The sequence below is a fragment of the Microtus pennsylvanicus genome, chromosome 7, assembly GCF_037038515.1.
Source record: "Microtus pennsylvanicus isolate mMicPen1 chromosome 7, mMicPen1.hap1, whole genome shotgun sequence".
Lineage (NCBI taxonomy): Eukaryota > Metazoa > Chordata > Mammalia > Rodentia > Cricetidae > Microtus > Microtus pennsylvanicus.
Window position 1 is genome coordinate 50,020,919 of NC_134585.1, and position 102,150 is coordinate 50,123,068.

At 41.9% G+C, this 102,150-nt stretch overlaps 1 protein-coding gene across 1 annotated transcript; it reads right to left on the reverse strand.

Annotated features, from left to right (window-relative positions):
* Positions 1-8,794: 8,794 nt before the first annotated feature.
* On the reverse strand, positions 8,795-58,239 carry Opn5 (opsin 5). Its single transcript, XM_075978915.1, has 7 exons — positions 58,110-58,239; positions 54,073-54,192; positions 45,535-45,705; positions 41,757-42,091; positions 31,644-31,885; positions 28,515-28,572; positions 8,795-8,872 (listed from the first exon to the last, which is right to left on the reverse strand). Exons 1-7 carry the CDS (start codon positions 58,237-58,239, stop codon positions 8,795-8,797), a joined length of 1,134 nt encoding a protein of 377 aa, XP_075835030.1.
* Positions 58,240-102,150: the final 43,911 nt, after the last annotated feature.

Below are 102,150 nucleotides of genomic sequence, written 5' to 3' on the forward strand. Positions count from 1 at the left end.
GTGAGAAAAAGCTTGATGTCTTTTCAAGGAAAATGCGACATTGTATATCCCCTGCAACTTGATCTTCAAATTACATGAAATCTAATTTTACTTCTGCTTTACGATTAAACAAAAGACGGTAGCAATTTTGCTTGCTATGGACAATTTTTTAATACTTATTTATTATATTATGTGTATAGCATTCTTTCCATGTGTGCCTGCAAGCCAGAAAGGGGCGCCAGGTCTCATTATAGATGGCTGTGAACCACCATGTGGTTGCTGGGAATTGAACTCAGGACCTCTGGAAGAGCAGTCAGTGTTCTTAACCACTGAGCCATCTCTCCAGCCCCTGCTATGGACAAATTTAATTTTTAATTTGATAAGTATTTTTTATTTAGGATTTTTCAAAGGCCTTCAAAATCATCTCCCAACAGTTGAATGTTTCTGGTCGTTGTTTCAGATCCCCCTATTTTTGGTCTATCGTCCACTCTCAGAATCACGTATATTTGCTCTGCCACCGAGGCCTATGTTGCAGCATCATTGACTCTCCTTTCTCCACTCTCAGACAATCTGCCCTGGTCTCTGGTCCACTCACATTATTTTAAATGTGTCTCACACTGTCTTAGTCCCTTTGTATTATGATAATACAGAATAATACAGACAGGTTGGTCAGTAAGTTGTTTCATTCGTTGATTTTATCTTGAGACAGGTTCTCATGTAGCTAGATTGGCCTCAAATTCACTGTGCAACCAAAAATTTTCTCTGATCCTCTTACCCTCATCCCTCTGTGCTAGAATACAGGCATGTATCATCATGCCTTCTTTGCGTGGTATTGGGAGTCAAGTCTAGGCTTCATGAGTACTAAGCAAGAACTCTCCCAACTGAGCTACATTCTTGGCCATGACTGGTCAATTTATGAAGAACAGGAATTTAGCTTGTCATAGATCTGGAAGCTAAGGACCCAGCCAATTCAGCTTTCTGGTAAGGGCTGCTCACAGCGCCATGATGGTGACACACAACTTAAATACCATCACTTGGGAGACAGAAGCAAATGGATTTCTGTGAGTTCAAGGCCAGCCTGGTTTACAAATTGAGTTCCAGGTCAGAGAAACCCTGTCTTGAAAAACAACAACAAAATAACAGTTGCTCTCTGTTTGCAAGGGAATACCTTCAAGCTGTGTCCTCCAGAGGAGAAAAGGACTATGTCTTCACATGATGACAGACGAAAAATAAGTCAGTATTTTCCCAGTTCTGGGAGAAGCCTTTTCTACAAAGGATCTAATCCTTTTTATAGGGAGAAGCACTCACAGCCCCATCAGCTTTCAATTTCTTGCCTGTTAATAGCATCACCCTGAACAAGCTTCAGTAGCACCTGACTCTCATAAAGAGCACATTTAAACCTTGGCACACTTGCCTTTTTCACCATTTCTTTTTTTAATCATTTACTTCCTCCCCTCCTCCCACTTCCCTCCCGCCCCCCCCACACCCTCCTCCCTACAACCAGACTTAGGAAGGTATGCATCCAAACAAAACAGGATCCCAAAAAGCCAGTACGTGCAGTAGAGACAAATCTCAGTGCCATTATCATTGGCTTCTCAGTCTGCCCCAATTGTCAGCCATATTCAGAGGGTCCAGTTTGAACCCATGCTCGTTCAGTCCCGGTCCAGCTTTGATGAGCACCCATTAGCCCAGGCACACTGTCTCAGTAGGTGGACCAACCCCTCATGGTCCTGACTTCCTTGCTCATATTCTCCCTCCTTCTGCTCTTCAACTGAACCTTGAGAGCTCAGGCCAGTGCTCCGATGTGGGTCTCTATCTCCATCTGTTGCCGGACAAATGTTCTATGGTAATAGTCAAGACAGTCATCAGTCTGACTACAGTACGAAGCCAGTTCGGCATCCTCTCCTCCACTGCCCAGGGTCCTAGCTGGGGTCATCCCCGCGGACTCCTGGGAACCCCTCCAGAGCCAAGCCTCTTGCCAACCCCAACCATTCTCCTGGTACTGATCCATGTGATGGCATTTCTAAGCAGGACATCTGACCTCCCTATATATAGTGGTTTCCTATTACCTATATGTTCACGTAGAATAGTGGAAAGCACAATGCCTAAGAGGATTCCCACAGAACAAAGCAAGAGGCTGTGGAGAGCAAGTGACAAAGATTCTTCCCATCAAAAAACCCGGAACTATCAGATGGAGCTCACTCACCAACAAACTGAGTCCACTAACCCGGAACTATCACATGGAGCTCGCCAACAAACTGAGTCCACTAATCCGAACTATCAGATGAAGCTCACCAGCAAACTGAGCCCACTCCCGGGACAGGGAAGCTGACATCTTCTACATAATCCATGTGGCAGTGTGGTGTTTCTATCTTGCACTTGTTTGGGAATGAGACTGTATTGAAGTCACCTGGTTCTTAACCCTCACACCTTCTCGGTAAGATAATGGAAGTCCAGGATGTCCTTTCCAAATCTAACCGGGGACTTATGTCATCCACATCTTCGAACATTTTGACCAGTTGAGACTTTAGTCTAACCTTTCCTTGTGGGAGTGGAGAGGTAAGAGATTGGGCATCTGTGTGATGCTGCAAGCTTAATATTAGTTGTCAGACAGATGTGACAGAAACTATTTGTCCTCCATCTCGGTCCCCTTATTGATTTAACTCTCTATATTAACTACTTAAAAAATGCCCTCTAAATAGAAAAAAAGATTTTTCTTAGTCATCAATGTAATTAGATATAATCATATGATCATGTGACTAAGTTCTGGCAAGAGAATTGTGGGGATGCTACATCGGACTTCCAAGGTGTGTCCTTAAGAAGAATGTATTCGATGTCCAATCCTTTTAACCCTCTAGCCTCTGTGGATGTGAAAGGAGTTTGGAAGTGACAGGAGTTGCTAGTCCAACCATTTTGAACATTAAAAGTACTTTTATTTTAGCCATTGAGAACGACTGAGCCGCAAGTGGAAGGATTCAGGGTTTCTGCTGAAAGAGAATACATTGTCCAGATAGCATTAGATCTCGTGGAGGAAAAATTAACTTCAAGCCTATTTGGGCTACTTTATTTTTATTATCCAACTTAAATGTTGACATGAACATTATAAAAACATTTGATGATCAAATCCATAAACCTGTGATGTTGGTTTCTAATTCAAAATTAAGAATAAGAACATAGACTGCAGAATGATTATGTCTTTAAAATATCATCTAAACTAGATTCATAAAGTTTGTGTCTATTCTTCCTTCTGACAATGTTGCAATAAATACAAATGTTAATCACTACTTGAGCTGTGCTCTAAGAAACTGAGAGTGGTGACAGCAGGCCAGTGTCTGAACAAAAGCAGGCCTGAAATAATAACTCCTGGATTTTATGTCATTGAACACGCTTTCAGGTTTTAGTACCAACTTCATTCTGACACAGCCAAGATGACATTATCTATCTCTGTCTTGACCATAATGCTCAAATTACAACTGCCAACAAAGCACCACAGTCAGTAATTAAGGTATTAATTTCAACATCAGCTTGAAGGTCCTACTGAGCTTCTGGAAAAGAATTATCATGACAACTGTGGACCTTGTGTACAGATAATAATAAGACAGTGACCGCCTCGTGTTAGAAAATGTGTGGAGAGGGATGGAAACGGTTGATGGGCTTTTCATTCTAGATTCTTTCATCTTTTAAAAGCTAAACCATGGGAATATATTACCTAGCTCCCAAAAAAATATCATGCTTAAATGACAAGGACATCATTCTGGATTTAACAGAGCTGTAACCACGTTTGGTTGGAAATGCCAAGAGAGTAGGAGGTAGGTATTTTGCCACTCCATGTTCATCCTGAGATCATGCACAGATGGGCAGAGCACCTGCTCTGAGTCAAGACAAAGAGTCAACCCAAGCAGATATATATATAAGGAAGACGTTGTTGGAGAAACAATATGGTGTGATAAGAGCACAGGCCCTCACCAAGGTCCCGACTGAATCTCACTTTTATCTTCTGTGGCTGAGGGATAATAAGGAAATCTATCTCATTCATAGAAGGCCATTCAGGAAAGAATTGGATGAGCATTGTAGATTCTAGTGTATAATAAGAACTCGATGAGAGGCTGCCAAGGCGGCTCAGCAGGTTGAGACATTTGCATGAAGGACTGACAGCCTGATTTGGGCACAAGATCACACAACAAGGCAGAGAAGAACCAAGTCCTGAGAATTGTCCTTTGACCTCCACGTGCGTGCTTTATATTTTTAAAATACAACTCAATAGTGACTCAATAGATAGCTCACTGCTCTTGCAGAAGACAAAGGTTTGGTTCTGAAAACCTTTATCTGCTCACAACTTCTTAGAACTCCAGTTCCATATGATTCAATACCCTCTTTCCTCTGCAGGCTCCTGTACTCAGGCAAACACATTTACACAACAATGAAAATAAATAAATATTCCCTGAAAAAGGAAGAGAAGAAATAATATACTAATAAATAATAATAATAAAATACATATTGGGGGCTGGGGAGGTGGCTCAGCAGTTAAGAGCCTGTATTGCTCTAGCAGAGGACCAGAATTCAGCTTTCAGCCCCTATCCTAGGAGGCCCACAAATGGCTGTGTTTCCAGCTATAGATCTGATTCCCCCTTCTGGCCTCCTTGGGCATAACTCTCATGCACAGACCCAAATGCATACATGTAATTTAGAAAAATAAAGAGAAATACATCTTCTAAAAATCAATTAATGAAAAAAGAAGATATGAATTTGAAAAAAAGCAAGAAAGGGTAATGGGGAGATTCAGAAGGAGGAAAGGGGAGGCGAAAGTGATATAATCTCAAAGGTAAAAGAAAGAATGTTTTTAAAATCAAATAAACAATGAAGAGTAATTCATTCCCCCCCCCTTTTAAATTGATTTTTATTGAGCGCTACATTTTTCTCTGCTCCCCTCCGGGCCTCTCCCCTCCAATCCTCCCCCAAGGTCCCCATGCTCCCAATTTACTCAGGAGATCTTGTCTTTTTTCATTCCCCTTTTACATATTAATAAGAACTTTAAACTCCGCAGAGCTGATGCCCTCACTGTTAACAAATCAGAAAACAAACCACAGGGTCCCATGTTCAACAAAACCTTTGTATTCTTCCTTGGGTTTTCAGGAAGACTCACTTTTTCTGTACCTTGTCATAGCTGGATTGAGCCACAGGACAGTGCTGGCCAATGAACAGTGGTGGGATTACACCATAAAACACGGCATGAGGTAGCATCACACCATTTGAGGTTCTGCTCTCACTGCGCCCTCTACAGCAGGGATGGTAGACTGGAGACAGGGGTTTCACCAAGTATACTGGAGATCACATGGGGCAAAGTCCCTCTGGGGACACATGGAGTTGTGACACAAGCAAGAAATAAGCTTTCATAGCACCAAACAGCAGAGGTTGGAGGGTGAGGGGGACATTTTTGTTTAGTGTTACTGCGTCATCGCAGGACCTTCACTTTGAGGAAAGAGTACGCCTTGTCAATAGTAATATTTTAAAAGGTTTAAAAATGCAGCTGTTGCTCGAACATCTGGATTGACTACTGTGTCTATACTGATCTCATTTCCTCTTTCTCCTGCTCTTCTTGCTGTTCCAGGCCCAAGCACAAACACTCCATAGTATACCCTCTTCTGGCTGCTGCTTTGTGAAATTCTCAACATGGTTTGAAATTGTTCCCGTTATATATTCTTTTCTTATATAATGTATCCTAATGATGGTTTCTCCTCCCTCTACTCCTCCCAGTTCCTCCCCACCTGTCCTCCCATCTGGGTCCACCCCCTTTCTGTCTCTTATTAGAAAAGAAACAGGCTTCTGTGGTATAATAATAAAACATAACAAACTAAAATATAAGATAAAACAAAACCTACATGAGAGTTGGACAAGACAAACCAACAGAAGGAAAAGAGACCAAGAGAAGGCACAAGAAAGCAGACTTGCTCATTCACAAACTTGAGATGCCCATGAAAACACTAAACTGGAGTTTACAATACATACACAGGAAAGGACCTGGTGAGGCCCGTGCAGGCCCTGTGCATGCTGCCTCAGTCTCTGTGAGCTCATATGGGTATTAATCCTATTGATTCCTAGGCCTTTGTTAGCTTGGTGTCCCCTATCTCCTCTGGCTCTTACACCCTGCTTCTGCTTCTCAGTATTCCCTGAACCCTGAGGAAAGGGATACCACGGAGACCTCTCATTCAGGATTGAGTGTTCCGCAGTCTCTCTCTTTACACAGTAATCTGCCTGTGGGTCTCTATATGTGTTCCCACCTGCTGGAGGAAGATGGCTGAGGGGGTATAAAGAATTTACATTCTTTATCCCGTTCCGCAGGGAATGGAAGACACCAAGAAAACAAGGCCCTCTAAATCAACATAGTCTGTGCACATAGGAACTCGCAGAGACTGAGGCAGAGTGCACAGCACCTGCACAGGTCTGCACCCAGGTGGAATCCTGGAGCTGAAAAAGAGGGGGGGCGGGCACACATACCATTCCTAACCCAAGGCTAGCTCAAATTGAGAACCACTTGCAAATGAAAATCTAGTTTTATCCAAGGGAGTCTCATGGGGAAACAAACCACTCTTAAGTGTAGGCTGCATACCCATAGTAGATGGCCAGTTGGAAACTAATTCATTGGCATTTTTGGAGGTCCCTTGTGTCACAAGGCTTTTCATATTTCTTTAACTTTATCTTATTATTTTTTTAATTTTATTTTTTATTTTCCTTCTCTCATTTTGCCCTTCAGGTCTGTGTGTGTGTGTGTGTGTGTGTGTGTGTGTGTGTGTGTGTGTGTGTGTGTGTGTGTTATGGCTTCCAATTTACTTATGGGATTTCTGAGTGTGTGAAAGGGTGGTTCTTGGATTCTTGTGCCTTCTTTTGGTCTCTTTTCCTTCTGCTTGTTTGTCTAGTATAATTTCAGTGTTTTTGCTTTTATCTTATTTTATTATTATCCCTTAGAAACCTGTTTGTTTTCTAATGAGAGAGAGAAAAGGAGTGGATCCAGCTGGGAGGAGAAGACTGAAGGAATTGGAAGTAGCAGAGAGAGAAAAAATCACAATCAGAACCTATTATGTGAGGAAAAAGTCTATTTTCAATCAAAGTTAAATATAACAAAATTTTTTCCTACTATTTTGTAGTGCTGGAAATTATGTTTAGGACTTTGCGTGTGCCGCATGACTATTCCGTCACTGTGCTATACTGCCCGCCCAGCCCCATTTTAAGTTTTAAACACAGTCTGCGTTGACGTTTTTGCTTCTTGCGGTAATGAATTTCATACACTAGTGAAACTCTTTCTTCTCTCTGGCCTACTCCTTGTTACCTCCTATTGCAGATTAGAGATGGTGTCCCTTACAAAGGACTGGTGACAGTTTAGTCCCCAAATAGCGCTGCTGAGAGGTGATTGGATCACCAGGGGGCTCACATCATCAATAGTTCATACGAGAATAAAATGAGCTATTACGAGGGTGGCCTGGTTAGAGGAAGGAGCTCACCGTATAGTGTACTGAGGTCATCTAGATGACCAATAGGAACCTAACTCCACAGCATCAATGGAGACCCCTTGAGGGGCTTTTGTTTATTTTTGTTTGTTTGTTTTTGTTATTTCTATTTTTGAATATTATCTTAGTTTCCATTTTTGCTTTTATTACTTTTTCTTCCTTTTTACCCTAAAGATCCTTTACATATATATTACGGCTTTCAGTTTAGTGTTCTTTATGGAACTGTGCAAACAAGTAGGTCTCTGCATCCATAACTGTTTTGTGTGCCTTTCTCTGCGCTCATTTCCTTCTGTTTGTTTGTTTATTTGTTTTATCATATTTTGATGTGTTAGATTTTGTTTTACATTACTATATATGAGGGAAAAGCTATTTTCAATAAAATGGAAAAAAGAATAAGCATAAAAGGAAAAGAAATACTCCCGACCACTGAACACTTTTTCCTAGGCTCTATGCTTTTAGAGAAGTTGACACAAATCACCAAGATGGGCAAATGGAGAATTACCAAATCGTGCAATTCGGCTGGTTCCCTCAACGTAAGGTATCTTTATTTTCATCCTGTCAGAGCTGCACAATATTGCTGCCTCTTTGGCTGTAAAATAAACAATGCCAACAAAACAACAATGGTTCCGAATATTGGTGCAATATATTTTCTTTATTTAAAAAAAATGTACTCGGACAGCAGCTATGGCTTCAAAAGAAAATAATCTTCAACGAACAAAGTTGAAAAGTGCTAATCCATCCTTTCCCAGTACAGTCAACAAACTGCTCTCCAGTTCGGCACACAGCTGGGACAAAACCAAGGAGTCAAAGGCTAAAGCATCTTCTGAATGTTCTCATAGAGAGTACTTACAAGTGCTATATACAGGTTGACTTGACAGAGGATTCTTTTAGAAGCTTCCCAGATAAATGGTCCAGATGCTAACCATCTACAAGAATAAGTGGTTGGTGGTTTCGAGGGCATGTTCACAGTAATAAATTCATCCATAAGCTCTATTAATATCACAATGAAGAGGCAGCTTAGGGGACGATGCACCTTCCCATGGCTGAGGACATGCTTTTCATCTTGGACCACTTTAATCATCTATAAAGACTAAAGAGTGGACACTTCACATGCTATGTACTTGTGATTAAACTTCAATATCAACGCTGCAGTCAACACTGACCATATATTTTCTCAAACTTAAGAACAAATGCAAAGAATACACTACAAGGTTTTTTTTTTCAGCATTTCAAAGAGTATATTGAAGCTGGCCACTTATTTCTGAAGCCCTGAAGGACAGGTGCGGGGTTTCTCGGCCTCAGAACTCAGGTGTCTATTTCTCGTCACAGTCCCCATCATTACTGTGACTCTCTCCATCCATAACATGGGCACTAGTAAATCTGGAACTGCTCTGTTTGAGAGAACAACAACATTTTTGAGGTGTGTACGTCTGCTAATGTCAGGCCGTCTTCAACAGCTCCCCAGTACTATTCACAGATGCAGAATGCTGGAGCTCAGTGGTTCTCAATCCTCCTAAAGCCGCAACCCTTTAACCCACTTCCTCGTGTTGTGGTGACCCCAGCCAGAAAATTATTTCACTACTGCTTCATGGCTGTAATTTTGTCACTGTTATGAATTGCGATGTAGACATCTAATGTGCAAAATATCTGATATGTGACCCCACAGGGTTACGATTCACAGGTTAAGAACCACTGTTGCGAATGGTCCACAACCCCAACCCATACTCCCTGAAGCCATTCTTGGACTTGTATGGATTTACCCATATTTGAGCAATGATCCCCGGAGCATAAATGTTTAATGCTTACCTTGGGGCACCTCAGGTAGATGCTAAAGATGAAGCCCAATGGGAATGGGAGAGCTTCAAGAATAGAATCTGAACCTAGCTGAACTTAAAACCAGAATGAACTATGGTGTTGTGCCTCTCTGAAAAATGAGTAAAGACATTCTGCTGCTTTTGAGGTAAATTCAAGGACCACAAGAATATAGCCTATGTTCAGAAAACCTCAGCTATAATGCAATTATTACCACATATCGTTACCAAACACTTAGATGGGAGATGGACCTGTTGTACCCAAGGATACACATGAGGATGCAAAGATACATATATACATGCATGTATTTAAATAGATGAAGGGTGATAGGTAGATGGATGAATATAGATAGACAGACAAATAGATTGTTTCCTTCAATTCTCACATATCTTATGTATCTATGATAGCATTAGCTTATCATTTCACACTTTAGACAATGCACTACATGTCAATAAAACCTCACCCCTAAAAAGACTGAAATAAAATAACCTTGGAGTAGTGGAATTACGCCTCCAATGTAATCCATGTTGTAGATGCTAAACCAGCCCTTCTCTGTGCCACACTCACCAGACAGAAGCATAAACATCACCAAGCCCAGGTCCAAAGGAAATGCATCTGTTCCATTCACCCCTCCCTTAGCCTCCCGCAGAGAGAGAACCATAGACAGCAAGCCTACAGGGTTCTGGATCCATTCCACAACTTCTCTTGCTGTTTGCCTAACCCCACGTCCTTGACTTTCTATACTCCAATAGTAGGACTTTTCTTTTGACATCTCTACTTTCCTCATAGATACCTGTTAGATACACTCTGCTGATAAGAGCTAACGTATGATTGATGGACCATCATACAGCTTTCTTTGTCAAGTTTGATTAAGGAAATGGGAATGTTACGGGAAGAAGTCTAGTTAGCATCTAGGATCCTGCAAATGTGTTTGTTCTAGAAATATCTTGCAAATATGTTTTTCTTAATGCCTTCTGGTGACCTCCCTTAAACTCTACCCCTAAGCCTTCAATCTGGATTCTCCTATCCTGGTTCAATCCACTTTGGGTTGTCTTTAAGAGTGAAATGTCTGAAGTGTTTTGGGGATTCCCTGATTTTGTCTGATGTTTTGCCTCTTTAAGGTGTTTTGCTTATCCATGAGTTAAGGTATTCCTTAGACAGATGGATACACATCATTCTTTTCATACCAAGATAATAATAAAGAAGAGTGATGGATTATTTTTACATGAGTAGTATTGTTCCATTGTCCCAATAAAACTGTATTATTAATAAAATGTTTAAAAATTCTCCCTGATAGTTTTAAGTATCTTTAGCCTCTTTAGCGTGAACTAACACATGTCTGTAATTGCTTTCTTTTTGATATTATAACAACCATAATTATAGAAGAAATAGTTTTCCATCAAAAATTCAATTTGTCACTCAAAATATTTGTAATCTTTATATATTTTATTCTGTTGTGGAATACTACTTTCACTAGGAAAACATGTTTACTTTTGTTTATGCTGCAAAATATTACTTAAACTATGTAGAGATGTGTTACATTTGTTTATGCTGTATTTGTTTAATTATATAAAGATGTATTGTTGTTTCATTTTGCCTGCCTAAGGCTCTTGGTTGGTCTAATAAAAAGCTGAATGGGCAGAGAGAATAAGTAAGAGGAGGAGTTTATTCTCTAGAGACTGAGAGCAGAATATGAGGGATGAAAACAGGGAGACACCCGGGGCCAGTCAGGCAGCCAACAGCCAGTCACGCACGGAGTAGGACATACAGAATGAAAGAAAGGTAAATAACCCCAAGGCAAATCATAGATGAAGAGGAACAGATCAATTTAAGTTATAAGAGCTATTAAGACTGGCATAAGGTAAGGCCGAGTATTCATAATTAATAATAAGTCTCCGTGTCATGATTTGGGGGCTAGCAGTTCAAGAAAAAAAACCTGCATTACTCTGGAGTAAATTAGTGGTGATGCTGAATTTGAACATTTAGCACTTCTCAAATCACAAATTTATCCAGAATAATATGGTGATAGTGCAGGAAACTTATGAGACAGAGAACTACAGAGTTCATCTCCAGATCAGAGAGAACACCTCCCCTCTCCACCTCACGGTTGGCTTCTCCTTTCAATCTCCCCCCAACAAACTGTAACCTGCATCCTTACACATCCTGGTCTCAACTCGGTGGCCCCAATCTTCCAGTCATGCATTCCCCTTTGGATCAGAAAGAGGATATATTCCCTCTTCCCCCTTTTAGAATTTATTTATGGGAGGAGAAGCTGTGGGGAGGGGGCTATATGTGTGAGTGTGGTGTATTTGTATAGCGTTTGTGTGAATGGTGTATGGGGGTTGGTTGCGCACCTCACACCTCTGCATTTGCTCTTGAAAACCAGAGAAGGAATCAGAAGTCCTACCTATCACTCTTTGCCATTTGAGAGCGGCTCCCCCATTGAACCTAGAGCTAAGCTGGTAGCTATCAAGCCCAACTATCCTCTTGAACACCCCCCCAGTACTGGGGTTACAGGTGTGCCTGGATTTTTATAGGTGTTTTATAGGTGTTGGGGATTCTAACTCAAACCCTTATACATGGGCTTCAAATGCCTTACTGACCAACCCAGTTCCTCAGCCCTTTGTCTTCTTAACAATGACGCTGTCACTGCCAACTTTTTCTATCTCTTTACCAAATCCATCTGATGCAAAGATCCACAGTCAAGCACCAGTTGAGCTCCAATGCTCTAGTCAAAGAGAGGGAGGAAGGATGCTATGAGCAGAAAGGGGTGGGGTAGGCAGTGTCAAGATCATGATGGGGAAAGCCAGAGAAATCTGACCCGAGCTCATGGGACTCTCGACCAGACAGCTAGGGAGCCTGCATGGGACAGACCTAGGCCCTCTGCATGTGGGTGACAGTTGTGTAACTTGGTCCATTTGTGAGGCCCTAGCAGGGGGACCAGGATCTGTTCCAGGCCTATTAGCTGGCTTTTTGAAACCCATTCCCTATGGCAGGATGCATTGCTCAACCTGGATGCAAGGCAGGAGGAACTTGGTCGTACCTCAATGATATGCCAGGCTTCTGTCTCCCCATAGGAGGCCTTACACTTCCTGAGAGTGGACTGGGAAGAGAGCCAATAGACAAGAAGTTGGGGGAGGAAATGGAAAGAGGACGAAGGGGAAATGGTGGTTGGTATGTAAAATAAAAAATTTGAAATAAAAAACAGGAAAAAAATCCATCTGAAATAACCCTCGGCATATTCCCCACTTATGCTATGCTCTAAGGTTCCCTCAGTAACATTACAGTAGAACAACAGCCATTGGTGGGGGAATATTTTATGAAACATCTGTTAGCTTCCAGGAGTTCTAGAAGGAAAGCCAGGCCTCGTGGTGTCCTCTCCAGCTCTATTGCTGTCTTGCTGTGCTATTCGTCAGTCTAAGGAGATGGTCCATATGTTAAATTATTTGATCAACAAAAAAAATAATTTAAGGGCTATATCCCAGTTTTCAAATAAGCACACTAAGGCTCACAGCATTATTCTCCTAAGAACTCACTATAGAAGCATAAGAAGCAACTCCCTGACGCTGGAGAGCTGACAGCAATATCAGTGCTGTCTGCTGAATTTTGGTGGCACTGTCTTTTTAACAGCAGGCTATAAGTTTACACCCCTCGTAATTATGAGAGTGGATATAATAAGTAAGGAGATCAAGATGCTTCACCCTCTAGCTTTCCTTTTTATCTACCTAGAGACAGTCCCTTTTAATCACCTGCAATGAATGATTGCTTATTACATAATTTTATGGCCCAGATACATGCAACACTAAAGCTAACTGAATTATCCTTGGTAATTATAGCATGTGAAAAAAATCACATTTGCTTACCTTGACCTACTTGAATGAACTGATAGTGCTCATTCTTAGCAGTCATCTAGCCAAATGTTCCTTATCTCCATGCAAGTGTAGCGCAGCCAGAATAAAAGTCCCGTTTTTGCAAAAGCTCTGCTAAATGTTGGTGCTTAATTCTCTGTGACCATTATACAACTAACTGTCCTGCTTCCCTTGATGCATTGAACAGAACTGTATAGTATAAGCTTTTGCATAAGTTTGTACTCATTAGATAATATAACTGACATGTTATCTAGGAGGCAACCCTTTGACCTTGAAGAGAGAATGATATGGGTGAGATGTCTCTTCCATGATTCTATTCTGGCCTCTTCATAAACATTATGGGTAAGTTTACTAATGAACCACTGGCAAATTCTGCAGAGGCTATGCCATGATGAGACAAGGACCAGAGTTATCAGAGCACGGCAGGGGTAGGTATCCCAGTGAGCATCAGCGGGTCTCCATAGCCCGGATGAGTAAACAGATGCTATGGCCATTCTTACCTCAGCCCCAGGTTTCCTTAAATGCTAATGAAAGTTTGAACTCCTGCCACTAAAAGATTCTGAGGAAAGCATTCCCAGGAGAACATTTACCTCTGTCCAGTGGATCTGGGTAAAGGTGACATCCCCATGTTCTATCCCTCAGCCTTCCCAGTTATATCAACTAGAACAATACAGGTCTGGGGATGCATTCTATTTGTGAAAGCAATATTTACCATGCATCAAAAGAAACTTGTTCTGGACATAAAAGTTTCTAATTCCAGTCCCAAGATGTGCTTGTGACCTTGTGTGAGACCTGCACATTCTCTTCCTTAGTTGCTGACCAGAAAAAAGTCCATCCTTCCTCCCCCTTTCACAAGGCATCAGAAAGTTTAGTTAAAACAGGGAGCTCTAACAAGAGCACACGGTACGATGGAAACTGAAAACATTACTGTTAAACAAAATCCTAGTGGCCCTTGCCTGGTGTTTCTTATTGTACCTTGTCACTACAAGGAACCCAAATTATGTCAGAACCACCAAAAGCCCCTCAGGTCACCAGCTGCTGTTATTTGTCCTGTCGTGGGCATTGTGGTGCTTCAAAACTCAGGTTCAGGGAGTGTCACACAGCCCCAGAAAACCCTGCACAATTTCATGTACTATGGAAGCATTTTCTGAGTTTCCATTTCCTCTTCTGAAATGGCATGATATGATGATATGTTCATAGCAAACCCCAATGAACTTGACTACCTAAGTGAGGATTAAATGAAGCAATTAACCCTTATAAGAGGATTTAATATTGAATTTAACACACAGTGAGTGTCTTATCAGTGTTAGAAACATTATCTCTTTAAATGTCTTCCCTATGACAAGTGAGAAGGATTTCCAGAATCAATTACATTCAGAAGTGGATAAATTCCTATGAGGAGACCATGAATAGGCCCACTCTTCAAAATGGAGGCCATCTTATCTACACTTTGCATGACGTGTTTGAAGATTAGAATGCTTTCCTTCTGTGGGAACTGCAGGACTTAGCTGCAGGGCGTTATGTTTTGAGAAATATTGTTCTCAAAAATTGGATCTTTATTATGCTATGTTGTTAAGCTCCTCAAAATCTGAGAAAGAGAGCCAACCTTTGCCAGATTCAGCAGGTGAAGGCGCTGGGCTGACAATCTGAGTCCCATCCCAGAGACCTGCTTACAGGAAGGAGAGAACAAACTCTGACCTCCACATGCATGCTATGGCAATGTGTTTCCCTACCTTGAAACACACAAATAAATCAATCTAGTTTAGAAATTATTTTTAAATTTGAGGAGATGAGGAAGAAAAAAATGGATGAATGCATCTAGTGTCTGTTTCTCAAAGTTCATGGTGCTTTGGTTTGTTTCCTCCCTGGGAAATTCCTGTCTATTTGTCATCTAGCCAGGCTTATGAAGGAAGAAGGGTTGTATGCAGTTGGCTATTGCTGAGGCTAGAAAATGAATATAAAATATGAATATGAAATATGAACATGAAATATGTCATCACACGGTGTGTCCTCTTTCATGCATGTTTAAGAAGTTCCATGAAAGTCTTAGAAAACCCATTAAATAAACCAGAAAAAAGTCATGTGTACATACAGACAGACTGTCGCTTTCTTTAGAGTCTTACATTTTAGTTGTTTATTTTGTGTGCTTTGGGGGCAGGGGATTCACAGACGTCCCACGGCATGCAAGTAGAGGGCAGAGGGAAACTTGCCTGAGTCAGTTCTCTCCTTCCACCATGGGGGTCCCAGGACTTAGACTCAGCTGAGCAGTCTTGGTGCAGGACGTCACTATCCTCTGAGCCATCTCACCAGCCCCAGACAATCTTTTAATATCTACAATAAATCTAAGGAAAATGGCAACTCTCCTGGGGTTTACATGCCTATTGAAGCAAAGGTACATAACTCGCTTCTTTAACAAACTTGGAAATGAAGCTCTTCTCAGACTTCAAAACCAGAAGAGGTCACTCATGGTGATAACACTCAAGGCAAGTCCATGTGGGGTATGTGGAGGTAGGCAAGCATCGCTACTCATACTCTAAGCCTTTATGGAAAGAAAGACTCTGCATTTTAAACTGGAGCATGAATTGCATCTTTAAATTAGTCTTCTCTCTTACCTGCCTGCCAGATATCTTCTATGTTCAGTCAAGTCAAATTTTGGCAGGGCTAAATACATGATCAGCCCCCACGCAGTAGTGAACTTGACTTGAAGACCTCTGTCTAGTCTTCACTTTTTAGTGATCGTTTTTTATTATTATTATAATTTTTCATTTATTTTACATACCAACCACAGTCTAGCCTTCATTTTAACTGTAACGCTCTTTGGGGTTTCCAGCTGCCAGGGAATCCTAAGGAAGTTTCATTTGGACCAGAATGCATTTCACTTGCCAAAGTGTTATCTCATTGTTAAGAATTCTTTCTCCTACTAAAAGTGAAATCAGCAGACAGTGATCACGTTTGGCCTTTTGGACAAATTCTCCCTAAATGCTCTTTCATTTCACATGTCATTGTTTTAAAATGTGCCCCATTCTTTCTAATTGTGAGCAGTTAAGGGACTTACATAGGTGAGTTGTGCACTCTATTGCTTACACTCACTGTGGGGCGTTCACTAACCTGCCTGTCACCGAGGTCCGGGTCCTTGCATTAGTCATTTCCCAACTGGCCAATTTCACGGTCCCTGCAGGGCCATTCTCATTCATCTTGTTTGTGTTTATAATACCATCAAAATTTATAAGGCACTTGGGTGTGTTCCCACACTCCAAAATCCCTCTTTCCTCTCACCCCAGCCAAGCACAGTGACTTTCTTCTTCACCTAAGAGTTACCTCTAAAATTAAGGTCATCACTTTTGCTCCAATTTATAGGTTTAAAAAAAAAGCTGTTGTGTTGAGTTGCAGGGATAAAGGCTCTCCACGCTCAAAATAGATAGGCTGAGCTGCTTTGATAGCAAATGCTTCAGTCTTTAAGGTGGGAGAAGATGTCTTAGGAGGACATTTCTACCTCCATGAAGCCACACTGCATTTCCAGTCACAAAACACATTTTCACTAATCCATGTTCACATCTGCATAGAAGCTAGTCATATTCCAGATGTGGCCTGAAGCTGCCCCAGATAAACACACAGCCCAACACTTTTCAAATGAGCTTTCACAAGACTAGACTGATAAAAAGGAGGAAAGAAAGAAAGAAAGAAAGAAAGAAAGAAAGAAAGAAAGAAAGAAAAAAAGAAAGAGGGAAAAACTGGGGTTTCTATTCACTAGTCAGGGCTGAGCATTGCTGGCATAGAAGGGTGGGTTTCTAACACTCACTTCCTCTCTCACTGTATTACAATAAAATAATGGGCTTCGATGCTGCTAGGTCATGCCATTTTTTACACTGTTTATTAATTTCTTTATCCTAGCAGGATAACTAGGATAAAAGAGGGAAACCAAAACCTTTGCATTTGTAACCTGCCTTCTCAGCAGATACAAGGAATAAGCATTTTGGTTGCGCCTTTATCAATGGGCAAGTTGATTAGCCTCCTTATAGTGAAGCAAAAATTGGGCTTCAGCAAAAGCACAAAATTAAGCACAGTCCTACATGGCTGATCTATATACCGAAAGGATAAGAACTGTGTGAGATCACTTCGCACAGACAGCTTCTCTCAGAACTCCCCCTTGCCCACAAGATTGCAGACTTTTGTACGGTCTTGTAGACTCTAGTGGACTCTAATCCCAAGGTGCCTTTGATCCTAACCCTTTTAGATTCTTCTGCTGACCACAGGTGCACGCCAGGTCCCTTGTCTCTCTATGCCACTTTCATCCCGCGACATTTCCTTGTCTTCCAATCATTGACCATTCACCCTTCCTGGAGTCAACTACAGATTGGTTTAAAACCTCCTCCCTGGTCACTTGAACTATTGGATGTTCTGATACGCCAATGGATCCACTGGGTTCTCCAGCTTCTTTCTGGTCATGCCTCTCTGGGGCCAGTTCTTACACATCTACCTATGCTCAGAAGTCCAATTTATTCTCTTGGAGTCTGAAGAAACCAAATTTCCTTCTTGAAAGCAAACTCTCTCCATTCTCGAACACAGTCATTCTTGTCAAAGAATAAGTGCCCTGAAGAACAGATTCAAGTCTTATACTCAATTTTACAAGCCAGTTGCTACTGGAGCCAAGGTGATGTAACTAACCAGGAGCCAAAACTACTTCTGATGAAAGCTTCAGCAATGGTTCTTCCAATATGCAATGTTGCTTAAGACTGTGCTGGAGTTAGGACAAGCTCGGGGCTGTTCTCCTGTGCTTAGTCTTTGAACACATATGGGGGACCACTTGTCCCACTTTCAACGACAGTGAACTTGTGGCAGTGTGAAGTCTAGGGCTTTCATTTAAACAACAAATGTGTAGGGCGATTTTTGGGGGAAAATTTAGTCAAATAATACTTTCCCATGGAGAGGGCATCTCTATGACAGTGGTTCCTGAACAGATCTTCATTGGCTCTCTAGTGGACAGTCTGCCCACAGAACAGATTTCTTAATTAAACTGAATTGCCCTGTGCCAGACGCCGTCTCGCATTTGCTCAATCAGTTTCATCAACAGGCCATCTCGTGGATCAGATTCCTGACTGCAAATGTGTATAAATCCACATTGCATCCTACTGTTCTGGGCAGAGTTTTGAATCCTGGGGAAATAAGCCGGGCATTTGTTTCCAAGCTGACTGGCAGGTTTCATTAAAGCATGAACAGAAGGGACGCTCTCGGGTGAGCCCATGAGTTGAAATAGGCAAGGTTCGGAATGGCAGGAGAAATTCTACTTCTTGTCAACAACCTAAGCCTGGAGTTTTTAAGTAACAAATAGTGTCCTTATTTTAATTTATTTATTTATTAAAGATTTCTGTCTCTTCCCCTCCGCCGCCTCCTATTAATGGTATCCTTTTGATAACCAGGCATCAACGCAATACCAACACTTGCTCATTTTTACTTCTGATGTAGTTCTAATTTGTAACGATCCTTCTTCTACAGAACAGGCACCACTCTTTGGGCCTTCATCAGCCTTTACTTGACATAAGTTTCTAAACATAGACTGTATGAGAATTAGCAAGGACATTCACTTGAATATAGACACACAGATACCGGTCCATGGACTGTGGAATGGGCCCAGCCTATTCACATGTTAAATAACCATTGCAGGTAATTCTGATATAGGGCCATACTTGGGCCAGAGCAAGGACCAGTGTGTCTATCATCTAAAATGGAAATCTAAAAATAACTTACATGCACTAAAAACTCATGTGTTACCACACCAACTAAAAACAACGGAAGCTCTTGGCCTCAGCGGCATGATGTTCAAAGACTTTTGACCCCTTTCCTTGGATACTACCCAACTTGGAAGTACTCTGGAAATACTATTCTCAAATATGTGGTATGCTCATCCTCACAAAACTCTCTTGTTTTAAGACTCTCCCAAAGACTATTTCTGAACAACTCTTACCTGAGACTTTCTCTTTTAAGATTATCTCTAGATCCATATCCTCCAGACACCATGTGGTTCAAAAACAATCCCTTTATATTCTTACAGATCCCTTGGTAATGGCAATCATAGCACCTTTGGTGATGTAATGCAGCCTTCTACTCACTCGTGTTTTGTTCAGCCACACCGTGGCCTCTCCACATATAAGAAGCACACACTGTTTTGTGCCTGCCTCCTCTAAAGAAAGCCCTCAATAGACGCTGCCTGCCTGAATTCCTTCTCAACTGTGACTGCAGCCCCATACCACTGATTGCTTATCCTATAAAAGTTAGAGCTCAGTGTATAGGATCTTGAACAGAATGGCAAACCGCTCATTAGGCTCACTTAGTCCTCCAGTGCGTTTTTAACTATTGCACAGAGAGGAAATTATTGTCAGGGCTACAGATGAAGATGTTAAAGCAAGAAAACAAAAAGAAGAAAATCTGAATGCAGAGCAAATCTGTCAACCACAGACCAGAGCACAGGTGCTGGAGGCTGACTGGGGGGAAGGAAACCCAGCTCGGCCATGAGCAGACCGTATCACCTCTCTATGCCTTGGTTTTCTGATGGAGAGCAAAGACTGTCCCCCTGGGTTTTTAAGACAGGAAAGAAGATTTTGGAAAATATTTTATATAAAGTACCAAAGTACAGATTTTGTTAAATCTGAGATAAAGGTTGATGCATTAAAAACATTGTCTCTCAGCTATTCAAAAGCGCAAGCATCTATGGACAATGTAAAAATGAATGTTTGTGTGCCAAGACAATTTCATTTCTGAAAACAGGCAGTGAGCCAGATTTGGCCCAAGGGCCATGGTTTGCAGACATCTGCAACAGGCTTAACCACAGCAAGTGATGAACTGGGAGATGCTAATATTTTCCTTGGAGAAATTTTCTACTTGGTGAGCACCCTGAGTGTTAACCTTTTATCCAACCTTTAATTGTGTCCCCACCGTAATGAGATTGCACCATGCCCATATGTACTCACTGAAATCAGTATAACATAGGCTGTTATCTGGGGCTCACTAACTCTTATTTCCCATAATTCTAATCTATATTTGTCACCAGAAGAAAAACCAGTGGGGAATCTGGAAAAGCACAGTTTCACCTATAATTCTAGCCATTTTGCCCCTTAGAAGTTAATCTGAAATTCTCTGTAAGACACTGAAGCAGCAGCCTGGCTGATAAAGATGATTTTCTTCTACTTGGAAATTACTTGTATTGATCGATAAACTGTTAACTAAGAGTCTTGTTAAATGAAGCCCAGACGATGAACTGCTGAATGTACTCCATCATCCCCTCCTTTCCCTCTCCTGTCACTTGACTGTGACGGCAAAGAAAAAAGTCCGCAACCTTCAGAATTAGTTAGGTATTTCTGACCCTCAAGAAACAGCAACAATGTGACTCCAAAGGAAACTTACTGTGCCCTAGAGTGAGACAGTAGACAGATGCTGTACCCGTGGTTCATGTTGTGCCTGCTAAATTATGGCTATAATAACCACTGATAGACTGTTATCCAGGGAGGGAGGCAAAAACAAGTATTTTAAAAATAAATTTAAAGAATCCATACCTGCCACCTTTGCATATCAGCATTTGTAAGCTAAGTTTTTTCCAGATGTTTTTTCTGGAACAAGTTGTTGCCCTCCTCTGCCCTCATAGTCACCAACTCTGGGTCCTCCAATGTCTGTCTTCATTGGCAAAGCCTTGACCAATGGCTGATGTGGGAGTGATTTCTTATTAATAAAGAAACTGCCTAGGCCCATTTGATAGGCCAACCCTTAGGTAGGAGGAGAAAACAGAACAGAATGCTGGGAGAAAGAAGCTGAATCAGAGAGTCGCCATGATTCTTCCTCTCCAGACAGACGCAGGTTAAGATCTTTCCTGGTAAGACTGGTGCTACACAGATTACTAAAAATGGGTTAGGCAAAATATGAGAATTACCCCGTAAGAGGCTAGAGCTAGTGGGCCAAGCAGTGTTTAAAAGAATACAGTTTCCGTGTAATTATTTCGGGTAAAGCTAGCCATGCGGGCGGCCGGGTGCCAGGAACATAGCACGCCGCTCCTAATACAACAAATGGCAGCTAATACAACACAACAGGATAGGAAATACTCTTGCCTGCTGGCGCTCGGGTGCTGACAAGCACCGCCTTTCTTGCTCTGCTTCCTACCATATTTGAACAGCTCCTATGTGCTTTGGCTGACATAGCTCTTCTCATGAACACCTAGGATCCAGTCCTTTTTCTACAGGTGCCTATCTGGTCTAGTTCCCAGGCTAAGCCAACTGCTGACTTCTAGGTTTCTTCAGGTCCTCCATATTTGGGAAACAGAAAATAGCTTAAAAGACAGGGTTAGGATGTATGCCCATTTTGAAATAAAATCTTTTCTTATTTGAACAGGTATCTTCTTTCGCAAGAGTGCCTGATTCCTTCCCAACCTAAGAGAACAAATTCACAAGCATCTTATACTCAGCCTCAGCCCCAGGCTAGATTATCCTTTGGCTAGTTGAGCAATCCCTCGCCAGCAGCAAATGATCATAACACAGGCCCTTGGAGGTATTTGTACAAGTCTCAGGCCTGCTTGTATTTTTAGAGAACGGTGCCAACTAATCTGCTCTAGGAATGTGGACTGTAACTCACTGCCTTGATAACATTATTCTCCATTCCTAACACTTTAAAATATTTCACCAGCCTATGCTGTCACATAGATTTGTCTCTACACATATAAAATGTCAAAATGCATAGCTCCAGAGCAAATTCTGGGCAGTCTGGGTAAAGCCCCACATGCCTCCTGGCAAACTGGGTTCATTTTTTTCTCCCAGGAGGATTGGACGCTTTGCTCTTTCTCCAACAAGTTAGATTTTGTTCATTTAGAAGTGTGTGTATGTAGGTCAGGGGGGTGCTAGAAGCAAGTGGCACTTTCAAAGTAGGAAACACAAGGAAAGTGTAACTTTGGATATCAAGGAGAAAAACAACCTTGGATAAGTAGATAATCCCCATTAACACAATTGTATATGAAGAAATGCTCACCCGTGCAACTCACTCTTCCTTCCCTGGGTCCATGAGGAGGTGACTAGACTCCTCCTGTAGCCCTCCACAAGGGTCTTCACAAAGGTTCTCCTCAGATGCCTGATGCTCTACTGTCCCATTGTCCTAATAAAGCACACTAGAGAAAGGGCTCTCTGCTCACAGAACACTTGTTCCTGGGATCCAGCAACACTTTTAACACAGCTGAGATGTTCTGTTAAGTTCTGATCATCACCGTACACAGTGCAAAAAGTCTTAGAATCATACTCTTCTTAAGAGAACCATCAATTTAACCAACATGAATGGGCACCCAGGTTGTCTTAAGTTGCAGATCCTGGATCAGCCAATCGTTCAATGCTGTTTCTCCATTTCTAACCAGCTCTTAGGAAGCATCCAATTCCTGGATATGCAGATGACATTTTGGGTGACAAGAATTTAAGTCACACTCTCATAGAGACTGGTAGGTTAAAATCCTTTCATGGTCCTTCAAAAAACAATCTCTGTTGCTATATTTTGTTGTTGTTTGGAAGTTTTTCATTTGTTTGTTTGTTTGTTTCATGTTTACTAGCACAAAACTCACAATTCCCCTGAGTTCTGAGACGACAGACACAACACAGACCCAGTTTTCTCTCTGCTTTAAATACACTCTCCAGATAGGAAGCAGAGGTAAGTGGGAATGTCTGGACTATCTTGAATGCCAAATAAGATTTCTCATTGTTCCTCTGCATGGGCATTTACAGTAGGAAACTGTGTTCTCCACTCAGCAACGTGTTAATGGAACACAGCTCACCACAGTTCTTCTATCAGAGCCAGGCAAGACTGTTCAATTCCTTTCTCCTTGCTGGAGACTCTTACTGGAATGGATCAAGACACTGGTGATGCACTTCCTGCACCCCAAATGCAACTTATACAGGAAACATCTTCTCCAGTCCAAGACCTAACACTAGCAATGCCCTGTGGAAGGACTACAAATGGCTGTTTCCACAAAGTCCTGTTATCTTTCACCTTCTCAAGAAGAGTGAGAATCTCCCAGATCTACAGAATCCAGACTCCCCTGGCACAGTTACAAGAGTGTATGTTATTCCTATCAGTCTCATGCAGATCGACTAAGTAGTTCTTCTAATAAAGTCCTTAGACACATCTGTTGATTTTATCCTTTCAAGGAGTCCAAAGATTACGAAGAATCTCGTAGACTTTAATGAATTTAAAACAAACTATAATGATGTAAGACTTTTGACAACTGAGGACTTGGAGAAATAAGGCCATTTACCCACACATCTGGTGGGTGACATATATTTGATATGACATAAGGCTAATTCCCAAACTGTGCTCTGAACGACTATGCTCTGTTTCCTATGCTCTATCTCTGTTCTCAAGAAAAAAAAATGTATAAATCACAGGATCCCAGATCACACAGTGAGGCTCATTTTATTATATCCTAGGGAAGAAAACTAATTCACGAAGTGCAAACATCAAACTCTGACGGCATCCAGAGGGCCCCATCTAGCATAGGACAGTTGTGACCATTTGGTAGATGACACAGATATAGATAATATAGACAGAGAGAGAGAGGTAGATGCTATATAAACATAAAGAGTTGGTTGGCAATTTTCTGACACACAATTCCTAAAAGATTGAAAACACATACTCCCCTTCTTCTATATTTCCCAAAATATTCAGTTCACTGTGTGTTGCAAATGTATAATAAAAGCTCCTGACTAGAAGGAATGAGTGGATGCGACATTTACCTAAGTAGAGTCAGCCAACCTTGAAACCAAAACAAAATAGAACCAATGAAAGAAATCCTGGTACAAGGTGGAGTGGTTTTTCTCTCAGCTATGTCTTATGTGATATACATGAGATATAAATCTCATGGTCTGCTTGAGACATATTCAGCGGAGACCAGAGATAAGGAACAGATATTTAACATAACTGAGAAAAGTCACTTAAGATTCAAATCTATTCAGTAGAATAATCTCAAAAATTTATTCCACTCATTAACACGACCTGTGTATATACATGTAGAAGGTTGTACAATCTTTAAAAAGCAAAATATCCAAGTTCACAAAAGCCACAGTGGTGAGCAAGGGTTTTCTCTAAGTAATACACTTAGACTTTGAGATTTCAAGCTGTTGGTACTAAGAATATGCTTTTGATGCTGTTTTCTTACTGAATTCCCTATAACTTTCAAAGATTTTGCCTTTTGCCACCTTTTCACAAAAAGGATGCAAACCATTTACAATTTTCTAATGTGGAAACAACCGAGGTACCTGTAGACAGATGACTGGGAAAAGATAGTGTATTGGAAGTGGTATGCTGTGCACACTAAATATTAATTAGTCATAAATTAAAATAAAAAGAAAATATTATATCACTGACAACAAACTACCTCTATGTGAAGTATATTACATTTAGTTAAATAATTTAAATAACCCTTCATGTGTGAAAGTTAAAAGAAAAGTTGGCCTGAACGTAGAATAACTAGGGGAGGGAGAGGAAATAGATAAAGAGAGGCAAGATTTTTTTCACTCTGGTTGTATATATGTATTGGCATATCAGATTGAGCTCCATTCTTATGCATCCTGAATACACATTAATCAAAATAAAGAGGGATGACCCTTTGGACAATAAGACCTGGCTCCATCACGATAAATACAATTATGAATCCGAAGCTGGTGAATGCTACACACTAGCCTTTTCCTATAGACCTTCAGTGTTTGCCCTCTGGCATTCTGACGTGTATAAGACCTACCATCATGCTGACACCTCCTAGCCCTTCCAGATACGTAACAGCACTTGCTGTTGGTTTTCCTCCCTCAAGCTCCTCGACTCTGTCTTTTCTCCTCATTTTCACTCATTTAACGGAAATATTGCTGTTCATAACGTGGTTCGCATTGCTATAGATCATCAAAGAGCATACTTTTTAAGGAAAAATTATGGAACCAAGTATTATAGTTACCAAGCAAGTTGCAAATAAGTTTAATGTTTAATTCTTAGGAAAACTGCAAGCCGGGCGGTGGTGGCGCACGCCTTTAATCCCAGCACTTGGGAGGCAGAGGCAGGCGGATCTCTGTGAGTTCGAGACCAGCCTGGTCTACAAGAGGTAGTTCCAGGACAGGCTCCAAAACCACAGAGAAACCCTGTCTCAAAAAACCAAAAAAAAAAACTGCATTTGAATGATTATATAGAGCTTTACTATAAAACACATTCCTGCTGCCTTCCTCTGTAAATCATTAAAATAATTTTTGGATTTTACTATGATGCTTGAAATCAAATTTTCAAGTTCATAGGGTATTTAAGCTCTCAGTCTCTTTTCATAGATTTATTTGTTCGTTCTTTTTCTTTTTATTTAAAGTAAATTTAAATGGCTGCCCATAGGAAGAAGGCAATTTAGGACTGGCTGGGCATGGTGGCACAGGCCTACAGTTCTAACACAAAAGAGGTGTGAGGTCAATCAAAACCAGCCTTGGATATTTAGTAAGAATCACTACTAATGACAATAGCAATAATAGTGATAATGAATAAACCAGATATCAAGGATTTCACATTCTCCTTTTGACATTCTATTCCACGTTCCCAGGTTACCCATTTGATCCCAATCATTTTATTTCCAAGTACCCTTCAAAGGGCAGACACTGAACCAGTTACTCAGAGTTCAAACAATACGAACAGTCTGTTCAAAGATTTAGATGTTAGTAACACACAGGCACACACACTTAGCCCAAAATGCAGCTGAAACTGAAAACTGAGGAAGTGTTTGGAAACTGCGCAGTTTCTTTCCGTAAACCACTGTGAGCTTTGGGACAAGCAACACCAATTCAAGAAGCCTTCCCTGAGAGCCTGATGTATGAAGCCAATTGTCAGTAACATGTTTCTTCCCGCATTCTTCCCCAAGGATCACCTCTCTTTTTCTCAATCAATACTGTAATAATTCTAGTTCCTTCCAGCTCCCAGGGTATCACAGAAACTTATGGAAGCAGGGCACAGAGGATTGGAATCATGTATTTCATATTGGTAGGAGAAATGAAAGCTAGGTTCTTTCCCCAAAGCTCCTAATATTTAAACCCTATTTCCCTCCTCAGTATGCTCATTCTTTTTTGGACATGCTTCTTAAAGCTGTGTTGAAGTCCACAGTTTAGTTAGTTAATAAATGAGACTGTGCACTCTATGTCTGGGCACCCCTGTAAAGGTCAACGTCAGCTTTCACTATCAGGCCACATTAGCGTGAGTGGACTCAACTCTGCAGTCTCTCAACACCGCCCCCCCCCATCTAAAATCACCTCCTCAGAACACCTCCTTGACCTTAATCCTGTCAGGCCTTTTGAACTCAGCACTTTTTCTTTATCCACACAGCTTCCCCCAAGCAGATTTCCCAGAGCCATTCTTAACTCTTCCGTCACCATGACATCAACGGCCAAGGACCCCTACTTCCTGAGACATCTGAGAGCTATGTTTGCATTTCCATGGCCATTGCCATCACTTCATCCAGAATCTCACAAATTTTAACTTCTTTACAAAGTCCCTAATAAATGGGAAAATGCACAACCATGACCCGCCATCCTCACTAAGTAATCCGCCTTCTGCAATACCTCTAGACTGGTAGTTCTGGACAGTACAGACATCATGATTTCCCACTTGGCTTGTGTAGAACAATCGGTGACCCCTTCTCCGCTGAGCACCACCAGCACAGTAAGAGAAACTCTTTGTGTGTTAGGAGTGTGTGCTCACTAACAGACAGGGTGCTGAACAGCTTTTTCTCATTCTCTCATTTGCACTTTACAACAACCCTTAGAAACGATTGGTTCCTTTCTCCACTTCATGAGCTTACCAAGGGCACAGAGTTAGGGTGCAAACCCAGGCGGTCTGGGTCTGGGCTCTCAACACATTGCCCACTCCATCTGGGTCCCTCACTCTCTCATGTATCTATAGTTACACATCTGTCTATGAGCTTGCCTCTCCCTTCTAATGACAATTGTGTCCTTGCTCAATCCTGACTTAGTAGCCCTGAGTTCCAGAGAGAGATTCTTACCTTTGCTGCAATCCCACAGCTCCTTTTGTTACATCTACTTAACACCTATCTTAAGCCAACAACACGCACTAACTCCTCCTTCATTCCTCCTGCAATCCTCAAGGAAAATAGACACAGAGAAGCTGAAGCTATCATACACAAAAGATGGAGCCTTGAGGGAATGCCTGGCACTCTACAAACCTTCAAATGCAAGGAGTAAATAGATCACCAGTGCATGGGAAAAGCCGCTCATTTCTTGTTTTTCTGCCTAGCAGTTATCAGAAGAGGAGAAACAAGGTGAATGAACAAGGCTATGTTCACAGTAGACTTGGAGGTAGACAGAATGCAGAAGCATAGAGGATACCTGCTTGGGCCATTCCTAGGTAAGGAGAGAAAATCCAGTGGGCACTGACGAAATGCCTATCTGGATAGTATTTGCATGCCTTATCCTTCACCTTAGCATTTAAAAAACACAACTTGATTTTAAAATCCTTCCTTCTTATTCATTCTTGAGCTTAAAAGGGTGCTTGTGGAGATACAATGAACAATAATTAAAAAAAAAAAAAAAACTAAGGTCACAAAGAGCAAGTAAAGACAAGAAACAGCATTTCCAAACAACACTGACACTGAATCTCTTCCTCAGGTACTGATGTCCTACTCACTGCATAGAATGAGCAAGAACCTAATGAAAACCCAGGAGAATGAAAGTGCGATCAGCAGGAATTAATTTTGTATTCAAATTCAGAGATACAAGAAAACCATTCACGGTTTTCAGACAGAGCTGATTTCCCTTGAGGACTCCTTCCCATTATTCCTGGCACAGAGTTCGACCCTCAGCCAGCAGAGAAGAACTGTGAGAATCTAGTGCCTACCAAGTAACCATGGCTCCCCACTGTTTCAGTGACCTGCTGCCTAGGGGAACCCCAGGCACAGCATCCCTGGCCTTCCACTAAAAAATGATGATGAAGAAGATGATGATGACTGATGATGACAATGATAAAGAAGATGTCATGATGACATAAGTAAAACAATACCCTAATGAATAAAACTTGTAAACATTTTTTTTTCTTCATATCTTAGGCCAATCCTATTTGGCACGGGATAGGTTTGGCATAAGGAAAAGAGAGTATCAGGGATCTCCTTCCTTGTGTTCAGGAAGTCCTAGCCTAGTTTCCCTTTGCAGTTTCCCAACAAACCCTGGCTTCAAGAAAAAGAGGGGAAATATACAAAATATAAAAATATAGTATAAAGACAAGAGTGGAGCCACGAGTGAATGTGAAGACCAGTGGAAAGGCAAGTGTGTGAATAGTGTGTCCATGAGTGTTGCTGTGTCCGTCTTCATACCTCTTGATGGATCTCCAGCACGGCAGAAGACTTCCTGGCTGCGGTTACAGTGTGCAGCCTAGAACAGAGAAGAGACAAGGAAATGCATCCAGAGACATACATCCACGCACTCTTAAGTGTGCTGTCACGTCAGCTTAGCGACCATCACTACCTGTTCGGAGAAGCCTGGTGTAGTAGAGCATAGGCGTTCTCTAGATATATTGTATACATCTATTAAATTTTTTAAAGTTAAAAAAAAACTGTATCAAGTGGTAGAAAAATAAGCAAAAACTTGTGGAAAAAAACTATGCACGTAAAGTTTCAGCTTAAACGAGAAGAAAGCTAAAAATACAGGATATTCGAAATGAAAAAGAAATCTCTTGGGCAAAGCCTTCTACATCCAGAGCGTTTCTTTGCACAAACTCCCTGTGTTGTGAAAGCAGTGATTCATCATGCTCATTCATTTGAACCTGCAGAGGCAGCCTGTAAACTCACTTGAAGGGTAAGAGCCATCCCAGAATTTGGGGTATTGGCTGCCCTTGGGCTAATGTACAAGAAGTGTGAAAGACATTTGTCCTTTACAGCATAGCCCACTGAGTCTGTTGCTTTCTGCCCATGTGACTGAAGTCTCTTTCTCTATCATCAGCCGAAAACAACCTCGTAGGTCTCCACGGAGGCTGAGGCAAAGAACTGTAACTCTGCCCGCCATTGCAGGCATTTTCCTTTCTCTGCCTCTCCTCCATCAGCTTTCAAAGAGGGCTGTGATGAAAATCACCTGGGAGAGAGATCCAGGCAATTGCCTGAAACTCAGGCCCAGCCTGGGCCCATCTCAGCTGGTGGAGTTCTCAGAGTTCCTGAGGTAACAATCACACAGCCAGCCACAAGAGACTCTATCTCAGCAGCCGAGCGAGGACTGCAGTGCCTTTTCAAACTGGAAACTTCTCTAATGTTTGGAATTCTGGGGTCTTTTTTGTTTGCTGTGTGGCTCACTACCTTCTGCCAAACTTTAGGGAAGTTGACAGTGGAAAGTTCAGCATTACTTTTCTAGGACTGTTAAAATTAACTCAAAATTTCTTTTCACAAGCTCATATTCTACACAGTAGCTTTTCTGTTGGAATTCAATTTTTCAAAACACATTTCAGATCTCAGAAACAGAAGGAGCAAAAATATCATCTGCTAATCCCATTTCAGTTCACTGACTTGGTCTGAACCACGGAATCACTTCACGTCACCCTAGGAGCACTCGGCCTCTTACCAACAGCAGAGATAAACAGGCACTACTTAATTCTATTTAAAAGAGAATCCTTGAGGGCTGCCTTCCACCCTTCTGTGAGCCTCTGGAGCAGACACTTCTAAAACCTACAGTTCAACACCTCTCCAAAATGGCTTCTGAGAAGGCGCTCCAGCCTGTGGAATCCAAGGTCTCCCCACTGCTTCAGCCCTGACGCTGGCTTCCCCAGTAGAAGAAGGAATGTTAGGAACATAAAACACTCTCAATCACCTTCAGAAAAGCAGTCACTGCATTCTGCATAAATGTTTCATGAGGACAACTAAACCGAGCTATCTCTTGCCTGACTGGGTTTTCTAAAGGCTCATGCCCCAAAGTCACTTTCTGTCCCTCTTTCCCTTGCTGAGTGTTGAATATTTATGTGCTGCTCACACTTGTGAGTACATGTGCAAATCACAGTCCAAGGCAAACTTCTGAGCTGGGTGAGAAGCGCTTCCAGCCACCTCTGTCACGTTGTCGTTTTTGAGTAAAGAAGTGTCCCGCTACTTTCTCCCAAAATTCTCTGTGAAAATTATTCCATCTACCTGCATCCATAATAAAGAATCAATAGTTGGTAAGGAAAAAGCTTTAGAACTTCCTAAAGATATAGATGTTAGCATTTGGACTTAATCATTCGTTTCCAAAGAGAAGACATCAACTATCAACACTCTGACAGGCCACCCACATTTGTCACGCAGGCCTTTCCCATACACCCTTTGGTTCAGTCACTACAACTTCCTGTTGTCAGCTCATCCCAGTCTTTGGCTCTAAGCAACTAATGTGCCCCTCAGAAGTTGGACTATTGAAAGCTACTGTCTTAAAGACTAAGTTTCCATCCCAAATTATAGATCTGATCCCTTTGGCAGAGCAACAATGGCAATATTGTCACTAATTTATAAATTTTTATGATTATTTTTATTTGACCATGTACTCAGAGGGTAAAAACAAATTAAAGTTCAAAATGTGGTAAAGCAGAGTATCAGAAGGTAGAATTCCATGTCTTCCTGGTGGTCTATCTCTAATACCCCCCTGTTAAAGAGAAGAAATGTTGAAGAATACCTGTCCCCAGGTAATAACTCAAGAGGATCAGAGACCAAAGTCTCCCCTGCTTCCTCAGTCTAGACAATGACTTGATATGCATTTTCCATTTTTTACTCAAAGACAGGGTCTGCATAGACACAGAAGACCACTCCGCCCCACAATCCTCGCTATCTCTGTACTCACTTAATATTGGACCTCTAGGGAAAATAGTTGTGGACTTTGAAGGTCTCTTGTACTCTGTGCAGCAGAAACAGCATAGATGAAAAAGACCAATGTTTAAGTGACAATTCCTACCCTGCTGCCTGTGTAAAGGTGAGAGGCTTCCCAGGCTTAACCTTACTTGAACCCATGTCTTAATGTAACACAGAGAAAGACTAGAACATACCCGAAAGAGCCTGACTTAGAAAACAGAGAGGGGAATGGGTTATCTATCATCTTTCTCCCACACTTCTGCCTCAGGCCTTTGATTTTACCTAAGAGTGTTGATGCCCCAGACAACAGTGGCCAGTAAGCTTTCACAAGTATTTATGGTTGGATCAATGCCACATAGAACACTCCTGCACTGATATGGATTTAATCCCCTCAAAAGAAAGTTCACAATCACTGATACAGTGATTACTCCAAAATGCACAGGATCAAAACCTAGAATGCCTCTTGATACCTGTCCGTCATCCAGCCCATACACATCTGATGACTTGGGTTCAAAAATTTTGATGATCAGAGAACAAAATCCTCCTAACCCAGCTCCTCGGGAACTTAGCTCCTCCCCAAGTGTCAGCTTAAAGTGCCATAGCTTTCTAAGACAAAGAAAATACAATTCATCTCCGGCTTCTGAAGTTTACCTAAAGTCTTCCAAAGATTTCTTCTTCGTTGCTCTCAAACCACCGGTCTGGCAGCAGGCAAATCTGTAATCAATGACCTGGTAGATGATCGGATTGTACATTGCTGCAGACTTGGCAAGGAGGGTGGGCACCACGGAGAGCTGTATGGGAATGGAGTCTGGCCTTCCAAAAGCAGACCACACGGAGACCACTGCATAGGGAATCCAGGCAATCAGGAAGCCAGCACAAATCAGCATTGCCACCTGACACAGGGAAAATGAGAGGCAGTGGGATCAAGAGAATTCATAAACAATCCAAAGTGTTGTGACAGGCCTAACGGAGGGGCAAGTCCTTCGTCCCCAAAAAAGTCCCGTTTTGAACACAGAGATTGCGTTCCATTGACTTCTGAGAAGTTGGCACAATCCTTATCCCATTTGCCACATCCTGTCTACTCTCCACTTTAAAATTCCAATGCCCTCAAAAAGACCCAAAATATAACCCTATGATAGTGTCAGATTCTGCCTACATTGGGGCAAGAGATCATAATAAAATAATACCAGTTCTCCTGAGCTTGCCAGAGTCCTCAACCCACGTTCTCTTGCAGACCTGACAGAAAATAAGTCCATCTTGATGAACTCTTAAATCATCTCCACTGGCCTCGGGAAACTGAGAAGTGTTGTCCTAATTTAAAATTCTAATGTGCACTTTCTTCAGAGATTTTCACTAAATGTTGACTCTTCTGGTTCAAGTTTTTTACAAGTTAAGAGGCTTGGATCACAGAAATTTCCCAGATATAAAAGACAAAAAGAGGTTGCGGAGCTTCAGCCAAAGCAACATAGAAAGTTTTCTCTCATGGAATTAAAATAATCCCTTAATATTTTCAGACCACAGAATAATTGGAAATACAGTTTAAAACACCCTCATAAGTTTTCACCTTGCCAAACTCAGTCCTTTTAGGTATAACCCTAACTAGTACCCTACAGCTGCTGATCCTAACAGGTATCTTAGTTCAGGGGAGCAAACAGTTTTGGCAAACGCTTTGGACAAGACCCTAAACACGCCCCAGTTCCTGAGTGGTCTTCCAGAGTATAAATAATAGCAGAGCACAGCTGGATATGGTTTTGGTGTCAGCACGAAGGAGAACAAGTTTGTTTCTTACTGGAATAAGTAAGAGCTTCATGGAGTATGTTGCACAGCCTCTGCACTTGGGCAAGGTGAAGGGATAGCAGCAAGAGAAGCTGCAGGGAAGGCACCCCATGTAGGAGTGGAATCTGTCCATGTACAAATGAGAGAGCCACAGAGATATGGACAAGCTGCTCAGGGAGGTAAGGCTAGGAGCAGAGAGAATACACGTGTGTTCAGGGTTTTGTAAAAACATATTGCTGAGTTCTCTCTTACTGCCATGTGCTCTGTAGCTTGCAGAGGTTTATGAACAGAAACATGGAAGATTAGCCCACAGGAAGAAATTGCCTGGAGAAAACAGCGAATAGACAGACCACTATCCGTTCAGCCAACAAGTAGTATTGAGAGTCTGTGTTTCGTGTACAGGACACAGGAAGAACAAGCAGACACATCCCTGCCCACCTGGAATTTCCACTCTAACCAGATTAGTTTAGACAAATGTTAAACAGAAATAAAAAGGTTTTCAGTGAGACTACTAACCCTAGGAAATGAAGTCCAGGTTCGTTTTTTTTTTTTTATTTTAAGTGGCCTATTTCGGAACCTATGTAAAAGAGAGCATCACTAACTTCTAAATGTCCTTAGGCTGTTGTTCTTCCAGTGAGCTAAATAATAAAGCTGAACCTAAACCAGCACTTGAGCGTGCTTTTCCTTTCGTTGGTCTGCATTCATTTTAATTTTCCTGCTGTATCTTCAGCTTTCGAATTCTTGGCATCTCTCTCCCTAGCTTCGTGAAGTTGACATAAGAGGTAGAGCATCACTCAAACCTGACTAACAGTGGTGCTAAACCCACTGACTACAGAGACAGGAATGAGAGATCTAGCTTTCCTCACTTTTCCTTGAGAGCTTCCTCAGAACTTGGGAAGATGAAAGAACGGTACGAACAAGGGTGTCGTTGTGTCTTCCTCCCATCATTTGACCTAAAGAGACAACAACCATTCCTGATATCCTGGTCATGATGTGCTCCGAAGAGGTGTGAGACCTAGCATGCTGTACAAACATGTTAAATTACGTATAGATGCTCTTTTGTTTAAGTGGCACAGCTGGGTGCTATTCTCCGTAATAAACCTTGTGTTTGTGTGTCTTCTATGAGCACACACATATGCATGTGCATTTCCATGTGAATTAGTAGGAGCCTGACTGTTACACACAGGGAATGATCCAAAACTTGTCTGTCTGTGACCTAAAGAGCGGCATGAGTGTGAGATGTGTTGCCATGGAAACCTACCTTTGCAAGATATGTAAGAACGAAGCATGAGGCTGAGTTTAGGGATAGGACACTTGCTTAGCAAGTGTTCCATCTCCATCCCCAGAAACACACACACACACACACACACACACACACACAGAGAGAGAGAGAGAGAGAGAGAGAGAGAGAGAGAGATTGGAAAATATATTCTAAATTCTGAGGTTGCAGAATTTAGAATATTTCACTCAAGAATTTCAAGGCTCAGGAGGCTCAAGAGACAGAGACAGGGTCACAGGTCAAAGAGAGCAGCCTGTGCTTCCAAAGAACTCAAGTTCAGTTCCCAGCGCTCACAACCACTCGACAGTCCAGCTCCAGAGAATCCAGAGCCTCCTGTGGCCACGGGAGGTACCTGTGCTCACCTGCGCATATCTGCATACAGATATACACACATACACATGATTTAAAAATAATAAATCTTCAAAAAAGGAATTTCAAAACTCATCTTCAACACTAATGGCAGGCAAGAAACTTCTCCGCAATACTCAGTTTGTTCGACTCTACAGAGAACGAGAATCCCCAATAGATGAACCAAAGGAGCCAGGACTCGATCGAAGACCCTGCAATAATGCTTCAGCTATTAAGCTGAATCTTTTTCTCTTCCATGTCCAACACTTATAGCCCGGTCTGACTAACACACACCCTCTATTTCTCTTTCTGAGCTCGCTTTTCCATCATCCCACAGAAACCTACCCAGAAGTCCTTTCTCTTTGATTTAGTGTGACTTTTGTTTCTAAAGAGTGGATGCCCCAAGGTTCCCAGTAAGGCCCCTTTTTTCCTAAATTCAAAAAAAACCACTAGCTACAATAATAAAGCTTGTGTTAGCAGCTGTAAAGCCCCATCTTTGGTTCTAGGGTGAGTCACAGGGTGATCTTATGCCATCTTGAAAGCCATTGTCTGTACCACTGCCAAAGCCATTGACAAAAAACAGGTTAGCACAAATCCCATCTTATTTTCTACTTTTATGGGAATTCAGTAGGAACAGGGAAGGTTTATAACATTCGTGCTATGTTTTCTTTTCTTAAAAGATGCAGAAGACTTGGATACACTGTGTTGTTTTGTTTTGTTAACGCAGCCAGTTAAGTACTGTGGGGCTTCTGGCTTCAGAATAAAACACTATCATTAGAATCAAGTCTAAAACAAAAAGAAGGGGCAAAGGTGAGAGGTGTGGAAAGAAAAGCGCATGTGCGTGGGTGAAAAGTCAAAGCCAGGCACATCCATTTCCATTGACCTCGTTTTAAATTATATTGCACAGAATGTCAATCATTCAGGTAGTAAATCTGGGCCAGCGAAATAAGTCCCAGAGTAAAGGTGCTTGCCACCAAGCCAGACAACCTGGGTTTGATCCCAGAAACTCAAGTGGGAGAAGGAGAGAAGCCATTCCTGTAAGCTGTCTTCTGCCATCCATTCATGCAATGTGACAAACATGGGCACAAACACACCAAAGGGAAAAGAAACTATATTAATTAATGTTTAAGCTTCTATCTATCATGCACTTTCTGAAACCTTCATGACATTTTCTCAGTCCAATTGGACTGGGCTTCAACTTTTCCTGAGTTCATTCCTTATTTTACCCAATTCGATCTCACTCCAGTTTCCCGACATTTACTCCCCAGGTATCCCCAGTACCCATCGCTCTTCCTAGGCTGTTTATTTTTTAATGACTTCATCCCCATCGCCGTTTCTTGGTTCACTGACAAAGCACTAAAAGCTCTGGTTCTTAAATTAGAACAGTTTTGTGGGAGGCAATTCACAGAATTCATGTTTAGCTTGTACAAAAGAATCACACATCTGCAGCTCGGTTCATTTTAAATAAATCTTGCTGCAAAAGACCCAAGGACGCCAGTATTCCCCAGCTCTGGTTCAGGGTGGCAGTAAGTATTACCAAGTAATGGTGCCCACATATGTTCAATTCCACTAAGTTAACTAACTAGTTAACATTGTCTTAAGATGAGGGGCTGAGCATAAAGATTTAAAGCTATCCATGATTCTGAATTATCAGAGCAGGCAACGGTTCTAAGGAGGGTGGCTCCCTCCTCTCGGTGTGAGGGACATGGTAGAAGGATGCGGGATCTTTGGCTGTGAGATACTGTGTCTCTTCATGGTCCCAATCCTATTTAGCCCCACTGTCTCTCAGAAGAACAAAACTCTGCTGCTCTATGCACAGCCATTTCAGGAGTCCAGTTCCTCCCACCAATCTCCTCTGCCCAGATCTGAGTCAGGCTCAGCTGCACGTGTCCTTGAATAATGAAATCAATGGGCGGAGGCTATAGGATTGATGTGAAAGGAAAAGCATGAAGGAAGGAAAGGAGACAGAACGAACCCTCCATCCATGTTTGAGTTACATCACCAAGAAAGTGATAGCAATGTGAATTTGATGGCTGAGGTAAAATCAGTGTGCCAAGAGAAAGGTAGTAGAGGCTCCTGCCCACTGCCGGACACTGTGTAATTGACCTATGTATGGGATGGATGAAAAGACCGAGATATATTATCATAGATATATTAGCAAGTACATAGATCTGCTCACAACCAATTAAAATTAGATTAAAAGACAGTAATGCCATTTCTGGGACAGCTGCCTTCCATGTGTGAGTATGCCTGTCACTAAGTGATACTACCAAAATGCAGAAAAGTAAAAGGCCAGTATGGAGGCATGCCAGTGACCCTAGCACTCAGGAGGCAGAGGCAGGAGGATGACCATGAGTTCAAGGCCAATATTTTTTCAGAATGAGTTCCAGGACAGCCTATTCTATAGAGTATATTATTGAAGAAAAAAGTAGAAAGTATAAAGGGTGAAGGGAAGGGGAAGAAATAAGTAGGAAGATGGGGACCCTGACTGCTGCCATAGCTTTTTGTACCTCAGTTCCCTCGCACACGTGTAAAACCAAGAGAAAGGATCCCTGTGCTCTCAGGCCATCTTCTAAGGGCTCAGGTCATCCAACAACCTAACAGGTCTGCTTTGAGCTCCTTTTGTTTACCCACAGAGTGACAGCTGAGGTCAACTGTCTCACACCCTCTTCTACAAACTTGCAAAGAAACTTTTCTGGAGTCTTTGGGGGGGCCTGCCATCTGTTAGCCCTGGCTGCGATCCAGGCAGAAAATATGAGCTCATGCTTAAGAAAAAAAAATCCACACTTTCCAGCTGCAATTTTTTCAAACCTTAAAAATACCGCTACTCTAAAAACAAGCAAAACCCGAGACCGAAAGAGAGGAGGCAAATTAGGTCGCTCCTCCTCCTGCTCATCTGTGTTTGGGAGTTTAAGTCTATAACTGAAGATGATGCCCCCAGACTAAGCCATGGCCTGACCTAATGAACATGAGATAGTTTGTAAGGGCCTGATCAACAGAGGAAGGGACATGGTGGAGATGTGGTCATTATAGGTGAACCAAGCTCCTTAGATGGGACACTGTTGCGACAGGAAAACAAACAGCTACAGGACCCAACTAGAATTACTTCGACAACCGCAACAGGCCTTGAAATGAGCCAACGTGTATAAGCAAATGGGCAGAATCTCAGCGTTTTGAAGTTAATGACAATGCCATTGGACTTGCTGTTCCTTCTCTCTCTGTCCCACACCTGTTCACAGATGTGAAAAACTAAGGCCTTATATGTTGCATGGTTTGCCCGAGATGGGTCAGACCGGAGTCTGGGTTGTAGGTTAGAGCACTGAGTTCTGCTGAGTGGAGCAGAACTTATCAAAAGGTGTAGATCTGGGCAGGAACCTGGCCCTGAGACTCAGGAAGGGATGGCACTCAGGCCCTGACCACCGAGTGGTTCTGATTAGAACACACCACCTTGGGTGAGGGGAACTCTGGCCCTGGGTGTGCCGTTACCACACCCTGATGCACATGAGACTGGCGGGTGACAGGAGTAGAGCTGTTGGCTTTTTCTACACTTCTGACTCACATAGGTAGCTCTCATGCTTGCTCTTCCAAAACAATTAAAAATGTTGGTGATTTCTCAGAACAGGATTCAAATACTGATGACCAAAAATCAATAAGAAATGTTAACAGTGTATATCCTCTTGTGGGACAAGTGGGAATATTGGAAATAACAAGGACTTTGAAATTCTTTTTTTTTTATTATTATGTCTCTCTGGCCTAGTTTTTCTTTCCTTCAGCAAATAGTTACTAAGCACTTAGCATGCTAGAGGCAATGTGCTGGGTTCTGGGGACGGGAAGTGTTGGAAGGATGTGGTTTCCCTGCAGGCCCTATTGACTGGTAGTAAAGAAGGGCATCGAACACACACCACAAGAGGAGTTTACAATTGCAAATTAATTAAAAATTTGACAATCCCCATGAAGTAATCATAGTAGTTCAGTAAAACGTTCTGACAGGAAGACCTGAATTCCATTTTTAAAACCCTTCTCTGAGAAGTGGCCTGTAACCTTGGGAAAGCTAAAGAGAACAAAGAGAAAGAACTAATTGGTTTTAAATAGAGCAAGTGCTTCTACTAACTGCCCTTGGCATCACATAGGGAGTCCTCTGAACCCGATACCTCACTGATCAATGGGTTAATCAAGGAAACAAGCCACCTGAGAAAAAACTGAATTCATAGCTAGGGTTTTGGTTTTGTTTTGTTTTTTTCTCAAGAAAAGGGAAAGAATGTAGTGAAAAGTCCCAAAGAAAGAGATGCTCAAGCCAGAAGTCAAAGAACCACTTCACAGTTAGCAAGGTAATTAGGTCGCCTTCATGATGTATTCAATGCAGGCACCATGGTTACCATCTAGCAAGTGCCAGACTGCAGAATGCAGACCCTAACAGATTGCAATGTATGTCTGTACCTTATTCATCCTTCTACAAAGAAAGAGAGATAAATGTTCGGCTCAATATGACAGGTGCCACTAAAGGAAACATGCCAAATGTCCTGGTGCCCTACAGTAGGGAACTTAAACTCTCTAGGACAGTTGAGGAGGGGTGTTTAATAATAGTGAAAGGGATGGAAAGAGAAATCCAGAGTCTGGATTAACTACAGGTCTGGATAGAATAGCTGATCAGTGTACCTTAAAGAACAAATCTGGGGTGCCAAGGTATTTGGCACAATAATGTTTGAAAAACTTGTGTGTCCTTTCTAACATTATGTCCAGTCACAGCACTGCCCCCTTTATTAGAGGAGCTACAAAGAGGTTCAATGCACTGGGCGAATAATTTTATCAGCAGAAATATTTGCCCCATGCAACAACTAAGCATCCATTTTTAGGTATCTCAGTATCAAAATAGAATTTAAGTTAGTTGAGCATGATAGAGTATGGCTATAATTCTAGTCCCTGGCATGTGGAGACAGAAGGATTGCGAGTTCAAGGCCAGCCTCAGCTACATGGTGAGGTTAAGGGCAACCTGGGCTACATGAGATAGTGAAGAAGAAAAAAAGGAAGGGAGGGAGGGAGGGAAGGAAGGAGGGAGGGAGGGAGGGAGGGAGGGAGGGAGGGAAGGAGGGAAGGAAGAAAGGAAGGAAACTTGAATCCCACATGAAGGTAAAAAAATAGTTGAGAATAAAGGCTTTTCATTTTTTTACAGTGAAAAACCATGAGTGTCCACAGCCAGGGGCCTAAGTGATGCTGAGAATGCACAAGAAAGTACACACTAGTTTTCCACCCCAATAGATGAAATGTCTGTAGTCCAAAGACAAGAAAGGACCTCAGAAGGGGTGAGAACACGTCCTGAACTGGCCTTTCTGAGCTGAGTGCCACAGATCAAGGCTGCAGAGAAAAGGCACAGGGCCCTTTGCGTGTGTGAGGAGGTACAATCCGAAAACACATGCCTTCCTCATCAAGGTCTTAGCCACGTCCAAAGTGCCCACTGTATGGGTTGCAGAGGAGAGGGAAGCAGAGTTGAGACACTGCTTACAGAGGCCTTGGGATTAGGATAAAGAACATGGAGTGTGCTACAGAGGAAGAACAGAAGGAATTAGATACCTCAACAGAGTCAGGACAATGAACAGCAAAAACCTGGCTGGATCTCCAACCAACTGGGACTGTGACACTTTAACGACCTCTGATAGGCAGCTCTGAGTAGAGTCGGAGAGAGCCTGTGCTACTGAACTTACGCTTATTGGCCAATAATAAACCGTGCTTCAGAAAGTCGAATGTATTCAGAAAGGTGAGGTTAAGTTGAGCCACAGAACCAGAGAGTGCAAACAGATTGTGCATTGTGTAAACAATACGCATATGTTTAGACAAATACACCCTCTACTTCCGTTTGTAGTATGTGGAAGTCAGAAAAAAACATCAACAAAAAAATAATTAGAGAAGCTGCCAGGCTTGTAGACAGATGCCATTTCAAGTTTTCTAGATGAAATCAGACCAAAAGAGGACAGATCAAGATAACAACCCAGCTAGAACTACTTAAATAAATTTATTTTGATGCTAAAATCTTGGCCGGCAGCCTTGAAGTTACACACTTCTAGATCATAGTGGCGAGTGGAAGCTCTGAATGAGTGAGAAGCTGAGCAGTCCTGAGCAGGGGCTGAAGGAAGGGAAAGACAGATAAGGGCCCTGGGAGCTTCTTCTTCTTCCTTCAGTAGAAATGTGTTGGAATTGGTATCAGTGTATAACGGATATCAGGGAGGTTTAATGCTTTTATTTCTAGGTTTATTTTTATTTTATATGTGTGGGTGTTTGCCTTCATGTCTGCTCAGCTTGAGCATGTATGGTGCCTGAGGAGGCAGAAGAGGGTGTCAGGTGAGTTGTAGGCTGCCGTGTGGGTGCTGGAGGCCAAACCTGGTTCCCCTGAAGAAACGGTGTTCCTAACTGCTGAGCCGCCCCTCCAGACCCAGGTGATACTATTCTTGTTACACAGTGAGAAAATGGACTCAAAGGAGCTGGGTGTTAAAGCACAAAGATGGATTCAACAAGTTGTTTTTACTTATTTGTCAATGGGTGTGTGCATTTGTGTGTGTGTGTGTGTGAGTGTGTGTGTGTGTGTGTGTATGTGTCTCTGTGTGTGACAATAATCATCAAGGAACGGAAGGCTATCAACTTGAGAGTGACAGGGAATATGAGAGGATTGGAGGGAAGGGACATGGTGGAGACTGGAGGAAAAAGAGAAAGGGAAATAATATAATTATATTTTATTTATATGTAAACAATTAACCAATCCATTAATTAAATCTAAAGAGAAACTAGGTGTCTAGTGCCAGGTTACAAAGGGGAATGGTTATGATGGAATTCAAACCCTCATCCGTTGTCAAATTCCATATTCTTTTCTCTTTACTACCACATGTAAAGAGCCACCAGCTGTATTCTCTCACCTTTACCATAATATCCAACCATTTCAGAAGCAATCTGATAAGCTTCTTCAGCAGACAGTGTGAATGGTAGGAAGTCCTTAAAATGCCCACCAGAGTCCAGCAAAATGGTATAAGCTCTAAAGTATCTTATGTCATGATTTCTATAAATGTATCTAGATAGGTAGGTAGGTAGGTAGATGGTAGGTAGGTAGGTAGATGATAGATAGATAGATAGATAGATAGATAGATAGATAGATAGATAATAGATAGATAGATAGATAGATAGATAGATAGATAGATAGATGATAGATAGATAGGTAGGTAGATAGATAGATAGATAGATAGATAGATAGATAGATAGATAGATAGATGTATAGAGAAGACAATCAATAGAGATTCTAGGTTTTCCTGGTCCCAGCCATCCCCATGCCTCTCACCCTCTGACCTTTGACTTCTCATCTGTAAAATGATTGCAGTTACCTTGGTCAGCTTCACCTCCAGCACATGGCTGCTATGAATCCGACTGTCGAAATGAGCTACCTCTTTGGATGACGACTTCACCTTGGCAATGATCTTCACATACGAGAAGACAATCACAGCCGTGGGGAGCAGGAGGCAGAAGAAGAGGATGCTCAGGATGAACACCTGGCCCCCACCTGAAGCCTGGGCCAGCCACCAGTCCAGGGTGCATGAGGTTCCGAAGGGTTCGGGTGCATAGTCCCCCAGGCCCACCAAGGGCATGGTGGTCCAAAAGGAGGCGTATGCCCAGATGACTGCCAGGCAGATGTAAGCATGTTTTCTCTTCAGCCAGACCCCTGGAGGTGGAAAAAAAAGCATTACCACACAGAACCTGCCCGACACCCGTGTACCTCCCCTGGACATGTCAAATTCCATCTCCAAAGATTCATTCCACTGAATTCTGGGAGACGTGGACAGATAATTGAAGCCTGGGGGAGAGCGAAGTCAAGGGAGGGAAAGTTCCAGAGCTGGAGCCTTTGTCCAGGAGGATGCAATTTGAAGAGAACTCACAGGGACAGTTTTCTCTAGGCACCTAGGAGCTTCCGGAGGGAGAAGTGACACAGAGGGAGGGGGAAGCGGACAGCCAAAGGAGGAAAGGACGCTGAAGACAATGGAGGAGCTTGGGAAGACGGCTTGAGAGTATGTCAGGAAGTGGTCCAAGAAGTGAAAGGAGAATCCTTCCCAGGAGGTGAGAAATCATAAAGGATTGGTTGTGTCTTTCAAACACCCTTATTCCTAAAACCTTCTGTGTGTCTGTACCCCTTGTTTGCGTAAAAACTGGCTGTGTGGGATTGGTGGGTCCTGACCCTGTGTTGTGGCACGGAGGAGGGTGACTATGCTTAGAAATTCATGCAGTTTTTTTCCCTGTTATTCACGGGACAGTCAAGCACACACAGCCGTGGTGGGAGAACAGCAGACAATCTGATTAGGCACACATGCTGCAAAGGTAACTCTGAAAAAAACATCTTCAAGAAGGTTGTGGGGGTGGAGCTCTGTGTAAGGATACTAGTTTCTTAACCAAAAGGGAATTCCAAGAGGAAGAAATGCTGCCGTAATTTAACATAAGTCGTTAAAAAGAAGTAGTGAAGGACCAGTGATCATATTCCAAAGTTCAACACAGCCACCAAAGCCAGATTAGCATCAGTCGCCATGGAAGTGTTCTCTGGCCCTCCCTTGTCACACAGGAAGGAGGGCCAGGAGGGTGGCTCCTTGCTGCCTTGGGTGCACAGTAGCAGGGGAGAAATACGGAAACACGTGGAGCAAAGCTAAATGATCCCCTCCACACGCACTCAAGTCTGCTTCTGCTCTGAACGAGAGAGATGTGAGTCCCTAAGACCACAGTTCTTCGGAGGGTAGTGTCTCATGTCACCTTTCTGAAGGCCCACCGCCCTGAACAGCAAGGGAAGTTGTGCTGATGCAGAGCTTATGGGTTTGTTGTTGGTTTCTTTGTTTTCTTGTTCGCTTTGAGCCTGAGTCTCTAGCCCAGGCTGTTCTCAAACTGGCTGTGGAGCTGAGGATGTCCTTGGACTTCTGATCCTCCTGCCTCCTTCTCCCAAGAACTGGAATTACAAGTGTACGTTCTCTCTGTGCCTAGTATATACAGTGCTGGGGGTAGAACCTGGGGCACTGTGCATGCCAGGCCAGCACTCTGCCAACTGAGCTGTCTCCCCAGTCTTTGCTTAAAGGTTTTGATGAAGTTTAAAGCAAATGAAATAATGTCAGCTTTGCGAGCTATACACATGAACATGAACATCTACTCCTGTGTGCATGTGTCTTGTCACTAAGAAAAACATAGAACCAATTGTTGCTATGCTCAGTTGTCTGCATTTGCTCGAATACATGCCATTACACACCACGAAGTACACAACTTCCTCAAGCCCAACCCGAGAAGGGTAGCGGTCGGGTAGCCACAAAGGTTTGTCAGCCCTTGATCATCCACGATAACGCATCAAACACCGGCAGAGACCATGAACATATACTCATAAGGATATGCAGAGGCATATGGATAAAGCATTGAGAGTGGGGGTTACTTAGTGAGGTGCTTTGATACTTACGTTCCAGTATGGAGAAAGGCTGTCAAGTACAGGAAGGAGGAGATTAGTAGATGGGTTCTGTGTTGCTCCAGCAGTCAGAACTAGGACCAATGGGTGGAGGTTACTGGGAGGCAGTTTCGTCTCAATATAAGGAATAACATTGTAACAATGAGAGCAGACCAATCAGAGAATGGGCTGCCTTGTGCAAGAGTAAGCTCCCCGTCACTGGTCACTGGAATTGTGCAAGAGGCCAAACGGTCATCTCTCGGGGATAACTGTTTGCAACATTACATGGTGGGAAGGTCTGAACATCCCCAAGTGACCTTTAAAATTCCAGTATGCTAGAGAACACTGTGTGGAGGGTCCAATAGGGAATCAGATCAAATGGTGAGATATCACTGAGGGTCAACCTTAGAGGAGTCTAGGTAGTATACACGTTTCTCATCCAGTTCCTGCCCTGCCATGATTCTGGTGATGGATAACATCCTGTCTTTAGTTGATAGCAAGTTTAAACTCAAGATGACATTTTAAAACAGAGATCAAGGTTTAGTCTCCTCAAGTACTGCCAGGAAATTGAACTTTCTATCTTCTTGTCTATAAAATCTATGATTTTATTAAAACTTAAGAGTTTGTTGTGCTAAAAAAAAAAGATTATAGTAAGAGTTAGACTCTGATGTCATCCAAACTGCCTAATTTTACATTTTAACCTTATTGGAAATTTTGACTTGGGCTGTTTCTGCTGGAAGCTCCAGGTGTTGATAAAAAGAGATTCAAATTGTAATGGTAAAGACATTTACAACACCATTCTCCTGCCATAGCCTCCCTTAGAGTCTCGGCACTATAAACTGTTTAGTAACCAAAGAAACCTTTCCTTTCCACATCTGTCTGCTGACTGTACTCTGGCCTCTGGCCTTGGCCACTCTACCTAACCAGTTGTCAGTCCAAACAGTTTTACGCGAAGGGAATCAGAACCACTTCCTGAGTAGGTCTGATTCTCAATATTAAAAATAAGAGCCCCAAAATTTTCTCCTTCTTGTTCAGAAAATTCCCAGAAATTCCCATACCGAAGGTACTAAAACTTGAATTAGTACGACAGTCTAATCTTGAAAACACAGAGCTCTGAAGACTCAATTACGGCTGCCTCACCAGCTCCCTTATTAGCTACTCCTCTACCTACCAATACCAGGACAGATCAGCAGAGCGGCATCTCAGTGTGTGTGTCCTTTCAGATAGGGACATCTGTGTGGCTCTCTAAACCTGGAGAACATTCTGGAACTCCCCGTCTCTGAAAATACGGGGAGTCTGAGTCCTAAAGGAGAGTCGCAGACAGCCTTCCTTATAATTGCGAAGCTAAATAGGTCATCAGCTAAATACCCCAGACCTGATCATGCTCATGCATTTTTTTTATCTTTTTGCTTTTGTTTCTTGTATGGGGAAATGTGGTAGGCATTTCCATACTTTATACAAAAGAACTGAGATATTTAAAAGCTATAGGCATTATTATAAAAATAGTACTAAAGGAAACATACATTGATACCCGTCAAATCAAAATATAGAGTAAGACAAGGGAGGCTATGAATAGCAGAAGTATTCTTGGTCACTGAAGTTATTAATAATAAATTTATTTACTGTGCAGAGTGTATACAGCTCTAACACTCAAACCATCTAACTTTCACTATCAGGGAACAAGGAACCTTCCAACTTACCATAAGATAGATAGCAGATCTTCAAATACCGGTCCAGGCTAACAGCAGTCATGGTAATAAGGCTTCCACAGCCAAAGAAAAATCCGGCCCATCCGTACCAGCGGCAGCCAAACCAGCCAAACACCCAGCGGTGGCAGAAGCAAGAGATGATGGTGAACGGCTTGCCTACAACTAGAATACCAAGCAGGTGTCAGAGGAAGTTCATCATTGAAACCTCTCCACTTGCTCAGCTGACTAAACTGTCCCTTCCTCCCCGCAGACAATTTCAAGGTGTGAGTATGTGCATACACACACACACACACACACACTTCACAGAACTGATAAGATTCTGACAGGCCCACCACAACTCAACGATAAAACCCTGTTGTTGAAGACACAACAGGTCTTGATCACGGACACAAAGTGATCAAGTTGGAACTGGGCTGAAAGTTTTCTCCACACTGGGTAGTCTTGACAGTGCTTGAAGGTGCCATGAAGTCGGCAGGGAGATAATTGTTTTTAGCAGTCTTGCTCAGCTGTAGATGATATGATACTATGAGTCTACTCTGCAGTAATGAATAATGTCACAACTGTTATAAAAGTTACCAAATGTTTTCTGATTCACTTTGAAGCCTGCTTCCAAAGGAGAGTTTACATCTGAAACTGTAAACTCAATAAACAAGCTGATTGCTTAGGAAGTCTTGGACAATGCGAAGAAGCTACTGCTGTTGCCCTGCTAGAGAGGCATGATACAACTTCTAAATAACTGCTTCTGCCCATAGACTATAATGCCACTGTCAGTGCTGGCCGAACCAATGTCATTTTGCAGTTAACAGTAGTGACTTCAGGGACAACTGGCAAAAGCACAGAAAATAAATGAGTGTTGAATGTCGGGCTGTCACCTCTTTCTCTCTCTCTCTCTCTCTCGCTCTCTCTCTCTCTCACTCTCTCTCTCTCTCTCTCCCTCTCAGAACAAGACAGAGCAGAAAGAATTTAAGAGTCGCAGGAAGGGATGGGGAGTGGTATGAAATGCTGACATCGTGACAAACCTGTCACACCACTGAGCTCACAGCGCATGTGACTACATGTACAAGAGCTGGACTAGACTATACCGGGCCTATCAACACCCTCTTATAGAAGGAAGGGAAGAGGCTCTCTCCTTAAAGATGATAGTTCCTTAGTAGTTGCTGAGGAAGGGAAAGGGACGTCCTTTGGTGGTGTGCCCTGGCAGGGCGCCCATGCTTCTGTAAGCAATCCTAATGAAAGTCACTGAAACACACACACAAAAGACATGGAAGTAGATGAGAGGCTAAAAGGGACGGGATACAGGACTAGCGAGAAAGACACGGGAATGAGAGAGGGTAACAGGAAAGTGAATATTGTAAAAGTGTATTACCTTCATGTATAAAAGTCTCACATTATTTTAAGATGTGCTAATAAAATCTTTTGAAAACACCTTTCAACTATTTTCCATAAACTATTTTTTCATGAATCAAGTTTGAAATAACTCTGAAAAGTTTTCATTCCTTCCCAATGGCCAAAGGACTTATTAAAAAATTCTTTATTACTTTTCTTACTATCATAACCATTGCAGACTCCACCTCAAGGATCATAAGAGATGGGACTGCAGAGGGCCATGACGCCAACATGGTCACCTTTAATTTTTTAAAAGGTGGTTAATTTAAAAGCTGAGCAAGAAGGACACCCTATTTACCCTGAAATATTTTAGAGAAAATTTCTCATAAAGCAAAATTTTTCTAAATTAGTTTCCCTTCTTGATTGCCTAAGACTTCATTGTTTTTCTCCCATCCAAAATTAGACTCTCAAGCTTGAGTGTTCAACAAGTGCCTGCAAGAGCAAGCATCCTACAGTGACTTCAGGTGTCCGTTCAATGCACCAACCTTATTGGCAGACTTATAACATGGCCTCTGAAACAGCCATACCCAGCCAGTCAAACAATAGCCCAACAAATGATACCTACTAGACTTTGACGATGAAAATTCAAGATGTTTACAAACTTCCAGTTCAGAAAATATTTGCGCCCAAATATATTGACTATGGACCCCTGCTGCTGTGACCAGCTACTCCACAAATTGTGAAGTATGCCTCATCTAAGTAGGGGGAAAAACTCAAATAAGACTCCTTTGCCTAGTCTTGAGACTTTTTCTCCTGTTGGGTTTTCTTGTCCAACCTTAGTATAAGGGCTTTTGCCTTGTCTTGTGTTTTGCTTTATCATATTTGGCTGTTGTCTCTTGGAGGCCTGCTGTTATCTAAAAGCAGGTAGAGAGGGAGTGGATCTTGAGGAAAGGGGAGGTATGAGGGAGCTCAAGGGAGGGGCAACTACAGTCAGGAAGTGTTGTGTGAGAAAATAATCTATTATCAGAATAAAAAAGAAAATAACACTTAGATTTAGAAATATTTAAATGGAAGGAATTCTAAACTGTGCAATACACTGGCTTTCCAAGGCTTCCAATAACTCCACTGTGTAGTTTCATGAATAACAAAGAATGAGAGATTTGAATTCACTTGATTTCTATTTATTGTGTTATGTCAAAGATTTATGCAATGTCACAGATTTACAGAATAATGTTAACTAGACGTAATCTATTTTTTTCCTTTATGCAACATCAAAGATTTACAGGATACTGTTAAATGGAAGTAATCATAGTAGGCATCCATGTATTGACAAATTTTAAAACAAATATTTGCAATGGTTTTTGTTGGTGTTGTAACTCAGTTGTTGGAGTATTTGCCTGTTGTACATAATGTTCACACCATACAAATCAGACATTGTGACATCCCTGTAACTGTAGCACTCAGGAAGTAAAGTTAGAGGACTAGAAGTTCAAGAAGTTAAACTCTACTACATAGTGAGTTCACTGCCATCCTGAGCCATATGAGACCCTGACTCAGAAGAAAAGAAGGAAGGAAAGAAGAAAGGAAGGAAGGAAGGAAGGAAGGAAGGAAGGAAGGAAGGAAGGAAGGAAGGAAGGAAGTCTTAAATCTTTCATTATTAAATGCTTTCAAATCAAATGTCTTCCTTTGTCATACTAGTTTGTTAAGAATTGTTAACCAGAAATACGTCTTGTTTTATTAAAAGCTTTACAATGTCACTTCCCATGAAATTTTATGCGCTGATTGTTAGTTTTCTGTTCTCGTTGAAACTTTTGGTACAATCGCTCCTCCAGTGTGAGAGTGAACATGGTTTCTAACACCAGATATAACTTCTTACACTCAGACTTAAGCCCTGAAAAGGAGGACTTGGGAGAGGAAAGGGGGAGGTTATCTCTGGGTATGGTGGTTTGAATAGTTATGGCCCCCACAGACTCATGTGTTTAAAGGCTTGGCCCATAGGGAGTAGCCCTATTAGGAGGTGTGGCCTTGTTGGAGTATGTGTGACCTTGTTGGAGGAAGTGTGTCACTGTGGAGGCAGACTTTGAGATGTCATATGCCCAAGCCACATCTAGTGTGACAGTTCACTTCCTGTTGCCTACGAATCAAGACGCAGAACTCTCAGCTCTTCTTCAGCACCATGTCTACCTGCACACTGCCTTGTCCCACCAGAATGATGATGGACTAAACCTCTGAAACTGTAAGCCAGCCCCAATTTAATATTTTCCTTTATAAAAGATGATGTAGGAAGGTCATCTGTCTATGTGTACTTTCATCGGTTAATAAAGAAACTGCCCTGGCCTTTTGATAGGCTAGCCCTTAGGTGGGTGGAGGAGACCGAACAGAATTCTGGGAGGAAGAAAGCAGAGTCAGGCAGACACCATGCCTCTACTAATTATACAGTAGTATAGCAACATGTGACCTACCCAGTTGAGAAAGGTACTGAGCCAAATGGCTAGCATAGATAAGAATAATGGGTTAATATAAGCTATAAGAACTAATGATGGGCCAATCAGTTTATAATTAATACAGACTCTCTGTGTGATTTTCTTTGGGGCTTGTCAGCTATGGGGTACTGGATGGGACAGAAACCCCAACGAGCAGGCCCCTCATTGTTACAAAAAGTAGTCATGGTCATGGTGTCTCTTAGCGGTAATAGAAACCCTGAGATAATGGGAAAAGCCCTATTTTGAGAAACCATGAGCGTTACACACTTTGAATACAGAACTGGAGACTGAAAGACCAGAGGTGTTAGCCTCAAACATATTTTCTCCATTTTGAATTTATTTACTATGTGTGTGTATACCTATGTATATGTATGTATATGATTAACTGATTAGATAGATAGATAGATAGATAGATAGATAGATAGATAGATAGATAGATAGATATTAGGTAGACAGACAGACAGACAGATATTCATTTTACTATTCTCTGTGGTTCTTATCAATGAATACAAAACAGGAATTCAGATATCTCCAGGGAAACAAAAGGATTCAAGGGCATGAAAAATAGGAAGTCCTGGGATTGGAAGGAACTTTACCACTACGGCAATTTTCAAATGTTCTTCCCTCAGTCTCCTCTGATAGCACACATATGTCTGTGCGTGTATGCGTGGATGTGTGCAAGGGTGCACCATCTGTGCATGAATGACTGTGTGCATGAGGGGAGACTGAACAAGGAGGGCCTGACCTCTTTTCAATCAGGAAAAAAATATCTTCTTATTAATGGCTATTTTATAACATCATTTGATGTTTGAAATTGTTTAGGAACACAAAGGGACTAATTAGGAAGGGAAGCACCAGGAATGGGTGAGGGTGAGGGGAAGGAGGAGAGGAGGTATGGGGAAGAGAATCAATGAAAAATTCAAAGACAATCCTGCAAGAAAACTCGTTATTTTAGATACTATTTCTAAAAACAAACTAACAAAAATTGTTCAGCAATCACTTCCTTAAGCTCTTTCATTTCCATGTTCTCTTGCAATTTTTCCTTCTCTGTTCATTCTTTGTCTCCCTTGATTGTTGAGTTATCACACATTCAAATATGAGAGAGACACTTTAGTAAATGTAAAGTTCAAACGCATGATAGCTATTGTAAATACAAGGGTCAATGTGTTTACAACAAGGCCCAGCAAGCAGGGAGGACACATGACAGAATGATAAATAGGAATTAGTGGGGTGAAGAAAAGTAGTGTTCAGAGACAGACAGGAATCGGTGTTTTACATAAGGGAGTGACACTTAGGGAGAGTCGGAATCAGTGAACTGAAGTCTTCTGGCAGAGAAGACAGTGGACTCCAAACTTGTGGAGAACCCCTCGTGTGGAGACCAAAACAGCAGAAAAGACAAACACTGATCTACAGACCAAAACTAGTATAGGTGCCATATCTCCATCCAGAATAGAGTTTTTATTTGGCTTGGTGTGTATGTGTGTGTGCGTCTGCATGTTCCTGTGTTTGTGTGTGTGTGTTGATTGGTTGATTTTTGAGACAGGACCTCATGTAGCCCAACCTAGGCTCAAATGTATTCTGTAGCTAAAGATACAGGATAACCTTGAAATCCTGATCCTCTTCTCTTCACTTCCCAAGTCCTAGACTCTGTGCACAGCCTGGAGTGGAGGAAGCCTTTGATGTGTCTTGTTGGAAAGGTCATCTACAACGAGAATCTTTTCATCGGCCTATCTGTGTGTATGTGTCTGCCTGAGTGTCTGTCTGTCTGTCTCTCCCACAGAGCAGAACACTCCTCAGCCTGGCTGCTGTTAGAAACACCACAGCTGTTGTTTACATGGCATTTTGCTTTGCTTTGCCTTTACTATCAATGTCCAGGATTTCAAACCCCTAGCTCAGCTGATACCCTAGGTCTGGAGGGAACTCAGGCAGCGGTTTCCTCTCTCCGCCTCTCCACCTCACGCTTCTGCATGTTCTCTAGTAAGAGCCTTTTGTGCCCAAGACAACGGGCATTAAGTTGCATATATGCAGCGTGTCTGATTCTAGAATGTGCTTCTCCAGTGTTTAGAATGGAAGGCAGCTGGTAAAGAAAAGAACATTTCTTGGGATGTATTGGAAGAAAGTGTATGACAGACAGTCGCCATGACCTAGATTAATCAGAGAAAATTTAAGTGGAAGAAAACACCTTCTGCTGGATTCCTGTAAGAGCATTTACGGCGGAAGGAAGGATGCCGTTTCTGTGAACTCAGAACAGACAGGCAAGGCTGAGTTTCAATGTATCAGACCAATTAAGAGTGTGTTTTAATTAGAGCCTGATCCACGTCAGCCTTCAGCAACAGTCAGGTATTACTCACTGGTGAAGGATGTTGCTGAAATGGCAGAGTTCACTACAACAGACATTTTACACTCAGAACTAGAAATGAGCCTTACGTGAGTGGATGGAGAAACACCAGACCATTCCTGCTGCTCTAGCGCCATCGCGTGGCTACAGACAAAATGACAGGCATTTTGCAGCCTCACAAAACTCAGGGTTCACATAGACAGGGGTTTGGTAATGTATTCTTCTTCTGTTGAATATACACATTATCACATAAAAACAAACACATCAAACACTTCACTAAGAGCATGAGACCACATCAGGTTAATAGATATTTGAATCCCAATAAAGGTTAGGGTACAGCTAGGCAACTCTGGAACTCTATAGAAGGGATGACAAGGGGATACATGCAGAATTACTCTTTCTTAAATGAATCACAGATACTTTCTGCTGAGTTATCTGAAAAGTCTAAGAAGCAGGGGAAAATCCAGTTTTCAACTTTTTCCACATAGAAACTTGCCTAGAAATGCATGAATATGCATAGATGGGGTGATGGATGTCTGTATCTCTGTGTGTCTGTGTGTGTGGTGTGTGTGCAGGGACACACATTTGTTTAGGCATGTGTGCACACCAAATGTCAATGTTGGTGTCTCCCTCTGCCACCTTATTTGGGGGACCAGGATCTTTCGGAAGCTGGAGTTGAAGCTCCTGGGTGTTCCTGTCTCCAGTTCCTGATGCTGGGATTATGGCTCTGCCACAGCCGTGGATGCTGAGAGTCCAAACTCAGGACTTCAGGCTTGTATAGCAAACACTTCACCCTCTGAGTCCCTCAACCACTAGAAGTAAACTCCCGATAGGCGAACTTTTAAATACCCCACCCACCAGTAATAATGTTTGTGCAGCTAGCTTTAAGGATCATGGTAGCAGAAGCTTGTGACCAGTCCTTAAGTTACAGTTAAGATCACCGCTGGCCCAGTAGTTTTCCTCTCCTCTCACAGTGACCTATCGCTGTCTTTGGCTGGTGTTTTCCCTTCAAGATACTGTCCTCTTACAGTTTTCCCTGAGAGTGGGAAAGTAGTCATGAAGTGTAAAGTGGTGGACTGTCAGATAGCGAGTCTGTAGTCCAGTGCACTCTGGGATATGTATGGTATCGTGTGTTGTTCAAAATGTTATCCTTAACACTTAGCATGCCTGGGGCACGGCAAGAACACAACAACGGGCTTGGGAAATGGCTCCATGTGTAGAGTGCTTGTTATATAAGCGTGAAGAGCAGAGTTCAGATCCTCAGGACCATGTAAACACACTGGGTGGTCAGCCCATTTGAGGCAAGGATAATGAATTCCCTAAGGCAAACTGGCTAGCTAGAGAAGCAAATTGGAGAGTTATGAGTCCAAGTGAGAAACCCAGCCTCAGTACCAAAGGTAGGGAAGGATTGAGGAAAACATTGACGTCAACTTCTGGCCTACAAACACACACACACACAAACATCTGCCCGCCCACACACATATGAATATGCTTGCGCGCACACATACACATGAATGTGTAACCTTACAAATCTGCTCATATATGTAAAAAATGCAAATACACACAAATATATTTGCAGAGAAAAAATAAATAAAGAAGAAAGAAAATATTCAACATCAACAACAAAAATCTAGGCATAGTGCCGTGTGACCATGACTCTAACACTCAGGTGGAAGACAAAAGGATGAAGGGTAAGTCCCTCCTCATCTACACAGCACTTCAGGGGACAGCCTAGGTTACAGAAGAAACCTCAAAAGGAAGGGGGCATAAAGAAAAAAATGAGGAAGGAAGGAAGAAAAGAATTTTTTGTTTTTATTTTTATACAATATATTTGTTGATGTTTCCCCCTAACTCCTCCCAGAATCTTGCTACATCCCCCCAACTTCCTGTTCTCTCTCTAAAAAGAAACAAGTAAACAAAAGACAGACAGAAAGACAGGAATAAAGACAGAAAGAAATAAGGGAAGGAGAGAGAGAGAGGAAAGAAGGAAGATGGAAATCAAACAAAAAAAAACAATTTAAAAAATGCCAAAACGAAAAGCCCACCAAAAACCAGGGAGTTTCTTTTTGCACTGGCTAACTACTTGTGGTTGAAGGGCACTCCATGGAAGAAAATTGTGGTTTTTTTCCTTTCCCACCTGATATCAGTTAAAAAAAATAGCTTCAGAAGAGGGGCCAGGTTGAGAGCAAGAAGTAGAAGAGGCCCCATGCCTGACCAAAAATAATAGATGTTAAACAATCTCTTTAGCAGACATTTTATTAGCTGTCTGCAAAGACTGCAAATCTGCTTTGGGAAGAGTGTGAGAAGAGTGGGCTCTGAGCCAGTGAGTGATTTAGACTGATGTTTTAAACCCACAAAGAAGGAGCAGTGTGGCAGTGTTACCTGATATCCCCAGATCACAGACTGCTAAATTGATAGTCATTATTTCAGCAGGTCTCAGTTTCTTCTTGCGTCTAGAAGACATATAAAGGACATACCCATTTCCGAATGCCGAGAGAATCCCTACAAAGAAAAACAAAATTTCCCATCATTAGAATGAGGGTCAGCACTCCCTTGCATATAACACACTTCTCAATTTCAAAAATGGACACCACAGATTCAGAGGGTAATGAGAGGCCTCTAAATAAAAAATCTAAATTAAGAAGATGAAATAAAAGGCATGAATTGTGAGTGACAGGCAAGGGATGGGTTGCCTCCGAAGGAATAGGAATCAGGGATTGCAGGACTGAACTTACCCAGACAATGGAATGGCTAACTCCCCGGTTAGGCTCAGGAGGATGTGGGGATCCCAATGGTCAGTTCTTGTACTGGCCCCCAGGGTAGAGTGTTTTCCTCAGCCATTTTTATAAAGTATTGGCTTTGTACGATCCCCTCCCTTGGAGAAGTGGGATCAACCCCTTAACTGTTTATAAGTCCTGAAGGTAAAGTCAACCCAAGGGGGTGACTCTGTGCCACTGTGAGCTCCCAAAGGAGCGCCAGCGTGCGGGAAAGGTGTGGTCAGAGGTGGCTGCTGTGAACCCCTGGCAAGGGAGGGGTCATCTCTTGGACACAAGCCCCAGGACGTAGACTCCTGAGGTGGTATCTGGAACTCGGGATGCCTTCAGCTACCGCTGGACTAGGTGTTGAGGGTAAGTGTGGAACAGCTGACAACATGGGCACTCCCCCTCCCACCAAGGGGAGAGAAAGTGACCCTCAACCCACCAGACCTAACAACAACGACAACATACATGTGTTCCCAAGTTTGAATACTCTCTTATTAACGACAAGTTGGTTTGGGTAGCAAAATGAAACTGTTCCAAAGTTCTTACAAACACAGTTAAAATCCAAAAACACAAAAAAGACCCATTATCTACTGACTGTATTTAAGAAAAGAATACACCTACTTCCATAGCTTAACATGTAGAGTAGATTTCCTCAGGAATTCTTGCTTCATAGTGTGGCTGTGTATAAATGAGAGTCTGGTACAGCTGCCTTCAGTAGTAAGGAATAAGGAAAGCATTAAAGGAGAGGCCCAGAGTTGTCTACTTTAATTTCTATTTTAATTTCTCCACCACATTTCATTTGGGGGCAAGGAAAAAAATGTGTGTCTCTGCTGATGGCACGAAACCACCAGGACCTGCCTGCATTGTGCTTCTAGGAGATGCTGACTCTCTGGAGTCAAAGATGCTTAATGGTCCATGAAAGCCTCTTTAGCTTTCTTAAAGCAAAAGGGAAGAAAAAGTGAAGAAATTGTACAGTCCTAAAGCAAGGCAGATCAAAGGCAACGTCTGTCTCCTAATAAGAAACCATCTAGCAAGGCGCACTGGGAAAGGAAAATACAAAAATGGAGCTCTAGAACAATAAAATAAATTCCATCCATTTCATATCCAAAAAGGAGTAAAAAATAGTTAAGTATTCACACACAGTCAATTTAAAAGGCTTGTCTCACACTCTTTCACCTGCCAGCATCTCTTGAGAATATTTCTTACTGTGTTTCCTTACATTTTTACTTAACCCTATTTCATAGGGTTTTTTACCCAGTGCCCATCATGATTTAAAAAATAAAGAATTCTATTAAGTGCCATGTTCCATTGTTTCCACAAGCAACCTTGTCTGCAAATGAACTTTAAGAGAAACTGATCTATTTTTAACACTAAGGAAAACAAGATCAAGACCATGGAGACTATGAGACAGTCGTTTTTTGGATCCTCAAAATCCTGTATCCTTTGCAGACAAGAAGGATGAAGAGCCTTCCTCTACAGGCTGTCAATCAGGCAGGTGTTAATGTGGAAGAGTGGGGAGTGGAAAATGGGTCTCGCGTTTATTTCTCATGCATGCCAGACTTGCGCTTCTATTTCCATTCTTCAGTTTCCCCTAAGATTCCTAGTATTTAACAAGAATGTTGTCCTGTCTGCTTTGGCACCTTAAAAATGACCTAGACATGTGACGATCAGACATGGAGCCAAGTCAAAGACATGGGTCTAGAAAGAGTCCCAGGCCCTCCATTGTCATCCAAACCTACCCTTCTCCCCTCATCCCAGATGATTGTCTGGGACTTCAATTTCCCTCCCTGATTTACCTGACACTCCCTTTGCTTGGGGGATTCTTCATTCAACATCTAATTTCTAAGCTCTACTCAAGAATTTAAATCTGACTTTGATTCCCTTGAACCCAACATGCATAAAGTGAGAACGTCTCTCATTGTCCCATGGATGCTATTGGTCTCTCCTGCTAAAAATCCTTCAACTTAGAAAGAATGGGCTAATAGTCCTCCCGCTGCTACACTGCCGAGAGCCATTTCTCTGGCTGAAGATGCTATTTTCAAATCATCCCTTGCAACTGACTGGGTTTATGAAGTGCTTGCTCGTCTGCCTTTTCCAATCACTGAGTTTAATAAAATCATGATGTGATGTGGACTTACTCTGAGGAAGTCTGTATTCCAGCAAAGGGCTTTTAGTTACTGCTCTGTTCCCAGCCATTTATGGGTAGCAAAGAGTAGATACTTTATATATTTGTGTTTGAAAGGACAAATTTAAATTAAATGAAAAGTAGCCAAATGCTCACAGTAAGTACAAGGACCCTGGGAATTATTTGGCAATAGAGCACTTCTTTTTTAATATCACGAATTCTTTCCGCCTCAAGCACTGACCATAGAGGGATCTTGAGAACTTTCTAATGGGTTTTTCTAATTTCAGGAATTACATGAAATTCTTCGCCAGTCATAGACAGATGAGAAAAGGGAGAGGAGAGGGGAGGGAGGGATAGTGGAAGGAACAGAGAGAGGAGAGAGAAAGAGAGGTTGATAAACCAGGCTTGAACCAACACCTGAAAATATTAAAGGCATATAAACCTAAAGATGGAAGCTCACCACATGCCCAAACTTAATGTAGCAACTTTAAATTAAATAAATGTTGTAAATATTTGTTTTAAAAAACCAAGGTATCACTATGCAGTTCTGGCTGGCCTGGAACTGTTCTATATAGACCAGATTGGCATCAACCTCACAGAGATCTGCCTGCCTGTGCTTCCCAGATGCTGGCATTAAAGATATGCGCCACCACGCCCAGCCAAATGTTATAAAACTTTATTTTCTGCATTAGTACAATCCAATATAAATATAATGTAAACCAGGAGGAAGAGCTACACATATACTTTAATTTTTTCTGGTAGCCACATTAAGCAACATAAAAACACACAAACAAATTAGTTTTGACAATTTAATATTTAATCTAATCCAGGAATTATGAGTTCAACAGGTACTTTTTGTTTCAAATATTTGTGCATTATTTTCCCATTACTAAGCCTCCAAAAGGAGGCATGAATTTTCATTACAATATTCTCATTTGAAAGATAACTGTTTGTGTGCCCAGGAGCCACGGGTGGTTGCTGGATGATAATACAGTCTAACATCAGACAGAGGCAATCCTGTGGGAGTTATACACCCAAAATCTTTTCACCCTAGACTTGTTTCCACTGATCATCAATGTAATTTTTGTCTTAGCAGCGTCGATAAGGTGCAACATCTAAGGCAGTGTCTACTGTCAATGCTGTCCGGGGCCACAGTTTCCTGGGTTGTGAGAAGAAGAAGCTGGAACACTTGGCCAGCAAATGGTCTAAGGGCCATTCTTTCAGGACAGAAATATATTCATTATCACTCTTTTAATATTCACAAAGCAAAGATACTAGTTAAGCAACCAAAATGAAACAATCTCTAGATAAAGAATTCACTGTGGAAGTTCTTTGGATTATCAGTGGAATATTTATCCCTAATGACAAACAGTTATTTTTATGAAACCTTGATTGACTGCCGTTATGCCTACCCACCTTTCCCCACCTCCACCAATCCCCATGTAAGTATCAGAACTGTTTGTGCAAAATCAGCCCAGCCCTGTGACTTCTCTCAATGCAGCCTCTGACACAGAAACGTTATGGAAGCTTACCTATGATTGTTAGGTAAAAGCCAGCCACTAAATCCGCTTCCCAGGAAAGTTTGGAAGCAAAGGGGTCCTCATCTCGAAGATAGTGTGGCAGGCGCTCGTCCTGGGGTGGGGCAGTGTGGTTTAAGGCCATGCTGTCCGCACACCACCGGGGTCTGTAAAGCAAATCAGCAGAGATCTCAACAGATGGAACAGTAAGTCCCTTTGGATCCGCTCACAGACGCTCTGCTTCCTGTACAACAAAAGGTGCACTCCGGGGGCCCCATGGGGGATTAGTGCCCAGGGAGAAAAAGTTCAGCGCCTTTCTCAAATGACGTAAATGCACCAACACTCGGTTGTTCAATTTGCAGTCTGGGCAAGGCTGCATCTTCTCCTCAGGCTTCCTCTGAGCCTTTTCACACCTCCGAAGACTAGCTTGTCCTATCGCTCTTTTGCAAACTTTATAAAGCCCTGAACTAAGAAAAAGCCACTGTGTGAAATGCGGGCACGGTGTACACTGTCTGATTTGTCCAGGGTCTGTGATAGTCCTATCTTCTCCACTCCCTACAGGGTCGGTGAGCTGCAGAATTCTGCTAAGCGGAAAAAACGGGCATTCGGTGCAAAGGAACCTAGGCGCTTCTCTAAATGAAGCTAAGAGGTCAGAGATTGACAGGGTTAACCTGAAAGTTGAGGCTGTTCATGAATGGCTCAGAGATGTGCCCACCTCCATCCACAGCTAAGCAACTATGACGGTTGATGGCTGCCAAGAGAAGGAAAGTCAGTCTTCTTGGGGATGTGGCCACATGGTCTAGCAGGTTGCCCTGCACCCAACACAAATTAGACTCAGTGTGTTATTTTTAAAAAAGTGGAATCAAGAGGTGGGGGTGATCTGGGAAGAGTTGGAGTGGAATTGAAAGAATTAAATATGTACATGAAATTCTCAAAGAATAAATGTAAAAAAAAAAGACGTATTAAAAAATTAACGGCTGGAATGCTGGTTCAGTAGTTAAGCGCACACAGTACACTTATAGGGAACCCAAGTTTGGTTCCCAGAACTCCGATTCAGTAACTCAGAGTCACCTGTGTCTCAGCTCCAGGAAGATCTGGTACCTCTGACCATAGGCAATAGCACTTACACACACACGCACACATACACGCACACAATCACACACATTCATTCACACAGAGGCAATAATGCACACACACATACATGCACAAAATCATACATTCATTCACACAAAGATTCACATGCAGAAACATTAACACACACATACATGCATACACATACACACACACAAAGACATGTTTATATACCTACACATACATACATACATTCAGACACACAGAGTCACAATCACACATATATGGGTGATGGGGAACTCCTTTAGCCAATGGCCTTTGAGAGGTTAAACAGGTTGGGTGTGGCCTTGGGCACCAAAATGGTACACAGTGGCTTGCCCTCTGTGTGTGTGTGTGTGTGTGTGTGTGTGTGTGTGTGTGTGTGTGTGTGTATCTCGCCTGGATACTGGATTCGGTTCCTGTTTCCTGGTCATACAGAGGGAGGACTGTGATCTGTGAGTCCCCCTTAAATAAAGAACCCCTTATTTTGCTTGATTCTCAGTTAGTGTGGGATTAATTTATTTGCATTCTCCTTCATATGGGTGTGCACATCCACACACTCACACAGAGACACACACACTCGTACATACCCACATACACACGATCACACATTTAAGAATGAAATAAATCATAGGAAAAAACTATGCCTATTTAGAAAAGAACTGGGTTTGACTAAGAAACACAAAGTTCAGCCTTAGGAAGCTTTAGATTTTCCTAAAACAGAGAGCAGCTATCCGGGCACTCTCATTCAACCGCAGGATAAGACTCTGAGCAATGAGGACTCCCTCCAAAACACATAGAATTGTGTGTTATTCCTTCTGAATTTTGATTTTAAAAGGTTTGCCAAGAAAACCTGTAAGTGACACTCAGAAAACTTAAGTCCCACGCTGCTCCTCCCTGGTAAGGAAGGAGTTGGTACCTCTGGGAAGGGACCCACACTCTGAGATAAGGACAGTGGGGCAGTGGGGGGTTTCTTACTTCCTGGTATATAAAGAGGAGAAATGCATCTTCCAAGGGTTCGCTTCGGAGCTAGCTCATTTCACACTGAGCCAGTATGTGTCACTCTGCCCTCTGAGACAGTAGACAGCTAATGTCAGCCTCACAGAGGGCGACCAGCAATCAGGAGATGTCAGAGGGTATTTTCGGTTTCTGCACAAGGACAGATCCAAACTCTTTCTGACAGACAGTTTACAGCCCACACAGGGCTTTTCCGTGAGAACTGGCATGTAACAGACGTACTGAAATTTGAGGACACTCTGTTTGTTAATATCCGTTCCCCTTCTCTCCAGTAGCTACAGAGGGCTGGACTGGAAACCCTGGCTGCCAGGTCCACTCCATCTCCAGCCCTGACCAAGCCGAAGGTTTTCCTCTTATCTGTCAAGCTCCTGACTGCCCTCTCTCTCTGGTAAAGCCTTTCCGCACAAGCTCCCAGGCCCTCTGCTGTCCAGTCCCTTAGATTCAGACACATAAGATGCAGGCTGTAAGATCTGGCACTCACCCTCCCATCTTAAGCAGATCCTTAAATACTGATCTAAGGCAACTTGTGGAAAAAACACATCTGACGTATCTCTCACGCTCACAATCAATGAGATAGTGGATTTTTTTTTCCGTTGGCCATTTTCCCCAATGTGTGTGATTGCCATGGTTACACTGCACTCTTGCTTGTGTGGGGCATACACGTGGAAGCCTGAGGCTGATGTTGACAACCGTACACATCTTTCTTACATTGTTGTCAATCAAACATAGAGCTTGCATGGATCACTCTTGCTAGTCCGTCCCTCTGTGTCCCTGTCTCTTGCTAGTCCATCCCTCTGTGTCCCTATCTCTGCCTCCATCCCTCTGTGTCCCCATCTCTGCCCCCAAGGCTGCAGTTACACCATACCCACCTGATATTTTCTGTGTATTTCTGCTGAAATATGCAAACTCTGGTCTTCACACATGTAGGGTGTGTTAATTTAGGTGCTGAGCCAATCCCTTAGCCCTAATCAATAAATTTACAAACAAATTGTCCACCTAGAGGCCAGAAGCCCTATCTAATTTTTACACACCAGGGTACTTACTTTTACCCAAACTTACAAATGTTTGATTATTCACATTAGCATAAGCCTTTTAGCAATAAAATATATTCTACTGCTCCCACTGCATAGCCAGTAATTGTTTGACCATAAATAAGGCCACCCAAGGCTTTCTCATAACAGTTCCCACACACACAAAGTCAGAATCACCTCCCACTCCTAATCATACACACAAATTTTAAATAGCTCTTGGAGTCTTATAATACATGTGACACTATAGATATATCTTCTATCCTCTGTGGATCCATATTAGAAAGCAAGTGATAACTCCAGGCATAGCCAGGCCCAAGTCCTCATGTCTAAGCAGAAGGGACTTGTAAAATGACTTGGTGGCAGATACGGGGAAGGATATTTTACAAGGTCAAGCGAACACACACAAGTTAGTACTCAGGAAAAGAGCATAACCCATCCAGTTTTGCTGAAGGGCAAACTGCCTAAAAATATAAAAAGGTTACATGAGACATTTTCCTCTGGCTCTCTAAATTTCTTTTTTTTTTTTTTTTTTTGGTTTTTCGAGACAGGGTTTCTCTGCGGCTTTGGAGCCTGTCCTGGAACTAGCTCTGTAGACCAGGCTGGTCTCGAACTCACAGAGATCCGCCTGCCTCTGCCTCCCGAGTGCTTGGATTAAAGGCGTGCGCCACCACCGCCCGGCCCTCTAAATTTCTTATAGTTTAAAAATAAGAAATAACAAAGGTCCTAGGTAGTGTGGACAGTGTGCACACATAAACACTGTGCACAAATTTCTGGCCTCCGATTGTCTTGCCAGTGACATACTCTGGCTCCATGAACTTTTGGCTCTGTGTGTGTTCCGTGTGTGTGTCCCTGTGTGTTGTCCGTGTGTGTCTGTGTGCATGTTTATGAATGTGTGTGAGCGTCGTGTGTGTGTGTGATGAGAAAAATTCCTTCTGGTGAAAAATTCCTATCTGAGAACATGAGATTCAAAATTCCTATCTGAGAACATGAGATTCAATCCATCAGCACCTGTGAAAATTTTGCCCTAAGGAGCCTGTGAAGCTAATGACAGACACCTACTATTGGGACAAGAGGCATGATACACGTTATGTAGTCATGGATGAGGGAACTGTAAATAATGCTATGGAAGTCTAAACAACGAAGCCCATTAAAGAAAGATGATCAGTCAAACTTGAAATAGCCAAGCCAGGAGCAGAATTTGCTGAGTGCTTAGCCTGATTCAGATGTCACGTTGCTGGTCTGTACAGGTCTTTTAAGTGAGGCCTACTTTTTCCTTTTATCTGGACAACAAAAAAATCAAGGTCATCATTACATAAACTCCAAAAATTCAAGCCCAGCCTAGCAGGTCAGAAGCAATCACCTTTTCCCTTTCCCCAACCCCAGTGAGTCAGCCAGTATGGGTCAGGATTGCACAGGACCTAGCTTAGTAAAGACCTGGGAGAATGCAGCTCGGCTTGAACTCCTTGAACTCCTACTCTGTCTCCTCTCCCCTCCTACTTAAATCTGGGTCTTCGCCTATTGCGCCATCACAGTGGAATCTAACTCTTACCATTAAAAAGTGAGCTGGAAAATTCTATTGTCATAGTAACAGAGGAAATGCTATTACAACTTAGGAGAAAATGTTATGTACCAATACATATTTTAAATGAAGAAAAACATAGGGAAACAATAGAGGAATTCATGCTTCAAGGACTAAAATGGATTCACATTTTATACACATATATTGGTATACACATATATTTTGTATATATATAAACATATACACATGCATGTAGCATAGTTATGATATGCAGCTTACATTATATGCAGCTTACAAATTTGTCATATGCAGCTCTTCATTTCATTTGATGAGGAATGTTCTTAATGATGCCAATAATTCTCAGATAACTGCCAATAGTATGTCACTTTTTTGAGAGATTGATTGTGCAAATTTTAACATAAGATCTGTTAGTGGTTATTTTAGAAAAACATTCAAACCATCAATTTATTCATTCATATAAGTATTTATTTACTATACATGATGCACAGGCCCCTACTGAGTATGTGGTACCTTTTGGGATCTGAAATTGAAGAATTTTATTGCTCCTGTTTTGATTTGGATTTTCTGCATGGAACCTTCGGAGAGTCTGAAATTTTACCACCCCGGCAGCTGTTCCAAGCTGTGCTTTCTCTGAAGTCAGCACTGCCCTGGGTGGGCATCAATCAGAAGTCCAGATCCTACATGACATGGCCAGGACTTCCTCCCTAGAAATTATGTCTTTTCTTGCTCCCCGAGTGTCCTATAAACATAGCAAGCTTAAGCCGGGGCTTAGTAATGCTTTTCTTCTGTGTGAGCCACTATGGATATTTCAGAAATGTGCACAAAAATGTCAATACGGTCCTGGATTTGTCATTGATCAAATCTGATGCTCTTAAAAAGTCGGGATTATTCTGACATCCATTATTATGATGTAGTATGTTCCTACTATAAAATGAAACTAGCCAGAGATCATGGCCACATATGAAGTAGAAATCAAGAAATAAAACAGTTTTGGAACACAGATCCCAGAAGCCAGGGTAAGATTTATCTTTAGAGACTGCTAATGAGTTCTTTGCCTTCTCAACCAGCAAAATGCTCAGCGCCATGAAGAAAAAACTAGAGATTGCCTGAGGGTGCATGTCACACAGACACACACACACACACACACACACACACACACACACTTCCAATTATGTGTGTGTGATCCAATATGATCTTAGGCAATAAAACAAAAGAATAGCACTTATCTTTAACCTACTTAAGTAAATATATAGGAGGACACATGGAGCACATGGAAGCAAGGGAGCAGGAGAAAAAGGGGAGATAAAGGGATAGAAAAGACATAAACGCTTTTGTGCATAACCGAGCGAGCAACAGAGGAATCAATAAACTCAATATCTTCCAAGCCGTGTGAGAAATAGAGCAGTGTTATCTGCCGAGAATAACAACCTTCGTGTCAATTTATTTTCAACAATTTCAGCTTGAAGCAGAAAGAAAATTGTAAGTGACAGAAGGATCCACTTGAATATTTCTAGATTGCCACTATTGTCTTAAGCTGTCTTGTCTCATGAAGCCGGTGTTTCATCCACCTTCTCCTCTGAAATTCTAAGCAGCAAGTTTCAGATCAGTTTAAGCCCACACTGCCTTCAACCTACCTCTTCTAAACAAATTTCACAAGGTACACATCTTACATAACAATTATTAGTGTAATTTTTGTCTTCAATAACTTTTACTCAAAGGATGAGAAGGACATGTAGTCACAAAGCCGGGTAGTGTTGCCCGTTCTCCATCTCTGTCCTAGGACTTTGCACACATCCAAGAGCCCCTCCTGGGAAAGCACAACCCTCTGCACCCAACAATGACAGTTCTTGGCCTATGACTATCCCAAGAACACACAGAACACTGTAAAGCCCCGAAATGGAGGCAAGATCTCTGAATCCTTGTCCACATCATCATGGAACTCAGAAGCCAGGATCCTTACCTACACCCTGACTTCTGTCTTACCACAGCCATCTCATCTACTCCCCCACCCTCAAATCACATGAAAAGAAACTCAAAAGGAGAAAAGAACTTTGAGAAGGGCGCCAGGAATCCCGCAGCTTACTCCCCAAATCCAAATATTGCAGCTCTGAGCTCACAGGTCTGTGCAGATCATGAACTACGATTCACAGCCCCAGAACAACTACACCTAGAGACAATCAACAGGAAACACTCGGAACTGATAATAATGGTCAGCGTGAACCATATGTGGACCTTTCAACAATAGAATGTATTCATTCCCTCTCAAAAATGAATCCATCGCAAGGTTTAAAAGAAGTGCAAAGAGGAACATACAGGCTAAACACATATTTGTCAGTGAAGCAGGGTATTTCAGAAAAAAATCTGAAATGATCTGAAAGGCTATTTTTTAGATGCCATTTGTAAGCATTATTTGATAGCTATGGACCAAAACTCAACAGGAAAAATAAATAAGTAACTTCTTCGATTACACATCAGTATTTAGAAAGAGGGCTCTGATCAGTTTCTACCTGGTTCCTTGTTCTCACAATATTTAAAAAAGAAGAAGAAACAAAAATACAGAAGAGGAGGGAAGAAGGGCACCTATCCCTATGCCACCCCCATCAAATCTCCTTGCCCCATGAATCATACCTGGGTAAACCCTCCCACTGACCGTTCAAACCCAAGCTCGATTTTGGACAGTAGATATTAGAATGTGTCCTTCCTAAATTATTTGAACCCTTTGTTGAAACTCACCGTGGGTTGAAGGGCCAAAACCAGAAGTGTCCTTCCTGGACTTCTAGCTGGATCTCTTCAGATCGGCCACGTCTTTTTATTGGTTCTTTCCAAAGCAACACTCCGGTTGCTTTGCACCTCCGCGGATGTTAAATATTATTGAATATAAGGTACTCATTTTCTCGACGTCGCCGTTCTCCCCACCCCTTGACTGAAAGGACCAATCATATCCTTGGTCCACGCACACACACACACACACACACACACACACACACGCTCGCTCATATTATTGAATTATGAGCAGAGATGCAATTTTTGGAAGCTTAATTTATCAGTGATTAAAAAACAGCAGCAGCTACTTGGCCCTTCTATTGATCAAAAGAGGGGGGGACGAAAGCTGTCTGCTGACTGTCCTTTAAACACCATATACTTGCTCTTGGCTCTTCAGATGCTAACGCCTTCGCTTAATCTTTTAAATAACTAAATATTAAACCTTAAATTCTTTCTGCAGGATTTATCTTCCGAGGCTATCCTTTCGATCAAGTTAGATTTTCCTCAACTACCTAATAGAATTGCCAGAGTAGGCTACTAAAATAAGAAAAGGAAAATGCGTAGATAACATTGAGAACATAGGGTTAAGACTTAGTCAAGCCCACCTTAGTGGTGTGTCGGGACTGAAAACAAAGTTTAGTTCCTTTATAGAAAGCGTCCTCAGTTCCTGGTTTGGAAAGGAGACTTCCCTGTGAGTGGCACTGGGGCGTGGTGATTTACAGACCTTGTTCCCTCTGCTCCAGAGCAGTGACGTGATAAAGTCGGCTGTTACTGTCACCCTTTCTGGATAAGAACATCACAGCTCCAAAGAACTCTGCTAGTCGGCTAAGGCTGTAGTTAACCAAAAAAGCCCATTTTATCAGATCCAGAAAGGTTACCAAGCTCGTAAAGGTCAAGCTATGTGGTGCCTAGTAGTTTCTCATTACAGGTTTCCTGGCAAAAATCAAGGACTAAACCCTTAAGAGCTTTATAGTTTGAATATGAAATGTCCCTGGGGATTGTGTAATGTGAATGCCTGGTCCCCAGCTGGTGGCGCTGCTCTGGGAAATTGGGGGCTCCTATGAGCATAGCTTCCAGTCCCTCTACTGCTGTGCCTTTCTGATGAGCTGCAGCCCAGAAACCTTGAGTCCAAAGAGATCCTTCCTAGTCTACGTTCCTTACACCATGTATTTCGTCCATTGACCAGAAATGTGATGGGTACATGGAGCGTTGTTTTAAATAATATTTTATGAAGAAAAGGAGCATTATTTTTCTATTAGAGAAAAAACTATTACATGACAATGAACATAATTTTTTTAGAGAAATCTCCTGAGAGATGAGAATCTTTCAGTCTAGGCCTCTGAAGAAATGTTCCTAGATATTTCTGCATAAACACAGTTTTAAATAGCCTAACCAACCAAGATGAAACTTGTGCTTCTTATATGATAAGATCCCATTTTTTTGAAAGGTTGTCAAAATATTTTTAAACTGTAATCTAAAAGACTGTCACAGTCACTATGGAAATCAGTGTGGAGGTTCCTCAAGAAGCTAGACACAGATTTACCGAACAACCCGTCTGTCCCATTCTGTATACATAGTCCAAGGGCTCCATAGCCTACTGCAGAGATACTTGAGCATCTTTGCCACTCGCTGATCTGTTCACAATGACTAGGAGACAGAATTAGCGAATCATCAGCAAACAGACGCATAATGGAAAAATGGCACATCTACACAATGTAATACTGAGCAAAAGGACACAAACACAGTATAAAAGGAAGAAAATTCATGTGTTAGTGACCTAAAATTCCATCCTAAGGAATTAAGGTGCAAAACGAGCAATATAAACAGAAGAAATGGCATGCTGAACGTAAAAACTACAAGGCAACAAAATAAAAACATAAAGTCAACAATGAAAAATCCACAGCATTACAAATGGCCCTTGCAGTGTTTCCTGGACAATGGACTGGAGAGGTAGCTTGTTTGGTAGAGCACCTCCCAGAGCTCATACTGGGTTCGAACTCCATCAGTCATGGAGTACACCATGTGCAATGTCACACTCTGTAAGCCTAGTTCTTAGAAGGCGGGATCAGGAAGGCCAGAAGTTCAAGGTCATCCTCAGCTACACAGGGACTGGAGGCCAGTCTGGGAAACGGTCAGTTCTTAGAAATGAATATGCATGAGCACTGGCAAATCCCTGGAGGAGTGAGAATGAAGGCTGTGCACCTTCCCACATACCAAAGTGCCCCAGCTACAACTACTATATGCCATTTGTGACAGCCTGGTGTCATTTGGATAATTATTACAAATTCAATGAAAGATACAACATGGAAAAACAGAGGTTAGATCCATACATTAGCAACCGTCAATAAAATTCTACATACTCTAAAAGAGTGAGGATGAATTTCTCAGTGGGCAGCATAAAGACTAAACATCACCTTGTGGGAAGATTGACTCTCCTTCCTCAATGCACTGGTTTTTTGTTTGTTTGTTTGTTTGTTTGTTTCTGGTTTTTACCCAGTGCCTAGCTAGGGCGATAGTTTTAAAAACAATAGTGATGCTGGTAGTAATAACTAGTATTTAAATGCTGAATCTATAGTAATGCATACATGTGTACACATGATAGTGTATAGATTTTATAGATACAAAGATTGTATTTGCATAGACATGTTCATTATCTTGTAAGTATAAATAAAGAGACCTCTGCATCCTCAAAACCAAAATCCATAAGGGTTATTTTATCCTATATTAAGTAGGCAAAAAAGCCAAGCACTGTTATATTTTAATTTTTCAAAAGTGGCTTTTATGCACCCAAGAGACTAGAAGTATACCTCAGTTATAGGGCACTTGTGTAGCCTGGCCTGCATTCCATCCTCAACACTAAAAATATATACCAAGTTTTGCTTTATTTATTTGCAGGAGCACACAGCATAGAGGTTTTAAACTTTTTTAAGAAAAAATTTTGGATTTTACATGAAATTTAATTTTTTTAAAAAATGGATATTTTTAAAAGAACAGGGTTTAAAATATTTAAATGTATAAGACTATGGGGCATTCTAAGTTTATAGAATGTTTTATATTATTAATATATGATCTTAAAAATAAATAAATAAAGAGGTTAAAAATTAGTGCCACAGCTATGAGCACCAAATACTAAACACCAGAAACTGGGATGTTCCTATTTTATGATACAGCAATAAAATGACTAAGCAGTCTAGCATAGGACTTGGAGTAGCAAGTTCTCAACCTATGGCAATCAAAAGTCCCATTCACAGGGGTAGCCTAGGACCATCTGCATGCAGATGTTTGCATTGCAATGCATAACGGTGGCAGCAAAATTCCAGTTGTGAAATAGCAATGAGAATGATTTTAAGGTTGTCACCACAACAAGAGGTAGGGGGTCATCACAACAAGGGGAACTGTATTGAAGGGTCACAGCATTAGGAAGAGAGAAATCTACCTCTTCAGCAGAGAGTTGGAAAAGAAAGAGCTCACAGGCTGGAAGTGGAAGGAAGGTCCGATTGCCTTGGGGGAAGGGAAGGGGAGTTGGTGGGGCTTGTCTCTTAAAGGGACAGGACAGATCATTACATTCCCATCTCTTTTTTATAATAAAAAGGCAGGAAGTTAGTCATGGGTTAAAGGAATTGGGACAGTGGATTCTCAAGCCTCCTTACTGCTTTTTTGTGGGCATTGTCTTGGGGGGGGGGGGGAACCTGAGAAATCTGCGTGCTGGTCACATCCTGAGGTAGCTGGTCTCTTTCCTCCTGTCTGGTGTTTGTGATATGGAAATGTCTGTTGTCTCTTATACCTATTTAAGGTGTTGGCAGAACAGAGAAGGAAGTTAAGTTTAAGAAGAGAAATTTTTTTAGGACCAAGGAATTGAGACAAATGTATCTGACCTGTTTAGGGTGAATTCTTTAATTCTGCTCCCTGGAACTCACAAGAATTTTTTGGGTTTGTGAAAACATAAGTTTTAAAGAGCAACATATTTATAACAGAATAACTGTGGCAGATATTTTTGCATAATGAAAAGTATCTTTAAGACTATGAAAGGCAGCATGAGAGAATTTTGTTAACTTGTAGCTTATTAGAATTTGTTTGGTGAGGCTCTCCTTTTAAATGACAATACCTCTCAGCTGTCAAACTAAATCAGAGATCTTTGAAAAGGGTAAAATTTTATTTCAGTTATTGATTAAAAAACAACAGAGAACTTACTTGGTTGGCACCTAGAGCTACTCCTCAGGGTCCTCCATAGTAGCTGAGGGTTGTATTTGCCTTTTGTTGTTTAGCACAGGACCTGCCAGGCTTCAGAAGATCCTTGGGCTGAGAAATCTGTAGGAAGACAAGCCCACCTTGACCTGAGCAGCTAGGCTGTTGATTCCAGTGATTCTGTCCACATCTGGAGATCTTCAGATTAGATGAAAGGCAGTTTTTCCAAGTGGTCAGCACTTGGCAGTTGAAGTAAGAATGGATGTTGTTTTGTGCCCCCTTTGTCTTCTGTCTTCTTTGGAGGAAGTAGAGTGCTGCTGCTAGGAGCCAACCTGTCTCTTTTTGTTATGGAAAGTCTTTTAATAATTAAACATTTAAATGCTATATTCCCCAGATCTCTGAGCAGCTGGGGGCTGTTTATCAGATATAGATGAGTTATAACTACAGTACAGAGTCTGCCTGGAGAGCTGGGTCCGAGCTTGACTGGCTCTTAATAGGTAAGATTTACAGTTGTAAGAGACAGAAAGAAGAAAAAACTGTTTGCAGTAGAAGGTTAATGGCAGAACTGACAATAGTAGAGAACAGCTTAATATATTTTAAAGCAGGGTTGGACTAAATATAGCATATTTTTTAAAAGACTTTAAAACATAAAACTTATTGCTTTGTCAGTCTGGAGTGAGATATAATGGGCAGACAATTATAACATTTAACAGTAAACATAGGTGTTTAAGTTACATGTATGCACACACACACACACACACACACACAGTGAACAGGAATTGGGTGAAGTGGATGCTCTTGGTGGGCCCTGTCAAAGGCATGCCACTGTGTAAAACACACATGTAACAGAGTCAGCACTGGGAACCAGGCAGGGAATACTTCAGTTAAAATGGTGGTAAGGCCACCTGACCTCAGTCAAAATGGCAGCAGTCATGTGTTGTATGGAAAAGCCATGTTTTTTGAGCCATGGGAGTTTTAAACATATTAACAAGAAAGACCTAGAAGCGTGATCCACGATACCGCGCCACAAGCCATGGTGGGAAGCAAAGGCTGGAATTGAAAACAGCTGCCTCACAGATTGAACTAATCTTGTCAGTTTCCGCAAGACCAGCAGTAGCAGTGGCAGGGACAGTTTGAGAAAAAGCAGAGCCGCTGGACACCAGCAGAGCATTCACAGGCAGGGCTGATAGTTTGAGGGTTTATGCCATAGCTGAAAATGTGAAAACCCACGAAAACAGCGACACCACAGGGCCTGTAGAAGGACGTCTCCTCTCTACAGGTTGGGATGTTAATGAAGTCTGACTGGTCTGGGTCTGGATGACTCAGAAGCCAGAGGCTAGAGTCCACTCTGAATGGTCTCTCATGGCAGGGACCACTTACAAGTGGTCCAAATAAAAAGAGGAAAAAAAAATCCGAGGGACTCCAGGCCCCAAAGCGAACGCACCACACAGTTTGTGTAGTGCTAGTGAGGGAGGACCACCCTGGGCTGTCTGATCATGTTTTGAGCTATGGAAAGCAACCATAAATAAATGTCAGCAAAGGGTTCAACCGTAGCCGTGAAGGCTGTAATTGGGGACAATACCGTTAAGCTGACTGGAAGGGGAAAACTCACCACTGAAGCTGCTGGTGTACATAGATATCGGTATTCAGGAAGATAGAATGTGGAGCTGTTGTATAAAAACCTGGTTCCAGAGCCCAGGGTTCCATGTGGAGAGAGAGAGAGAGAGAGAGAGAGAGAGAGAGAGAGAGAGAGAGAGAGAGAGAGAGAGGAAGTGGAGAGAGAAATTTACCTCTTCAGGAGACACACAGAAAAGAGAGAGCTTGCAGGCTGGAAGCAGAAGGAAGATCAGCTTGCCTCAGCAGAAGAAGAGAGGGAGTGGGTGGGGCTTGTCTCTTAAAGGGACAGGACAGGCCATGACACTATATTTATGAGTTCAAGTTTTATTTTGATACTAAAGGAGCAACAATTCAGAAATTGTTGTTTAAGGCTCAAACTTAACAGAGATAAAGCTGTAAAAAAAAAAAGCTTATTGTAAACTGTTAAAGGTAATCAAGATATGCAAATTAATGGTCAGCCACCTTATCAAGGGTCAAATTCTTTAATGTATTCAGAACTGTACTTGTAGTGATGCCGAATGATAATGTGATTGATTATAGAAAAAAAGATGCTTTATTTTTCTTCCTGTATGTTTTCAAAGTCAAGCCTAAAGCAAGCAACGAAAAAGAAAGTTTGTTTAGCTCAGATATGCTTAAGAGATTTTGGTCCTCAAACTCTTCAGAGATCTGTTGAATATGGTCTTTAAAATATTTAAGCCTAGGCAGTTTGGATGCTCAACTTGCTAGACCTGGATGGAGGTGGGGGTTTCTTGGACTTCCCACAGGACAGGGAACCCTGATTGCTTTTCGGGCTGAGGAGGGGGGGGACTTAATTGGGGGAGGGGGAGGGAAATGGGAGGCGGTGGCGGGGAAGAGACAGAAATCTTTAATAAATAAATGAATTTAAAAAAAACAAAAATAAAATAAAATATTTACGCTTACTAAGACAGATCCCAGCTCCTAACAGTGACCCCAAAATCTCCACAAAAATGATGAAGCATGATGACTCCCTCTGGATATTGGTAACATTAACCACTGGGTACATTGTCCCCATGCTTCACCCACTGCCAGGACTCTGCCCAACTGTGACCAACCAGGACACTGGAGAGCTGATTCACCCACCTGCCTAGACAAAGTAAGATCAGTCCCCCTCAAGTTCCTCCACCATAGGAAATGCCTCTCAGGTCTCCTGAACCTGGTGTCCAAAGATTGATACTGCCCTGGTACCTCTGACTCAGATGATGCCATGGAGACCACGAGAGTCTGGGACAACCATGTAAGTAATGGGTAAATCTCTGTCATTTTAATGGATATATAGGTTATTTGAATTATACTTCCTGATATAATTTACCCTTTTCAGATCTCTGACAGCATTGATGGCTAGGCCAACTATAGCTTTGTCAGTTTAACAGCAGGAGGCAAACAGATCCTCCCCACAAGGCCTCAGCCACCTTGTTAGTACATTTCACATCTAAAAATTAAGCAATGCTTTTTCTACATCTACTAGGTCTTCTGTTGAGAAAACGCAGACAGGTTTGACTTGCTAACAGGCTTCATATTAAAGGACAAATCAAGTGAGAACTTGCTTTGGAAGGATTGTTCTCCATAACAGTTCCTCACATCTCTGGTAAGTGATCAGATGGAAAGAAAAAGGTTTCAAGCCTATGAAAGTTTCAAGGATCTAAGAAAGTGATGTATGAAGATCTGAAGATATGAAAGCTTTAATAAACTTGAAAACTAAGAAAATGATTTAAGGTTTATAAATGTAAGTCGTAAAGGTATAAAACTGCAGCTTCAGTTATGTGAAAAACTGGGAAATGCTTCAGATTGCTTTCCCCTTTCATGCTATTGTTATACAAAGATTTCAAAAGTTCAGTGTTTTAACATTGATCAGCGGAGTTCTGATAAGCAGGCAGAGCACTGACTGCTTCCTGTTTACTCTTACAGCTCAATAGTTTAAACTTCCTTTAGTTGACTTCTAAGTATAGACTTGAAGGTCATTCTCCTTGAGCAAAAGCATCTCTGTCTAGTCTATCTATCTGACTCTCTGGACAGAGGGAAAATGTACATGCTTTTTAACCCAAAGCCGTAGCTTTTGCTAGGACCAAAAGGTGTGAGTCTACTCCAGCTGTTTTACACTGTGGATTTCAGCACAGATTACAAACAATGGTGATAAATAAATGCTAATATATCTCAAATGTTTATTTCTTTGCAAATAAAAGTTTCGTGTAAGCTTCAGGGAATCAAGGGAATCAGAAGACTTGGATCCACCTGTCACAGGTTAAAGGGACTCCAGAGAAGTACAGCCTATGTTTCCCCCATGTATCTGTTGTGAGGATGGGATCTCTCTTTCCCATGGTCTTGGGTCTCCTTCTTTTCTGCAGTTAATAGGACTTTGAGCCTGAAATTCCCAAATGTGAGATCTTTCTTTACTTTCTAAACTTTAACTTATGTCCCTAGTCTATTTCTGTCTCAGCAGATTTCCACTTGGCTGACAGACACCATCCAGGAAACAGCTGCTGAGGGCAAGCTGCTCCAGATGACTGCAAGCCCTGGAACTGCTGGAAGCTGATGCGAACCAGTCCAACCTATGTGATTGCTCCCTGTCTCTTCAGACAGGTCAGCCAATCAGAAGCTTCTGGTGAATGCCCCACTGCTGGAATCCTCTCCTACCTTTTGGCTAGTATTCTAACCTTTCTGGGCCCTGACAGTGGCACCCTAATTTCAGCAGGAAGTGGTTACAGAAGAGAGTATGCCATGCCTTGTCCATCAACATGCTAGAATGTTAGATCAAAAGGAAACTCCCTGGCATAGGGGTCTAAATGGCTACCACAGTGCCTATTGGCATACCAGTAAGGTATCTGTTTTTAAAAAAATAGACCCGGATCTATCAACAAGGAGGTACATTAGCAGAAATAACTCTACAATATGATAGCATACTAGACCTGCTATAGGTAAAGTAGAAAGGTTATTACATAGTTGTAAAAGAAAATTGATGTTTCTATACAAACCACTGAGGAATCATTAGAAATATTCTGGCTGTACTTTATAAAAGAATTTTTTTTTAAAAAAAAGGGAGGGACCTGATATGAAATAAATGACTGGTACCCATTCTCATTTTCAGGCTCCTCCTAGATAGTAACTCTGATGTCACCCATTGCAGGGCCTTTGACCCTTCTGTTTCTTCTAACTACGGTTGGCTCTTGCATCATTACTGCCTTAACTAGATAATTCATCTCTGTGTACCACTAAAATGATTGTTGGTAGATCCCAATATAAACAGACACCCATCACATAGTCAAGGATTTGACTCAGGATACCATGCAAGGGGGAAAATATGAGACCAAAACAGGAAGAACATCAGGATATATACTCGCCCCTGACGGAAACTGATTAGAAATACAATGTCTTTGTGGGTTTCTTTTTAAGCCTCTGAAAAATGTGACTCCTGAACATTCTCTGGGAACCCAAGGATGCTCCTGGTCAGAGCCAATTCTCCTGACCTGTATTTTGCTTTAAATTTGGCTCAAAATTGAGGTAGCGGTCTTATTCTCCACCAGTAAGGCTAACACTAACCCTCTAAAACTGTAAGCAAGCCCACAATTAAGTGTTTTCTGACTTGGGATTCCCCTCTGTATGCTGTGAATTTCATTGGTTAATAAAGGAACTGCTGTGGGAGTATAGCAGAGCTATAGGGGAACAGAGCTATAGGGGAAAACTAAACTGAATGCTGGGAGAAAAGAGGCGGAGTCAGAGAGAAGTCATGTAGCCCTTCTAGAGACAGATGCTAGAAACTTGCCAGTAGGTCACAAGCCTCATGGTAAAATATAAAATAATGGAGATGGGTTAATTCTAGATGTAAGAGCTAGCTAGCAATATGCTTAAGTAATTGGTCAACACTGTTTTAAATAATAGTTTTTGTGTGACTATTTCTGGGCTAAGCGGCCAGGAACCAACAAGCGGCCTCTCTCTCCCCTACAGTTTTCTTTTATAAAGAGTTGCCTAGGTCGTGGTGCCTCTTCACAGCAATAGAGAACTAACTAAGATAAATCCATTATTACCAAATGATTATTTTTTCATAGAGTAAATTTACCAAAGTTTCTAGAAGGGAATCCTGGAACTGTATGTCACACTAAAAACAAGATCATTTTAGACATTTGCTCACAATTATCTTTTGATAACAGTTCATTTAAAGCAAGGCCACAGATCTCTTTCACGTTGACTCCTCTGGTAGCTTACCGGTACATATTCTTCTTTTCTAAACTCAAATATGAGTAAATGTGTTGAAAGGATGATGGACTTAGCCATATTACACTTTCTTTTTCTCTAGCAATCACTAAAAACTGCATAGAAAAATTTTACTATGGTTTGCCAAACCATCATATTCCCTATTGCAGGAGATAGATGATTCATAAATTCAATCAAAAGTGGGTGAGTGAACAATGGACCTATAGGTAGCCAGAAAAGCATCATCAGGCTTGGAGACTGTTGAGAATGGAACCTCTTTTCACAGGTAGCTTTGGCCCTTACCTCCTATTTCCCTAGTAACCCTAGAAAGGGAGGGGGAATCACAGTTTCCCCCTTAAGATTTAAGTGATTGTATAAAAATGTGGAAGTATCAAGGCTTTCTGAAGCTCCTTAAGAGAAAGCTACTTTCTTGTAGTGTCAGAAGAATGGGATCTCTGGATACACACATGAAATTCTGCCCCACTCCAAAGAGGAGAACATTGCACACTATTGTCCCCTCCCTTCAGAGTTAATCCAGCTGCTGCTCACCATCTAGCCAGACCACCCTCATGGGAAACCCGATTCCACTGAATACATTCTGGGGAGCAGGGAGGAATAGTTAACCCCTTAAAGAGACAATGTGTTTCTCATTCACAAGAGCCCTTCCCTTGGTGCAGCCATTTCCAGAACTTCTGCCATGCCACGCTGCTAAGACTGCCAACTTTTCTAACTCGGGAGAGACTGTGGCCCTTCCTCTTTCTCCTTCTGCTCTTTCTTTTGGATTCTGGCAAGAAGCTTAACACTCAGGTCTTCTTTCACTCTTTCTCAGAAGCCTTCTTCCTGTTATAACAAGGAAAATGCAGGTCAGAGCGGAAGGCTAAACACACAAGGCTCTTAGAGAAGGAAGCTGACATCAAGTTACCCTTGAGTTAGCTTTATTAGGAGAGAGAGCCTGTGACAATGGAAAGGATGGCATAGTTGGTCATTAAACTAGACTGTAACTTCATAAGAGAGATAGCTTGGGGTGGGGGGTATAAAGAGTTTCCCTGGAAAGAGAGACACTTCACTAGGAGAAACAGTGTCAATCACAAGAGTAAGAGAGACAGCCCTCACGTACAACATGATGGGGGCTGAAAAGAAAGAGCCTCAGAGAACTCCCCAAAAAACACAGACAAAGAAATAGCTGATGTTTATGGCCTTTATACAGGGTGAGGGGACATTTCTTAGCACATGATTTATGTATCAAGAAGCCAGGTTCTAGCTAGGACCATACGTTTATCTTATATCTATGAGAAGAAAGGACTGGGCTCATGTTTTCCCTGTAAGATCTGCGTGCTCTAACACACATTGGAGACCTGCCAGCTGCAGGGGAGGTAACCTGTTTTCGGGGAGAGGAAAGCAGGTATTGGTGATCTAATGTCCCATGTAGTCATCCAGCTGTTTGCCAACTTCCATTATTAAGCACACCAGAGGTGTGGCTATCTCTTTCCCCTGCACCATTCCCTTTTCCCAGAAGCTGCTGAGAATAACACCTGGTGTGCCCTGAAATTTCTCCCAAATTCTACAAAGAAAAACATTATCCTCATGCTTCCTTCCAAACCTTGCTAACAAGACTAAGAACTCAGAAGGGAGTCATGGTTTCCCTGGTAACAAAGCCATCAAAAACAGAATAGTGCAGGCTGGTAATAAATATTTATAAATATTATTAATATATGCATTAGGTAAAAGCACTTGTTGCCAAGGCTGATAGCCTAGTTCAATCCCAGAACCTGCATGGTGGCAGGAGAGAATGGACTTCTGCATGCTGTCCTCGGGCCTCCACGTGTGCACTATGGTGTGTGCCCAGATACATTCATGCACATCCATGCTCACACATACGTGAATACACAAAAGGTAAATAAATATGCAGCAAAAGTACTTTTAAAACTTTCTAAAACATTTATGGTATAATATATAATGTTTATCATATTATAATATATAATAATAGCTCTGGGATGCTAGGGACCCGAATAAATATCCATAGAAGAAAGCATCTCAAAAAATCAATTTGAGGAGGTCAAATTATGCGTGATTTTTTCTCCTGTTCTCTTTCTCCAAAATGTCCAATATGTCTCCATTGGTGAAGCTACTTAGAATGAAATGAATGACCACCAAAATGAAGAATGTTCTCAATTGAGGCTGTGCACCAAAACGCAGATGCCGTTGAGCCACATTTACACCCCACACCCCAAATTCTTCACATCTCACCATGCAAATCCCTTGATGTGAGCACCCACTCTTCTGCCGGTGTTTCGCCTTTGTCCTGGTGCTTTGATTCTGTTGACTGTTTCTAGATCCCCTTCATCCCTTCTCTCAGTCTGATACAGAATGATGGTTTCATTTGTTCAAACAGCCTCGGCCCCTTATGCTAGGCAGGAGGTTAGCTCTGGGAAGGATGATAACTCCCCTGCAAAAGAGAAAAAAAAATACTAGGTGGTACTAGGTGGTGATGGTCCATTCTAGCACCCGGTCACCTCAAGGCAGCCTCAGAGAGTTCCCCACCACGGCAGTCTTTGAAGGTTGGTTACCTTTTCTCTGAGAAAGCTTTTCTGTTTTAGCATCTCTAAACCTTTCTACATATTTTTGCATATCTATTTATAACAGACTGAATTCTGGGTAAAATGGGCTCGCGAGGGGAACACATCCCTTTCTCAGACATGCCCATCCTAGATGAAGGTATGGGGCAGGGGGAGGGGTGTTGTAACATAAAAAGAGGGTTAGGTACCTGTGTCTGCTCAGCCCCAGTGTCTGCTTGCTTCCTTATTCATTCAATTTAAACTGTTGACAGCTTTATCTGCTACCACTTCCTGCCTAAGTTATCCTCCTTCAGGAGCAGAAAACCCAAGGCAGACACCAGAGAGAGGAAAATTATGATGCAGCTCTTCCCACCTTCCTTGCTTCACCCAAGCCTTCCATGAATTCAGCCCTCGGCTTAGCTTCATTTGAGGAACAGGCTCGGAGTTTCATTTGAGAAGCAGACTTTAAGTCTGGAAATTTTTTAGTGACTGTTTTCAGGAGTCTTCTGGAAGCCCCCGGCCAAGCTCAAAATGAAAACATAAACAGGGTATCCCTGTTTAACCTCAAGTTGCTAAGGTGGTTGAACAGTTAAAGAAGCTGCAGAATTCACAAGAAGCAGCTGGAAAGCAGAGCGAGTTAGCAGAGAAAGACTGGAAAAGCCCAGCCGTAGGCCGTGAGAAAGGACTAGGGCCGGGTACAGAGGGACTCACTACGTCTAACGGTGACCTGTGGCTCCTTGCAATACTAAAACTCCTCTCTGAGTTGCTAGTGAGACATGTGATACATGAAGTTGTATGTGGAACTACATGTAAGAACATGCTTTTGAAATGAGCCTATTGTGGCCAAAGAGTGGATTTTTAATTTTCAGATATAGCAACAACTAACTCAACTTAAAATTTAAAATACGACCTTAATGTCTTTTGGCCATTTGAACTTCTTCTGTTGAGAATTCTCTGTTCAGCTCAGTGTCCCATTTTATAATTGGGTTGATTAGCCTTTTACGGTCTAGTTTCTTGAGTTCTTTATATATTTTGGAGATCAGACCTTTGTCAGTGCGGGGTTGGTGAAGAATTACTGTGACAACTAGAGTGTCTGAGGAATTAACTAAAATACTTAATTACAATGTGATTAAATTGTCCTTCAATTTGAACAGTAAGTAAAGTAAGTTTTGTAAACGGAAAATGAAGGTACGTTAGGGACATTATGAGACAGCTTTTCCAAGCAAAGGAAAAAGGGGTATTCCCAATTCCTAGTTGGTGGTGACTTGGCTTTCCTATGGCAGATGAAAGCAGAAAAGGGGGTGAGGGGACTCCCATATATCTGGTTAAAGGGAGGACTAGAGAGATACATTCAGTGAGATGCTTGGTTGTGATGAGCCACAAAGAAAAAGGTCCACGGACCACCCAAACTCAGAGCTGAATTCTTCAAATAAACAATCGTTAAAGGAATCATTTCTTGTAACTTTGTCCAGCTATGAAACCAGCTTGGATTTAAATTGAAAAATGAAAATCCATTTTAAATAGAGATGTGAAAACATTAATTGCAAGTTTAGATATAGAAGTTTTGTTAGAGGCTGGAGAGATGACTGAGGAGTTTAAAGCACTGGGCTCTCTTCCTGAGTCCTGAGTTCAATTCCCAGCCCCCACGTGGTGGTTCAAAACCATTTATAACAGTATACTTATGCAGCCCGCTGCCCTCTTCTGGTGTGCAGACATAAACGCAGAGAAAACACCCATATACATAAAAAACATAAACTAATAGTGGTACATGCCTTTCATCTTAGAGGCAGAGGCCGTCCAAGGACAGCCAAAATCTACACAGTGAATTCCAGGGCAGCCATAACATTTAGTGAGACCCTTTCGGAAAAGAAAGTGGGGGAGGAGGAAAGAAGAAAGGAAGAATTAGAAAATTTTGAGGAAAGTCAAATGGTCACCATACCATTGACGATTGACTAGGGATCCCAAGATTTTTTTAAATATCTTAATTAACTTTCCATGAACACTATGACTCTGTATTGTCTCAAAGAACTTCCTAAATAAAAAAGAAATGATCTTTCACAGCTGAAAACGTTGGGCTTGGGGTGTGCCTTTTGGTTATCTTTAACTGCCAAAGAGTAATTTAGCATATGATTGCAACAAAGAGTGTTTCAGTTATTTTAGATCAAAACTTCAGATTTACTGGAATTTTAAACAAGAATCATGTTTTTCTCATGACTTTATTATAGCATGTGAGACTTACTGAAAATACTTGTGCTTTTTTATTTCTGAAACTATTTTATTTCTGAAATGTTTTTTGTTTCTGAAAAGTCTTGATTGGTGAAAATCAGCCAATCAATATTTATGAGTTCTAAAAGACACATATTGACTTCAAGACAGAAGGTAGAAACTACTGAGGCAGCTTATGGCAGGGGCACTACCCCTGTGGCCCCTAACTCCCCCAAAAGTCACAGTTTCGGGAGTGTTTTGCTGGAGGCAAGAATGTTAGAAAGAGTTCTGGCTCCTAGATCTTTATTATCCCTTCTCTGGAAAGTGTACCTTTGACTGCATGTATCTTGTGTAGGACAATTCTGTATTGTGTCAATTATGTTTTAAATAAACGCTGATTTGTCAGTAGCCAGGCAGGAATTATAGGTGGGAAAACCAGACAGGAAGTAGAGGCAGGACAAAGAGAATAGGAGAATTCTGGGAAGGAGGAAGCCCATTCCTCCACAGTCCTGCCCGGACACGGAAGAAGGCAGATGTGACCTGCCCCACTGAAAAAGGTACTGAGCCATGTGGCTAACATAGATAAGAATAATGGGTTAATATAAGTTATAGGAGTTAACAAGAAGCCTGAGCTAATGGGCCAATCAGTTTATAACCTATGGAGACCTCTGTGTGATTTTCTTTGGGACCTAACGACTGTGGGAACTGAGCAGGACAGGAACCCCAACAAGCAGGCCCTCATGTTATATGTATCTGTGTGACACTCCTCTCCAGAACCTGATCCTCCTGGGATTTTGAAAGTGGCCCTCGGCATTTCACCAATTTCAGCCCATTTCCCAGGCAACCTTAGTGCCCTTTTGGGGGGAGTAATGTTACAAGAGCCCAAATGGCCATCACTGATGATGGACCCCTCCTTTCTGGAATCTACCTCTGGTGCTGTGTAAAGACATGACCATCCCATCTTTTCTAAAGATTAAGACATTGCAACAGCTATTCCCTTCCTTAAGGGTTAATTCACCTGGGACTGTCAGTCTCCTAGTGTGAGAGTAAAAGTTATGCTTTAATTACTGTGCATAAGAGACCCATAAAACAAAAATGCCCTGCCCTAGGACATATAGTACTGAAATGCTGAAGGCTAATATTTATGTAAGATAACAAGCCACATGTTTTGTCCCTCTAAACAAGTTTGCTTGACCCTATTGCACTGGATGTTTTGATCAAATGTAAGTGGGAATTATACAGGTAGGAAGTACGTCAGGATATATGTTTGCCTCTGATTAGACCAAGTGGAAAATATGTAGCCTTATGGGTATCTGTATATGATGGGTATATTTTAAAGTATCTGCAAAATGTGACTTCTTGCCATTTTCTGGGAACTCTGCAATGGACCTGGCGAAAGTCTGTCATCCTGACCAGTATTTAATTAAAGCTTGCTTCAAATTTGACTCAAAATTGTGATAGTGATGTTATTCTTGCCCACTGGGATTAACACTAGCTAAGAGACCACCCCATAGGAAGGCTGCCATGCTAGGATACGGGAGGAATAATTCCCTCCTTAATGACATCACTTGCTTTCCTTGCCAGAAGCCCCACTCTCTAAGTCTGTTGCAGAGTTTCTGTCATGCAGCAGCACAGAGCCTCTTCGTTTTCCAGTTCTTGTCTTTTCTTCTTGCCATCTCTTTCCTAAGCAAGCTTTTCCTAGCACATTGAATGTCCTCACTCTTTCTCTGAAGCCTCAACTCCACCCTCTTTCCACCCCTTTTCATAACTGGCCTGCCCTACTATTTTTCTCTGACACTTCCTGCTAAGTATCTTTTTGAGTTCCTTTATCAACAAGACTAAAACCCCAATGATAGGACACTGCCCTAGTCAGGATGGCCAGCTCTGTGATGAAACCTAGATCAAAGCACCCTGGGGAGGCGAGGGCTTAACTGGATTACACCTCCACATCACTGTGCATCCCTGAAGGGAGTCAGGACAGGGATTCAAACAGGGCAGGAACTTGAAGGAAGAAGCAGATGCAGAGGCCATGGAGGGGAGCTACTTACTAGCTTGCTCTACATCCTGCTTTTTTATAGAACCCCAGCACCACCTGCCCAAGGATGGTACCAGAAAAAGAACTTTTCATCACTTAAATGCAATTTCTTTACTTTCTAGACCCTCTCTCATCAACCACTAATTAAGAAAATGCCCATGCCAAGCAGTAGTGGTATATGCCTTTAATCCCAGAAATCAGGAAGCATAGATAGGTGAATCTCTTAGTACAAGACCAGCCTGGTCTACAGAGTGAGTTCCAGGGCAACCAGGATTTCACAGAGAAACCCTATCTTGGAAAGCAAAAGCAAAACAACAACAAAAAACACCTTACAGGCTTGCCTACAATCCAATATTATAGAAGCATGCTCTCATTTGAGGCTCCCTCCTCGCCAGTGACTCTAGCTTATATCAAGTTGACATAAAACTAGTCAGCAAAGACACCAACTTCCCTAGCCCATGACAGGGCACCCCAAAATTTCTAATAACACTAATTTATAAAATAAAGAAACAAAAGACAAGGAACCCTGATTGTCTAGAACTGTTTTAATATTCATTGGTTGAGTTGCAGGTGAAGTTTCGCTAGTATTTACTATACTGCTAACTTCAATGTTAATTGTCTTGAACCAAAAGGAATGCCTGTCAAATACCCAATAATGCAACCTAAAATCCCAGTATACTGGCTTGACTCATGCCTCTTCACTTGTGTCCCACTACACATAAACAACTTTGATTTTCAAGCTACAAAGAAAAGGCTCATCATAATCAACTTAGATATGTGAATTTGTGATTGTGAATTTGACATTTTTATAGTACAAATCAATAATAATGATTTTCACAAATTCTCTAACTTGACGTGAAATACGGCTTTTTAACAATAATGGAATGCTATGTAAATTGTTTTCAACACTACAAAAAATGTATTAATGTTTTATTAATAGGCATAAACATCAAGATGCTTTTTAGCCTCCGTGGTTTCCTTTGAAACTGCATTTAAGAGTTCCCAGCTGTCACAATGATTAGATGTATTTAATCTGGACAGATATGGTTTTGAAAAATCATGGCCACTTCTTTTCAAAAAGCAGACTGGTCCTAACACAGCTAAGTTCCTCTCATCCACATGGATGGCGTGTTCTTGTGAACTATGCAAATGCATGCAGTAGGGTGAACAGCGAGCATGATCAAGCTGACTTAACTGGCACACATCACACACCCTACTCTGCCTGCAGAATAAACATTTTTCATGTGTACTTTGTGCATTTACCAGCATTTATTATATAGTGATTCTTAAAGCAGCTTAAGTAATTTTCAACGATGGGAATTACCAAAGGTGCATCCTAAATTGCATGAGGTTGTTTACTGTATAGTCACAATAATGGGAGAAATTAGAAGCACTAGAAATGCTCAATGCCAATAGAATACTCAAGCATACAAAAATGAATCAGCTAGCTTTGTCTCATGTAATCATTGTAATAGCAAGTATAAAAATCACAAATCTCCATATGAAATAATAGCACAGAAAAACATAGCACCCAAATAATTTATAAATCTGAACATTTAAAAGCAACACTACTTGAAAAGTGATAAATTAGCAACTTCTTTCCTTAGGAAGAAACTTAAAAAGTATTTAATTTTTTATTTTATTTATTTATTCATGTTTGTGTGTGTGTGTGCATGTGTACTCACTAAAATGCAATACTAGGAGTTTTTATAAAATACTCTTTAGCCTGACTATTACAGTTAATAAACGTTTTCTTTACCTCCAGAATAGTAGAAAGAAATTGCATTTTTGTCTGTTTTTTATCCATTTTTAAAATATAATAAGGTAAAATCTAATTTTAGAGGGGAGAAAATGAGCTGCTCAGCTCGTTTGTTCGGGTTCAATACAGGAAGAAATAGGATGAGAAATAAAACATTATAGACACTCGGTGTCGCATTTGCACGCTTGGATCTTATTTTGTTTGGACCAAGAATGTGTGAATATTGTCTACCTATTGGCAGATTTAGAGATACTGTGCTCTCAACATCCCTAGTAGCCTCAACTTTTAATTGGATGCTAAAAAAAAATCACTTGCAGTCATCGGAAAATTCAATATTATAAGTAAAACGATAATAAGCAAGAAGTCTTCAGAAAGCAATATTTACTTAAAGAAAAAAAGACTAAATTGGTTCACCAGGGAGAGGAAAGTGAATTACCTTCCTCAGAGCACTATGCTCTCAATAAATGTGTTTCAAGACAGAAATAGCAGGCAAAATCACAGAGCAACTTTGGCTGGCTGGCTGGCTGTCTTTCTCTACAAAGTGGCACAGCTTCAGGAAGGTCAAGAAAAAAAAACCCTCCATTTTGTTCATCTGAGCTTACTGTTTGTTTAAACATCTGTCATGGCTTTTACTTTTGCTAACTGGTATTTTGTTGCCTTTGAAAGCTGCCCTGTCTTTCAGGAGTCAGCACGATCATCTGCAAAAACACCGCTCTCAAACTGAAGCTTAAATTGATGCTGACTAGTGTATCTGTAACACAGTCTGTGAGGTTTAGCTCAGCACAACACACCATGTGAGGTCTATCTCAGCACAACACACCCTGTGAGGTCTAGCTCAGCACAACATTCCCTGTGAGGTCTAGCTCAGCATAACACAACCTGTGAAGTCTATCTCAGCACAACACTTTCTGTGAGGTCTATCTCAGCATAACACTCCCTGTGAGGTCTAGCTCAGCATGACACAACCTGTCAGGTCTAGCTCAGTACCTTCCTGCCCAGGTTCCTAGGGCAACTTCCTATGGAATGACAGGCAGTGTGGGTTATGAGCTCATGAGAACAATTTTGGTGTGGTAATGGCTGTCATCTTTATCTTGCTTTGACTCCTTTGCTTTCCACTCACAAAAGTGCGAGGCTTGACTGAAAGCCATGGAGAGGGCCGGCCTGCGCTGGCCTCACTCCTGACACTGCATATTTTCCACTCACTGCCCCTTGCTCTCAGGGTTTGGGATTTAGGTGGAAGGGCAAACATCAGCTGGAGCCCTGTGAACTGTCAGCCACCACGGGTAGACTTAGGGACCTGGAAATTACAGGCAAATGAGTCAGCAAAGCATGGAACACTACTCTGCTTGTAAGCACATCATAGAGCAAAGTAAATCAAGTGTCCATGAGATCGGAGGGGGAGTAGAGAAAATAACCATTGCTGTTGACTTAGAGTCAGGAAATGATTATTGGAAATGGGTGTTGCCATAAATGGTGGAGAGGTCACACAAGTGCCACCCGAGTGCTCTGTGAACAATCTCAGCTTGTACTAGTCCAGGAACAATGTGGGGAGCAAGGGCAGTCCAGTGTCCGGATCAGTGCTCCCTGCATGACGAAAGCATAATTGAACAATTCCGAGTCTCCTCTTTGGTAGAATCATGCAGTTACTCATCCTGAGAATGCTGTGCTGTGTAACCAAGGTGTCTATACACATGTTTTCTCAGTATTTCACAGAATACAGAAGAAAGGATGTATTTTTATGAAGTTTCACTCCATTCTTTTTAAATGTCTTTCTAATTTTTGATTGTGTATAAATTGAGGGGGTTATACACACGTGTGTGTAGGTGTCTGCAGAGGTCAGAGGAGGCCATCTGATCCCCTGGAGCTGTAGTTATGAAAGGCTGTAAACCATCTGCATGGGTCTATTGGGACCAAATTCAGGTGCTCTGCAGCAAAGCAACACAACTGAGTCATTGCCAGCTTCTCAAGCCTTTCTTTAGGACCTCGGATCAACAACTACTTGAACAAACCCTGTATTAGTTTGTTTTGTGGGTTTTTTTTTCTGATAAAACACTAAGTAAAACCAGTGTGGGGAGGAAAGCATTTATTTCGGCTTATACTTTACAGTGTGTCATCAAGGGAAGTCAAGGAAGGAACTCAAGCAGGAATCTGGAGGCATAAACTGAAGCAGAGTCTGTGGAGGAATATTATGGAATATTACTTTAACTAGGCAAAGATGTGTTACGTTTTTTTTATGCTGCATTTGTTTAACTATGTAAAGAGGTATTGCTGTTTCACCTTGCCTACCTAAGGCACCTGATTGGTTTAATAAAAAGGTGAATGGCCAATAGCTAGCCAGTAAAGGGATAGGTGGGGCTGGTGGACAGAGAGAATAAGTAGGAGAAAGAGAGAGAGAGAATGAGAGACAGAAGAAAGAGAGGGAGACTCCCAGGTCCAATCAGGCAGGCAGTCACCAACCAGCAGGACACAGAGTAAGACATACAGAATGAAAGAAAGGGAAAAATCCCTGAGACAAAACAGAAAAAGAAAAGCAAAATGAATCAAGCTATAAGAGCTAGTGGGACAAGCAGAAGATAAGCCGGAACAATCATAACTAATATTAAGACTCCATGTCTTGATTTGGGTGCTGGTTGGCGGCCCAAAAGAAAGTATGCAACAGAGAAAAACTGAGTACTGGTTTGCTCCCTCTGGCTTGCTCAACCATCTTTCTTACACATTGTAGATCTACATTCCTGGAGATGGCATCAGCATAGTAGGCTAGACCCTCCTAAAGCAATTAAAAACAAAAAATGCCTCACAGACAATCTGATCTAGGCAATTCCTCAGTTCTCTTTTCCCAAGTGACCCTGGGTTTGTCAAGTTTACAGCTAACGCTAACTAACTATGACATCGTTGTGTGGCATTAAACCTGGGAAGTATCTTACTAACCTAAGATATGGAATCAAGAAGAGACTGAAGTACAGGCACCACCAAGTCCAACTTGGTGAGCCAATGAGTTGTCCTGGGGGTTACTTACAGGAGCAGCAATGACTTAAAGACAGCTGCATCACTAAAACTTACCCAACATTGATAACAGCTCACGAAAGCTGACATCCTGACACACACTGCACACTGCAGGCTGCTCACTGGGAGGAAGCATGCCCTTTGCAGCCAGCTCAGTTGGTCTGATGCTCTTCCAGGAAGCTTGGCTTATCTCTTTCTTCCACACCAGCTCATCTTATCTGAGAGTATCTCTCAGCCATCTTTACTGGAGGGAAGGACCTAATGAATCTGGTCAACTTCAGGAACTTCCTGAAGGTATTTTGAGTTGTTTATTTCCTGAGCTTAACAAAAGTTCCTATAAATGTTTTAAGCTCCCCTTAAATGCATGTATGCTTCTCCTTATGAAGCAGGCAGTTATCAAGCTTAACATGTGGTCCATTAGATATTAAATACACTTTTTATATACTTCTGACTCCATACCAATAAACTAGAAATAAAAGTTTGCATGTGACTAATGTATAAGATGTTTGTGAAGAGCAAGTGAAATAATACTAATAAAGTCATTGTCAGAGCTAAAAAAGATTATACAATAACATTTTGATCACACTGTGGCTAACTCAGGGTATCTATAATCAATATCTGCTAGATTCTGGAATAACTGATGCCTTGAAAGTTGTCTAACTGCTCGCTGTTAATTGTCATTTCGTAGGTCGCAATGCCATGCTTTGGTGAGTTCTTGTGTTTTTAGGACATGGAATACAGTTCTTTTAAAAGTAAAGCATAATAGTTGTCAGGGTTGGGTGTTAAATATGCAGGACTAAAATGTACATGGATTTATGCCTATGTACATGTAGGAAATTCCACATACATGCACACCCTTTATTGTTATTGGCCAATGTTAAGAAATTGAGCCATTCTCTCCCTTTTTAAATTTCATTATTTGTCTTAGAAAAATTTGTTCATGTATACATTGTGTCTTAGTCATATCTACCCCCGACTTCCCCATCCCCCTACTCTCCCAGGACTTCCCATCACATGTTCCTCTCAATTTCTTGTCCTCTTATAATTTTTTGATTTATTTATTCACTTTTAACCCACTGAGTATTCTCTGCTTTGAAAATTATTTTTTATATTTTCGGTTTATTTTCTATATATTAGTGTTCTGCCTACATGTATGTGTGTGTGTGCACTGCAAAGTGCATGAGGCCCACAAAGGTCAAAAGAAGGCATTGGATCCCCTAGAACTGGAGTTACAGTTGTTTGTCAGTTACCATGGTGGTTCTAGAACCAAACCTGTGTCCTCTGCAACAGCAACAAGTGTTCCAAGTCACTGAGCCATCTCTGAATCCCCTATCATCTCCCCTTTTAAAGAATTAGTATGTGATTATAAGTATTGCCGTAAATCTTAAGTAACCTGTTGCATACTCTTGTCAAGGAAAATGCTCTGACTTGGTGATGTGTCTTCTGCCCCTAGTCACCTAATTCAGTCCTGTCATGTGTTCCCTTTCTCTGACCCACGAACAAGATACAGGACTCAGTTCTGAGAAGAGAGGCTATGAGAAAAACGAGGCGGCGCCTGTCCTTGGGGTAGTTTTATTTACAAGTTCTGACTCATTTGGATTCAGGTAAGTCGGGGTATAAATTAGACAGTCTCTGCTGGGCAAGTTATACTGATCCAAAAATGGAGCAGGGCAAAAGGAGATGTGACGGCCACATACACTGATTCATCGTGGCCACAATTAGACTTTCTCCATCACCTGCCAAGTGTTGACAGTCCTGGGCGGGCATCTGCACGGCCTCTCTCATAGACTTCGTTGACTTCTGGTAATCTTCCTCAGTTACTGAACATTATTGATCCCGTTTCCACACATCGCGGTGTAATCGGCTTCTCCTCAAGCGTCCCCATGGACACCAGAGAGCAGCTTGACCTGTTAAATAAGCGGAGTTGATTCCTGCTAATATATTCTCTCTGCTAGTTGGAGAGTTAGACACCACCAACTGAGGCGACTTATAATTTGTTCTTAAAATAGGACAAATGAATTTAGATGACCTACCCCTATGGGTCCATATCATTGACAATCAGTCAGCAGTCTAATTGGTATCAAAAGGGATTGTGGGACAGAGAAAGACTTACACACAAGAGAAAACTAGGCCAAAGGGTTCTGGAGTCATTGAATCTAAATCCTTCAACTATCCCTTGCTAGGTATTAGAAATTGCCAATAAAAACAGAAATGCATAGCACAAACATTCAGCCCTCTGTGTATTCCAAATATAAATTTATTAAAAAAATTTATCATTGTGGGACATTAGTGGTCCTGCTTATGGTATATACATAATCTCCATTTAAAAATAAAATTTAAAATTCAAAATGCCTACAGGAAAATAGCACATTAAAATAAATCCGTCTTATGATCTCACTTCCTAATATGTTATGAGAGTTAAATTCTCCTATATCAAAAGAAAGTAAATTTCAACATCTTCCGTCATCCAGCCTTTGTCCTTTGGACTGCCATTGTCTTCATATTAAATACTTTCCACTGTTTTCTGACTGAGTCTGCTCCAAGGGCACATGCTACACCTAAAGTTCTGCAAGTAGTGGGGACCCAAGAACAGCTATTGGTGAGAAAGGGCTCCAGAGTCTGCTGTGCTAGGTGCCTGTAATATTTCTCATGATGCCAGGTGGTTGGTGGTGCATGTCTTTAATCCCAGCACTTGGAGGCAGAAGTAGGTGGATCTCTGGGAGTTTGAGGCCAGCCTGGTCTACAAGAACTAGTTCCAGGATACAGTGAAACCCTGTCATGAAAACACAAACAAAAAATTTATTTCTCGTGACAATGGTATAAAAGTGTGTCCCCTTTTTTGCAAGGTATCACCAGTTTGATATTTTCCCTCCCTCTATGGTATTGTAACAGAGTTCCTATTTAAATTCTGCCCTTCTGTGTTCTGGGAGCAGACAATACCTTCAGACGTCATTGTTCTAGGAAGAAGCACAATTGGTACTATGCCTGCATCTACAGAAATCTTCAAAAGACATCAGTAAAAGAAACAGGGTAAAAGGGACATGCTTGGGTTAAGCTTCACCCTCCTGTGCGGTGAGAAAGAACTTGCGTCATCAGGCTATAAACACACCTTCCCTTGACAAGAACACCCCATTCCCCACATTCCGATTCCAAAGCTGCTGACCCAAAACACATCTCTCACCTCGGAGGGAGTAAAAGTCAGTTTATTCTAAACCAAAAGTGAGTGACCATGGCCCAGCTTCAGGTTGGCCCAAATGAAAGATTCCCACAGTTCATGCATTCTTACATCTCCTTTCTAATCCTTTCTTGACATTTATACTACGCTGGCTAACATGTCATAGTAAATCCTGTGTATGTCCCCATTATGTCCTAATCTCTCTAGCTTTAAAAATGACAAGCTCTATAAAGATCCAATTCATCATATTCCCCTTCATTCTCTTTAAATAAACATGTGTCACAAAATCAAGCAGCCCCTTTAGGTTACCCAGTAGTCACAAAGTACCCCAGTCTTCAAAAGGAGCACCCTAAGTCTCATTTGTAATCTTGGCTACTTAAAAGACTGAAACAAGCTGGGCGGTGGTGACGCACACCTTTAGTCCCAGCACTTGGGAGGCAGAGACAGGAGGATCTTTGAGTGTGGGGCCAGCCTGATCTACAGAGGGAGTTCCAAGACAGCCAGGGCTACACAGAGAAACCCTGTCTCAAAAAACAACACTCCTCTTCCCCACCAAAAGAATAAAAGGTAGCTCTTCACCTTAATTTTATTCTCTGGTTCCATATTTCTTCCCCAAACTTGCCTTAACCAATGAGCTTTTATTCTCTTTTTTTTAGGACAACAGAAGCTACCAGTAGCAAACTTCTAGAGACTGCCCGTTACCACAGCCCGCCCACCAGCACCAGTCAGTGTCTTTGACTTTCTACCTATTGCCATAGCTGAGGAAGTCTGAAGTCACCTGAGAACTGTCAGTGCTAGCTCAGAGCTTTGAGGAGCTAAATGCTCATGGGTCTTACTAATCTTTCCCAATTGCAAGGAGCTTGAAGAGCTTGGAAAGAACACTTGATTACCATGTGGTGATACCAAAGATTTTACTCTTAGTCATTAGAGACAACAGATCAGAAAGAGAGAGAGAGAGAGAGAGAGAGAGAGAGAGAGAGAGAGAGGAAGGGAAGGAAAGGGAGGAAGAAAGAAAGAAAGAAAGAAAGAAAGAAAGAAAGAAAGAAAGAAAGAAAGAAAGAAAGAAAGAATTTACAGCATTTACAATTGATCATGGGCCAGAACTTCAATCACAGTAATATGACCAACTGACTTAATAATTTACAAAAGCCACAAACCAGCAAAACATTGCCTCCTATAGATGATACCACTGAACATACATTGCACTGAAGCCTGAAGCTGTATCTGGCATGTATTTGTGTGTGTGTGTGTGCGTTTGCGTTTTTCTTTCTGATTTGTTAATTTCACGTGGGTCAAAGGAACAAATCAGGGCCAAGGGGATAGCTCAACTGGTAAAGGCGCTTGCTGCTGAGGCTGACTGAATCCCCAAGTTCCTCAGACAGAGTTGAGGGAGGAAGAAAAAAACCAGCAAATTATCCTCTGACCCCTACAAGTGCTTCATGACATATACATGACCCTTGAGACATGCATACACATGCACACAAACTAAGTAACTGTAATAAGATAAAAAAGAAATAAATTATAATATCAATTTTATTTTGTAGGAAATAAATATCAGCCTCCACCTCCCTCCCCCAAAATGGTCATGTCTTCTTCCCAGAAATTGTGAATAATTTTCTTTCCGGGAAAGGGAGACTGTTTTATCAGATGCAATTAAAGATTCTGGTATGGGGCAATTGTTCTGTGTGATCTGGGCTGGCCTTGTGTAATCACAGGGATCCTTTAAGGAGGAAGAGGAAGCAGAAAAATGAGACAGTAAAAAATTTGCCTACAGAAGAAGTCGTTGTGACTGAGTGTAGGACACACTCAGAACATGTTGGCACTTGAAAATGGTGAACCAACTACAATGACCTTGGGTGGACTCTGTAAGGCAGAAAAGGGAGGAAAATGGGTTCCCCGGCAACCTCTTCAGAGATGCTCAGATTTGCTGACCCCTTGATCCGTTCAGTGATACGATACTCAGATAGAGCCTCTAAGTATTTTTAAAATAACAAATTTGTTGTGTTCTAACCTACTTAACTTACGGCAATCTAACTATCATAAAGGGACGAAGCTGCTCACATACCTCCTACCCACTGCCACATGGAGCATGGGGTCAGGGAGGAGGGGGCAGGAGGCCTGAGCCATGCCACAGCAGAACGGGAGCATCCACTGATCTCATGGGCAGCTCTGTAGCCTTGTGGTCCTTCAGAAACGACTGCGCCAGTCCTTCATTTTCTCTTTCAGTCTGTCATTTCTTGACAAGAGATGAGCTACTTAAGGAAAGAGGAAGCTTCCTTCCACCCATGGAGGACAAAGCAAAGCAATGAGCCTCAGCCTCATTCCCTCCTGAGAGAATGTGCTCCTTGATCCCTCATCAAGGAGGGGCTCTGCAAGGTCACTGCATTCCCAGACACCACGCAGGGTGGCACTGTGGTGTGTCTGTCTGTATCTGCTGCACTTGCCTTTCTGATGGGCTTCAAAACTGTAAATGCTTGGAACAAAAATCTGCCATCTTACTGACACTTTTAAAAATAGAAATAAAACAATCTAAAGTGATGTTGACATAAAATCCTTCTTTCAGGACTTGCCAGGAATCTCATCAGTAAAGCTTCTTGCTGATAAGCCTGAGAACCTGATATACATCTCAGGGATCCACAATGGGGGAAGGAGAGAATCAGCTCCTGAAAATTCTCTTCCAACACACACACACACATGCACATACACATACATACACACATACAAAGTAAATATGTTTTCTAAGACATTAATAATAGAAAGCTAAATGCCAATATCCATCTCTCTTGGCCTCCTGACTGCAGATGAAATGTGACCAAATTAGCTTCCTGCTCCTGTTCTAATGACTGCCCCCCAAGACTGTCTGCACCCTCAAACTCTGATCCAAAACAGACCCTTCTGCAAGTTGCTCTTGTCAGGTACGTAGTCATAGCAGTGAAAGAAAATCAGTAAAACACTAGAGAGTGGAATTTACCCCCGTAGTGTGCTGTTCCGTGATGGATTCACTAGCCAGTGCTAGGGTCCAGACTGCTCTTGCTTACCGTCTTAAGACAGATCCTGTGCATAAGACTAATATCCTGTGACCAAGCCAGAACACAAGAAGACTATTTAGAGACCACACCCCCACCCCCGTTAGCTCTTACTCTTGGGCCTAATGAAATTCCTTATATAGAAATCACCAATTTCCTTTCTCTAGTTCCCCTGTCAGAACTGGAGATGTACATCAAATGCATTTCAGCATGTGCACAACCTAGCATCCAATCCCCAGCAATGAAAAGGGAGAGAAACAGAGAGAGAGAGAGAGAGAGAGAGAGAGAGAGAGAACTGCCTTTGCTATGCAAAGCCAACACATCTAAAGGAAGAAGAGCACCCTCTCCCCTCATCTGCATTCAAACAAGGATGGGGAAAGATAACCCTACTGAAACTTCCCGCCTGTGCTGTACACAGGAGCAGGCATTTCCAGAACCATCATCTTCTTCTCTTTCCACACTCCAATAAGGCATTTGAATATTCATTTTCGAGAAGAATAAAACAGTAGACACAGTAGATCAGTTAACTTGCCTAAGTCACCCACTAGAGGCTTGACATACTCATGTATATGTCTCCGATCCTGGCTTCTTTTCCATTGGCTCATGTTGTTTAATTGACACCTACCCTCCCCCAAATCCCTGGCCCCCAAATCCCTGGCTAAGGGGTTCAGTGCACTCCTTGCCTTCCATACCCCATTAATGCACTGCCTTTGTATGTAGAGTAGGGTGGCACCATTCTGTACACACCTCATCATCTCCTGATTAAGGAGTTTCAATATTCTGTTAGTCTATCATCTACAATCTGTGCTTTGACAAATCATCATATCCTGCCCAGAGACGTGAAATCCGAACAGGTCTTTCCCCAAGGAAGCTGTAGGACGTGAGCAGGGTGTGAGCACCACACCCTGATTGCATCATTCAGGGGAGCTATCCATTTGGTCTGGTGTTCTGAGTCTGTGCAAACCAGTTCCCCACTCCCTGGGCAGATCACTATGCTATCTCTTGAAGAGTTGCTTGGGAAATCAAACATTGGGTAAAAGTTGTGCCCTATATCCAGTGTTTGTGTTGCAAACCTTCAACCACACCTCTTAAAGAAAAACTATATATACAGACGGGAGATGATGACATATTCCCCAGTCAGAGTAGGTTGGTTAAATGGATTTGGTTTTAAAGAGTTGGAACAGAACCACATCCAGTCCACCTGTACACAAAGAAAACAATTGCCAGGAAAGAGAAACTCCTGGGAGGAGGGCTGGGTTGATCAGGGATAAGATACCTGAAGCTCCTGCGTAGATGCTAGAGTCAGAGCAGGATTCAAAAGTCTGTGCAGTGTGCTCCTGACCAATGGCCCCTTTAGTCCATGCTATTGGACCCTCCACATTTTTCTGCTTGCTTATGTACTAGTCAGGGTTCTCTAGAGGAATAGTACTTGGAGAATGAAGGTCCAAAACTCCAGTAGTTCTGTCCCTGAGGCTGATGTCTCAGCTGGTCTTGAGTATATTCCAGAATCCCAAAGAAGTAGGCTCTAATGCCAGCGAAGCAATGGAACTGCCAATTGTAATAAAACAAGCTTTCTTCTTTGGGTCCTTTCTACAGGTTGCCAGCAAGTTATGCCACGGACTGAAGGTGAATTATCCCACCTCAAAATAATAATAATAATAATAATAAATCATCTAGGTTAAAATTGGGTCTTCCCACTTCATATTATTTAATTAAGAAAAAGTGCCTCACAGGTGTGCCCAGCCGGTTGGGTTTTAGTTCATTCCAGGTGTCCTCATGCCTCCAGGCTCACTCAGTACCTGTGGTTCCCCTCAACTCTTCTCACCCCACCCCTACCCTAAACTTGTTCAGCTCATGAGCTTCCCTTCTCCCAGCTTCTTATTCCTCCTATACGCATGCCATTTTGGCCATCTTCTCTCTTGGCTCCATCGTGGCCCCCTCTCTATTTCCCCTTCCGATCCTCCTCTCTTGTTATCCCTCTCCCCTCCTCCCATGGCCTGGTTTACTCTGTTGCCATGTTTACCTTACTACCTTCACTCCCTGCTCTGAACTCTTCCGGATGCCTCTGGATGTACTCTCCTCCATCTCTACAATAGAAACCTTCCCTTCAAACCATGCCTTGGGTGGTCATTTCCTCAGTTTGTACACCCAGCACCTGCTTAAAAGAAGGCATGGCGACGAAGAAGAGAGAAAGCTTTTGGAGAAAAGGTCTGAGAAAGGTTCCATATTCAGCAATGGAGGACAGCAGGCAGCTTATGTGAAAGGGGTGGGGCTTTAGAGAAAGTGTGGGAGTCAGGAAAACTGACAGACTTTTGACCAATATCAGAAAGAAAAAGAGATAGGAACACACATGCATGTACATTATAATTTATACATATAGTTATAAATTATAATGCATCACATGTATCATGCACATATACGCATGAAAGCAAATAAATACCTATATACATATACAACATTTGCATAGTCTTAGAAACATAAGCATATACATTTGCAATTTATACTGTACACATACATGTGCATTCACATACATATACCTACACATAAACATACTTATGCACATACACACAGGCATGTATATACCACATACACATATGCATACATACAAATGCACACGCATACACAGGTGTATACACATGCATATGTACACATATTTGTACATATACATACACAAAGATGCACAAATGGACATACCATATAAACGTACAAATATACATATATAGACAGAGGCACGCACATACAGATGAACACACACACACACACACACAAATTTTAATTGCCTAGAAGCTCCTTCAGTTCAGCCCAAACTCTAAGCCACCCCACTCATTTCGGGTGGTGCTGCTTTGTGTCAGCGTTGGTGACCTTACTGCACAATAGTGGCAACCATTAGCAGCTGCTCTCCAAAGCAAACTCCAGATCAACTACAAAAGAAAGGGCCAGCTCTCGGCCCCAGGAGAACCAGCGCTGGGGTGAGTTTCTGGCCCGCGGCGCCAGCCTGGGATGGGGAGCTCGGGGGCTCCTCAGCCCCCTGTCCTTCTTGGGCTCTCTGCAGGGCCTCTACTCCCTGGGTGCTGCCTCTTTCTTCCTGGCCCACCCAGCTTCAATCCAAAGCCCTCCCCACTTCGGCCCCACTGCCCTCTTTCGGCGCAGTGGCATTGCCCAGCCCAGCCTGTCTGGGCGCTGGGTCCCAGTCCTCGGGGCGCCCGGGCGGGCTGCAGTTCCTTTGTTTCTGTGGCCTGCCTGCACCAAGCAGGGTAGGCGCTTTGTTTGCGAGCTGCCCAACCAGCACGGAGGCCTGATCTCTCGGCCCCAGGAGAACCAGCATTGGGGTGAGTTTCTGGCCCGCGGCGCCAGCCTGGGATGGGGAGCTCGGGGATTCCTCGGCCCCCTGTCCTTCTTGGGCTCTCTGCAGGGCCTCTACTCCCTGGGTGCTGCCTCTTTCTTCCTGGCCCACCCAGCTTCCGTCCAAAGCCCTCCCCACTTCGGCCCCACTGCCCTCTTTCGGCGCGTGGCATCGCCCAGCCCAGCCTGTCTGGGCGCTGGGTCCGAGTCCTCGGGGCACCCAGGCGGGCTGCAGTTCCTTTGTTTCTGTGGCCTGCCTGCACCAAGCAGAGTAGGCGCTTTGTTTGCGAGCTGCCCAACCAGCACGGAGGCCTGATCTCTAGGCGACAGGAGAACCAGCGTTGGGGAGAGCCAGCATTGGGCACGGAAACCTGATCTCTCGGAGCCAGGAGAGCCAACATTGGGGAGGCCGCGTTGGGTAGGCAAGGAGACCTGATCAGGTAAAAGAAGATCCATAAGGGAGCATTTGGAAGAAGAGATGCGCAGATGCCAAGGCAAGAATTCGCCCAACAAGCTGAAAAGCAACATGAAGCCACCAGAAACCAGCGACCTCACAACGGAAGGACATGAACACCTTAATCAAGAAGGAGAAAAGATTGACTTCATGAAAGTGATTGACGCCCTTAAACAGCATGTAAAAAACGCCCTCATAGAAATGGATGAGAAATATAACAGAAAGTTTGAAGAATTGAATAAATCAGTGAATGATACCCTAGAAAACCAAGGAAAAACAATTAAACAGATAATGGAAACAGTTCAAGACTTGAAAATGGAGGCAAAGAAGAAAACACAAACAGAGGGCCGGCTGGACATGGAAAATCTAGGTAAACGAATAGAGACTACAGAAACAAGCATAACCAGCAGAATACAAGAGATAGAAGAAAGACTCTCAGATTCTGAAGATACCATAGAGAAAATAAACACACTGATCAAAGAAAACAGCAAGTCCAACAAACTCTCATCACAAAACATTCAGGAAATATGGGACACAATAAAAAGACCAAACCTAAGAATAATAGGAGTAGAAGAAGGAGAAGAAGTGCAGCTCAATGGTCCAGAAAATATATTTAATAAAATTATAGAAGAAAACTTTCCCAACCTAAAGAAAGATATACCTATGAAGGTGCAAGAAGCATACAGAACACCGAATAGGCTGGATCAAAAACAAACATCCCCTCGCCATATAATTATCAAAACACAAAGCATACAGAATAAGGAAAAAATATTAAGAGCAGCAAAGGAAAAAGGCCAAATTACTTACAAAGGTAAACCTATCAGACTTACACCTGACTTCTCCATGGAAACCATGAAAGCCAGAAGGTCCTGGATAGATGTACTGCAGAAACTGAGAGACCATGGATGCAAGCCCAGATTACTATACCCAGCCAAGCTTTCGTTCACTATAAATGGAGAAAATAAAATTTTCCAGGATAAAAACAAATTTAAACAATACGCAGCCACAAATCCAGCCTTACAGAAAGCAATTGAAGGAAAATCACTAACCAAGGAGTCCAACAATGACCACAATAACTCAGACATCTAGAGACCCTTCATCAACACAAATCAAAGAAGGGAAACACACAAACTCTACGACTAAAAAAAAATGACCGGAGTTAACAACCACTGGTCATTAATATCACTTAATGTCAATGGACTCAACTCACCTATAAAAAGGCACAGGCTAAGAGATTGGATACGAAAACAGGATCCAACATTCTGCTGTTTACAAGAAACACACCTCAACCACAAAGACAGGCACCTACTCAGAGTAAAGAGCTGGGAAAAGGCCTATCAAGCAAATGGATCTAAGAAACAAGCAGGTGTGGCCATACTAATCTCTAACAAAGTTGACTTCAAACATAAATCAATCAGAAGAGATGGAGAGGGGCATTTTATACTCATAACAGGAATAGTTCATCAGGATGAAGTCTCAATCCTAAACATCTATGCCCCTAATATAAAAGCACCCACGTACATAAAAGAAACATTGCTAAAATTCAAGGCAGCCATCAAACCGCACACACTAATAGTAGGAGACTTCAACACTCCTCTCTCACCAATGGACAGGTCAATCAGACAGAAACCTAACAGAGAAATAAGAGAATTAATGGAGGTAACGAAGCAAATGGACTTAACAGACATCTATAGAACATTCCACCCAAATAGGAAAGAATATACCTTCTTCTCTGCAGCTCATGGAACCTTCTCGAAAATCGACCACATAGTCGGTAACAAAGCAAACATCCACAGTTACAAAAAAATATTAGTAACCACCTGTGTCTTATCAGATCACCATGGATTAAAGTTAGAATTCAACAAAAATGCTGCCCCCCGAAAGCCTACAAAGTCATGGAAACTGAACAGCCAACTACTGAACCATACCTGGATTAAGGAAGAAATAAAGAAAGAAATTAAAGTCTTCCTGGAATTCAATGAAAATAAGGAAACAACATACTCAAACTTATGGGACACTATGAAAACAGTCCTAAGAGGAAAGTTCATAGCACTAAGTGCCCACTTAAAGAAAACAGAGAAAGCTCACATTGGAGACTTAACAGCCCACCTGAAAGCTCTAGAAAAAAAAGAAGCAGACTCACCTAGGAGGAGTAGGAAACAGGAAATAATCAAACTGAGGGCTGAAATCAACAAAATAGAAACACAGAGAACAATCCAAAGAATCAATGAAACAAAAAGCTGGTTCCTGGAGAAAATCAACAAGATTGACAAACCCCTATCCAAACTAATCAAACGGCAGAGAGAGAATTTACAAATTAATAAGATCAGAAATGAAAAGGGGGACATAACCACAGACACAGAGGAAATTCAGAGAATCATTAGATCTTACTACAAAAGCCTATATGCCACAAAACTGGAAAATGTAAAGGAAATGGATACTTTCTTAGATAAATATCATTTACCAAAGTTAAATCAGGACCAGGTGAACAATCTAAATAGACCTGTTAGTCGCGAAGAATTAGAAGAGGTTATCAAAAACCTCCCTACCAAAAAAAGCCCAGGACCAGATGGTTTCAATGCAGAATTCTACCAGAACTTCCAAGAAAGACCTAATACCTATACTCCTTAATGTATTTCACAATATAGAAACAGGAGAGGCACTGCCAAATTCCTTTCATGAAGCTACAGTTACTCTGATACCAAAACCGAACAAAGACTCAACCAAGAAAGAGAATTATAGACCAATCTCACTCATGAACATCGATGCAAAAATCCTTAACAAAATACTGGCAAACCGAATCCAAGAACACATTAGAAAAATTATCCATTATGATCAAGTAGGCTTCATCCCAGGGATGCAGGGCTGGTTCAACATACGAAAATCTATCAATGTAATCCATCATATAAATAAACTGAAAGAAAAAAACCATATGATCATCTCATTAGACGCTGAAAAAGCATTTGACAAAATTCAACATCCCTTTATGATAAAAGTATTGGAGAGATTAGGGATACAAGTGTCATACCTAAATATAATAAAAGCTATATACAGCAAGCCGACAGCTAACATCAAATTAAATGGAGAGAAACTCAAAGCCATCCCATTAAACTCAGGAACACGGCAAGGCTGTCCACTCTCGCCATACCTCTTCAATATTGTGCATGAAGTTCTAGCAATAGCAATAAGACAACATAAGGGGATCAAGGGGATTCGAATTGGAAAGGAAGAAGTGAAACTTTCGTTATTTGCAGATGATATGATAGTGTACATAAGCGACCCCCAAAACTCCACCAAAGAACTTTTACAGCTGATAAACAGCTTTAGTAATGTGGCAGGATACAAGATCAACTCCAAAAAATCAGTCGCCCTCTTATACAAAAAGGATATGGAAGCAGAGAGGGAAATCAGAGAAGCTTCACCTTTCACGATAGCCACAAACAGCATAAAATATCTTGGGGTAACTCTAACCAAGGAAGTGAAAGATCTATTTGACAACAACTTTAAGGCATTGAAGAAAGAAACTGAGGAGTATACCAGAAAATGGAAGGACCTCCCTTGCTCTTGGATTGGGAGGATCAACATAGTAAAAATGGCAATTCTACCAAAGGCAATTTATAGATTCAATGCAATCCCCATCAAGGTCCCATCAAAATTCTTCACAGATCTTGAGAGGACAATAATCAACTTTATATGGAAAAACAAAAAACCCAGGATAGCCAAAACAATCCTATACAATAAAGGATTGTCTGGAGGCATTACCATCCCTGACTTCAAACTCTATTACAGAGCTACAGTGATGAAAACAGTGTGGTACTGGCATAAAAACAGAGAAGTAGACCAATGGAATCGTATAGAAGACCCGAATTTTAACCCACAAACCTATGAACACCTCATTTTTGATAAAGGAGGCAAAAGTATACAATGAAAGAAAGAAAGCATCTTCAACAAATGGTGCTGGCATAACTGGACGTCAACCTGTAGAAGAATGAAAATAGACCCATATCTATCACCATGCACAAAACTCAAGTCCAAATGGATTAAAGACCTCACTATCAATCAGAACACATTGAACCTGATAGAAGAGAAAGTGGAAAGTACCCTACATCAGATGGGCACAGGAGATCGCTTCCTATGTGTAACCCCAACAGCTCAGATATTAAGGGCAACATTGAATAAATGGGACCTACTAAAACTGAGAAGCTTCTGTAAAGCAAAGGACACTGTCACCAAGACAAAAAGGCAACCTACTGACTGGGAGAAGATCTTCACCAACCCCACAACAGACAAAGGTCTGATCTCCAAAATATATAGAGAACTCAGGAAACTAGACTTTAAAATGCTAATTAACCCAATTAAAAAATGGGGCACTGATCTGAACAGAGAATTCTCAGCAGAGGAAGTTCAAATGGCCAAAAGACACTTAAGGTCATGCTCAACCTCCTTAGCGATCAGGGAAATGCAAATCAAAACAACTTTGAGGTATCATCTTACACCTGTCAGAATGGCTAAAATAAAAAACTCCAATGATAGCCTTTGCTGGAGAGGCTGTGGAGGAAGGGGTACCCTCATCCATTGCTGGTGGGAATGCAATCTTGTGCAACCACTTTGGAAATCAGTGTTTCAGTTTCTCAGGAAATTTGGGATCAACCTACCTCTAGACCCAGCAATACTACTCCTGGGAATATACCCAAGATATGCCCTATCATATGACAAGAGCATTTGTTCAACTATGTTCATAGCAGTATTATTTGTAATAGCCAGAACCTGGAAACAACCTAGATGCCCTTCAATGGAAGAATGGATGAAGAAAGTGTGGAATATCTACACATTAGAGTACTATGCTGCGGTAAAAAACAATGACTTCTCGAATTTTGCATGCAAATGGATGGCAATAGAAAACACTATCCTGAGTGAGGTAACCCAGACCCAAAAAGATGAATATGGGATGTACTCACTCATAATTTGTTTATAGCCATAAATAAGGGACACGGAGCCTACAATTGGTGATCCTAAAGAAGCTAAGTAAGAAG

Coding starts and splice junctions, on each gene's coding strand:
- Opn5 (XM_075978915.1), bottom strand. CDS start 58,239: ATGGCCTTAAACCACACTGCCCCACCCCAGGACGAGCGCCTGCCACAC. Junction 54,193..58,109: donor CTTTTACCTAACAATCATAG/GTAAGCTTCCAT, acceptor TTTTCTTTGTAG/GGATTCTCTCGGCATTCGGA. Junction 28,573..31,643: donor AAATCTTTGGAAGACTTTAG/GTAAACTTCAGA, acceptor TCTCTGTTCTAG/GCTGCACACTGTAACCGCAG.